Source organism: Arachis hypogaea, chromosome 10 (genome assembly GCF_003086295.3).
Source record: "Arachis hypogaea cultivar Tifrunner chromosome 10, arahy.Tifrunner.gnm2.J5K5, whole genome shotgun sequence".
Classification (NCBI taxonomy): domain Eukaryota; kingdom Viridiplantae; phylum Streptophyta; class Magnoliopsida; order Fabales; family Fabaceae; genus Arachis; species Arachis hypogaea.
Window position 1 is genome coordinate 114,171,200 of NC_092045.1, and position 122,086 is coordinate 114,293,285.

The 122,086-nt window shown below is 35.1% G+C and overlaps 12 protein-coding genes and 1 pseudogene across 19 annotated transcripts; 8 read left to right on the forward strand and 5 right to left on the reverse strand.

Annotated features, from left to right (window-relative positions):
- Positions 1–15,636: 15,636 nt before the first annotated feature.
- LOC112716836 (uncharacterized) lies at positions 15,637–21,954 on the forward strand (annotated as a pseudogene).
- A 2,457-nt stretch (positions 21,955–24,411) lies between these two features.
- On the reverse strand, positions 24,412–32,846 carry LOC112716837 (protein RRP6-like 2). The gene is made up of 15 exons (XM_025768854.3): positions 31,959–32,846; positions 30,873–31,028; positions 30,073–30,231; positions 29,909–29,992; positions 29,492–29,571; positions 29,101–29,151; positions 28,339–28,447; positions 27,605–27,687; positions 27,373–27,418; positions 26,661–26,748; positions 26,392–26,558; positions 25,774–25,839; positions 25,555–25,692; positions 25,365–25,463; positions 24,412–25,180 (listed from the first exon to the last, which is right to left on the reverse strand). Exons 1-15 carry the CDS (start codon positions 32,673–32,675, stop codon positions 24,518–24,520), a joined length of 2,706 nt encoding a protein of 901 aa, XP_025624639.1. The 5' UTR covers positions 32,676–32,846; the 3' UTR covers positions 24,412–24,517.
- Positions 32,847–45,442: 12,596 nt separating this feature from the next.
- LOC112716839 (uncharacterized) lies at positions 45,443–46,801 on the reverse strand. Its single transcript, XM_025768855.3, has one exon. The coding sequence runs from the start codon at positions 46,653–46,655 to the stop codon at positions 45,564–45,566; it is 1,092 nt and encodes a 363-aa protein (XP_025624640.1). The 5' UTR covers positions 46,656–46,801; the 3' UTR covers positions 45,443–45,563.
- Positions 46,802–50,662: 3,861 nt separating this feature from the next.
- On the forward strand, positions 50,663–53,182 carry LOC112716840 (uncharacterized). The gene has a single exon (XM_025768856.3). It carries the CDS (start codon positions 51,862–51,864, stop codon positions 53,011–53,013), a length of 1,152 nt encoding a protein of 383 aa, XP_025624641.1. The 5' UTR covers positions 50,663–51,861; the 3' UTR covers positions 53,014–53,182.
- A 1,593-nt stretch (positions 53,183–54,775) lies between these two features.
- Positions 54,776–57,907, reverse strand: LOC112716841 (zinc finger CCCH domain-containing protein 48). 2 transcript variants are annotated; one of them, XM_025768858.3, is made up of 8 exons: positions 57,747–57,871; positions 56,762–57,181; positions 56,416–56,601; positions 56,206–56,307; positions 55,927–56,076; positions 55,411–55,590; positions 55,187–55,284; positions 54,776–55,085 (listed from the first exon to the last, which is right to left on the reverse strand). In XM_025768858.3, exons 2-8 carry the CDS (start codon positions 57,173–57,175, stop codon positions 54,941–54,943), a joined length of 1,275 nt encoding a protein of 424 aa, XP_025624643.1. In that variant the 5' UTR covers positions 57,176–57,181; positions 57,747–57,871; the 3' UTR covers positions 54,776–54,940. The 2 variants fall into 2 exon arrangements, with proteins under 2 accessions (XP_025624643.1, XP_025624642.1); XM_025768857.3 differs by having other exon boundaries at positions 56,762–57,907.
- Positions 57,908–59,128: 1,221 nt separating this feature from the next.
- LOC112716842 (FH protein interacting protein FIP2) lies at positions 59,129–65,466 on the reverse strand. Its single transcript, XM_025768859.3, has 11 exons — positions 65,172–65,466; positions 64,880–64,989; positions 64,628–64,762; positions 63,895–64,050; positions 63,374–63,457; positions 62,950–62,996; positions 62,795–62,868; positions 61,837–61,895; positions 61,086–61,145; positions 60,346–60,426; positions 59,129–59,585 (listed from the first exon to the last, which is right to left on the reverse strand). The coding sequence occupies exons 1-11, from the start codon at positions 65,218–65,220 to the stop codon at positions 59,532–59,534; spliced, it is 909 nt and encodes a 302-aa protein (XP_025624644.1). The 5' UTR covers positions 65,221–65,466; the 3' UTR covers positions 59,129–59,531.
- Positions 65,467–66,787: 1,321 nt separating this feature from the next.
- Positions 66,788–68,645, forward strand: LOC112716843 (uncharacterized). 2 transcript variants are annotated; one of them, XM_025768861.3, is made up of 2 exons: positions 66,788–67,404; positions 68,421–68,645. In XM_025768861.3, exon 1 carries the CDS (start codon positions 67,002–67,004, stop codon positions 67,365–67,367), a length of 366 nt encoding a protein of 121 aa, XP_025624646.1. In that variant the 5' UTR covers positions 66,788–67,001; the 3' UTR covers positions 67,368–67,404; positions 68,421–68,645. The 2 variants fall into 2 exon arrangements, with proteins under 2 accessions (XP_025624646.1, XP_025624647.1); XM_025768862.2 differs by having other exon boundaries at positions 66,790–67,404; positions 68,424–68,645.
- A 4,136-nt stretch (positions 68,646–72,781) lies between these two features.
- Positions 72,782–74,969, forward strand: LOC112716845 (protein VAPYRIN-like). The gene has a single exon (XM_025768863.3). The coding sequence runs from the start codon at positions 72,997–72,999 to the stop codon at positions 74,614–74,616; it is 1,620 nt and encodes a 539-aa protein (XP_025624648.1). The 5' UTR covers positions 72,782–72,996; the 3' UTR covers positions 74,617–74,969.
- A 15,204-nt stretch (positions 74,970–90,173) lies between these two features.
- Positions 90,174–95,276, forward strand: LOC112716846 (5-methyltetrahydropteroyltriglutamate--homocysteine methyltransferase). The gene is made up of 12 exons (XM_025768864.3): positions 90,174–90,421; positions 91,400–91,753; positions 91,858–91,945; positions 92,160–92,287; positions 92,381–92,772; positions 92,866–93,029; positions 93,264–93,344; positions 93,451–93,617; positions 93,698–93,803; positions 93,931–94,181; positions 94,292–94,493; positions 94,568–95,276. The coding sequence occupies exons 1-12, from the start codon at positions 90,270–90,272 to the stop codon at positions 94,928–94,930; spliced, it is 2,448 nt and encodes an 815-aa protein (XP_025624649.1). The 5' UTR covers positions 90,174–90,269; the 3' UTR covers positions 94,931–95,276.
- A 787-nt stretch (positions 95,277–96,063) lies between these two features.
- LOC112716847 (uncharacterized) lies at positions 96,064–100,833 on the forward strand. Of its 6 annotated transcripts, none has more exons than XM_025768867.3 (6): positions 96,064–96,972; positions 97,147–97,281; positions 97,777–98,012; positions 98,117–98,756; positions 99,215–99,394; positions 100,352–100,833. In XM_025768867.3, exons 1-6 carry the CDS (start codon positions 96,537–96,539, stop codon positions 100,642–100,644), a joined length of 1,920 nt encoding a protein of 639 aa, XP_025624652.1. In that variant the 5' UTR covers positions 96,064–96,536; the 3' UTR covers positions 100,645–100,833. The 6 variants fall into 6 exon arrangements, with proteins under 6 accessions (XP_025624652.1, XP_025624654.1, XP_025624650.1 ...); XM_025768869.3 differs by having other exon boundaries at positions 96,223–96,972; positions 99,924–100,833; XM_025768865.3 differs by having other exon boundaries at positions 96,223–96,972; positions 100,250–100,833.
- An 826-nt stretch (positions 100,834–101,659) lies between these two features.
- On the forward strand, positions 101,660–104,416 carry LOC112718016 (blue copper protein 1a). The gene is made up of 2 exons (XM_025769931.2): positions 101,660–101,828; positions 103,461–104,416. The coding sequence occupies exons 1-2, from the start codon at positions 101,660–101,662 to the stop codon at positions 103,769–103,771; spliced, it is 480 nt and encodes a 159-aa protein (XP_025625716.1). The 3' UTR covers positions 103,772–104,416.
- On the reverse strand, positions 104,212–106,390 carry LOC112716849 (uncharacterized). Its single transcript, XM_025768871.2, has 4 exons — positions 105,829–106,390; positions 104,976–105,194; positions 104,804–104,893; positions 104,212–104,589 (listed from the first exon to the last, which is right to left on the reverse strand). The coding sequence occupies exons 1-4, from the start codon at positions 106,300–106,302 to the stop codon at positions 104,371–104,373; spliced, it is 1,002 nt and encodes a 333-aa protein (XP_025624656.1). The 5' UTR covers positions 106,303–106,390; the 3' UTR covers positions 104,212–104,370.
- Positions 106,391–117,748: 11,358 nt separating this feature from the next.
- Positions 117,749–121,433, forward strand: LOC112716850 (multiple C2 domain and transmembrane region protein 16). The gene has a single exon (XM_025768872.3). The coding sequence runs from the start codon at positions 118,160–118,162 to the stop codon at positions 121,217–121,219; it is 3,060 nt and encodes a 1,019-aa protein (XP_025624657.1). The 5' UTR covers positions 117,749–118,159; the 3' UTR covers positions 121,220–121,433.
- The last annotated feature ends 653 nt before the right edge of the window (positions 121,434–122,086 follow it).

Sequence of the window (122,086 nt, forward strand, 5' to 3'; positions counted from 1 at the left end):
GTGATTATATGACTATAAATTATATTATCTGACGTGTTCTCCGATATTCTTGGTCAGAGAATCAGTGCTAACTAACCGAGATATGCTCGACCGAGAAATCAGCCCTGAATAAACAAATCAACAATTCCCTGCTAAGTCATCGGCACAACAGCGATATCTTCTGTCTTTCATCCACAACAACGGAACCAACTCCTCAAACTAGATCACGTCTCTGCACAAAGTCAAAGATACTGGTAACGGCGCTTACCAGATACGTCGGAACAAACTAGATCTTACCTACACACCATACACCTATAAAAATCGACCCACGCAACCCATAACCCACAGGTCACAAACTTCACTTCAGTTCAATTGCTTTTATCCCTTAACTCACATACTTACTTGAGCGTCGGAGTCCTTTTTGCAGGTGCTCCTGCCGCTGTGTTTCGAAGCTCCGAGGTTATCCACAACGTTGCTCCCTGACGACTCATAGTTCGGATCGGGAGTCCAGCGACCACTCTAAGATCATCAGACATCGCCTCACTCAGGACGGAACATTTGGCGCCCACCGTGGGGTCCGAAAAACTAACCCCACCTTTTTCCTTTTATATTTCTACCTCTTGAGTTTTCTTTTTCAGATCACACGATCTCCGGACATGGTAGACAACGGAGTCCACCAGCTCACGCAGGCCGAACTTATGACCCAGATGGCTGAACTCCAAGCAGAGGTCAAAAGACTGGCCGAGTTGTCAGCACAAAATAACACCAACAAGCGGGATGAAGGCGATCCCAATAGCTCATCCCAAGCCGTGACTGACCTATTAATCACCAACCCCCCGAAGGAGAGATTAACCCTGGATAACCCATTTTCCGAGGAGATTACCAATTACCAAATGCCAAAACATTTTACACTACCTTCCTCACTCGAGCCATATAAGGGGATTGGTGACCCCCAGGCTCACATTAAGAAATTTCAGTCTATGATGTTCTTTAATGGACCTAAAAATGAACCTATCCTTTGCAGGGCTTTTCCGACCTACCTCGACGGCGCGGCCCTCCTTTGGTTCTCAAAACTACCTGAAGGATCAATCTCTTCCTTCGAGGAATTGGCAAGATCCTTCATAGACTACTTTGCTGCTACCCGCATTTATGTGCACGGATCAGATTATCTCGGCACCATCCGCCAAGGTCCCCAAGAAAGCTTGAAGGATTATTTAACCAGATTCGCTGACGCAACAATGGAGATACCCGATCTAGATCCTGCTGTCCATCTCCACGCCATAAAAGCCGGCCTCAAACCGGGAAAATTCAGAGAAACAATTGCCGTCACAAAACCGAAAACCCTGGAGGAATTCTGGGAAAGGGCCGCAGGGCAGATGGAAATTGAAGAACTCCGAGAGGCCGAGAAAGTAGACAGAAGGCAACCACGAAAGGAAGAAAGCCGAACAATCAAATCAGGGGACAACAGAGACACCAGAAAAACGTTTAAGCTTACACCAAAGTTTGACAACTACACCAGGTTCAACACCAAGAGAGAGAGGATCATCAAGGAAATACTCAACGCCAAAATCATCAAACCCTCTGTTAGGGCCGGAAGCTACCAAGACCAACGGTTCATGGACAGGACCAAGCATTGCGCCTTCCATCAGAAATATGGTCATACCACCGACGAGTGCATCATAGCCAAAGACTTGCTGGAAAGATTAGCCCGACAAGGACTCCTAGACAAATACATCAAAGGTACAAGGCACAAAGGAGCAAAAACAAATCCAGATGAGCAACAAACTCCGAGGAACAAAGAAACCGACAAATGGCCGAGCAACAACCCCCAAAGGAATCATCAATTGCATATCAGGAGGATTCGCATGTGGTGGAGAAACAGCCTCGGCACGAAAAAGAAGCTACCACACTATGCTAGCAATCGAAGGAACAACCCCACACTATAATAAAGAAGTTGACGACCTCGAAATCACTTTTAACCAATCAGATATATGCTCGGCCACACCAAATGCAGACGACCCTGTGGTGATTTCCATCCAAACAGGAGAGTTACTGGTAAGAAAGGTCCTTCTGGACCCAGGTAGTAGTGCAGACGTTCTCTTTTATTCTACATTTTTAAAAATGAACCTATCTGAAAAACTAATACAACCCTCATCCGGAGAATTCGTGGGGTTCTCCGGAGAAAGGGTACCGATAAAAGGGCATATATGGCTAAAAACGACAATAGGTGAAAATCCATTATCCAGAACCTTTGATATACAATACCTGGTAGTGGACTGCATTAGTCCCTACAATATTATTCTCGGGAGACCTGCTCTGAACACGTTCAGAGCGGTGATATCAACCTTTCATCTATGTGTTAAGTTTCAGGCACACGACGGCAGAATAGCAACAATCCACTCAGACCGTCAACAAGCTCGGCAATGTTACAACTCTAGCCTAAAAAGGTCAGACACGAGACAGAAGCAACACGAGGTCAAAGCAGTACAAACTAGGAAGGAAGTCCTATCCCTAGCCGAGCTTGACCCCCGAGGAGACACACAAGAAAGAGCTCAACCAACGGATGAACTTCAGAAAATCCAACTGACATAAAAACCAGAACAGGTAACGTACATTGGTCAAGCGCTACAAGAACAAGAAAGGTCGGATCTCGTAAATTTACTACGAGCCAACTCTGACCTATTCGCCTGGACCCCGGCGGACATGCCTGGAATAAGTCTAGACGTCATTTCTCACAAAATCGCCACCAACCCAACAAGCCGACCTATAGCTCAGAAGAAAAAAAACCTAGGAGCAGAAAAATCCAAAGCAGCCCTAGAAGAGACGAGTAAACTCCTCCAAGCCAACTTCATCAGAGAAATTCGTTTCACCACATGGCTCTCAAACGTGGTAATGGTAAGAAAGAGCTCAAGTAAATGGCGCATGTGCGTCGATTTTACAGATTTAAATAAAGCATGCCCTAAAGATGCCTATCCCTTACCTTGCATTGATAAGCTTGTAGACAACGCATCAGGTTTCAAAAGCTTAAGCTTTATGGATGCATACTCTGGGTATAATCAAATACTCATGCATCCTGAAGACCAAAGCAAGACAGCATTCATAACGGAACATGGAAACTTTTGTTATCGAGTAATGCCTTTTGGCTTAAAGAATGCAGGTGCAACCTATCAACGCTTGATGGACAAGGTCTTCCATCACCAAATAGGGCGCAACATGGAAATCTATGTAGACGACATGGTCGCCAAGACCATAAAAGAAAAATCACATTGTGAAGATCTCAGTGAGATATTCAGACAAATCCGAGCATATAATATGAGACTGAACCCGGAAAAGTGTGCTTTTGGAGTAAAAGGAGGAAAGTTCCTCGGATTCATGCTCACCTCACGAGGAATCGAGGCAAACCCCGAAAAGTGTTTGGCAATACTCAATATGACGAGCCCTAAAACAATAAAAGAAGTGCAACAGTTGGCAGGAAGGATAGCGGCGTTATCTCGGTTCATACCCGCGGCATCAAATCGAGCATATCACCTTTTCCAAACAATATCGAAGAAAAAAAATTCCACTGGACAAAAGAGGGCGAGAAGGCTTTTTCCGAGCTCAAAGTGATCCTATCAACACCACCAGTGCTGCAAAGGCCAAAAATCGGTAAACCTTTATATTTATATTTATCTGTTTCAAATTATTCTATAAGTTCGGCCCTTGTGATCGAAACAGGGAAAATACAACGGCCAGTATACTTTGTCAGCAGAGTCATGCAACCGACAGAGCAACGATATCCAAAGATAGAACAACTCGCCTTGGCACTAATAATCACAGCTAGAAGATTAAGACACTACTTCTAGAGCCACACAATCATAGTAAGGACAAACCAACCATTAAGGCAAATATTGACAAAACCAGAGCTGGCCGGATGCCTCACCAAATGGTCCATCAAACTTTCAGAATTTGACATCCAGTTCCAACCCAGGTCGGCCTTAAAAGCACAAGTGTTGGCCGACTTTATCTCGGAAATGACAACTGATGAACAAGAAAAGTCTTGGGAACTACACGTGGACGGAGCATCAAGCCGAGAAGGAAGCGGAGCAGGAATAATCCTCAAAGAAGGAGACAAAGTAATAGCCGAACAGGAACTCCAATTCCACTTCCCAGCAAGCAACAACCAGGCCGAATATGAAACCCTCATTGCAGGACTCAAGCTCGCCCTAAGCTTCCAAGTACAGAGCTTGACAACACATTGCGACTCCCTCCTCGTGGTCCAACAAATCCGAGGAGAATTTCAGGTAAAAGATCCGTTGCTCAAGCAATACTGGCTCGTAGCTAAGGATCTCATTTCAAAATTCAATTCATTTAGCATACTGCATGTTAATAGAGGAAAAAATGTGAGAGCAGATATACTATCCAAGCTCGCAGCCACTAGGGCAGGCACACAAACATCCACATTAACACAACTCTCACTTGAAAAACCAAGCACCGAATTATTACATGTGATAAATATTAACCACCTCCATGACTGGAGAGCTCCTTTCCTTGAATATATTAGTACAGGTGCCATACCAAGATACGAGCTCAAGCCACAACATTTCAGGCGAAAGGCCAGTCTTTACACAAACATAGGAGGAAAACTCTATAGACGAGGATTCTCACAACCACTGCTAAAATGCCTAAGCAAAGATGAAGCAAAAGAAGTAATGGACGAAGTCCACAAGGGAGTCTGCGGAAACCACATCGAAGGACGAGCACTTGCAGCTAAGATCGTTCGAACAAGGTATTACTGGCCAACCGTAAAAAGGGATTGCATAGCAAAAGTCAAAGCATGTGACAACTGTCAGAAACACGCAGCTATATCTACCAAGCCACCCGAGCTATTACATAGCATGGAGGTAAGCTGGCCATTCTATAGATGGGGGCTCGACATACTCGACCCATTTCCAATAGCACCAGGCCAGGTAAAATTTCTTTTAGTAGCAGTAGATTATTTCTCAAAATGGATAGAGACACAACCATTAGCAAAGATAACTGGCGAAAAGGTACTATTATTTATATGGAAAAACATTATATGCCGATTTGGAATACCTAGAGAGATAATATCTGATAATGGTAGACAATTCACAGACAATAAGCTCGGTTCATTTTTGAGAAACTTTAACATAAGGCATCATTTTAGCTCGGTCAAACACCCTCAAACCAATGGGCAGGCTGAAGCTGCTAACCGAGTTATATTGCAGGCAATAAAGAAAAAACTAAATGACGCTAAGGGAGAATGGGCGGAACTGATCCCAGAAATATTATGGGGCTACAACACAACAATACAGACCACCACGGGCGAACACCTTTTAAACTAGTCTATGGGTCCGAGGCACTGATTCCTATTGAGGTCGGCATCCCCACCCTGAGAACCGAGCTATACAACGAGCAGCACAACTTGCATACAAGGAATGCCGAGCTTGATCTAGCCGAAGAAACCAGAGAGCTAGCAGCCATTAGACAAAGAGCAATAAAACAAATAACAGAAAAGAAACATAACAAAAGAGTATCGCTGAGGACATTTACAGAAGGCGACTTAGTGCTCAGACGAACAGAAGAAGTCAGACGTCCCCCAACCCATGGGAAGCTCGCCGCTAACTGGGAAGGCCCGTTTCGAGTAGTAAAGGTGCTCGGCATGGGGCTTATCAATTACAAACATTACAAGGCAACCCAATATCCGGGACCTGGAATATCTCCTCTTTAAAGATGTACCAATCTTAGGTTGTACAAATGGCGGATGAGGGTACTCTTTTTTCCCCTTAGAGCCTTTTTTCCCAAAAAGGGATTTTTGCCTAAGGAGGGTTTTAACGAGGCCTGACGCATAATATACTTCATCAATGTTCAAAATTTAATCAAATATTTCATATTTCATATTCAAAATATACATTCAACTGCGAATTATACCATAACCAACTATCATACTTGATATCATAATAAGGCAAGTTCCAAACAACAAAACAAAGGCCAACCTGAACATGGTCAGAACCAGCGAATAAGTTCAAACTAACTAACACTCCATCTACAATTATATAAGTTCACTTACAAAGATAACAAAACAAGCAGGAATAATATCCGACCTAAGAAGGAGGGGGAACATTCTCATCATGCTCCTCTACAGTCCCATCCACAACCAACCTCCCATTTACCACTACCTTGGTCATATCCAGTCGATCAATATCAAATTCAGGAGCCAACAAAGAAATATGACTCACAGCCCGTTCGAAGCCATAGGAGAACATCTCCATACCGTTCTCTTCCAACTCATGAACGCGAGCTGTGAGCCCCCCTTTTGCAACATCACTTTCTTTCACTTCAGCTTGCAATTGCCGAATCTGATTCCTTAGCCGAACCACCTCCTCTTCTGACTCCTTTACTTTCGCAACGGCATCATCCTTCTCCTTTATTGACTTCTCTAATTCTTCTATCTTTGACTTGTACGACTTCTCCATAACCTCAGCCTTATCCACAACCTCCTGCTGCTCAGCACCTATGAGTTCGGCGGTGCGACCGACACACATCAAGCGGGAACCAATGATCTGTAATCACCACACCTAAATAAGAACAAAATTCTAAAAGAAAGAATGGAGAGGACTTCAAATAACATGAAACAAACCTGAATGAATTTGCCAAGTCCCTCCATACCAATCCGACGAGTCATAAGCATATCTCCTGGATATTGAGAGGCCCGGTCAGAAAGTTCAGCAAAGTTGAACTTCTCGCTCCACAGAGAATGAGAACTTGACCCCGCAATAAAACCATGAAGCTTTTTCTGTCGGTCAAAGACAGGATCACTACCAGCGAGGACTTTCTGGTCAGCCTCAGAAATAATTTCCAAGGACGCATCGTCCCTCTTCCTCTTGAACGAAGAGGCCGGACGACCAACAGAAGAACAAGCCTGATCACCACCTTCCTTATGCTCGGCAGGTCCAACAGCCTTCTCTTTTTTCTTGTTCAAAAAGGATTGCAACTTCGACGGATCTAGCAGAGGTACTCGCCCACCTACAAAATAGCCAACAACATCAGTAGAACCAAACAAATAGCAGTATGGACGAAAATCAAACAAAATATTACCTATGTATGCTTTCAAACCCTCAGTATCACCCGAATCATACAAACGCAGAATGTCAGAAATAGACATACACTCCCCAGCAGCAACACTCTCAACCAAAAAATCCAACACAAACTCCTCCTCCTCACTCCTCTCAGACGCCTCAAGAATCTGACTCGGCTCAGAACACCAAAAAAGAGGAAACCTTTCACTAAGCTCATCATCCAGATAAAACGGATATTCCGACTCAATAGACCGGACTTTGACAAAAAGGGATTTGAAGTTTTTAAAGGAAGATTTGTAAAGAAGAAAGATGGAACGACCAGGAAAACTACTAAAGCAAACCCACAAACCCTTTCGAGTGCCTTTCGCTTGAAAGAATGAGAAAAACAACGTCAGGGAACAAGGGAACGAAAGATAATCCATTAAAACCTGAAAGGCGCGAAGAAACGCCCAGGAGTTAGGGTGTAACTGCGAAGGAGCACAGTTCAGTTGAGTAAGAACAGCACATTCAAAAGATGAGAATGGAAATCTCATACCAAGCTCAATCAGGCAGGGAGTATACATATAAAAATATAACCAGTCCCCTCTTCTCTCATAAACCCTATCATCACTAGAACACGGGAGAAGTTCAACAGTAACTCCAGAACCACTCCTTGTGAAGTTCGATCGTCTCAAATCAGAAAGGGAGTCAACGCTAGTAAAAGAAGATGACCGGGTCCTAACGTCTTCTTTAACCCAATGGTAAGGATCATCTTCCCTAATCTCAACAGCCTGAAGCTTCTCTTTCAATTTTTCCCCCCACCATGAACCCACAAGAAGCAATAACAGTAAAAAGCGAAGAGAGAAAACACTAACCTTTCGAAGACATAGCAAAGATAAAAACAGTGAGAAGACAGAGCAGCAAAAGTGTAAGTTCCAAAAGTGTGATTATTGCAAACCCATTATTTTAGTGGGCAAAACTGAAAACATACCCATTACAAATGTGGGAAACCAAAACGGCATTAATGTGTAATAAAAACGACGCGGTTTACTAAAATGAAAGACCAGCTACCAAAAATACCCTCCAGCAGGCCCACCATACATTTACCGCGCAGAAACTAAAAAATTAAAAATTCTCAAAAGCTCAGCTGCCGTTCTTAACACAACACCAGCCGAGCTTGGGGGCTATGACGTGTTCCCCGATATTCTCGGCCAGAGAATCAGCGCTAACTAACCGAGATATGCTCGACCGAGAAATCAGCCCTGAATAAACAAATCAACAATTCCCTGCTAAGTCATCGGCACAACAGCGATATCTTCTGTCTTTCATCCACAACAACGGAACCAACTCCTCAAACTAGATCACGTCTCTGCACAAGTCAAAGATACTGGTAACGGCGCTTACCAGATACGTCGGAACAAACTAGATCTTACCTACACACCATACACCTATAAAAATCGACCCACGCAACCCATAACCCACAGGTCACAAACTTCACTTCAGTTCAATTGCTTTTATCCCTTAACTCACATACTTACTTGAGCGTCGGAGTCCTTTTTGCAGGTGCTCCCGCCGCCGTGTTTCGAAGCTCCGAGGTTATCCACAACGTTGCTCCCTGACGACTCATAGTTCGGATCGGGAGTCCAACGACCACTCTGAGATCATCAGACCTCGGCTCACTCAGGACGGAACATTATCAATACATGAAAATTAATATATATATATATATATATATATATATATATATATATATATATATTTCGTAATTTGTAAAAAGCTGTATTTTAAAAATCGAATCGGATTGACCAGTTTAATTGGAACCAATCTTTTAACAGATTCGGTTTATATAAAAAATTGTTAGGCAAAAAATTAGCGAAAAATCGGTCGAATTGGTGATAAACTGTAAATCGGTAAAATCGATCAATTTTTTAACGGTTTTTATAATTATAACTAGTGTATGTTTCCGTATCCTGTACGGATAATATATAAAATTATATAAACGCTTTTATTAAATAAAAATATATATAATTATTATTATAAATATTTTATAAAGATAATTAAAATCAAACTCTAAGAATTTTTAATATTAAACATAATTAATTTTTTTCTTAATCAATTTGAGTTTGTTGAGTGACCATCTCACTCATCCATTTAAGCAAGTATTAAGATGTTCGAATTTCGCTTTGCGTGCGTAGCAATCCATTAGCAAGCGATTGACCCTTAATAAATGGAGTATCAATACGTGGTTAGACTTTACGGGAGTACCGAAATCTGTGAGTATCCAACCCATCCCTACCAATAATAACTCGACCCAAGGCGAGGCAAGTCTCGTTCATAATGAATGTTCGAGCGGGGCAGAACGGGGTCGGGTTTAAGGTGTACCCGCCCCAAGATATATACATATAAACACCTTTTATAGATTAAAATTTGCCTCACATCACAGATTCAATGATTAGTCTGAGTCCATATTCCATAGCCACGCCAGAGAGACTCAGTCATCTTCACCCAGAGTCTTCTTCTTCTTGACTTCCCTACAAAAAATCTCATAGCTCTCATTGTCGTCACAACTTTCTTATCACGCTACTGAGCCCCCTTGGTCGTCACTGCAGCTTTGTGTGAGTGTGTCACCGGAGCCCCTTTCTCATGAGCGTGTCACTATCTTCCTCCTCTATTTATCTGTCTGCAAATAAGTTCTCCTCTCTCTCTCATTATGAATGACTGAATCTGTATTTCATTAAATCTCTACTTGGTGAAGTTGTGAGTATCTGTTGTAATTTTATTAGCGAAGTTGCATTGTGAATTTGTGTTGTAATTTTGTTTATATATGTGCAATGGGTCTAATCTACATTTCAATGATTTCTGTCCATATTTTGTATGTACTAATATTTTCATGATTGATTCTAAGATTATTTTATATAAAAATAAATATATTTCATGATTGATTCTTTATTGAAGTGTGAGTGTTCTCGTTACATAAAGTTCATTTTGTATTTTTCATTTTAAATTGTTATTGACTTTGGATTCTAGTTACTGATATTGGCATATTGCAATAGTTTATATATGTTGATTGAGAATTAGAGCTTTTGTGATTTTGGTTGATTTATATATGTGCAATGGATCTAATTACTGATGTTGTAATGGTTTGCTCAGTTTTTAAATAAGTACTTTATATATAGTTTGTTTAGATTTTTCAATTTTTTCAATATAGGTGTCTTAAGATTATTTCATGGCTAGTAATGTTAGAGAGGACGCATAAAACAACAGTGTTGCTCCTAAAGATATTGAAAAATTGAAATTGACATTTAGAATAATGCTAATACACTTCATGTTAAATTTGTAGTGATCAGGCATTAGTTTTTTTTTATGTTATTTGATATTATATGAATTTTATATTTGCAGTTTAATTTATGTATAAATTTTAATATTTTATCATAATTTATGTATGAATATATAAATCTTAAAGTATTATTTAACTATTATAGGACGGGTAAAAGTGAGGAGGGTACTCGCAGGAAAAGGTTAGGGTACATCATTTTACTACCCATAGAAAAGGATTAGGGTACAATATTTTACTACCCGTGGGTATAGGTGGAGCGAGTAGTTGAGAAGTTTAAGGATGGCGGGCAGGGTCGGGTAAGACAAAAACTCGCCTCAAACCCCAAACCTATACGTAGTGGATTAGTTCTCGACTTGTCCAGTTAAAAAAACACCATAAAAAATAGTTTGTCTTTTAAGTAGAATAATTTCTCATTGATAACAATATTTATGGAGATTTATTTTTGTTGGAATTTACATGCGACAATTTTATTTGTTAGCATCATATTCATTCTTGAAATCAAAAGAATATCATCAATATTATTACCTATTAAAATTTCATATTTTATGAAATGATTTTCAACTTTTGAAACTTAGACTTATGCTATTACAAAAGGTATTAAGTTAGTTAATATTCCTTAATAACATTATTGGAACACTATCGTTGAGTATTAGTTTGTGGGAAGAGAAACCAATAATAATTTTTGTTATTCGATATATAATTTATTTTATTGTAAAATAAATTATTATTTGCTAAATTTTTAAATACATTTTCTTTTAATTTCTTATACCATTTTATTTGGCAATGTTCTCATGTAGTGCACGAAATAATTAATAAAAATATATGAAGTTTTTATCAACAAATTAAAGAAAAAATATATATATATATAACAATTATTACTATAAATATTTTATAAAGTTATAACTAAAATCAAAAGATAACAATTTTTAATGTTAAAAATATTAAAAATAATTAGTATTTATTTTAATTAATTTGAGTTGGTTGAGTAGTTATCTCACTCGTCCACTTGCGGAAGTATTTTCGTATCTCGCTTATTTATATAACAACTTATTGACTAGTAACAGATCTTTAATAAATGGAGCTTCAATCTTTGGTGGATTAGTTCTCGGCTTGCCGAGTTAAAAAATACAGTAAAAAAAAGTATTTGTCTTGAAAATAGAACAATTATAATTGATAGCAATACTTGTGGAGATTTGTCTTTGTTGAAATTTAAATGTGACAACTTTATTTATTGGTATCATATTCATTCATGAAGTCAAAATAATATGATCAACATTGTGACCGGTTAATATTTTACCTTTTATGACATGATTTTCAAGTTTTCAAACTTATATATAGACTTATTTCTTTACAAAAGCTATTAGATTGATTAATATTCCTTAGTAATATTACTAAAACACTATTTATATATATATATATATATATATATATATATATAAAATTTATTCTATTAAAAAATTTTTATTTCTATATTGGTAAATATATTTTTTCTTCATTTTTATACCAGTTTATTTCACAATAATTACCGTTAAAAAATGAATGACAACATTATCTTATAATATGATGTATAAAATAATTTTTTATTTTAAAATTAATTTTGGTCAATAAAATTAAATTAAAAATAATTTTTTACACAAATTTAAATTTGACTTTAAAATTGGTTAACAACTCACCTTTTTTAAATTTTAATAACAAAAATAAAATTAGTTAAATACAAAATATTCGGTATTTAATAATTTCAATCATTTAAATTTCAATTAATGATAATTGAGTTAAAAATTAATTATAACTTAATAATCGATAATATATATATTAGCACACAAATAATAATATCTAATATATAATTTATTTATTTTTTTGATAAGATTAATATATAATTTATTTATTTTTTTATAGGATTAATGTATGATTTGTTAAGAATTGGTTTATGATCCAATTTTTTTATAAATATTGTATTATATAAAAATAGTGGTCTTATTCTTTTATTATTATTTAAAAAATTATTCATAATATTTTTATTACGTAATTAACTTAATTAATAATCTTTACTATTATTTTTCCACAAAAAATTCATATTTCTATTATTTATATATTTTTAATACTAATAAATAAGTTGATATTCTATTATATTTATTGTCCTAGATAATGGCTTGAGTTATTTATTTTTTATATTAATAATATAAAATGAAAAAAATTATGTAATAAATCATATGTTATAAAAATTATTTAATTTATACATAAATTAAATTTATTAAAAATAAATTTTTTTATATATAATCATTTTTAATATATGTAGTATCATGTATATATTATGATGATATTTTAATTATTATGTGAGTGATTATTATTATTATTATTATTATTATTATTATTATTATTATTATTATTATTATTATTTGTTTGTTTGTTTTATTACGTTAGTAAATAATATTTAGACTAAAAGAGAAAAAATATAATTAAAATTTTTTAATTTGATTAACAAATCTCTTGTAAGCATATCTAACTTTTATATATATCAAATAGGCTCAAATTGAATTTCTGTTGTTAGTTAGAGTGCTTATGTGAATGCGACAGACTTTTATTCTCGTCCTTTGCTCTTATTTTAAAAAAAATACCCTCCATCCCCTCTACATTTTCGTCGCAAATCGCTTTTTAATTATCCCCTCTTAAAAAATGTAGATACTCACAGTTATCTATAGATATTTTTTTAGTTTTCTTTTAAATAAAAAAATCATAATATAATAATAATGAAATAATTAATTCAATATAATTCAACACAATTCATAATAATATTTAAAAAAATATGAAAATATCTTCCAACAAATTACACAACATAATTTTTTAGAACGAAACAGAACGATGTAGTGACAAATTTAAGAGGCAGAGAATGTGAGTTAGAGAGAGATGCAAAATCAAGACTAAGGATCTGCCTAGAAAAAAAATAATGTTCAAATTGGAGGTAAGAATTAAGGTCACTAAATTCAAAAATATGTATTAGAAAAAATAAGTAATTTTATATTCGCGTTGTTTTATCATGTCTTAAAAAGGGGTTAACTATGTCCCCGTTCCTGTCCATTTCATGTGGATAGGTTTCCACAATCTCACTCATAAAAATTTGACATATTTTTATTAAGTCTCAAATTACAATTAATCCCTACGAATATCTATTTGACTATTTTTTTATTATTCCAATTGCTAGTATTCATCGGTTCATGATGTGAAATTATACCAGTCACTTAGTCGATTCTTAGATAACCAATCTCATAAAATTATACGTATGTTATTATAATAATATTAATAAAAAATAAATATTTAAATACTAAATGAGTCACATTTTTTGTATATATAACAATGATTAATATCATATTTTATAACTTGTGAAATCATATTATAAACTATTGATAAGGTTAGATTATAACTATAAATTAAAAAAATTTAATTATAAATTTAAATGGCCTTATTTTTAAAATGTATAATTTAATAATTTTTCTTTAATTTTTATATATACTAATAATATTAATTCTCCTAACTTTTTAAGTCTATGTCCCCAATATATTGTTTCTTTAGAAATATTCAATTACATAAATACTATCTACTTCGTTATACAATAGTCCAAAATTTTAATTATTTGGCTTTTATGGCGATGACCTCTACATTTTTAAGAATGTGATGAAATTTTTTATCTATATCACCATGTTATAGTAAAATACACCAACCTCTAAATCGAGATCGAAATCAATAACCAAATAAAAAAAAAAGAAGAAAAAAGCCAAATACATAAATGTCTACTACTATGTTACATAAATAAATGTGAAAGTATAATTATACAAAAATTTTTCTAAATCATAATTCAAAATTCACCTATCCATTCTGTCAATCAATCGAGTGTCACAATCTCTGTAGGTCGCCACGTAGACTTTCAAACACCTAAAAAGCCCTCATTTTCTTTAGCGTAAGTGATGCAAACTTCCCAGTTCATAGACTTCACCATGCTCTCAAACTCATTAATTACCTCAGCAGTGTCTCGAACAATAAGCGATCAATATCAGCCACAACAACTTGAAAATTACACCTAATAGACCAATAAATATATTAGCAAAATGACACAAATAACTATTGTCTGTTGATATAATCTGACAAACTATTGATTTTGAACTTTTGATGAATGAGAAATAAAATAATTATACACATTTTTTTGAGTTTTGAAAACAGATAATTTACATGAAGAGGACTTAGAATAAGTGCTAAATGATTTACACCAATCGTAATACATGTTAAAAAGACTGTGTTCATATATAATAGAAAGTGTATATGGAGTATCTATTTAAATAAATAAAACAAATCAAATAAAAGTATTTTTAAGAATTAATTAAATTAATTAATTAATACAAATAATTAGTATAATTAATTTGATTTAACTTATTGAATTCAAAAAAATAAATTAAAAAATAGTTGATTAAATTTAATGAATGATAAAGACAAATAGAGAAATACACAAACACTCTCTTGGAAGATAATAATTTTTCTTAACTAAATTAATCTGTGTTTATTATATTGAATTAGAATAAATAATAAATTATCTATTTTAATATGCACTTTCTAAATTAATAAATTAAAATAATTGATATTAATTATAATAAATTGTGTGATATTTAAATATAATTATATTTAAATATTTATTAAATTAATTATTTAATATAATTATTTTACTATATTAAATTATATTTAATGAATAAAAAAATAAATTGAGAAATATTTTAATAATTAATTATTTGATATAAATTATAATAAATTGTGTGATATTTAAATATATAATCAAATTAATTAGTTACTATAATTAAATTAATTCACCGTTATAATTTGTATTTAACGAGTTAAAAGAAATAAATTAAAAAATACTCTCATAAGTATGTCACGTCAACTTCATTACCTAATTTTTATATAATAATAGAATAGATAGATTAAAAAAAATATGAAAAAATTTAGGGGCAACAATTTTATTGCATTTTGGCTAGTATGTAATCAGTAGAGAAATGTGAGCCATTGAATGAAATATCACACTAATCTCACACCATCAAATCATCATTGATAGTTAGTTGATGACTACCAATCACAAATGTTGGTGGCCCTAGCATTGCTCAAGTAGCAGCCCCTCTCTCAGCCGGCGGCAACAGCAGCCATCGCCTCCGCCGTCGCCAAACTCTCCTCGTCAACCAGAGGGTGCCTCGCCGCCGGCAGTGACATACATAGGGTTAGCTCGAAGCTCTTGGTCGTCCATCCTCCGCTCCTCCACGTCGTCGCATTTGGACTTGCAGATGGAAGCGGGGTCGGTTGGATTCCTCCATCGGGTGGATTCCTCCATTGCAGATTGAAGCATCGGCCATTGTTGGCTGAAAGAATGCAGTCCAACTCACCGAAGGATTATTTGAAAAGGTATCAAAGTAAGACTGAAGATGAGAAGAAAAGTAAAAAGAAGAAGGAGCAGAAGCAGAAAAGTCAGCCAAAACCTAGTGGCTTGTTAGTTGTGGATGAAGATCCCACCTGGCAGAAACCCGTAGATCTCGGGGAAGAAAACGATGAGAAATCGTCTGGTAAATAACAAACATTGATATCTTTTCCTGTTATTTATACTATTTCCAATCTTTTGTTTTTTATGTTTCACATTAACCGTAATCTAAATGTATATGTAGATGAGGAGAAACCAATTGTTGATGAAGACATTGAAGTGAAGCGTATGAAGAGGCTTGAGCAGCTGAGGGCTATATCTCAGGATGGAAGTGGTTGGATTTCACTTTCTGATTTGCAAGATATTTCTCCACCCCGTGGTCGTCGTCATGATTCTCCAATGAAAGACACTTGGCATCCCCAAGGAAACGGCAGAAGGATGTTGCAAGAGGGAGTTTGGCTGTCAGTGACAGAAAAACAGGTTTGATTTCTGGTAAAGATATCAGAGAAGAGATTGACAAAAAGAAGAAGGATGATTTGATGAGGTAATCTTTCAATTATTTATAATTTTCAGTCTGTTTTACATGTACAACTATTTGCTATTTTCCATACTTATGTCTGTAGGTTCTTTTTCTTTGTTAGTTTTGAAACATTTTTACATGACTGGATGTTTGGAATATTGGGATAGTTATATCTACCTTAATTCATGCTACAAGCCGAAAAGGCTTCAGATTTTAGGGGGCAGTGGTTTTGCATTTAGAATCTGCTGTGTAAGTTTAAACATGTTATGAATTGTGATCTTCCTTTATGCAGATTTAAAACGATGAATCCTTCAATCAGTGGGCGTGGTGCTGAACCAGTATATCGTGATAAAGTAAAAGGTAAGGAATTGAAATTAATTTTTTGTTGATGTTTCTGTTTAGTCTATTTGATGTTTTCAATGAACATGAATTGGTGAATTAATTCGAATTCTGAATTCTGCAGGAGTACGCATTTCCAAGGAAGAATACGTGAAGTCAAAACAGAAAGTAGAAGAAAAGCCAAAGGTATACTGCAGGATTTTATGTATTTTATAAGCCAAAAGATGTTAGGGTGTGAAAATTTACTTTAATTCTTAGTCACCATCATGATTTTCAGGAGAAGGAAATAGAATGGGGCAAGGGCTTGGCTCAGAAGAGGGAAGCTGAGGCTAGGATGAAGGAACTAGAAACTGAGAAGGACAAGCCTTTTGCACGCAGCAGGTATACAAAAAAGAATAGTTTAACATGGATTCCTGTTTTTTGTGTACACTTTTTATGCACCTCTACTCCTCTAGTAACATTTTATATAGAAAAATAAACATCAATTATAGAGAAAAGCATGTACACAAAAAGAGTGGTACATGAAAAATTTCTTTACAATAAATATTTAGAAACTTGACTTTATATTGTTCTACCTTTGTTATTGTATTATTATAATGACCTATTATTTTGAATATGATTATAACTCCGCCTATGTTACACTTGCGGTACATAGCTGGTCCCAAGCCCGGATAAAGGAGGAGGGTTGTGTTAGGTCTTTGGCAACCAACGTAAAAATATAGCCGAACCCCCCATGACATGAATCAAAGACATTATTGCGCTAAAGCTAGGTCGTTACCCGGAAGTAACGCGCCGTATGGCTCGAGTACGGTGTCAAAGCAAGAGCCGCTGCATCGGTGCCCGGATGTAGTGTTAAATGAGCAAGGGTTCTCGCGTTTTCGTGAACGGACGAGGGTAAATAAGCTAGTTCACAAAGGAAAAGGTAAAGGTCGAAGCGACAAAAGGTTGAGATTTGGGACATGGAACATAGGCACTCTAACAGGAAAGTCCATGGAGGTGGTGGATACCATGACAAGGAGGAAGATTAACATTATGTGCCTACAAGAAACGAAATGGGTTGGTGCAAAGGCTAGGGAGTTGGATTCTTCTGGTTTCAAACTTTGGTATACAGGAAAGGTGAAGAATAGGAATGGAGTTGGAATAATTGTGGATAAGCAGTGGAAGAAGGACGTAGTTGATGTCAAGAGGGTGGGAGATCGGATCATCTCTATCAAACTTGTGGTGGAGGGAGGTGCTTTTCATGTGATTAGCGCCTATGCACCGCAAGTGGGTTCGGACGAACAACACAAGATAAGGTTTTGGGAGGATCTAGAGAGTTTAGTTCAAGGCATATCTTTGGGAGATAAGATTTTCTTAGGAGGAGATTTAAATGGCCATGTTGGGAGAGAAGTGACTGGATATGGGAGTATTCACGGAGGCCATGGTTTCGGGGTGATCAATGCCGAGGGTAAAACTATTTTGGACTTTTCCTCAACTTTTGATCTTCTCATCGCAAATACATGTTTTAAAAAGAGAGACGAACATCTTATAACCTATAAGAGTGGCATGACAAGCTCTCAAATCGACTTCTTCTTGTTGAGGAGAGTCGACCGGAAATTTTGCATTAACTGTAAAATTATCCCGGGAGAGAGTTTGACAACACAACATAGGGTACTCGTCATAGATTTTCGCGTTGAGCAAAAGTTAAGGAAAAGACATCATACGAAGAACCCAAGGACGAGGTGGTGGCGGATGAAAAGTGAGGAACAAAGAAGCTTCCTAAGACGGGTAGGAGAAGAGGCAAGGTGGGATGGGAATGGAAGCGCGGAAGAGATGTGGAGGGAGATGGCAGAAGTTATTAGAAGAACAGCAAAAGAAAGTTTTGGTGAATCTAAAGGAATAGGACCAAGAGACAAGGAGTCCTGGTGGTGGAATGCGAGTATACAAGAAAAGATAAAGATAAAAAGAGAATGCTTTAAAGAGTGGTCTTTATGCCGCAATGCAGATAACTGGGAAAAATATAAGGCGGCTAAGAAAGAGACAAAAGTGGCTGTAAGTGAAGCAAGAACAAGAGCATATGAGGGTCTCTACCAGTCTTTGGACACGAAAGAAGGAGAAAAATGTATATATAGAATTGCAAAGAGCCGGGAAAGAAGAACGAGAGATTTGGATCAGGTTAAGTGCATAAAGGATAAGGATGGAGAGGTGTTGGCTCAAGAGGAGAAGATTAATGAAAGGTGGAAGAGCTACTTCTACGAGTTATTTAATGAGGGACAGAAGACTCTTCCGAGCCTTGGTCGATTATGCACAAGGGAAGAAGATCAAAACTTTGACTACTATCGAAGGATTCGAGACTTCGAGGTAAAAGAGGCTCTAAAGCAGATGAAAAATGGCAGGGCAGTAGGACCTGATAATATCCCGATTGAGGTTTGGAAGGGTCTTGGAGGAAAAGGCATAAACTGGTTAACCAAGCTTTTTAATGAGATTTTAAGGTCAAAGAAGATGCCTGATGAGTGGAGAAAGAGCACCTTGGTACCTATCTACAAGAATAAGGGGGATATACAAAGTTGCGAAAATTGTAGAGGGATTAAGCTTATGAGTCATACTATGAAGTTATGGGAAAGGGTGATAGAACGGAGGTTGAGAAAAGAGACACAAGTAACAGAGAACCAATTTGGATTTATGCCAGGCAGATCTACCACTGAAGCGATATACCTATTAAGAAGGATGATGGAGAGGTATCGTAGTAATAAAAGGGATCTACACATGGTGTTTATTGATTTGGAAAAAGCGTATGATAGGGTACCAAGGGAGGTCTTATGGAAGGTTTTAGAAAAGAGGAGAGTAAGGATTGCATATATTCGGGCAATTAAAGACATGTATGATGGGGCCACAACTAGTGTGAAGACTCAAGGTGGTGTGACAGAGGAATTCCCTATTGGTATAGGATTACACCAGGGATCATCCTTAAGTCCATACCTTTTCACATTAGTCTTGGAAGTACTCACAGAGCACATCCAAGAGCCTGTGCCATGATGCATGCTTTTTGCCGATGATATCGTCCTTATGGGAGAGTCAAGGGAAGACCTAAATAAGAAGTTGGAGTTATGGAGAGAAGCTCTAGAAGTGTATGGTCTGTGCATAAGCCGTAGCAAGACGGAATATATGGAATGTAAGTTCAGTCTGAGAAGGGAAAATTCCAATATAGAGGTAAAAATTGGAGAGAACACCTTACGAAAAGTTAAAAGTTTTAAGTATCTTGGGTGCATCATACAGGATAATGGAGAGATTGAACATGATGTAAATCATAGGATCCAAGCAGGTTGGTCAAAATGGCGGAGTGCATCTGGTTTTATATGCGACAAAAAAGTGCCTTTAAAACTTAAAGGTAAATTCTATCGCACCGCTATAAGACCGGCTATGCTGTATGGTACGGAGTGTTGGGCGGCTAAAGGAGAGCACGAACATAAGCTGAGTGTGGCAGAGATGAAGATGTTGAGATGGATGAGTGGTCACACGCGATTGGATAAAATAAGGAATGAAGTTATAAGGGAGAGAGTTGGAGTAGCACCCATTGTGGAAAAGATGGTTGAATCGCGTCTCAGGTGGTTTGGACATGTGAGAAGAAGACCGATAGAACATCCAGTCAGGAGGGTGGATGAGATGGAAGATGAACAAAGGGCGAAAGGCAGAGGAAGACCTAAGAAGATCATCCATGAGGTGGTCAAACGAGATCTACATGTAAACGGTCTCTCTATAGACATGATACATGACAGAGCACAATGGCGTCGTTTGATTCATGTAGCCGACCCCACTTAGTGGGACAAGGCTTTGTTGTTGTTGTTGTATTTTGAATATGATTATCATTTATTTAATCTCTTGGGGTAGACTGTTCGCTATAATTCAACATTCTATAGATTTTTAGTAATTGGGTTTATAATGTCCCATAAAATCTAAATAGATAGCCTCAAACAAATAGAACTTCATTTGAACAAGCAATCATTCACTCAGTAAATTTTGATGCCTACACTTCAGCTGTAAGCTGCTTTATATGTTTCATGAGGGGTTCATATTTTTCTCCCAAGTACTACCAGGGAATCTAGCAACTGCTAAGTGATTCTCTTGTCAGCAGGCATCCTGTATCTTGAGTAGGGTTTTCTTAATTCATTTTACTTTGACTCAAGAGACATGATGAGCTAATTTACTATGTCCTTAATAGTTTTACCTGTCAAGCAGATTATGTGCATCTAACATGGTTTACATTTATAGTTAGTTATTCATACTCTTTTATGTTTGTTGGCATCAATACTTCCTCTTTTGTTAAAAAAAAAATCTTCTTACTCAACCTGGAGAAATGAGCAAAACTTAATACCTACAAGCATAGCTTTGAACCTGCTATGCGTTGTTTGCTAATAGTCAGCTCTACATGATGGCTTTTTACCTTTATTGTTTGGCTCTTTATGTACACTATAACTACCTAGTTTTTAACAGGTCATAAGCTATCCTTGATATGTAATGTTGTTTTCATCAAATTGCTGTTGAAAAGATGAATCCTTTTGCTGTTTTCGCCCATCTTCGATGCTGTAAATAACTAAATATGGTTTTGTTTTCTTTCAGGGACGATCCAGAACTTGACAACATGCTCAAGGATAGATTAAGATGGGGTGATCCTATGGCACATTTGGTAAAGAAAAAATATCCAGAGCCTGTTCTTCCGGATTTGGGAGAAGGTGAGAAGATGAAAGAATCAGGTTTTGTTGTTCCGCAAGATATTCCAGATCACAGCTGGTTGAAAAGAGGTTTAGATGCTGCACCAAATCGCTATGGGATAAGGCCGGGACGACATTGGAATGGAGTTGATCGTAGTAGATAATCCTATGCTACTCAAATGCAGCATATTAAGAAGTATGCTAATATGCTATTTTAACTAAATCTCGGCTGGGGATGTATAGGTTTTTTTTTTTTTCTTTGGACATGTGGGATTGTATAGGCTTGTTCATAGGAAATAGATTTTGGTAGGGAAAGGTTTTTTTGTTCTCGGAACATCGCTAATGGGCCTAGGCCTTGACCCATTGAAGAGCCATTGTGTCTAATTTTAATGCAAATCCTTTCTTGACCAAAAAAAAAAAATGCAAATCCTTTGGTATACGGGTCAGCCGCCGGCAAGGAAGCTGAAAACGTGCGTGCTGACGCAAACATGTCATTCATTGAATTTCTTGGAGTAGGTGGTGTACAGAGAACCTTTTTGCTGATGTAATAAAGTAGGGAAGAAACAAAATGTTAAAAGAGTAGCTGGTCTATTTAGGTCCAGTCTATTAAATTTGTGGGTTAAATGGGTTGAACTGTTTAAGTCTGTTTTATTTGCAGACCATAATTTTTCAGTTCGAACCGTTTATGGTCAGTCCGATGGATTAAATAGGATAGTCCGTTTATTTTTTTATTTTATTTTTTGAAAAATATTTTGACAAAAAAATTATTTTTAATTCAAAAATCTTTTAAAAATAACATTTTTTAGTTGATGAATCGGATCTAGAGAAATATTGGCTAAAAATACTATTTTTTAAAAAAAAACTACAAAAAAAAATTAAACGGACGACCTGTCATTTATTTCGGATTAATCGAATTCAACCCATTTAACCCGTAATTTAAAGGACTTAATTTTAGAGGCAAATGAACTGACTCTATAAATTTGGCCTATTTTGACGGGCTATTAAAAATACACAGGATTCACAACAAGGTCCATGAAATGGTTACTAAAGTTCAAAGGAGTAATAAAAATGAGGAATGAATGGGAGTTCATTGCAACCGCCATACTGCTAGAGCAAAGTTCATTGCATCAACACTAAATAGATCATCAATTATGGGAGTATGTAGAATTTATTATAGGGGAAATATACTTTAAAGGAAGAAGATATCGTATTAAATGATTAAGAGGAGAATATAAAATAATTTTAATTTAAAAATGCTAGGCATCAGTGGAATCAAATTTTTAATTAAGTCTTTGCTCGCACTTTTTTTTTTTCGGATTCGGATAGGCACACTTCTTCTGCTTGTTGATGCTGTTGTTGTTTATTTTTATTTTTCTTCTTATCTTCTTAATATCGTTATCATAGTCTTCGTTGTAGTTTTTTTTTTCTCCTAACTAATGAAATGCACATAGCACCCAAATAAAAAAATATAATTACAGAAAAAAGTTATGTGTTATATACAACAAATTATATATTATACTAATAAAATACGTATAACATAAAATTTTGGTATATAATATAAAAATTTTAGTGCATAATATATAAATTTTGATATGCAATTTAAAAATTTTTAAAAATTACATACACAGAATATTGACTTACCTAACAAATAAAATACATTCGTAGTAAAAATTATATGTAAATATTTATGTGATATATACAAAAATTAATATACTATACCAATAAAATACGCACAACACATAAATTTATTATACAGTACAAAATTTTAGTATATAAGATCATTAATAATTTTGATGTATAATATAAAAATTTTTAGAAGACTACATACTTAAAATATTGACTCATCAAAACTAAAAATATATTCGTAGCTATGTACAAAAATCTATATTATGTCGATAAGTCAAAAAATTGTGTAGGGCAAAAATTACAAAAAATAAATAGTGGAAATTAAAATATATATATTTAATATATATTTGGTTTTGAATTCTGTTTGTAGGACAAATTACGAAACGAAGAGTTAGAAAAAGTCGTGAGAGAACGTCGCATCACCTACAAAATTTTTTGGTTCCATTTTGAAGGTTTATGAACAGGCTTCAAATTTCAAAGGGAGTGAGGGTATTTATTTTTACCCTAATATTAAATATCGTGTCAAAAGCTGCTTCTCTTTAGGGATGGCAAAATTTCTCGAGACGCAAAAATTTCTGCGGAGACTGCTTCGAATGAGGATCCGATTGTAGGAAATTTTTCCCATAGAGGTGGAGATAGGGAACAAAATTCCCCCGAAGTAGGCGCGGGGACCCGAGCGGGGATCCCCGCCCCGTCCCCGCTATTCCCCGAAATTTATGAATTCCTTGAATTATCCTTAATAGTTTATTTCTCGTATATGTTTTTTAGTCATTTCTCACACACACATATATATAGAAACCCAAAATTCCTAATTTTTATTTGCATAATCCTTCTTTAATTCAGAGATCCTTAAGACTGTTCATACTCCATCCAACCTCTCTGCAGCCACCCCCTCGTCACCCTTCTCACCGCATCATCACACCTCATCGTGCCATCACCCTTACCGCGTGCCATCACCCTTACCGCGTCGTAATTTCTATTTGCGGCGTTCCTTTTTGTAACTTTGCCGTCGTGTCCATTCTCTTCTCTGTTGCCACGTCTCCCACCTCGTCCACTGCTTTTTTTTCTTTGGCTCGTCGTTGCGTTACTTCAAAAGAAGTCAACATCGTGTCATTAGACTTTTTGTATAAAATCTTGCAGTTTTTGTATAAGATAGATACTTGCAGCTCTATTATGTAGATGGGGAATGGAATCCCCGCGGGAAATGGGACCCCGTAGAGAATGGGGATGGGGAGTAATATTCCCCCACGGCGGGAAATGGAGGCATCCCCGCCCCCGCCCTGCCCAATTGACATCCCTACTTCTCTTTAAACGCAAAATAAACTTGTATGTAGAGCAACTATGTTATATGTCGTATATTGTATTGTCTGATTGTCTCATAACTTCTAATAATTCCCATACCCAATTAAGTGCTGCTCAGCTTCAAAAAATTCTCATTCTTGTAAATGAAACACGTAAAATTAAGGGACAAGACATGTGATTCTTAAATGCAACATTTTGGTTTCCAATTTACTTTGTACATAGCATTCATGAATCATAGCGGAAAGTTGCACTACGATTCCCAGAAGCTGGAAATGCCTGGCGTCTTCTACCTTGCGGCAATTGTTTTGCCAAATCACTTGTTTGCCCCTGTCCCTGTCCCGTTGAACGTTTCTTCTTGCTACCTGAGTCATCTTGCTCTCTATGGCTATCATCATTCTCCGGAGATGAATGATTTGTCTTTTCCCCAAACTTGATATGTTTTCTAGCCTCTTCATAGTCAAACGGCTTCAGCTTCAACAAGCCACCGGGTTGATCTAGTTTCTTGGGTTGTTTGGTTTTACTCTGTTTATTGTTTGACTGAAAGCACTTTTGAAAGCTTGATGACAATTCTGACAAAGAAGATGGCTCGTTGTTGTCGTCCTCTTCTCCTGAAGTGGACGCGTTGGAGTTTTTCTCCCTGTGTTCGTTAGAATTTTCTTGGTCATTCTGCTCTGTATTTTCTTCACCCGCACCGGACTCTAGCATTATGATCTCTTCTAGACTGGAGGTGGAAACTGGTTCTAAAATAGGTTTCTGTAAGTCAGATGTTTCAGATGCTACAGTAGAAGGTTCTACCACAGGATTTGGCTTCTCATTTCTGCCCGAAAATGAATGGAAAGGAAGATTAACTGAAGATTTAATCTGCTCCAGCTTGGTATCTTCCTTGCCCTAAAAAGACATCACAAGAGATGCAGTGTGGATATTAAGTTGCGACAGCAATAGCAATTAGAACTTTAGATTATCTCGGTCACAAGCAATTAGAACCAACTAGATTTTCTAAGTCACAATTTATAGGTCTAATCGTGCCAATAACAGGCACAGTGAAATACTGAAATCTCTATGACAAGCTTACCTTATCAGGATCAAGCTTCCTCTTTGAAGCTAAATTTCCCAGCAGTGCTCCAAAAGCGCCAGTAGGCTTTTTTAGCACTTGAACAGTGGCACCATTTCCCTATCAGTGAAACAGCAACAATTAGATCAACGCTCCTCAGTTGGAGACAAACATATTGAAATAACATTTAAAAATGTAAAACTTTTGCAACCTTTGTGATTGCAAATCTGCTACCATTTCCATCCTTATGCTGCTCTGCAATAGTAAGACTGTCCCTTGGGGGCTCTGAAGGGTGGCTTGCGGGCTTGACTTTTACAAGAACGTTTGTACCCTGTTGCTGGATAGTTTCCTGTTTAAGGTCTAGGAAAGTAAGTGAATTCCCTTGGATATTAACACAACTAGCGTTTTCAATTTCAATAGCATTTCCAACCTTTGAGTTTTGTGTGTGTTGCTGCGCATCTTCACTTCCACCTTTGACATTTACAACTTCTGATGCCTATATAGTAACATCCAAATATGTAACCAAATATGAAATCAGAAATTAATAGCAAATAAAATGTATAACATCAATCTAGTACGCTGATTGAGCACTCAAAAAGCAGGGAAGACACATTAGATAGCATCTCAAGTTAACTCCATCAATTCTAAATAAGGCAACAGAGAGTATACTGCAGTTGTTAATTAGCCACTTGTAAATGTCCAGCATTGCAAACATCATATTCTAATCCGTCGAGTCATGAGCGTGAAGGTGTATCTTGGAAACCCTGAACTTAAACCCATTTAATTCTTAATATGGTTGGGTTTGGATCACTCACAAATGCCTTTGCCCAAGAAACATCGCACTTTGAATGTCCAGTGTTGCACGTGTTAAGGTTTCACACAAATGTTCTCGCAAAAATTCTCTTAACATTACGTCATATAAAAGCGAGATAATATTTTACCGCTTTAAAATTGCAACTTAAAAACAATTGTGTTTCCCATAGTAATAAAACATCAATGTGTACCATAGTGCCACTCCAGCTTAAGAAAAATGGAAAACATTACTCACAGAAGCAGCAAGTTGTTTCAATTGTTGGGCAGCTTCTTCGAAGGCAGCAGCATTTTGAAGGGAATTCCTAATTATGCTAACAACAGTATCAAGATTGTGTTCAATGTATGGATGCTTTGACTTTACCAATCGCCGCAGCTTGCTTGTAGTGAGAGGCATCTGTTTAGCTTTAAAACAAGTAAAGATAAATTAAGCTGACATGTGAGATACGAGTTAACTGCTAACATCTAAAGAAAAAAAGATAGCAAGGTCTCCAGAGTTTCATTTACCAATTTCAAGAAGAGATTTATTTGGCAATACATATCCAGTACTCTCATCCTCTGCCCGGGCAACAAGGTCCCGCCATTCACAAAGGCCCTGCATGCCATGCAGATAGAGTATAAGAGCAAGAAGAGATGTGACAGTAAGGACATTCGACTTGACATAAGCATCCAGGATGCCTTTAGGTTAACAATTGGCTTTACAACTTGAAGATTTTATTTTTTTTATTTCTCATTACAACATCCTGAATCCTGATATTGCGTCCTTTTTTTCTTAATTGGCCATGCAACTAGTTTCATTACACACATGAAACTGCAAAATTAAGGAGTAGAAGCAAAGGTGGCGGTGATCCCCCCCCCCCCCCCAAAAAAAAAAAAAAGGGCGAACAGACTAATGTAATTAAAAAGAATTGGAAGTGATTAATTTACAAAATTTCACAAGTTCAAGAGTGGAAAGCAGTTTATCACATTCGTGTGAAAATGATTTTGAAGAAATCACACATTTCTAGATGTTACTTGAATTCAAGAAATAAATACAGATGTTCGATCATGCAAAATGCTTCAAATTTAATGTACAAAAATTTATCTAAATAAATTAGCAAAGGGAAACCATTTTCCAAAGGCACTGCAAAACCTATGTACAACAGGAAAATCAGGAAAGATTCTAATCCCTATAAAATGCTCTATGATTGGTGCTACAGACAGTAAACAAGCAACTTACTGAAACAATGGCAAGCTGTTGAGCATTAAAATCAGCGCCTTGCAACCTGTAGAGAAACAGCAGCAGGTTCCCCTTTGCCTCTTAGACAGACATTACATAGAAAGCAGAAAATTCAAACAATATCTTCTAATTGAAAGTAGTCAAACATATGTAAGCCATAGAATGCTTGCTACTTGTATAGCATGAGGGAAAAAGTAAAAAATAAATTTTGGAAAATTTAACGGTAACAAACCCATATATGTGGAGGTAGGAGTTCTCTGTCAAAAGTTCTTTCTCATATAGCTGCATGCAGACATCATAACTGCGCTTGTACACCTGTGAGCAAAATAAAATTCCATTTAAAAGGAACTCAAAGGAGGACAAGGAGGAAAACAAAAGATTCACTGAGGCATCAGTCAACTATGATGTTTTTGCTAATTTCTTAATGATTTCGAATACAGCTGAAAAACATGTACAGGATGGAAAGGTCAAGTAGGTCAAACCAACCATTGCAAAATTACAGAATACGCAGAAGTAGTTCAAATAAGTGAGATGGTATTCTAGTGGAAAAAAGGAACACTACAATGCCTTTAAGGAAAGGATTGATGGATAAAAGCTAGTTTGATATCAACTCTTAAGTCTGAATTAAAGAAGTACGAAAATATTAAAGAGATTGGAAAGCTGCAACTGTGCCACAATGAAGAAATGGAAAAAAAGAGAAAGTAGCTGACCAAAGAAACTGAAATGTGAACTTTTATTTTGCTGTCAGTAAATGCATTAGTGTTGGAAATCAAAATTATAAATTACTGGACCATAGAGGAAACCACAAATTCAAAATTGTAGAACTGGCATACCGACAAACATAAACCAGTGAGAAAATACTTCTTGAAATCTATTGAGAAGTTAACAAGGCTGACTCCCAACTCAATTGACATTGTTAATGAACTTATTCCAACATGAGATATTTCTTTGGGACTAAGTAGATACCTCTACCAGAGGTGTATCAGAACTTTCAGACTCCTTAGGCATCGAAAATAGCTTAATCCTCATCAAATCATAGATATACAGCAGATAGTGTGTATCTTCTCTTGCATATCTGCAACATGAAAAAAACAGTTTATTATATTATAGTAACTAGAGTAGTAGGACCATCAACCCATAAACAGCAGTAAGAAATCGAAACCATTAAAAACTGGACCATCTATTTTACGTGATTCATACATTTATTTTCTTGGAAGTGGAAAAGAGAGAACAGAAGACAACCAGAGTTCTCATAATGCTTTCACTATTTGCATGACTCATCTATCATAGCAATTCTTTTTTTCCCCTTGATAAACGAAGACAAGTATTCACAACAGAAATTTATATTGTGTTGGATATTGTATTTTTTTACTTTTTAAACATTATTTTGAAGATAATACACTATTTGTGGGTTGGCTTTCTCCTTAAGCTCCACAAGTTTAGGTAAATACGCGGATTTGTCAACATTGATTGGCTCATCCTGAGTGCCAAAGGAGCGAATTCCAGTCTCAGGTCAATCAAATATAAACACCACCTGAGCACATGGGAAATCTAACCTAGGGCTTCTAGATACCTTGGATTATTGTCTTGCAAATTAGTCATTGATCAACTTACTAAAACATTTTTAAAATCTAGTACCACAGCGAGAATGGAACCAGCAGAATATAAAATGAAATAACAGGAAGGACCATGGGAGGATCAAATGATTAGTTCTAAACACAATAGTACCTTTGCATCTCATTAGGAAGAGGGCGTAACCTCCAATCTGCATTCTGGTATCTGAAAGAAGTTTACTTAGTGAGCCTTCCAATACATAGATTATATTTAACAATGATTAAAAATAATGCTAGCATAATGTTATTTGTATCACTTTTTAGATGACTTTGAAATGACAGCCCAATGTGCCTCTTAAATATCAGTTGGCGAGAGAAAAATAGCCACTTGAACCAACCATTTATGAAAACCTTACGGAAAAAGTCTTAAAGTGATACAAATAACTTGTATAATAATCTTTCTAAACATTATTGGATAACCACGTGAAAAAAAAATTAAACTGACATTATATCCAAACTAAATGCATTCCAATGAGTAACTAAAGTTAAGTATGAATATAGCATACTCTTTGTTTGCAGTAACCTCACAGAAGTGATGCAGAAGATACTCCAAACTATTTCTCTCCAATTTTAACACCTTTGAAGCCTAAGAAATGCAATAGAAATGGATAAGTAATTTTCCTTTTACAAGCAAGAAATACTACTAAGCAGTAAAGGAACATGGACTATTGCAACATCATATAACGAGCAAAAGAGTTTCGCAGATATTTGACTCTCCATTTTTCGTTTTGCAGAACAATTCAATACAGTATGAATACATCAATACCCAAACAATGAGAATCTAGATTTAGATCCAGCATCATTTGATATGTAAAGTATTTTGACCATAGAACTGCCTATACAGTTCTGTATCCCAGATAATCAAATATGAAAAGTAATAGTAATAGTAATACCAACATTGAATAGAGACATTTGTGACAAACCTGGCCAGTGTCAAATAAATTACAAATGTAAATGCCAAAATCTCGTTGGAGCCACACAATATCTCGATCAGCACCATGCATGACCTAATTAAAAAGAAAAGGGTCAACAGAATGTTGCCAATAAATATGTTGAATTGAAAGAAACACCAATCACATGCAACTACCTTCCTCTTTGAAGGATCCTTGAAGATTTCCCTTAGATAGGGTCCAACATGAATACGGAGTTTCAAAGTGTCTATAACAAAATCTTCAGATCTTGTTGAGATTTGCATCAGACAGGTCAACCCTTGGAATGATCGATATTGATTGTGCTCCAAATCAACCTGAATATCCAGACAACAACAGAAGTCAGAATTTTAATAAAAATAAGCAATGGGAAACATAACAATCAGAATATTGGGATAGGGTAAGTTTGGCATGTATTTGGTGTAAAGCTCATATTTTTTTAGAGGAATTTCCCTCTTGGACATTTTGAGAGATTGGAAAGGGATGCTTTCAAGATAGCTCTTTTAGCTATTGTATGGAGGAACTCTTATCCACCATCTCCTTGACTTATTCTTCCCTCCATCTTAATGATATTCTTCTTATATCAAAACAATAAAAAGATACATGGTAGAGTACAACACATGATACAATTCACGCTTGGTCTCATCCAAAACATTCAGTTTCTAAGTTGAATCTGGGGGTTTTTGGTCAATGACTGTTAAATATAATATAAAAAAGAGCTGAAATTCTAGTAACAGAATTTTCTCTCTGATCTGAGAAGGGAATAATAAAAGGGTAGAATATATACCAGACTGCAGAGAAATTCATCTGGATTTATACTACTTAAGATTAAGAGTTTAAAACGCCTGATTAATTATCATGTAACATTGAAGTTGCTCATATCAGAAAGAATAATCTAGTTCTATAACTGGTCATGAAGAAAACTATTGAAAATTCATGAATAGCAATCATGTTTTACCGCAAATTCATCAACAGAACGCAGCTTAGCAGCCAACTCCTTCAAACCTTTGACGTCATCCACTAGATTGAAGGGGGTGCTATCTAGGGAGGAAGGTTTCACTGGCACAAGATTACCAAGATCTTTGTCAACAAAGTCCAAAACATTGAGCTTTTCCTGGAATAAAAAATCAGTAATTAATTAACAAAAACCCATAAAGAACCAAATAAACCAGAAAAGCATGACCACAGAACAATGGACAAGCAGCGCGCCCTAATTTTGACAAGTATATTCAAGAATGTATAATTCACGGATGAGAACGACAACATAATTATTTGCATCCCCTTAAATATAATCGCTATTATAACACAATTTTCAAAAATTATGGAAACTAATATTCCTAATGGGATAAGGCTTGGTAGTAGTAGTAGTAGTAGTTGTTGTTGTTGTTGTTGTATGGAAACTAATATTCCTGACAGACGAGAACAATGGTCCAAGGGTGTATATTCAGTTCATTGTTGGCAAACCATGTAAGGCTATAATCACACCAAAATGCAAGTCAGAGTGATTATCACTAACATGTTAAAATCATTTCATATCTTTCAGACCCTAGTTTTAAGGTTCCAACACTCTCAAAGTGTGCAAATATGTAGTCATACATGTGTGCTTGCAGTGAGTATCAAAGTAATCCAGGAAAAAGCTACATAAATGTCATCACAGACAACTAATTAGCGGCAAATATAGAAACATCAATAACAACACAAAGAACCTTGCAACCAAATTAATTGCTTGATTACCTTGAAATATAATGAAACTCTGAGCATTTACTTGACGAACAATTGAAAATTGTTTACCAAAAGAAATTAAAAGTAAAGTACCCAAATCAACCCGAATCTGAAAACTAGCTCAGTACCTCTTTTATCATAAGCAGCGAACAATAAGCATATTAAACAATGACAACTAGTCCAATTGTAATCATACTAATACTCTTCAGTTCTCGATCAAGCAAAAATATATTCACACAAATAGTAAAAATCTCGAAACAAAAGGATTTGAAACTATCTATTACTATTACATCAATGCACAATAGTTAAGCAATCAACTAACCAGTGGATGAATAAACTTCAGACCATCATCACTCCTCTCCAACCAAACATGCTCAAAAGGCATGTTTGAATTGTTAACCAGTATGTTAAACTCTTCCTGAGGCCTCCGAATTGTTGGTATGTGAAACGGAACCTTTGGCTTCGGCCCCGCTGTCTTCTTGTCCTTCGTTGCTACCTTAACGGCCGACGCCGCCAAACTCGTCTCTGAATCCATGGTCACATTCCCCAGAGACCCCAAACGACTTCCCCCTCTCTTTTTCTTCCCACAAACCAACTGAAAGCCGTCGTCAGAACCCTCCATCGCCGCTGTAGAACTCGCCGGACGCCCAGCCTCCTCCTGCTGCTGACGAACCCTCCTGCACTCGTCCGCCAACACGTCAAACCGTTCCAAAATGTCGTCGTTAACGCTCACCAGCCAGTCGTACGCGTCGTCCATGTCGGCGGGGAACGCCCCTGCCGTCGCTGTTGCCGCCTCCCTGCCCCAAGTGCTCCCGGAGGCACCGATGGCTTCAAGAATCGACCGCGATTCCCTGGCGATATCGGCGATCGAGACCTTGAATTCGTCGAAGTTGCGGTAGAAGTGAAAGTCCTTGTCGGAAGGAATGCAGCGTGAGGAAGCGGAGAGCTTGGCAATCGAGGAGGAAAGAGGGCCAGCGGTTAGGGTTTGAAGGGTCTGGACCTTCGTAGTGAGGTGAGATTGGTCGCGATCGACGTTCATGGCGTTGTGGGATCACGAAAGATCGGTGGGCGTAGATTAGGGTTTTAGGGTTAGGGTTTTAGGAGTTTAGCAGCGTCGTCGCCATGCCCAAAACTACTCCGTTTTGCTTTATTACTTAAAAAGTGTGAGAGGGAGAGCTGCTACTGCATATATATCTTATTTATTACTTTCGCATCTGTTAATCTACTTTTTATTTATTAAAGGCTTGGATGCCAATTTTAGATAATATTTTTTTTAATGATTTTTTAAAAAATTTTATAAAAATAAAAGTGATTTTATGTTTAGATATCTTATTTAAAAAAATATTTTTATTTATCAATTATATTTTGATAAAATAAAATAAAAGTATTTTTTGTTTATTTATTATGTGAAAAAAATTTTTAAATTTTTTAAAAAATATATAAATTGTAACTTTTTAAAAAGTTATTTTTTATTTGTTAGTGTTTTAAATTAGAAATTTTTCAAATACAATAAAAAATAAAAAAATATTTTTCATTGAAAAAGAAAATTTATCGATTTAGTGGAGTCCAAACAAGCACTAAATATACATAATAATAAAAAAATCGGTAATGTTAGGGAGACAAAAAAAAAAAACAGAATTTGTCTTATTTAGCATTCATTAATTGTTGTGAGAATTAATAAATGCTAAATAAGATAAGTGTTACGGTGGGTAACCGGAGATAAATAGAATGGATGGCGTTGGCTGGTCCAAATGTATGAAGGAGGAGGGCTCCGAATGGATCTGCAACTCGGGAGGCTCCGTCCGACTTGTTTGTGTGAGGAGAGGGGGGTGGTACCTGCAAAGACACTCCGATGCCTAAGTTAGCAAGAGTGTGAGCAGGTCTAGAGAGTATTGGACTTAGAGATACCTGAGGGGTGTCAGTATATTTATAGTGGTGAGCCAATAACCACCGTTGGAGTAGTGCCATATCTTTAGGGTGTTAACCGTCCCATTATCTTAGGGAGGTTAAGATATGGCTTGATGAAGCGGTTAGAGAGATTTTAGGGGCGGTTACTCATTTGAATGAGTGTTTATCTGCCAGCTAATCTCATGCCCGACTTCTTTAGGACAAATCGTAGTCAACACCGACTTCTTGACACCAGGTCGGTGCGTAGTAAGGCTCAATCCTCTGGACTAAGCCTTTCTTTTGAACCTGGGCCTTTATTATTGGGCCAGGGTATGAACAGTGCCCCTACTTGAGCACAAGATCTCTTTAGGGGCTTGGGTTCAAGTATTTAACTCGGGTTCGTAGCCGACTTTCTTGGAGGAAACACGGGCTTTTAAACCGACGTGATTTTCGCGACCTTTTGTTTCTGACAGTTACGTCTATTCAAGCGTCGTGTCCGTTAGGGATGCACTTAGGGATTGATGGCTTTGGTAACGGTGCACTCTCATTAATGACTGCTCCGTTTTTACCATTATGCCCCTTAGTGTGTTTATAAATACTTTCCCTCTCTTTCATTTTTCCGTTTCTGCAATCTTTCAAATTTCTTCTTTCTTCGTTCGTGCTGCACTCTTGCGTTTGGAGACTTCTGCTTCTTCCAACCTTTACTTTGGATAAAGGTTAGCTTTTCTTCTTTCATGACATGCTTTGTGTTTGCATGCTTCTATTTTGTGGGTAGATAGGTTGGTTTGTAAATTTTGGCTCCGTATCTCCTCCCTTTAGAGACCGTGTTTTTTTATTTTTCTTTTCTTTTTTTCATGACTAAGCCCTTTAGTGGGCTAAATAATAAGCAGCAGTGGGTGTCTTTCCGAGCCATACAAGGTCGGAGAATTTTCACCCTTTTTGACGAATCCTTCCATGACTTCAAAAATTATTTTTTCAAAGTGCAAGCCGTAGAGGGTCACCACCCCTTTTTTCTGGATGAGAATTCTTCCCCTCGCTTTCCCCTCTATTGGTTGGAGGCCTCCCCTTGCGAGAAGTATGGTCTGGATGACCTGGATGAGGTGGAGGCGGCCATTGTGGAATTTTTTCGAGAGGTGTGGGGGAGGGCCCCATACTTGGACACTAGGAAATTCCTCCAGGGGTCGCCGACCTTTGTTCGGTCGCAACTAGGTAGTATATGCATTTCTTATTTCCGACTTGCATCTGCCGACTTGAAGTTTGCCGACTTGTAATCTTTGCTAATTGTTTCTTTTGCAGACATGGCAAGGAAGAATGCTCAGGAATCTTACCAGAGAGTTCAAGAGGCTAAAGCAAAGTCCCGGGCCAGGGCTGGTGGTGCCAGGGCGATCATCTCTCCTCCTCCTCCTCCTCCTCAGAACGTGGGGACTCCCTCTCAGCCCATTGTGATTTCATCTTCAACCTTATCTCGGCCACTCCCCTCCGCCCGACTTCTTCCTGAGCCAGAGAAGAAGAAGCGCAAGACTTTAGAGGCTGGCTCTTCTTTTGATGGTGGGGTTAAGGCGGATGCTCTTGCATTCGTCCGAAAGAACATCTATCCTCATATAAGTATGGATGATGTTTCTGTTCGAAACCACCTCACCATCCTGGCTGAGGAGAGTTTTAGGGCGGCGGGTGTTTGTGGCAAACTTTTGGATATTTTTGAGAAGACTCCTCTCAGCTCTTTGGGGGTAACCTCGAAGGTTGAGGAGCTGGAGGGGAGGCTTCTTTCTTACCAGGAGCATGAGAGGGAGTTGGAGGAGGAGGTCGCCAAGCTGAGGGCGGAGAGAGATAACCTTCGGGAGAAGGAGAGCAAGTTGCGGGCCCAATGCAACATGGAGGCAAGTTTGAGGAAGATAGCACAGGAGAGCTATCAGAGTTTATTTCAAGATCTTGTGTCTGTGAAGAAGGATTTGCTGAATTCTCGGAATGCGTACGCCGAGTTGGAGGACTCTATCGCTGATGGTGCCGAGGAGTCTTGGAGGATTTTCCTGGAGCAAGTCAGAGTTATCGCTCCCGACTTGGATCTTTCTCCTTTACATCCTGATAAAGTTGTTATTGATGGTGCTATCGTGGATCCTCCTGTCCCCGTAATCGTTTCCGAGTCAGAATTGAAGACTCGGGGGCAGAGGATCATTGAGTCCCCTCCTCGTTCTAAGGACGCTCCGAGTTCTTCAGTTGTTCCTCCGACTTCCTCTTCATCTCCTGTGGATGCCTCTCTTCCCTGTCCTGGTGGCGCTCCTCCTGATTCTGGTAGTGGTGATCCGTCTACTCCTCTGCAAAAATAATTTTTTATGGCTATATGGGGACTCGGCCTATGAGTCCCCCCCTTTTTTAAACTCTTTATATGTTGTTTGGTGACGTTTGAACAATTTCTGTTGGCCTTTTAAGGCCGTAAACAAAATATTTTAGCAAGTGCCCTTTTTGAATAAGGGTTTTTAAATTAACAAAATAAATACCCTTTTTTGGATAAGGGTTTAAGTTACCTTATGCGTGTATGCTTTTCTGATTTTGATTTTTCAAAGTCCCCTTGATCTTTTTTCGAAAACCTTTCCCATTGGCTCGTCTGTTTTTCCGAGCCTTTTTGTTTAAGGACTTTTAGGCAGCCTTTAAACTTTTTCCTAGGTTTTTCAATCTCTTTTTTGTTATTCCTTACGCCCAACCACGTTTTATTGGGTTTTTATGACTTAGGTTATTTTTGCGATGCGTTTTTCTTCAGCTCGAGTTTTCACTCCGACTTCTGAGTCGAAGTGTTTTCGAGCTTTTTCTACTCGGAGTCTTGTTTCGACTTACGAGTCGAGTTGTTTCCGAGTTGTTTACGATCGGCTTATATAACCTCTTTACGCCGACTTGTACCTCGTCGTTTTATCCTGACGACCATCTAGGTCGGTTCATGGGATTTTCACGTTTTGTCGAGCTTAAATCGGCGCGTTTCGTAGAAAGACTTAGAAAAATAGAAAGGAGTTTGTAAGAGATATTATAGATAAAAAAGATCTTTATTAATTGGGGAGGTACCTTCTTGCTACTAAGGGTTTTAATAGCCTATTTTCCCTTAGCCTCTACTATGATGCCTCGTTAAAAACCCTTCTCCAGAAAAAACCCTTTAATTTTGGGAAAAAATCACGAAGTTGGGAAAAGAGTACATCAGGGAGTAGAGTTCGCTTTTAACTGTAGTACCTTTTCATATTACAAGCATGCCACGACCTTGGTAACTCAGTGCCGTTCAGGTCGGTTACTTTATAATAACCTTTTCCTAAAACTTCATTGACTTTGTATGGTCCCTTCCAATTTGCGGCGAGCTTTCCTTCTCCTGATTTGTTGACTCCAATGTCATTTCTGATTAAGACCAAGTCATCCGGGGCAAATGTTCTTCGAATGACTTTTCTGTTGTACCTTGTAGTTATCCTTTGTTTCAATGCTGCTTCTCTTATCTGGGCATCTTCTCGGACTTCGGGGAGCAAGTCGAGCTCCTCTTTGTGTCCCCGTATGTTTCCGACCTCGTCATGGAGAATTACCCTTGGGCTTTGTGACAAACCCCATTTGTAGGGTTTATCTTGTATTGATTTTAGGGGATTTTATCACCTTTCACCCACATTTATTCAATGAAATAGCATGGTTTTGTATATTCTCCTTTAATTGTGCTTAAGAGTGAAAACATGCTTTTTAGGTCTTAAAATAGATAAATATAATTTACCTTGATTCCATTAGATGCCTTGATATGTTTGTTAAGTGATTTCAGAATTAGGAGGCAAAGATTGGATCAAGGGAATGAAGAAAAAGCATATAAAGTTGGAGAACTCATGAAGAAATGAAAGAACCGGAAAGCTGTCAAGCCGACCTCTTTGCACTTAATTGACCATAACTTGAGCTACAGAGGTCCAAATGATGCGGTTCCAGTTGGGTTGGAAAGCTAACATCCGGGGCTTCGAAATGATATAAATTTTGCCATATGTTGCTTCGCGTTCAGGGGCGCGCACGCGCACTTTGCGCGCGCGCGCCGATTCTGTCCGTGGCCCACTATTATGAAATCGTCCCCAGCGGTTTTAGGAGCCATGTGGGCCCAATCCAACTCATTTCTGATGCTATTTAAGTCAAGTATTGAAGGGGAATCAATAGACTTTAGGTACTTTTGATCATTAGCTTAGTTTTAGGAGTTAGAGTTAGTTTTAGAGAGAGAAGCTCTCACTTCTCTCTAGGATTAGGAATTAGGGTTAGATTAGGATCTCATAGTTCTAGGTTTAATTCAAGTCTCCTTCTACTTCTACCTTCAAGTGGTGATTGCTACACTTTGGTTCTTCTTTCTATCCCTATCCTCTTGTTGTAATTTCTCTTATTTTGTCTCTAGGTTTTGTAATTGAGATATTCTTATTCTTTTGTTTTCTTTTAATAATGCAATTTGAGATAATTCATGTGATTGTGATGTTGTTGATTGTTGTTCTGTTAATTCTTTGTAATTGTTGGTTGTTGATTCCTTTTATTCTTACAAATAAAAATGCTTTCTTTCATTACCCTCCAAGTGTTTGATGAAATGCTTGAGAGGATGTTAGAGTAGGATTTTATGTTCTTGACTTGAGAAGGTAACTTAGGATTTCTTGAGTCACTAGTGTCCAATTGATTGCTAGTTGATAGCCATTAACTCTAGTCTTCATTAATCCAATTAGTGGAAAGCTAGGACTTATGGACTAGGATTGATATAACTCACTTGACTTTCCTTTGTTAATTGATTTAAGGATGACTAAGTGGGATTAATCCTTGCAACTACCATACTTGTGGCTAGTGATAATGATGAAGACCCTTGACAACCAAATCTTGCCAAGACCATTTTGTTAATAAAGTTTTCTTACCATTTACTATTCATTTTTCTCATCTAAAACCCCAAAATAAATAAATCCATAACCAATAACAAGAACACTACCCTGCAAGTCCTTTGAGAGACGACCCGAGGTTTAAATACTTCGGTTTATAGATTTTAGGGGTTTGTACTTGTGACAAATAAATTTTTGTATGAGAGGATTATTGTTGGTTTAGAGACTATACTTCGACGAGATTTCATTTGTAAAATTCTAAACCGTCAAAAATCCAATCGTCACTTTGCTCATTGATTTCTATTGGTATCATGACTTCTACGCCATAAACTAGTCGGAAAGGTGTTTCTCCCGTGGCGAATTGGGGGGTTGTCCTGTAAGCCCATAGCACTTGAGGGAGCTCTTCGGCCCAAGCTCCTTTTGCTTCCTGCAATCTCTTCTTTAGCCCTGCCAGTATGACTTTGTTGGCTGCCTCGGCTTGCCCATTGGCTTGTGGGTGCTCCACCGAGATGAACTGATGTTTGATTTTCATACTGGCTACTAAGCTTCTGAAGGTAGCGTCGGTGAATTGGGTTCCATTATCTGTAGTAATGGAGTAAGGTATCCCATATCTTGTAATGATATTTTTGTAGAGGAACCTGCGACTTCTTTGAGCGGTGATGATGGCCAATGGTTCTGCTTCTATCCACTTTGTGAAGTAATCTATTCCCACGATCAGGTATTTGACTTGTCCTGGCGCTTGGGGAAAAGGACCTAACAAATCCATTCCCCATTTTGCAAAAGGCCATGGAGAAGTGATACTGATGAGCTCTTTTGGTGGAGCCACGTGGAAATTTGCATGCATCTGACATGATTGACACTTTTTCAAAAAATTATGTGGCATCTTTCTGCAAGGTCGGCCAGTAGAATCCAGCTCGGATTATTTTTCTGGCTAGTGACCTCGCTCCGAGATGGTTTCCGCAGATCCTACTATGTACTTCCTCTAATACCTCGGGGGTTCTTGAGGTCGGTACACACTTTAACAATGGTGTCGATATCCCCCTTCTGTAGAGGACATTTCTCACCAAGGTGTAGTGTTGTGCTTCCATTCGGATCTTTTTAGCTTCTTTCTCCTCTTTAGGGAGGATGCGAATTTCATGTATTCGACTAAGGGGTTCATCCATCCGAGGTTTAGACCGGCTACCTCAAGTACTTCTGTTTTTGCTACTGAAGGTTCTTGGAGGGTTTCTTGAATCAGGCTTCTGTTGTTCCCTCCTGGTTTGGTACTTGCTAATTTGGACAGGGCGTCTGCTCTGCTGTTTAAATCCCGAGTTATGTGTTTAACCTCGGTTTCTGCAAAATGCCCAAGGTGTTCCAGAGTTTTGTCCAAGTACCTCTTCATGTTTGGGTCCTTTGCCTGATACTTTCCACTTATCTGGGAGGTTACCACCTGTGAGTCGCTGTATATCATCACCTTTGTAGCGCCGACTTCTTCTGCCAATTTCAATCCGGCAATTAAAGCTTCATATTCTGCCTGACTATTTGAAGCTGGGAATTCAAATTTTAGGAAAACCTCTATCTGGGTTCCTCTTTCATCTACCAATATTATGCCTGCGCTGCTTCCTGTTTTATTGGAGGATCCGTCTACATAGAGTTCCCATGTAGTCGGTTTTTCCTCCTGATCCCCTGCGTATTCTGCAACGAAGTCGGCGAGGCACTGGGCTTTAATTGCTGTCCGAGTTTCATATCTTAAGTCGAACTCGGAGAGCTCTATTGCCCATTGAACCATTCTCCCTGCAACATCCGTCTTTTGGAGAATTTGCTTCATGGGTTGGTTCGTACGGACTCTTATTGTGTGAGCCTGAAAGTAAGGTCGTAGCCTTCGTGAGGCTATTACTAAAGAGTATGCAAACTTCTCTAGTTTGTGGTACCTTAGCTCAGGGCCCTGTAGGACTTTACTGATGAAATAAACTGGATGTTGTCCGACCTCGTCTTCTTTGATTAGAGCTGATGAAACAGCTTTGTCCGCTACGGATAAGTACAGGACGAGGTCTTTTCCAGATACTGGTCGAGTCAGAATAGGAGGTTGGCTTAAAAACTTTTTGAACTCTTGGAACGCCTCCTCGCATTCCGGAGTCCATTCAAACTGGCATCCCTTTCTCAATAAGGAGAACAGAGGAAGGGACTTTAGTGCCGATCCTGCCAAAAATCTGGAGAGGGCTGCAAGTCGGCCATTGAGCTGCTGGACTTCTCTCACACAAGTCGGACTTTTCATTTCTAGGATGGCTCTACACTTATCGGGATTGGCTTCAATCCCTCTTTGTGTTAGCATAAACCCTAGAAACTTCCCTGCCTCTACCACGAAGGCACACTTTGCGGATTTAGTCTCATCCCATGCAGCCTTATGGTGTCAAAGAATTGCGAGAGGTCTGACAAGAGGTCAACTTTCTTCTTGGTCTTTACCAGCATGTCGTCGACGTATACTTCCATTAGGGTCCCTAGGTGAGGGGAAAACACTTTATTCATCAACCTTTGATATGTGGCTCCTGCATTCTTCAATCCGAATGGCATGACCACGTAGCAGAAATTAGCTCTGGGTGTGATGAATCATGTTTTCTCCTGGTCTGGCTCATACATCGGGATTTGATTATATCCCGAGTAGGCGTCCATGAATGATAAGTATTGGTACCCCGAGCTGGAATCCACTAGGGTATCAATACTTGGTAGGGGATAAGGGTCCTTGGGACATGCCTTATTTAAGTCGGTATAGTCGACACACATTCTCCATTTGCCATTCTGTTTTTTGACTAGCACTACATTGGCTAGCCATGTTGGGTACTTGACTTCTCTGATGAAGCCGGCTTCCAGGAGCGCCTGTACTTACTCTTCTACTATTAGGGCTCGTTTTGGACCGAGCTTGCGTCTTCTTTGTTGTACAGGTCGGGATCCTGGATAAACTGAGAGCTTGTGGGACATGAGTTCTGGGTCTATCCTTGGCATGTCAGAGGCCTTACAGGCGAAGAGGTCGGAATTATCTCTTAGGAGCTTGGTCAATTTTTGTTTTAGGGTTTCCCCCAGGTTGGCTCCTATATGAGTATTTTTCCCTTCCTCTTTACCGACCTGTATCTCCTCGGTTTTTCCACCCGGCTGTGGTCGCAGCTCTTCTCTGGCCCTTGCGCCACCGAGCTCTATTGTATGAACTTCTCTGCCCCTTCCTCTCAGATTTAGGCTTTCATTGTAGCATTTCCTCGCCAATTTTTGGTCTCCCCTTACCGTTGCTATCCCCGCTGAGGTCGGGAATTTCATGCAGAGGTGGGGAGTGGATACCACTGCTCCGAGCCGATTAAGGGTAGCTCTGCCGATTAAAGCATTATACGTTGACCCCACATCAATGACTATGAAGTCTATACTCAGAGTCTTTGATTTTTCCCCTTTTCCAAAAGTGGTGTGAAGGGGCAAAAATCCTAGTGGTTTTATTGGCGTGTCCCCTAATCCGTATAGGGTTTCGGGGTAGGCTCTTAATTCTTTCTCATCTAACCCTAGCTTGTCGAAAGCAGGCTTAAAAAGAATGTCCGCCGAGCTTCCTTGGTCTACTAGGGTTCTGTGGAGATGGGCATTTGCTAGGATCATAGTTATTACCACTAGATCGTCGTGTCCAGGGATTATTCCTTCCCCATCTTTTTTTGTGAATGAAATAGTAGGGAGGTCGGGGTTTGAGATGTCTTTTGCGAGAGGATTTGGTAAGTCTCCCTCCCGCGAACCCTCCTGAAATCATATGGATATGTCTCTCTGGTGTCTACGGTGGTGGGTCTCTTCTATCCATTTCGTCTCGCTTTCTCTTTCCATGACTGTCCGACCTTTCTATGAGATATCTATCAAGCCGACCTTCTCTAGCCAGCTTTTCTATCACATTTTTAAGATCGTAACAGTCGTTTGTGCAATGACCATATATTTTATGGTACTCGCAGTAATCGCTGCGGCTTTCCCCTTTTTTATTTTTAATTGGTCTAGGGGGTGGCAATCTCTCAGTGTTGCAAATCTCTCTGTATACATCCATTATAGAAACTTTCAGAGGAGTATAAGAGTGATATTTTCTTGGCCTTTCGAGACCGAGTTCTTCCTTTTTCTTGGTTTCCCGCTCCCTCTCTTTTGTTGAGGGAGGGGGCCCAGGTCGCCAACTCAGGTCTCTCAACTTGGCATTTTCCTCCATATTGATGTACTTTTCAGCTCTTTCCTGTACATCACTTAGAGAAACGGGGTGTCTTTTAGATATGGACTGCGAGAAGGGACCTTCTCTGAGTCCATTGACTAACTCCATTATGACTGCCTCTGTGGGCAGGTCTTGAATCTCCAAACATGCCTTGTTGAACCTTTCCATATAGGCTCGTAAAGATTCTCCGACCTCCTGTTTTATTCCCAGGAGGCTCGGTGCATGTTTCACTTTGTCTTTCTGGATTGAGAACCTCATCAAAAACTTCCTTGAGAGGTCTTCAAAACTAGTAACCGACCTCGGGGGGAGGCTATCGAACCACTTCATCGCTGCTTTCGATAGAGTGGTCGGGAAGGCCTTGCATCGCGTAGCGTCGGAAGCATCGGCTAGGTACATCCAACTTTTGAAGTTGCTCAGATGATGCTTTGGATCCGTGGTTCCATCGTAGAGGTCCATATCAGGGCTTTTGAAGTTCCTTGGAACTTTTGCCCTCATTATGTCCTCGCTGAAAGGATCCTCCCCACCCAAGGGCGGCTCTTCTTGTTCGTCACGGGAGTTGCGACTTTTGAGGGAGGATTCCAACTTTAAGAGTTTTCTTTCTAACTCTTTTCGTCGCTCCATCTCCTCTTTTAGGCTCTTTTCAGTTTCCTTTTGCCGCTCTCGCTCTTGCTCTAACTGTTCCAGGCGGCTATGGACTAATCCCATGAGTTCAGTTACATGGGATGGTCCTTCTTTTTCTGACTCGCGCCCTTCTGAGGAGTTTACCTTCGGGTTCTTTACTCCGGAGGTGCCTTCTCTGTGCTGATTGTCAATTTCCTGGTGGAGGTTGAGATCCGCATCGTTATTGTCTGTGTCCAGATTCTCTTGCTCGGAATCTGTCTCCACATGACCTTCTTCATGGGATCTGTCCGCCATCGGTGGATGATCTCTCAGGTCCCCAGCAACGGCGCCAATGTTACGGTGGGTAACCGGAGATAAATAGAATGGATGGCGTTGGCTGGTCCAAATGTATGAAGGAGGAGGGCTCCGAATGGATCTGCAACTCGGGAGGCTCCGTCCGACTTGTTTGTGTGAGGAGAGGGGGGTGGTACCTGCAAAGACACTCCGATGCCTAAATTAGCAAGAGTGTGAGTAGGTCTAGAGAGTATTGGACTTAGAGATACCTGAGGGGTGTCAGTGTATTTATAGTGGTGAGCCAATAACCACCGTTGGAGTAGTGCCATATCTTTAGGGTGTTAACCGTCCCATTATCTTAGGGAGGTTAAGATATGGCTTGATGAAGCGGTTAGAGAGATTTTAGGGGCGGTTACTCATTTGAATGGGTGTTTATCTGCCAGCTAATCTCGTGCCCGACTTCTTTAGGACAAATCGTAGTCAACACCGACTTCTTGACACCAGGTCGGTGCGTAGTAAGGCTCAATCCTCTGGACTAAGCCTTTCTTTTGGACCTGGGCCTTTATTATTGGGCCAAGGTATGAACAATAAGTTATGGGTGTTTTTTGCTAATTTTCTTTGTCTACCAAATATTTCCATAAAAAAATAAACACTAATGTAGAATTATTTTAGATAAAAGTAATAGTTAAAAATAATCAGATAATAATTTAGTCAAACATATTAAATTATCTAAAATTTTATTTAATAATTTACATAAAAAAATTATATATAAATTTTTACCTAATGAAAATGATAAAATTAGTCAATAATATAGATATTTTTTAATTTAAAGTGGGTAACATGTTATGAATTAAAATTTGTACTCTAAATAATTTTATATTCTTGTTATGTGCTTAATGGATAATAGATAATAAATTATTAATCAGTAAATTATTATTTTGATTCTGCAAATTTGATAAAATGACATTTCTAAAAAAGAAAATAATATTTTGACTCTTTATATAATTATATTTTTTAAGAAACAGTATACTTATTACTTGGAGAGCAAGTAGAAAGTGTTTCCTTTAAAAATACTTACTATGAGTGGACAAATAAATGAACAATTTTTTTTTTATTTTTTCCCCTATAATCTTATAAAACATCAATTAACCTAATTAATGAGTTATTCTTTTATATTTACATTATTAATATAAAATATAATAAAAAATTAAGAAAGAATGAATCATTCTTTACTTATATAAAAAAGTGTTTAAAAATAACCTTATTAAAATGGAAATAAAAAAGATAATGTTCATTACATGAGTAAATAGCATACCTACATCATCATAATATACGTATGAGAAAAGTCGCAAGTCGATGAAAAAAGATTTTCCTTCGGTTCTATGTTCATAAGCATGAAATCAATAGAAATTTCTCTCAAAAAATGTACAAGTAAATTGTCATATTTATTTTTGAATGATCGTTCGTTTTTAAATTGGTCATCGAAATTTTTTTTTTATTAAATTGGTCTCTCGAAAATTTTAAATTATTTATATTAGTTCTTTTGTTAAATAACAATCTAGAGTATGTACTTGATAGTTTTAATTGACTACTAAAATGATAAGTTTATAAAATTAGAATAATTTAATTTTAAAAATTAATTAGATATAATTTTATACAAATATCATGTTAAAAGCAAATTCTGATATCATTAATAACGAAAATACTAAAAAAACTAATATAACAAATTTAAAATTTTTAAATGATGAACCTGATTAAAGAATTTCAAAAACCAATTTGGATTAGCAGTGCACAATCATTTTACTAAGAAGAACAATTTTCTCTTCTCAAAGGACATGCACAATCTTTTTGCTAAGAATTTTCTATTTTCAAAGGACATTGTGCCTTAACAACAAGAAATGCATAATACTCAAATATCATGGGTATGATACTATATTTGGAGTGTAAATAGATGTGGTGTTTTTGAATACATTGATTGTATTCCAACAACTCTAGTGACAAATATCATCTTATTAATCTTTCATATTTTACATGCAAATTATTAATTACAGTATCTGAGCAAGCAAATTTTTATTTTTGTATGGTACATCTATAGGAACTATATATGAAAGAATCATCAATTGGTCTTCTTATCCATGGTGTTCACAAAGTGTCCCATTTGGAGTCTCCAATACAAGAAATAGGCCAAACCCACTCCAACAATCACATACATCCAATACACGTTCACACCCTCCACCTCACTGAGCGACCTCACCTCCTCAATCTCAAAGCTCTCCCTCTCCGCATTTCCCCAAATGCCCTCCTTCACATGCCCGTATAATACATAAGCCCTGTCCCTCTGGCCAACAGCAACTGAAGTAGGAAATCCTTCCAAGTCGAGGTCAATTTTGTCAAACACCACACCCTCACCCCACTCATCTTTGCTCTTCAGGAACCACAGCTTTCCAGTCACCGGGGACACCACCAAAACGACGCCGTCACTCCTTGAAACGACGCCGTCCGCACCAATTAGGTCCTCGTTCAGCGCCACGAGCTTCGCGGTGCCATCTTCGGGATCCACCTTGAACATCTTACCCGTATTGCTTTGCACCGCCAGGAGATACCCGCTGCTGACGTAAGCGATGCCGTTGAGGCCGCATAAACTATACCATGCTTCGCGGTCCACGGGTTGTTCCGTGAACCTGCGGGAGTTCGAAAGTATCGAAGCTTCCCCTTTCTCGTTCACCTTCCAGATGTAGTTTCCTCCGGAGTTCGTGACGTAAGCATTTCCCTTGAAGTCCACGGCAACGTCGTTCGCGGTGGTGGATTCGTCGGAATTATCGTTGGTGGGTAGAACGGTGAGGAAAAGGCGGTTGCCGGAGTGGAGGTCGTAGGCAGCGAGGGCGTTGAAGGGAGGGAGGGGTTTAAAAGCGTGGAGAGCGGCGAGGACACGGTGGTTACGGGAATCGACGGCGAGGCCCAAGATGGTGACATTTTCAGGAAGGGAAGTATCGGAGATTAGTGTTTCAATCACTCCGGCATTGGAGACGTTGGAGATGGTGCGGTGGTGGAGAGATCCGACGAGGAAGTTCTGACCCGTTGGGTCCCATGCAAGGCCTTCAGGGAAGAGTTTGGGTGATCGGAAAGTGATAACTTGGCTGTTTCCGGCGACGAGTGCAGTTGAGATCTCCACGGTAGCCAAGAGGAAGAAGAGTATCCATGGTAGCATTGTTATTTCTATAAAGCTTATGTTTTATCTGTTCAACTTTGATAATTTAGTGATTGATATAACACTACGATGGAGTTGATAATAGTCTATTTAATAACCTAACCCTTGGTTTAGAATTTCCGAATAAGTGGCTGCCAAGGTTTCTTGTCAAATGGGTTTCAAGATTTCTTTTCAAACAGGTTTCAAAATTTCAATATCTATTAATATTTGTTAGGTGGAATTACCGTTAATTGTATGTGAGGTGCATAGGTGATAATTTAATTAAATTTGTTAAATTATTTAATAATTTTTAATTATTAATTTTATTAAACTTAATTACATATGAATTTTCACATTTAATTCGATAATATTTATGTTTATATTAAACTTAACTACATATAATAATAAGGAACTCTTATGAGTGAGACTTTAATTTTTAATTTAAAAATTTTGTATTTGTATATGTAATGGTTAAAAATAATGGTTAAAAGTGATATGCATGTAGCACATCTATTTTTTAATCAATAATGCTCTACATATAACGTGCTGCAACTTACACCTTCTTTTTTTTCTTCTCGCGATCTTTCTTGATCTGCATTGTCTTTGTTGTTCTTCTTTAATTGCGCTCATCTTCTCTTTTTCTTTTTTCGATCTGATTACGTTGCATTTATCTTCTTCCTATTCTTCTTTGTTTTCTTATTCGATCTGCACTTCTGAATCGAAATAATGAATGATTTAATTGCAAATTAGAGAGCGATTTGGATTATTTTTTTGAAATGAATCAAGCTGATGAGGTTTAGATTATTCAATTTTGAATCGAATTGAATAGAATGTAATTGGTAATTTGAATTTAATTGAACTGAATTGATGTAAATCTGAATTGAATTGAATTGATAATCTGTAAATTGTAGATAGAGGTGTTTCGAATTTGATTTTATATAATATATTATATTTCGTTCATTCAATACTATACAATTGTTTTACCGTGAGTATGTGTTCGGTTCATTCTACTGTTTGAATTTGAATTTGAATTTATATAATAGATAATGTTCCATTCATCTAGTTCTATACTATTGTTTCACCATAATAACATGTTCAGTTCATTATGCAGACCAAGTGTGTTGTGGATGAACTAAATGATTACCATGCGTTCATAACACGCAGCGGAACCTTAAAGATCTATTTTGTACTTAGACTTTATTGAAATAATATATAGATCAGATCTAAATACCTTTAGACGCTTTAGTAAAAACTTTATTCTTCGATTGTACGAAGACTCTATGCGTATCCACACCGAGACTAATATTTGCTGTCAACTCTTTGACCAATGGACATCTTATCTAGATTGAGAAACCTCTTGCAACTCTTTGCACACCATAAAATTTTTCTCCAAAAATTAGGCTCACATACACTTATGTGTATAGAGGTAAATGAATAAAACTCTTGTTATTCTCTTTTATTTCCTGTACTCTTGGTATACATATATATAGTATGAGATTTGTTACTGATTTTAAATTTGAATCTCAATTCAAATTTAAATCATATATTGAAATTCTAAATCTGAATCTTTCAAATTTATGAATCATATCATAACTCAATTTGAAATAGAATCAGTTAGGATCTCATCCAAATTTAGAAATAGAATAATTAATTATTCTCAAATTTCATTTAATTCTCTCAGTTATCATACTATCATTATAATCTTGGTGCTAGCAAAGAATATAATAATATTCTATTTTAAATTAATATAATGATTTATTTGATCAAATCAAAATAATAATTAAATAATTCTACAACAAAGATTAGAACATTCGTTAGTGTGTGATCCCATAGGTTCAATACTAAGCGGGTAGTAAATTAGTCATACTAAATTTACTAATCAACATTGGCGTCTAGCAACACTCCTCAATGACCTGATAGTATGAAGTAATATATTTTTACTAAAAACCTAAGAATAACAAAGTATAATTCCTTCTATCTTTCCAGCTCTTGGTTAACCCATAGAGTATGGTTTAATTGTTAAACTCTAACTTGTTACCATTATTATAATGAACTGTGAATGACTTAAGGAACTCATTTCTTCATTTATTCAATCTCCTTGGCCAAGGTTTTATTCATCTCAGTCATTATAATCATAGAACTCAAACTCTTTACCGAGACTTGACGGATTCCTTATTGACTAGTCATTAATTCTACAAGTATTTAAATCATACTCAATATCCATTCAACTAGCACCCCAGGATATTAGGTGTCCGGAATCAAAGTATAATAAATACATTGTTAATTACTATGATAGTCGCATGTAAAAGGAAACTCTATTACTATATTTATCTTGAGAATATTCTATTGACAAATATGCAGTAATTATAACCATTAGGAATTCTCAGAATGAGTCAGTTTAATGGTCATATTTCTATATGCACCATCTATATATATAAGTTAATAAACGAGATCTATTAATCATTATCCAATGAAGACCATTATATATATATTGATTTTTTCGGATTATTAATGTCCTTTTTAATAATTTTATGACAAAAAATAATTTAAATTAAATCATAAAAGATTTATCTCTCAATATTATGATCACTATCACAATGATAAATCTCTAAATTTAATTAAGAACGTTATTATATTAACATTTTAATATAATAACAATAACAAATTATTTGACACATGATTGATTAAATTGTGATCATACTCCTTATTCCCAACATGAACAATTTGTCCGGATGAACAGTAGTTTTTCTCATACCTTTTACACTTTTTGTTGCTATTTTCGTTCATTTTTACTTCTTCTTTGCGAAATCTTCTCGCGATTCTTCTCCCATAGCGAACGATTTCCGCAAAAAATGTAAGTGATGTTTGAGTAATTTTGAGAGAGATTCGAAGAGTAGCGATTTTGTGCGTATTGAAAAAGAAGTTTTATAATGAAGCACGAATGAATGTTAACGTTTTGAGGAATTTGAAGCGCATGTTATACACACATTTAATGATTTTGAATTTTTTTTGTGTTGAGTCAACTTGAATGGACTTAAATACAAAATTAGATGGATATATAGTATGATTATTTTTTAATTCATCCCTCAATATTCCAAATATGATACTTTGTACCTTTAGATAATTATTTTATATTTTATATATTTTTATAATTTTTATATTTATTTAATTTAAATAAAAAATCCTAAACGATATTCGTGTGTTACAAATTTATGATAAAGAGTATGAATCAAATCTATTAACTTTATATGAGCTATCAGCATATCACAAAGTATATACTAAGAGCATGTAGTGATTTTTGTTTATAATATAGTATTGATTTAAATTGGCTATTTTAAGTAAAAAAAATAAATATTTTTTTAAAATAAAATATTTTATTTAATTTTAAATTTATTTAAATATATTTTTTAAATATTTTTATTAAAAAATAAATTATTTATATTTTTTAAATTTAATAATATATTGTTTTAAAAAAATAAAAATAAAAGATATTTTTAATATTTAATTTTTTAAAAAAATTTATCTAATAAAAATAATATTTTTTTAAAATAAATAAATAAATAAATATTTTTTTAAAAATTAATCTAAACTGACCGGATAACTTATTAAAATTAAATTCATTAGCTATATGCCTATATCTATATCTAATAATATAAGAACCAAAAAGATAATTAGAGGGTGGTTTAAAGGATGGCACTCTCTTGAATGGAGTTCTAGTGATGTATTAAACCATTTTTTTTACTTTAGTCAATAATAACAATAAAAAATCTTATAATCTATAAATTCATTCCAACAAAATACATAAATTTAATTTTAATTTGGATTAAGTACTGTTTTCGTTCTTAAGATTTGGGGGTGAAAATTAAAATCATTCCTAACATTTTTTTGTTATTAAAATTATCCTCAACGTTACAAAATATTATAAAATCAATTTTTTTACTTTAATTTTATTTTTTTACTACATTACCCTTCATTATTAATAAAAATACTTAAAAATAATATTAAAAAATTAAAACAAACACCCCCACTCCTCTCCTCCCGTAACTCTCTCACCTCCTCACCCCACTCCCGACTCCCGACTCCCGACTCCCGTACCTTCCTCACCCCACTCCCGTAACTCCCATTCCTTTCTTCATGCCCCTCTCTTTAAAACTCCAATCCTAATTTCAACTTCAATTTTTTTTCTCGCCGCCGCCGCCACCCTACTTATTCGTTTCTAGGGATCGCCGCCGCCACCGTCGTGTGGTCATCGGGAGGGGGACTCCGCCGGCGCTGCTTCTTCTTCTGTTACTGCCTCTACTTCTTCTTCTATGACTGCTTGAACTTCTGATTCTGCTTGAACGTTTGCTTCCGCTTGAGTTTGAGTTTATGCTTTTTCTTTTGTGATTTTTTAATTTTTTAATTTTTTGTTGTTTTGCTGTTTTTTCATCTGAAAACTGAAATTGTAGTTGATGATTATTGAATTATTGTTTATTGAAATTGTTGTGATTATTAAAATTGTTATGTTTCTTCTGCCTTTAATTTTTTTATTGATTTATTTTGTTTTGTGAATATTGTTGTTAATTTGCTTTGTTTTGTTATGAGTAATGAGAAGAGAAAGGAGATTAAAAAAGAGTGAGAAGAGGAAGGGAAAGAGGGAAGGGAAAGAGGGGGTGAGGAAGTGGAAGTGAGGGGTGACTGGGTGAGTGAGAGAGTGGGATGAGGGGGTAAGAGAGTTAGCCAGGGGAGGGGTGGGAAAGGGGGTGGGTTTTGTTTTAATTTTTTATATTTTTATTAATTATTCTTATTAATAATAAAGGGTAATATAGTAAAAAAAATAAAATTAAAATAAAAAATGATAATTTTATAATATTTTGTAACGTTGAGGATGATTTTAATAATAAAAAAAGATCGGAAACGATTTTGATTTTCACCCCAAACTTTAGAAACGAAAACAGTACTTAACCCTTTTAATTTTAGTTTTTATTATCTTATCTTATTTTTATGTTACTTTCTTATCTTATCTTTATTTTTATCTTTTGTAAACAATACTTTATTTAGTTTTATTTTTATAATTCAATCAATAAAAAAATATATAACAAAATATTCTTTATCTTTACATAGTCTTCATGTATTCTTTGAAGTTTAGGTACTCTTTATATACTCTTTCAATCTTGTTACGACGAAACCCTTCCCCACCAGAACCTTCAAAGACGTATCCCAAAAACCCAGCTTCAAAAACGCAATCATGACTCTCCCAATCCTCTCATCCAATCATCTTCACTCCTTCATCTCGGCGGCCACCACTACAACAATCCTCTTATTCCTTCTCTCCTCTGTCGGGATCTCAACTTCACTTGCCGGAAACAGCCATGTAATCACATTCCGGTCACCCAACCTCTTTCCCGAAGGCCTCGCCTGGGATTCCAAGGGACAGCACTTTCTCGTCGGCTCCCTACGCCATCGCACCATCTCCGCCGTCTCCGACGCCGGCGTAGTGGAAACTCTAATCTCCGATCCTTCTCTCCCAGAAAACGTCACTGTTTTGGGGCTCTCCGTCGATTCACGCAACAACCGCGTCCTCGCCGTACTCCACGCGCTCAAACCCCTCCCTCCCTTCAACGCCCTCGCTGCCTACGACCTCCGCTCCGGCCAACGCCTATTCCTTTCCCTCCTCTCCTCCGCCGACAACGGCGAATCCGATGGCTCCGACGACGCCATCGCAAACGACGTCACGGTGGACTTCAAGGGAAACGCTTACGTCACTAACTCCGCAGGAAACTTCATCTGGAAAGTCAACGACAAAGGGGAAGCTTCGATCTTATCTAACTCCCGCAGGTTCACGGAACACCCCGTGGACCGCGAAGCATGGTATAGTTTCTGCGGCCTCAATGGCATCGGTTACGTCAGCAACGGTTACTTATTGGTGGTGCAATCGAATACGGGGAAGATGTTCAAGGTGGATGCTGAAGACGGCACCGCAAGGCTCGTGCTGCTGAACGACGATCTGATTGGCGCTGACGCTGTCGCTTTGAGGAGCGACGGTGTCGTTTTGGTTGTGTCACCTGTGGCTGGGAAGCTGTGGTTTCTGAAGAGCAACGATGGGTGGGGTGAGGCTGTGGTGTTTGACCAAATTGACCTTGACTTGGAAGGGTACCCAACTTCGGTGGTAGTTGGAGAGGGGGATAGGGCGTATGTGTTGTACGGGCGTATGAAGGAGGGTGTTTTGGGGAATTCGGAGAGGGAGAGTTTTGCCATTGAGGAAGTGAGGTCGCCTAAAGAAAGCAAGGGTGAGAATGTTTGGTTGTATGTGATGGTGGGAGTGGGGTTGGTTTTTTTCTGGTGTTGGAGGTTTCAAATGAGGCAGCTTGTCAACAACATGGATAAGAAGATCAACTGAATCACTTCACTCTCTTTAGTCTCTCCTCTTGTAAACCCAACTTCTTGTACTTAAATTATGTTTTTTTTTTTCTCCGCTTAAGAAAAGCTTTTTTTTTCAGTTATTATTAGAAAAGATTGCACATTTTACAATAAGAGAAAGAGAAATATTTTACTTCTCTTTTCGTTGCTATGGTTGTTCGGTTGTTCCATTATTTCGGGGTCATTTTCGACATGAACTGAAGACCACAATAAAGGTGGAAGATACTTTGAAATAGATTAAGGTTAATTTTGGGTAAACAATTTAATTAAATTTTTTTAAAAAAATAATTTAAATAATAAATAATTATATTAAAAATAATTTATAAATAAGTTATTTTGTATTTAAAATTTTAATTTTAAAAATATTTATTTTATAGAAATGCGATAAAAAGTAGTCGTATTATGAGAGAAGTTATTTTTTTTTAAATTTTCTGTTATAATTTGATTTTAAAAATTGCACCAAACATTAATACTATTATTTTTCATAAGTCAAAAATAAAAAAATTATTTTTAAAACATCCCAAACAGGCTCTAAATAATCTCCATTTCCTACGCATCTGAACGATTGGCTGATGTAGAACCTCACTAGCAAGAATGACTGCCATGTCTTTTTGGTGTAGTTGCCTCTTTTTATGGCACTTCAAGAACAAGCTCATTTTTAACAGCAGTCTATTCCAATGATTACTGCAGTGAGTCGAATTAAAGCTCGGTCGTAGGAATTTCTAAAAGTCACGAAAAGCAACATTCTACCTAGGAACCCCGGGCTACCGGGGATTGCTACATTACTTGGTCTCGACTTCTTACAGATTTTGTGAAACTTAATGTTGACGGCTCCTTTTATGCCCATAGAAACAATGTGGCGTGTGGTGGAGGGTTTAGAGATGCAGATGATAGATTTTTGAAAGGTTTCTCATGCAATTTAGGTGGCTGCTCTATTATGCATGCTGAATTATGGGCAATCGTTCATGGCCTGCAAATTGCGGTAGTTAGCGGATACCATTCCATTGTCGTAGAATCTGATTCAGCTGCGGTTATCAAGTTCATCAATCATGGTTGCTCCTCAACTCATTTTTGTGCCCCCATCATTCAAGACATCTGTATCATGGCTGCTCGCTTGCAGAGCACTATTTGATTACATTCCCTTCGTGAAGCTAACTCAGTAGCAAACGCTCTAGCCTAAAAAAGGCAGGACATGTCTCATGGTTTACATCTGTTCGATAGAATACCATCTAATATTCGTTATGCACTCTTTTGTGATTGTTACGAGACCCTCCATTTAAGAGGTTTTGTGATTGTTACGAGACCCTCCATTTAAGAGGGTCTTGATCTGTTCCTTTTTCTTTTCGCATTTTTCTTTTCTGGTTTTTTCTTGTGTTTGGGGTTCTTCCCCCAAAAATTAGGCCAAAAACTTGTGGTTCAATATAATCTTTATAACTTGTTTTTTATTTTGTAGTTAAATTTTTATTGTGCATTTTAATTATTATTTTTAATCAAGTCCCCCTCAGGTATATATCTATAATATGCAGTTTCGTTTAATTTTTATGAACAGGAAGAATTTAATTACAAACCTCTACAAAATTACATAACCTTCTAAATTATTTTTATAAAAACACTTGCAATAACATGGTATGTCAAACCAATGTTGATGTTTACAATGGAAAGCGGATGAAAACGAGTCTCTTCCAAAGACGGGAAAAGAAAACTTGTTCTTGGAATTAAAACAGTAGAAATGAAGCTGAAGGTAGTAAAATTGAACCAGGATTCTTACTTGAATATATAGTTTTTATTTTATTTACAACTAGTATCGCTTCTCATGAAGCAAAAAAATAATGATCTGCCCACTGAAAGAAGCAAGCAGATGCATAATATCACGGACAATCTAAAATCTAGGCAGCTGGTGAAGAAACTCAAGATGATGCCACCTTGGGCTCATCCAACCATTTCCACACCATCACTAAACCAGTTCCATCTCCGGTAAAGAAGAGACCACCAGGACCTATCTCAAGTGATCGCACTTCTCGTCTTGCAAATAACCGACCCCTCTCTGAAAATCTGTAAAAGGAGGAGCAGTTAGGAGGGTCAACAGCATAGAAGAGTATGTATAACAGACATAATGAAAGTTGTGAAACAATACAAGTGTTAAGTTCACTCACGATGGCAATTCATAAAGGCGAACTGAATTGTCAAGGCAAGAGCAAAACAATATTGGCTTGGCATCTACATCAGTCATCCCACAAAGTGCAAGAACACCCTATAACAAAATAAAAGATATTGATTGGGTGAATAAACTAACTTCTTGATTACCATAATAAGAAACATTAGCTTGAGAAAACACCATATACTTATAATATAGCTTCTTTATAATTATGTAACTTACATTCTCCTCTCTGTGTGTGTATGTCACTTTCAAAGATCCCTCTTCAGTGGCAACCCAGACCTTGACTGTGCAGTCAAACGAACTTGATAACAAATAAGAGTCCCAACAAATAAGGGATGTTACTGTGTCAGCATGTCCGCTAAGGGTCATTTTACAATCTAATGTATCCATATCCCAAACCTGAATAAAACAAGATAGACATTGCTTTAATAAGGTTACTGTGTACTGTGCAGGAAGAAGCAGCAAGCAATTGTGTAGCTAATAAAGGAAGACAGCAACCGATCCAAGATCATTATGACCAAAAGTAAACATTATGAAGAAAAAGAAAGAACAAAAGAAAGAACTCATACATGTTACCAAAGTGCGAAATCAGAATGAAGAAACTGATCTTCAGAAGATTATATATTAAATTTGTCCAATCTCATGTTTAAAAAAATTCACATATTCTAACTAGCTCTTCATAGACCAATATATCCAATTTTGAGGGAATATACAAAGAACAGACAATAGACACACCTTAATGCTGTGGTCCATGGACCCTGAATATAGCATCTTGCCTCCAACTGCTAGGCAAACTACATCGCTGGTGTGGCCATTTAGTGATGCAACCAGTTTAAAAGGAGATATAGATTCAGAACCGCCTCTCCATGCAGAAATTACTCCATCCTGCAATTTATCATCAGATGATATAAAAATTAGTACAGTTCAGCTGTAAAAACACAATCATCAAATTGCTAGCTACATTTCATAAGGTTCCTGTATTAGAAAACGTGGCAACTGCCGCAGGTAAATTACCTCATCCCCAGCAAAAAGGGTTTCGCTGCCAACAATGATGGAAAGAGCTCGCCCCTTTGGTCCATCTAAAGTAAACTCTAGTGCAGCCTGAACATTCCAAGCCTTCACAATAGCCACAACCACATAATCAGACTTTAGATTAGATGCAAATCACCTATCTATAAGATATAATATGACAATGATATAAACAGGACTGAAGTGAGATCTTACTTTGACAGCATTCCTCAGACCAATAAAAATCCATGGACCCTCGCTGATCATAGAAATAACCTCTGCTCCAAGATTTACCACATTGACACATTTTCCAGTATGGCAGTCCCATGTCCGGATTGTCCCATCAGTGCTTCCAGAATATAATTTATCTGATCCAGCTGGAAGTGCAATCCCAGTGATAACCTGTTGACAAATGTCCACAAATTATGATTACAAACAATATTTAGACACCTATCCAACCATAAACGGAAAGCTATTAAAAGAAGATATTTACAAAGACAAAAAGTTGAATATCCGTGAGTTTAATGTATCATTCTATAAGGTGGCATTAGACCCCAATTACCTTCTTGTGTTCTCGAAGCTTTGCTAATGTTGAAAAGCCATCACCATAAAACCATGAATGCAAATCGCGACAGTGCTCACCGCGTACACAATTGCCATTCACCCAGTATCTACAAATACTTTGTGATGGCTTCTGATAATCCCTAGCAAGACTACCTCCTCCCATCTTTCTTATGAATACATTCTTCGAGTTATGCTTAGGGGAAGACTTATTATTAGAAGAGGAATGGCGCTTCTTCATGCACTTATGAGAATAAGTACTATTGCCATTACAATATCCAGTATTTGGTGGTATTGGTGTTTCTCTGTGCAAAAAACTGCACGGGTTTCTGTTGCATTTCCCAGCTTGCCAGTAGACACACGTTATCGCTCTTGCACCAAAACGTTCAGTCCTTCTTGCAGCCTTTATATCCATATTGCTCTAAAAAAAATTACACATTCCAATAAGATCCCATATCAGGCATATTCTACAGTCCATCAATAACATCCTCCACTACTCATGCTGTCATCCAAAACTGAACAATAACTTACCTTCCAGAATCAATTCAACAATCAAAACCCCAAACTACATGCTCACCAAATATTCCATTAACCAAACCCTAGTACACTTAGTTACAACGTAAAAGACAAACAAGAAAACAAAAACAAACGATGACGGTGCTTCCAGATTGCGGAACTTGACGTCCACCAAAACCGGAGGAATGAGTGGAAATCCAAATAATGCAAATCAACTTTAATCATGACTACGCTATCATCCTACCCCTTTCCCCTATATACCGTATCGCCAACCCTTCAGAAAACCCTAATAAAGAAATCAAAAGGAACCATAAAATTGAAACCCTAATTTTCCACCAGGGGAGTGCGTAACCCTTCACTGAGGTCAATATAATCGGAGAGAACAAACATTCTTGTGGATCATCCATCATACGAGGAAGAACCCTAAAAGGAGAATCTGCTAATGTTTTCGTGTGCGAGAAGAGGCAAACCTGAGAAAGAGTATTGGATCGGAAATCGCACAGCAGAGAGACGAGAGATCCAAATTCTCAAAAGAAGATTTTGACTTGCAAAAGAAGCGCAGAGAACAGAAATGTGTCTTGTGGGAGTGTGGGTATCCACCTATTTATAGGTTATTACGAGGGAACACACAGTCTTTTTTTTATTATTATTCATATTTTATTATTTTCTTTCTCTTTTTCTCTCGCGCTTTTTTTACCCTTTTTTTGGGCCTTTTCCATTTATTGAATACACATACATCAAAGGCTCAAAGCTTTTTATTTTTAGTTTAAAGAATGTCTTTAAATTATTAGAGTTTAGCAAAATATGATCTAAAGATACATGTTAAAAATTACTTATTAAAATTTTTTTAATTTTTTTATATTTATTATATATTTATTAAAATAAAAAGTTTTAAAAAATTTACTAAAATAATCTTAACATAAGTTAGGACACATATTAACTAAATTCATTACTAATTAACAAAATCTTTTAAGTTAAATCCATTATTTTTGGGTAGCGAACCTTTGTGAAGGTAGTTAAAAGAAGTGAACTTGAAAGTCTTCAATTTAAAGGATGATGTTGAGTTTCAGGAATAAGTTGGACCCTTTGTGCAATTGATTTCCTTACTTTTGAGGAGGTCAAAAGATTAAGAAACTAGTCGGTCAATGAGATCACATATCCAATTGACACTATTGAGTCATTATTGATTCTTCGATTTTTGCATTTATTTCTATTTTTGGTACTTTTTTGTTTTTAGAATTTCCTAAAACTAACCTTTGACTTTTCCATTATTCCTTAACAAAAGGTAAAAACATAAACCAATAAGAGCTTAATCAGTTAATTGTATGTTTGGTCTATGTTTTCATTTTTAATACCTTTTGTGTTCAAAATTTTATGAAGAAATAAAGTTGGACGAAAATGAAAATAGAGTATGTAATTATGGATTATCAAACCAAATAAGCTCTTATATTTTAGAGAGTACAAAATATTCACTATAATCTAATCATACGCCCTGATTAACTAGTATATTCAATTTCTTATGCACTGCATGAACGATCATTTGAATAGTTAAATTTAATTAGCTGAGAAATTAAAATAGTTTACAATGGTCTTCTCTTGTATGTATATTGATTGTCGAGGGACTCTCAATTGGAATGCTTCCTGTGAACTAGAATTCTGCCACTCTTTTTATGTGTTTTGCCTAATATAAGAGCCAAAAATTTTCAGCCTAAACAACTAATTAAAGTCTAGCATAACCCTAGATATTGTCCCTTCTCCAACAGAAATCATTCCTCTCCTTTTTCCTAGGAGAATATCCTCTATGATTTATGAATCAAATAAACCCCACAATACGGAATCATACACTCAATCATATTTAACCATGCTATATACACTTCGTAATCATAATTATGTGGTTTCAACAAGTACATGCCTTATTGTCACTCGAGTAAAGCGATAAACACAAGATGGTTCACATATAAATAGTGATATCACAGAACTTTCTTTAAGAGGATATATTAGGAAAACACCAAACCACAAGAAACAGAAAAGATGACACAAACTGCGTTCCTCCGCACAACAACGGCATACCGGAGGTGATCATCTGCCGGCACAAACACTAACAATAATGGCCAGTAAGTATCGCTTCGTGAGCAGCACTAGTGTAGCATGCACCCTTCAAACATAATATTCCGCTTCACAGGTTTCACTTATCTACTATTAACATTCCATAACCATATGCCAACTTCCCAATATACACAGCTGCAACTAAACTCTTATCTGATTGCTCCAAGCAAATTGGCACCATCAAGCTTTGCACCTTCCAAGTGCTGAGTAAATAATAAAAGGAAAAAGTAGTGAATATATGCTAGACTATCATACTTCGAACAGCAAATAGTTATTCTCATTAGTTAGTGTGGTTGATCATGATGAGAGTAATTCTTAGAGAGATTGTGGAGCTACGAGCTTAAAAGTCTTCAACTTTCTGAAACGAGTATCTTACCAAATTTTTGGGTTCTTGGCACATTGCTAGGAGTTCCCCAATTCAATGCACATTTCTACTCTACATTCTCAGTCTTTTACTAGTACAGTGGTAATAGAAAACACACATACATCACTCCTCTCTTTTCTTGCTTTCACTTTGGCTTAGTCATGCACTCATGCACTCATGCACTCATGCTACTCATCTATATGATAAAGAGGACAATAAAACCAGCCATCTATGCATATGTTGCATTTGCATATATTGCTATATTTGCAGTTGGGAGCAAAGTCAGAATCCAATCAAAAAGAAATCAGAAACTTCATATCTCTTCCTACATAAAAATTACTACTGATTGGTTAAATTGCTTAAAATGAAGCACTTGGTTTTGGTTACAACTAGCAGTTTTTATGAAGCAATAAGTAGAATTGAGTGGGCTCTGGACCTAACTCAACCCCAAGAGTTAGTTCTAGATGTGTGGATTACCTCACACTTATGAACATCACACAGAGACAACTCAATTATTGCTCCAAGATTCCCCTTCCTAAGGTCTTCATAAATAGCAAGAAATTTCAAATTAATAAAAAAGAGTTAGCTAAATTACGTACTGTCTCTCGAAGATTGACATGACGTAGATAAGCTCGTTGAAGGTTAGCACCCTTCAAGTTAGCATTGTTCAATTTTGCACCCTGAGAAGAACATAAATGATTTCATAATAAGGAAACACTTCACACTAACCATAAAGACAATTTGATGGAAGATGCCTGAACTTAATTATTAGTAAAGCATATATAATTATGATAGATTTAATACAAAATTACAGTACCATCTTTTTCTTAATATAACACATGCCTCCCTTATTTTGCATTCTACATAAGCCTCTTCCTTTATTTTTTCCGAAATAACTTAGGCCTTCCTTAATTTTTTTTGTTAGAAAAAGGTCAAAGAAATTTCAAACTTATAACATACAAAGTTTTTTCATAATTTTGTTAGATACCCCACATCATTCTACATAATTTTGTTAGATACCCCACATCATCCATCTATACATGTATGATTCATTAATATTATTATTATAAATCAGCAAAGTTTGCAACCTCCAATAAGTGGCATTAATTTCCAGAACCGGTACAGATACACATGTTATCAAATATCTTGCAAAGCTAGAGAACCACATCATGGATAAAATGTTTTTGGAGGAAATCTGTGCAATTTATCAACCAAAAGGAGCAAGAGGTGAAAAATATTCCAAATATGGTAAACTGATTATTCTGCAATCATTTTCAACATTTTCCCTGGAAAAAACAACCCTTTTATATAAATCCCATACAGGTCCAGAATAAATTACCTTTAAGTTAGCTCCTTCTAGGACAGCCCCCTCTAAATTGGCATTAGTAAGATCTGCATTCTGAGAAAATCAAATGTGCTAATTATTAGTCATCAGAATCTTTCAACCAAGACATGGTGCTGCTTGTATCAAACTAACCCATCTCATGGGTATCAAAATCATCCATCAAGCAACATATACAAGTAAATGTTATTTTTTTACTCTAATTATGTATTAAATATTAACACTTTAATCATACTACATTCTTATGTTGTTTTTGTTGGGGATTTTTTTCCCCGGCTTTGTTCTTGATGTTGATGTGGAAAGGAGGGTAGGGGGAGGGACAAAACAAAAGACTAGCAGCCTAACTGCACTGTCACTGTCCACGACACTCTGCCCAACCATCAAGGAAACAATATTGTCTAATGATCTCAAATCCCCAACCAACCAAAGATCATTTCAGCCAATTCAGTAATACGGTGGCCATCCAAAACCCACAAAGTTGTGAACCCTCTGTTAGTCTCTACTCTCTAACTCACTCTCCCTCTCTTCGTCTATGTCTCTCGATCACGGCTCTATCTTATTAGGAGTTTTAAAAAAAATTCAATATGCTGTACTGATGTTGATAACGTTCCTCTGCCAGGGGAATAACAAATAGACAAATGGAAGAATATACTGGAAGATACTTCATATCAAATGCTTTTAGTAACCAAGAGAGCAAAAGCGAAAACACAAACATATGCGTGCAAGTTAATGATTCAGATTGTTGAACCTGTAGGTGTGCAGAACGCAGATCAGCTCCACAGAAGCTACAATCTACTAGGCACGCATCTGCAGAATAAGGTTTCAAACAAATGACGTCATTTTCAAGTATAGTGTTTTGACATACTCAAAAAAAAGGGAGAAAATTGCACCTTCCAATTTCACTTGGTTTCCGTAACAAATATACCACCAACAAGGATGGAGACCAAATTAAAATATTAAGCTGGAAGCTAGGAGAATAAATTAAAGGAGAGCACAAAAGCTAGGGCTTGATTTACACTATATCTGCTGCCTTTGTGCTTATAAATATTCTGTCTTCAAGTTCATCATTATCTAAAATGGCATTTTCCAGAAACAGCAAGCATATTGCTTACGATTAATTCACAGCGCAGGTTGAGTAATTGACAAATTTAGGAACCTTGATTCACCTTACAAAGTGATTCATTCAAGTTAGGTCTTATAAAATTCAAAGGAAAATTCAGTGGACAACTCTTAGGCAAGTGAGATTGTGCAGTAGAGAATATTGTACAATATACAGCTAATAGAAGAAATATATATAACTAAGATGAATGTGTTATGGGTCAGTGGGTGTACAGACAGAGGATATAACCAAGGGAAATTTGGTGTGGCATCTATCAAACTGAAGATAGGACACTTTATCAAGGTATTTTAGTCATATAAGAAGACCAAAGGAAATAGAAGCCCCGTGAAACATAAGATGGTTTTACTGAAAATTTGGTTTTCATATAATCCCATAGGACAACTAATCCATGTAGCCAACCCCATATGGCGAGACAAGGCTTAGTTGTTCTTTATTGGTTATAATGAAACAGCAACAATGACAAGGTATTGCAAGGCAAAAATACATACATGGTGGAACTATCAAGTGATAAACCAGCATTTAGCTGTAAAAACTATTGATCTGCTGTATCAAAACGGACAAAAAGCACATAAAGATAATAACAGACCTTGTAAATTTGCACTCTGAAGGCATGCACCAGCCAATAAAGCACCACGAAGATTTGCCCCAGTAAATTCACATCTTCCCTAGGCAAGATTAAATAACTAAGAGGCCGAAAAATGCATACAATAAATAAACAAACAAAATTCCTCAGTGACTTACTCCCGCAAAGTTGCATTGTGAAAGATGGAAGCCTCAGCATCAACATCCTATTAAATTGAGAATAGGTAGGTATCAAGATAACATGCACAATGTGGTTAGTACCAGCCAATTTTACAATCCCGCACCTAACTAATACAAGACAAGCTCACAAGCATAAAACTTGACAAATTTTGAAACATAATCTTGGAAAATGTGTTCTTTTTCATATTAGCAAGTCTGCATTAATAAGTAACATTGATCATTTGCAAATAATTACACTAAAAAGATGTATATTTTTTAGATGATCATAAAATTGGATTTTAAATTGTACACAAATTGAAGAAACAGCCCATACTAAATTCCCCCCAATCTTAAGTAATTTTGCCAGACTTAACTTGTTGAATTGACACGCAAGTATTACAAGTCTAGTCAGAATCATACTTACCCGAAACTTTGCACACTGAAGGTTTGCTCTTGAAAAGAACACATTTTTTAGACAAGCATAGCTGAAATCTACAAAGGATAAATCCTGAAAATCCAAATCAAAAGACAGAAAATGTCAGAGATATTATTCTCCATACATTGATCACTTAAGATTCCCTACGAATATGACTTAGATCCCCTTAACATATTACATTGGTTCATCGTCTTGTTACTTCAATTTCTCTCCACATAAGGTAACAAGTCACATGTCACGAACATTCTTAAAGTGCTACATTAGTATAATATTGAAAGAACATACGGATATAAGAGTAACTAATGAGTAGTGAAAACTTAGTATAACTGACAAAACTTGTGTTAATGACACTAGATAAAGCTAAATTAAAGACAAGGTATGTATTTGACATCTGAAGGTCAATGCACCACTCTGTCAAAATACATTACATTAATTAAATAACTGCTTTCACAAGTGATCTATGAGTCTAAAATAATGTTAAAAAGTATAATAATGATCTCGAAATTTACCAGTTTAGAGAGGTCAAGGCCAGAAAGATTAACCCCTCGAAACCTAACTTTATCAGATTGTATGCACTTGATAATATCAGTCCGTGTTAACTCTGTATGGAGGTCATCATCTTCCTTCCTCTTATTAAGGACAGTATTAATTCCATCTATTAGCCCCTGATATTTCAAAAGTACTCACAGGATCAGCCAATCAGGGATTCCATGAAGGCCTGAAGTTTAAGTTTCTTACTTTCTTTTCAAAATGATCAAGCAACTGGAGCAAAGCTATAGGAAGGTATATGAGGAAATTAAAGTTCAACATTAAGGCATATGGAGCTATCAAAGCGATAATAGCAGGTGCAAGTATGCATTCTATTTGTTTACGATACAATGAAGGACATTCTTTACATTTAAGAAGGGGGTAATTCCATCACAGGTTGCTCTTCTCAATACAGATGTCAAAACAAATGTGAACTGTGTACTAAAATTTAAAACATCAAAACCTTTCTTTGATTAAAATTTAAAAACACATTATCAATATAATGATGGTGCATGGCACTCCCATGATGATGATATTCTTATGACAAATCGATGAAGGAACTCATTTACACATGTTTTAGTCAAAGCTGAAAACTAGACAGTACAATGATGACAATCTTAGAACTACACAAAGCAAACAAGAAGCAGTCTAAGAATGTAAATTTCAGCTTTCAAATCATCGAACCACAATCCATTGGAAAAGAGCAATACTCACAAGTAACTGATAGTACTCAGCCTCCCGCAATAGTTCATTATATTCAGAGTCCTCCAGAGTAGGCACCACACCATCTCTCAACCAATTAAGAATGTGACGGAAGTGTTTACCATCCCTGTCAACAAAGACATATCCCTGCAATCACTCATTGCAATTTTCACCAAATCAATAAACAAAGCCAAAAGTGCATAATTGAGGAAACCATATACAAGTATAAACAAAGAAACAAAGAAAGACAGAATTTGACATTGCCTTATCAGAATCTAGGCAGAGAGTATGGCGACCACTGAACATAGCAGCCAGCATTGAATCAGGCTCCCGCTGAGTCAACGTATCAGTGGTGGTGCAGAATTTCTTGCCCCCTGCGAAAATTTTTCACGAACAAGGACCAAAACACATAATTATGACAGATATTCATCTTTCCTCAACCAAACATTGAACGGTCCAAACTCCAAAATAGTAAATTCGCAATTACATAAAATCCCTAATTCTAGAGAATTGGGGGAAAAGAGATTGGAATGAATGAGAGAGATAAGAAACATACCGATGTTGAGGCGAACGACAGAAGGCGAATGGGATTCGGCGTCCTTCATTGTAGGCAGAGAAAGAAAGAGAAGGAAGAGTGTCGCAGTCGCAGGACTCGCACCAAAACTACGAGCTCAAGCTTCCATGGCACAACACTGACACTATTTTTCGGTTTTGCGATTTGGAACAAAGGAATCAGGAATTTACAAAACGTTCTCTTCAGTTGAGTTGAGGATAGAGATTGCCGAAAAAAGAAATTGCTACTAACTACTTCCTCCTTTTTTTATTTATTATTTATTTTTATTTTTTAGCTTAATTTTAATTTTGTACAATGTTTTTCTTTATTGTAGAAAATTTATCATTCAATTATCAATTACTATATCATCAATAAATAAAGTATTACAAGTTATTATATTTTTTCTTCATTAATTAAGGATAATTTGTTAATATTAATTTAAATTAGTTATCAAATCAATCATTATATATTTATGTATAAATATATATTATTTAATTTATTTTAATATATATTTATTAGTCGAAATAGTTACTTTCGAAAGACTAAGCTGATTCGAAATGCTAATGAAGAGTCAGGAAGGAAGTAGAGGCCAGAAAGACGCACGTGCAAGTACGAAGTGAAAATTATTTGACACAGACTCGATTTCAATATCTTGACAAATCGAACAATTACTCGAATAAAGAATCGAATAAATGTTCGAACGGAGAATCGAGCAGTTACACGAATAAAAAAGTCAAAGGCTTTCTATGAGTTAAGAAGTTGTTGGTAACGTTCATGGGCAAAAGAGTGAGAACAGTTACCTAGGAATTCGCATACAAGGCAGCATCATGTAATTAATGGTCGGTTATGAAATAGAACTATAAATATTAGTAAGTTTTATGAAATGAGAGTTTGGCCGTTTCTTCATAAATACACTCAAGCACACTCACATCACAGAGAATTTTTTAGTCTATATTCGAGTTCAATTTCTGTAGGATTTCTTTCATGTCTTTAATTTTCCATTTACAATTTTTGTAAACTTTATTTTTTCCTATCCGATTTATCTTCAAAGCATATTTGAATTTCATTGTCAGATTTACATTCAAAGTCTTCTTTATTTATTTGTTCAATTTATTTTTTAGTATCTTTAAGTTTCCTGCCAAAAGTCCTCTAATTCAATCAAAGGTATTTTAATCACTTTCTTTAAATATCAATGTAAACTATTTTGATCTCAGTAAGTTTACTTTTTGAATATTTTATTTTGCACTTCTTTTAGCCTTTTGCACTTTTTGAACTTATTTTCTATCTTAATATTCGTCTAATTCGATTGATGCACTTGTAGAAAATTAGTACTTGTAAAAGACGAGTTGGTTTCGCTCCCAAACCATTAGAATCGAACCACCATCAATTTATTAAAAATTGATAAAATAATATTTTATACAAATAATTTAATTTAGTGACTAATTTTTTATATCCACTAAACATGGTTATATAATTATAATATATATTTTATGTATAGATTGATTTAATGTTTATTTTTTATTTACACATTGGCATAAAAAAATAAATTCTTTTTCCGAAATCTCCCAAGATTAGATTGGCAACTTGGCATATATATATATGGAGGCTTATCTTAAACAATGGCAATTTAAGTATTCCAAAAAAGAAAAAGTAAAACAATATCCGGTAATTAACAACGCCGTGTAATAGCATTGAATTACAACCCTTTGTGATAATCCCTTCACATTATCCTTCATTAATTCATTTCCTTTCCGGGCTTATAAATAGCACTAAACCACAACCTTTGTGCCTCACACCAGAAAATTAAAGCCGAAAACAAATTAGAAAAAAAAAATGTCAGGAATCATCGAAAAGATTGAAGAGGTCCTCCATATTGGAGGGAACAAGGATGGTGATCACAAAGGTGATGACCACAAAGGAGATCATAAGGAAGAACACAAGGATCATCACGATGATGAGAAGAAAAAGAAGGAAAAGAAGGATGATGATGGAGATAGCATTGTGGACAAGATCAAGGACAAGATCCATGGAGATCATGATGACAAGGACGAGCACAAGGGTGAAGAGAAGAAGAAGAAGAAAAAGAAGAAGGACAAGAAGAAGCATGAGGATGGCCATGATGACCATGACCATAAAAGCGACAGCGGTAGCGGTAGCGGCAGCGGCAGCGGCAGCGGCAGCGGCAGCGACAGTGATTAGATCTTCATTCTACAGCTTAATGCTAATCATCTTTAAGGTAGTGTAACTATGTTTTAATTTGTTGATAATTAAACCGACAATCTGAGATTATGTGTGATTATTATCGGATTATCACCATGGCCATTATTATTGACCTTTAAATGCTATTTTTTGCTATTTGTTTTTTTTTTTTGTTTTTTCATTTGATCAATGGTTGTTGTTAAAGACAAAATTCGATAAATGAGTTAATTACTGGACAAACTCAACTCAATTTAAATGTGTTATTTGTTTTTTGGCTTTTGACTTTCTGAGTTTTGAACAACAAAAATAATAGGACAAAACTCTTTAGTTTTGTCTTTTTTTTTTTGAAAGGGAGTCTAGGTAACAATGATTCTCTTGAACAACATGAACAACCACTAATTAAATACAAGTACACTACTTACTCATTAAATTTACTCTTTTAATCCTATTAATTCATATTGTTCACTCATTGTTCAAGAATATTATTAGTTATCTATACTTCTCTTTTTTAAATTTAACTTTTAGAGAATATATATGAGATGAGATTAATTTTGAAAATTAGTTATTTTTCTAATATGGCAATAATATATTATTAATTGTCTTTAAAAAATTCTTTTACAATGTGTATGAAAATTAAATTATATATATTGTTGAACTAACACATTTTTTTAGGATAATACAATTTGCCATCTTAATGAGATTAAGTATATGTAATATGAGATAACATAAGGTAAATATAATTAGAATAGTTTAAAGGTGGAAATTTAAGGGAAAATAGTGTGAAAAATTTTGTATGATGTAGAAAAACTGAAAAAGAGTCAAGGACACATTTGGATCCGCATTTGTCGTTGACACCAATTCTTAGTGCAGATATTTTTTTTTTCAAACAGTCAAAATCCAATTTAACTCCAATCTAAACCCTTTCATGTAGTAAACCATACAGTGAATTAAAAATTATAGATTGAATCTAGGTGTTATTGTTGTTGTAAATATATATTGATTATACAGAGAATATGGACTAAACTTGGTTTCTTATTTTTGTCATGCATGTAGTAGGTGTATGGGGCCATGGCAGCGAGGAGCCTAAAATAATTATTAAGAAAGGGATGATTATGTTTCTTTCTGCTCTTTTTTTTTTTCTTTTTTCTTCTGAAATTGGTTTAGTAGTTCTGTGTTTTAAATTTATATATCGTAAATGTATAACCTCACTAGCTACTTTGTTTCGGTTGGCTGTACATAAGCTTTAAGAAATAAATGAAGATTTTTAATTGTTAGTGAGATCTTGCGTTCACAAAAAGATTACCCACGAGATATTCTGGCAGTTGTATGATTGCTTATAGAATTGAATGATTTACATGCTTGCACTAATAAGCAAAGAAAATGGCATCTTACCCTTTGGCATCGTTGGAAAGGGGGAAGGAACCTAGAACCTTAAAATATTCGAACTTGAGGTCACAAACTCAATGCCATTAGTCTCGTGAATGTGTTAATATTATTGAAATTAATTTAAACAACTTGAGTTAGTCAATTTGCAATAGTGTTTTCCTGACATAAAGAGTTTAAATATTATTTAAAAGTTATTTATTTATATTTTTAGAATATTTAATTTAATTTGATATATTTTAATTTTATTTATTTAATTATTAGATTGAGTTTTATGTTTATGAGCTTAGGATTTTATTTATTTTAACCTAATAAGAAGTTATAAATACCTTAAACTATTATAGTCGTAGTATTGAGTGATTAAAAGTGCCAAAATACTTTTTGATTTTGTGATAAAATTATAGTGCGGACAAGTGAGGCAGAAAATTGGTAGAAAGTTGATAAATCTCTTCGATTCAATTTTCAAATTATGGTGTGAATAAGTTAGATTGATGATTTTTCATTGCATCAAGAAATTAGATAAAAAGTAGAGTAATTGTCTTTGTATTCAATTTCAATTTTTTTTGTTTCTATTTCAATTACAATTTATCTTTTCTATTCTTGTCTTGTTTATTCTTTTTTTTTCCTTATCATTTGGTATCAAAGTATTTTAAATAATATAAACTAATAATTTCTAAATAATATTTGAACTCTTCATATCATGAACATTTGAAACACGTATTATTTGACTAGTTAACTCATACATTTAAGCAAATATCGATATTCAAATTCCCCTTGTGTGCGCAACAATTTATTGGCTAACATCTAACAACTAACTATAACAAATTAGTATTTGACCTGTCAAATTAAAAAAATATCTTAAAAAATAAAAAATTATATTGAAATTATATATATAACATTATTCTATATTTGTTTTCTTTGAAATTTTTAAAAAATTTAAACGATAATAACCTAACGATTAATTTATTTTAATTTTGTCGACATTTCACAAAATTGTTTGTACCAATACCAAAACACTATAAAATTTTGATAACCTCAAATTAATTACTAATTTAGAGTTATTTGTTTCATTTAGTTATGTTATTGTTGTCTACTCTCATAAATTAAAAGGTTATATAACCCTAGAGCTAGATGATGAGCATCCATTTGTTGTTGAAAATTTATAGCAAATTTTGTTCGAGATTAAAGTGAGATAAAAGAAATTTTAAATAAACTTAACATGTAAAATTGTATATAGAATTTATTCATTAAAGTTTTAGTCCTATTTTATATTTAAGGGGTGATCGCTAAAACTCTTATTTTATATTTAAACTATGTTAGGTGTAAGTTAAAATTTATCATTAAAATCAAATATCAATATATATTAAAATATAAAATATAAAATATGTATTAAAAATAAATTAAATTATATATGTACTATTTATATATAAATATATAGTAATTAAATTTTAATATACACATAGTATTTTTATTTATATTTAAGGGACGATCATGCTCTCTCTCTTATTATTATTATTATTATTAATTCAAGTATTCGAGTTTCTTTGTTAGAATTTGTATAATTTTGTTAGGCTTAAGTAAATTCTTTTATATATATATATATATATATATATATATACCTTATGCTAAAATATGTCTTTTGTTCAACAAGAATCGTAATCTAAATCTCTAAGTCATAAAATCTCATAGTATATACTATTGAACTATTTTAATTTGTTCTATAAAGTATAAACTTAGCTAATAAAAGAAGAAACATAAATGGTTATTTGTGATATTCTGCCACATGCTATTCTCCTAAAGTAAGCTCAAATGCCATAAAGGGGACTCTTAATTTCAACTATGCACTAATGCAATAATAGCTGAATTCAGGTGACTCCACATGTAGTCTTGAACGTTTCATACACAATTATTCTTATTATTTAAATGTTCTTCTTCTTTCTACTTGTCTTCTACTACTATTGCCAAAGACCAAAGTAAGAACTGATCCTCATCTTGCACTTGAGGCAAATGGCTGTGCGTGTTCTGCCTAATACTTTTGCATGTTTGAATTAGTTTTTTTTAGTATATTTATTTGAGGAGTGCTAGGCGCGCGGCAAAATTTGTGACGTGTAGTCATCAATTAATCATTATCAATAATATATAGGATTACTCATTTTTCTTTTAATGGTTAAGTGCTGATCAGATTTCAATAAAAATGTTGGACCTTAAACTTTCTATATTTATTATTTTCGTCCTAACAAAATTTTTTTTGAGTTATCATTAAGCAAAGAAATAATCTCATTAAGAACATTAAAATAAACAAAAAATTCTAAATTTTAAAAATATTTCTTTATATATATTCTAAAGTATTTCTTAGTTCGACAGAATAAAGACTAATTGTGGATCTAAGTTTCATCTAAAGACTTGTCACTCACTAATAAATTGCTGTATGTATAAGACGAGATTTAAATTTTCGACACTTAATTAAACGGAGGAGTGAGCGACTATTCCACTATCCCAAGTTAGTTGTGCCAATAATTATAACTAACAAATTTCACATTTCAGTGTACTTGGCGCATCAAATCAAACACAAAATAAAAAAACTAATAGTGCTAAGCAAAAAGGAAATAAGAGTATCCATTTGTTTATGTCCATACTATGGTTTGGCCAAGTAAACGAATCATGTTTCTTGCGTACTCAGACTTGGCAACACAAAACGTTAATGCTTCTCGTTGGTCGCAGTGGAATGTTTTCCCACATTGCCAAACCAAATATTATATGATTATATCCACCTGATGTACCTATTCGTACTAGTTAAGGAATGAATGATTCATAGAAAACAATGAGAGAAAAGGCAAGCATCTCAAAAGAATCTGAATTTTCACACTTCATCATAGTCCCATTTTTAATAATGTTATTATTATCACCAAAATTAACGGCTCCTCATAAATTATGTCTAATTCAACAACAAAATTTGGCTCTTTCTTTGTAAAATAGTCGTAAACCAAAACACTGAGAGTGACGCGCAGCAAAAGGAAATAGACATATTGAATTACAATAATCCTTCGACTTGTACACTTCTCCACTCCGAATAGTGAAATACGGTAATTATTCTATATTTAATTTTTTTAGTAACAAATAGTTGTTTTTATAAAATATAAGCAACAATAATTAATTCGATTAGCGAACATAAGAAATGACAAAGAAAATAAACATAAAATATTAATTAATGATTTTTTTAATCTATATACATAATCAAAGTGAGAATTTTAAAGTATTAAGATGTTTGAACGAGAGTTTTTTTTAGTTGTGTATGGTATTTCTCAGCCTATCAAACTAAGAACTCATCGGTTACAAATCGAAATTCTATTTAAAAATTTAGTAACACAACTATGTATATTAATAATTTAGCTAATAAATTTGACTATTTTTTTATCATTCAATTATTATTATGTCTTTAACTCTTTATCTAATCATATTTCTTTATTTTTTTCTTGTTGATATAAGACGGATTCTAGAATAATTGCTATATAGGTTTTGTTATGTCTACTATGTTGTTGATATATAAAAAAAATATGTGCAATCTAGCTGTTACTTTAATTTGTTAAGTCTCTCAATTAAGTAGTAGAAATAAAAAATATTTTATAAGAGTAATTTAAAAAAATAATATTATAATAATTAATTTCAGTTAACATTATAATAAATTGTAAAATAAATCTAATATAAAATAAAATTTTGTTGAATTTAGATTTAGAATATTTATTTTAATTAAATTTCAAATAAAAGTTTGAAAGGTTTTTTCATACTTAAATATTGGCTCCAATGTTGACTGCTTAAAGGTACCCCAAAGCTTATATAGTATTAAAAATTATAGGTAATTAATAATATTTTTAAATAATATTTGAATGATGTGAATTAATAGAATTAAAAGAGTAAATTAATCTTAAATTTAATTAATAACATTAAATTATAATATAATGTAATTGATAATTGTTCATGTTGTCGTTCAAGATAGTAATTGTTTTCTTAGCATTTCCGTATAATATTGTTTAGAGAGAAGCCAAGGAAGTATATAACTGCATTGAGTTATTGACAGTTAAGACGCCGAATAGAACAAGTCATCATTGATCTTTTCACCCACCACTTGGCACATTCTTAAAACATAGCCGGCCCCTTCTGCATCCCCCAATCTCTAATAATACCCCCTTCAAACTTCACCTTCTTCACTTCCTTTCATTTTTCTCAACACTCTTCCAAGTAAGTAGAGATGGATAGATTAATAAGATTAGACCCCTCAAACATAGTCCCAATAAGAGTTGAACCTGGTCAAAAATGTCAAGGCAGGATCACCTTGAGAAACGTCATGTACACTATGCCGGTGGCTTTCAGGCTTCAGCCACTCATTAGGACTCGTTACGCCGTCAAGCCACAAACCGGTGTCATATCACCGTTAGGCACCGTAACTGTTGAGATTTTCTACTACCTTCCTCCGGGTTCCAATCTTCCACATTCTTTCCCTCACACAGATGATTCCTTCCTTCTCCACAGCGTCGTCGTCCCCGGCGCAACCATCAAAGAACCTTCCTCCATGTACGACGCTGTTCCCACTGACTGGTTCACCACCAAGAAGAAGCAAGTCTTTGTAGATAGTGGAATCAAGATCATGTTCGTTGGGTCTCAGATCCTGGCTCAGCTTGTTTCCGATGGTTCAATGGACGAAATCAGAGAGGTACTAGAAAAGAGTGACCCCTCATGGAAGCCTGTGGATTCCGTTGATTCACAAGGACAATCGTTGCTTCACCTCACGATTTCGCAACGGCGAGCTGATCTTGTTCAGCTGCTTCTTGAATTCGAGCCGGACATAGAAGCTTCGAGTCGTTCTGGGTCCACCCCGCTCGAGGCCGCGTCCTCTTCGGGCGAGGCCTTGATTGTGGAGCTTTTGCTGGCCCACAGAGCCAACCCAGAACGATCCGAATCATCTGTGTTCGGACCGATTCATTACGCAGCTAGAGCGGGACACGTGGAGGTTCTAAGGCTTCTCCTTCTCAAAGGTGCCAAGGTGGACGCACTCACAAGAGATGGCAACACGGCGTTACATCTCGCCGTGGAAGAGCGAAGAAGGGATTGCGCTAGGCTCCTTCTGGCAAACGGCGCGAGAACGGACGTTAGAAACACGCGGGAAGGTGACACTCCTTTGCACATGGCAGCATCAACCGGTGACGATCACATGGTAAAGCTCTTACTGCAAAAAGGCGCGAACAAAGACGTGAGAAATCTACAGGGCAAGACCGCGTATGACATGGCAGCCGAGAACGGACACGCGCGTCTCTTCGACGCGCTTCGGTTGGGTGATAACTTGTGCGTGGCAGCGAGAAAAGGCGAGGTTAGAACAATCCAGAAGCTTCTAGAAAGTGGCGCATCGATCAATGGAAGAGATCAACACGGATGGACAGCACTTCACAGAGCATCGTTTAAAGGGAGAATGGATGCGGTTCGTGTTTTGGTGGAAAAAGGGATCGATGTTGATGCGAAGGACGAAGACGGTTACACTGCGTTGCATTGCGCTGCTGAGTCGGGTCATGCTGACGTCACGGAGTTTCTGGTGAAGAAAGGCGCTGACGTGGAAGGAAGAACCAGCAAAGGTGTAACTGCTCTGCAAATAGCGGAGTCGTTACACTATGTAGGGATCACAAGGATTCTTGTTAATGGAGGCGCTACGAGAGATAACAATTTGAATCAGATAGCAGCGCCTGCTGTAATTCCTTTTGGGAAAAACATGGAAGATGGAAGTTTGATGATGAAGAAGAAAAAGATCTCTAGGAGCAGAGTGGTACGGGGTAATAATAATAACTTTGATCGTTCTTCAACGCCTTTGGCTGTGCTCTAATTAAACTCTAAAGCTAGCTAGCTATAGCTATAAGCTCGTTTTGAAATTGATTATAACGAGAAGAATTATTATTGGAGATGATTTGAGGCTTTTGGCTGGTGTAATTCTTAAGTTGTTGAATGGGAACTGTAGATTTGTCAACAATGTTGTTTATGATGTTAATTGGTTTTCATACTCGAGAACATTTTTGCATTCGGAGTTTGGACCATCCATTCGTATACAATGGCATAGGTATCAAACATTGATGTTAATATTGCCAAATGTTGAGTTGGAAAACTTATATTTAATTAAAATGAGAGTCAAATATTATTAAAATATTAATTAAAAAATTATTAAACTATTATTTTTTTTAATGGTTTGTTTAGTGTGTGTATTAGTGTGCAAGAAATAAATTTAGGTTTTTATTGGGCTAAAATTACATAAGCCCAATATTGATCATTGAAAAAGGCTTAACCTTGGATAAGATAATTTAAAAAATTAATGGCTGAACATTCAAATTAAAGAACAAGTCCAAATCATAAGTCCACTTTGATAAACCAAAAGAATGATGAACTTGGGCCAAAGTCTCCTAGCATGCTTCGGTTATCCACTTTTTTGTGTAATGGAATTTAAAATTTAATTTGGTTAATTGCATGCATAAGTAACCGAAACTTAAAATTAAATTGAGTTTATTATGCATTGAAAGTATTGTTTCTTCTCTCTCATCTTTCTTGTCTTTTGGTCACATCCATCAAGAAAGAAAGGTGAAGAAGTTATCAGAAGCCTATAAAAGCAAAAAGCTATGAAAAAAGATCTGAAGAAAAATAAAAATAAGATTTTTGTCATTGAAGGCATGATTTGAAGAAAAGTTTCAAGAATTTACTTACCAAGACAAGGAAGAATCTGCCTCGGTGAAGAAGCAAATATGAGGTGCAAAGTTCATTTTCATTTTTGTTCATCAAAAAAAGAAGATAGCCGCTGAACTACACGTAGGAAGAAGCAAAAATAAAAGGTAAGAAGCTGTCATGGGTCATAAGCTTTTCAAAGATCCGAATCCTTTCTTGGAGGCAAAGTCAAGATCAAGGGTTCAGATTGAATGAGTTTGATAAAAAGGGTTGAGAGAGATACATGCATGTTGATTTTGGTTTTTTCCTCTCTCTTCTCTTTATCCAAACTGTTGCTGCTTTTGGTTGGAGAAGAAGTTATTTGGTTGAACCGATTTCAACCTTGGAAGCTTCTCCTTTTATATTAAGGGTGAACGGCTAAGGGTTGAGATCAATGAGAGATAGTGAAAGCATAGAGTTCTCTTAGCTATCCAAAGCTAATAGAGTTTTTCTCCTCCAATGTTGTTTATTTTGTTTTCTTTTTTCTAGTATTGTCTATCATGGTGAAAAATACAAACATTGTGAGGTTTGTAAGAAAAAGCCAATGAGAGAAAAAAGTTCAGTGATCAATATTAGAGAAAAAGCCAAAGATGTCTCAGAGTTTCTTTGTACATTTTTTTGTTGTGAGTCATGATTCTGTGGGGATTCCCTTACAAGTTGGGTTAGCACTTTGCGGTTGAAAGCTAGGTTTTTAGTCCTAGTCAAATTCAGATTGGGTGTCAAATTTGTCCTTGATACGAATGGATAGTTCTTAAGGAGAAATTGGTGTTTGTAATGTTGTGAAAACATAGTGAAATTTCATCGTTGTTGTGATGAAGACAGGATGTAGGCCACATTGCATTTAGTGGCCGAATCAGGATATATCTGGTGTTAATTTTTTTTCCTTACTCTTTTCTCTGTTTCTGTTTATCAAGAGACAAAAATTAAAATATCTTTTAACTCAGTACAAGACAAAACAACAATGTCTCCTAATTCGACACGAGACAAAAAGCACAAATATCTCATAAAGTTTATTGAAAAATTAGAAATTAAGATCCAATAAAAAAAGGTGCTAAGATTCAACTCTCATTCTATCACCAAAAATCAAGAAGCTTTGTGGATAATGATATCGTATGTTGCATTCTCTTATTCTATTAGAAATTTATTAATAATGATAATTAGTTTGTTATTTATTTATTATTAAATAAACAAAAATATTATTTATATTTTATATTTTATTATATATTCTATGCTGACGGTTAATTATTTTTGGGCTGATTTTAGTTTACTACACGTATAGTGGTTGTTATAATCATATTAGCAAATAATAATTATAAATCAAAAATGGAGACAATGTTTTCAAAGAAGTGTAGAATAGAGATGATAGTTACAAGAATTTGATTCCAATATGCTTCTTAATACGATACTATATAGTAGATTACAATGAGGCAAATAGCATAAAAACACATTCCTTCTCTTTCATGTGGAAGAAGCAACTCGTTCACCCACAAGCAACATAAATATTTAGAATAATATTAAAATAATAGTCAATAAAAATATTAAACAATGTGAATAATATATATTGAATGTTCAATTTACTGTGAATGATTCTAATATTAAAATTTAGATGAGTAATTTAGAATGTAGTGTATTTTACTTGAATTAAATCAATTTTAAGACTCATTGTTCATGTTATTCAAAAAAATTATTGGTTTCCTAATATAATCCAAACATTTATTCTCTATCTTTTTTCTTCATCTTCATCCATCTTTCTTCACACACATGTTCTTGAACCATTCTTGTTCCTGATCCCCTTCTCCTCCCCTGCAATACCATGCATGCATTTCCTTCAACTCTTTTGTTCCAACACAAATACTTGATCGGAGAATAAGAAATTTATACTAATAAAAATATTAGAGTTGTATGTCTTTGTATATAAAAATACAGATTCAACCATAGACATGTCAGGTTATAAATTTTGATTTGGTTTAATAGTAAAAATTGGTATAGTTCAGTTTTTAACACCCATAATCTTTATAATAAATTATAGTAGAATTTTTTTTATTATAATTGAATTAAGGGTGATGGTTTCAGTGGCTAAGAGAAAGGGGAATTGAATCTTAGCCCTTTTTTTCTTGATTACACTTTCTGATCTTTGAGGAGACTTTTATGTTTTTGTCTCGTCCCTTGTCACGAGATTTTTTACTTTTGTCTCGTCACTTGGCACGAGATATTTTTGATTTTAGCTTCTGTGCAGTAGAAACAGAAATGGAGAAGTAGAGAGAGAAGATTACACCCAGATATATCCTGGTTCAGCTGCTAAGTGCAATGCAGCCTACATCCAGTCTCTATCACAACAATGATGGAATTTCACTATAATCAACCATATTACAAATTGTAAAGTGCTGACTGATGATTGGATTTTTGACGGTTTAGAATTTCTCAAATAAAATCTCGTCGAAGTATAGTTTCTAAACCAAGCAATAATCCTTTCATACAAAAAGTTGTTTGTCACTAAAACAAACCCCTAAATTTATAAACCGAAGTATTCAAACCTCGGGTCGTTCTCCCTAGGAATTGTAATGAAGTGTTTTGTTATTGGTTGAGTTATTTTTGGGGTTTTGATAAGAGGCATGAAAGATAAATGGCAAGAAAGTAAACTAACAACTATAAAAGGCTCTTGGCAAGGTATGAAAATTAGAAGTCCTATCCTAGTTATCCTCCTCAATTGTGATGAGAATTGTTCATTGCTACCACTTAGTTAACCCTTACTAAATAAAGGAAAGTCAAGTTGATGAATTGACTTGAGCCACAAGTCTTAGCCAACTCCTAAGGAAAGACTAGCTTTAGTGCACTCCAAACCAATTAGCAATCTCTCCAATTACCAATCAACAAAGGAATTAGATAACTCAAGCATCACTAATTACTCTACCTAGGTCAAGAGGAACAAAATCTATACTATATCTAGAAGAGGCATTTCAACAAACACATAAAAGACAATAAAAGTAAACAACATAAATTACAAGAATTAAAGAGAGATCTAACTACAAAGGCAAGAGATCAACAATAGAAAAGCAAAGAAGAACAATTATTATGAATTACCTCTTATTGAATTGAAAGAAAATGGAAGGCACAATAGTAGATCCACAACAAAGTATAAGAACAACATAAAGGAAATTACAACAAAATAATAGAAGAAGATGAATGTAGCAACAAAGAATTGAAAGGTAGAAGTAGAAGAAAGCAAAGATTAAAACCTAGATCTAAGAACCAAAACCTAATCCTAATCCTAATCCTAGAGAGAAGTGAGAGCTTCTCTCTCTAGAAACTACTTCTAAAACTAAACTATAAACTAATGGTAACTAACATGTGTTTTTCTCTTCATTCCTTGGGTTAAATAGCATCAGAAATGAGTTGGATTGGGCCCACAGTTGAAACCAAACAAACCAAGCTTAACTTCTTCTCCATGCAGAACAAACAGGTTCGGCCAGAAAGAGAGAAGAGGTAACTCACGCATAACCAACATGCAAATACCTCTAGTCCTTCCTTGGTCATCACCCTTCATCAATCCGAGCGCTCCATCATTGGCTTGCTCCCCAAGATGGATTTCTGGCCCTTGATGCTTCATGATGATGATGGCTTCATCTGCTCCAATCTCTGCCTCCTCCATCACTTCGCCACTCTAGCTACTTCTTGTGGTGGTTGAGCAGAATCAGAGACAAGCCATCCTCCAAAGATCTTTCTTGCTGGCCGAATCTTGATCAACCATTTTTGGTATGAAGAAGCTAAGATCTCATCACAGAATCTTACCATAAGTGATGCAGATCTTAGCCACAGCATACTTTTCTTTTGTTATGTTTTCTTGCCATCATTAGTTCGATGATCTTGAAGTATGCATCTTCTTCTTTCTTTTGGTTGTTGAACATTGCTTCCATTGTTTCCTGGACAATGACCGAAGCAAAGAAAGAAAGAGATGAGAGAGAGTGAATAGGCAATCTTGGAAGAAAAGCATTTAAGTGGGTTAAACCAATTAATTGGTAAAAGTTGCTTTTACTTCCCTTAGAGTGGCGTGTAGCAAGAATCATAATGATTCCCATCAAATCAAAGTCAAATTCTCTCTCTTAGTTCCCATGCAATAAATGGTAATGTAATGAATTTGAAATCCATCACATGGTTGGAATTGAGATCCGTTGGAAGGCATAGGCAAATATCAATATTTGCTTTCCTGATGAAGTATATTTCGGATCATGCATGAGGAACACTTTTTTGGGCTTGGAGCATTTAAACTCATTCTGGCCCAAGTTATTTATTTTCCATTCAGCCACAAGAAGCTAACTTCATATTAATGCTGAATATTTTAATCATTGGGCTAGCAACATTTTTATTTCGGCCCAATAATTTCAGCCATATATGATCATAATATACTAATACCAAGGCTGAATTGGGCTTGCACCAGAATTTTATTTTTCGGCCCATTTTATATCTGCACAACAAAATTAATTAATTAACATATATGAATCAAAATTAGATTAATAATTTTGCTGTTAATAATGTTTGATCATCATCAATTTAAATTAGAGTTTTCCAAACTCATCAAAGGATAAAGTATATTTTTTGTTTTTGAAATTTGGTAAAAGTTTTAAAAATATCTCCTAAGTTTTGTTTTGTTTCAATTTTATCCTAAAAGTTTTCGATTTGCATAAAATATACCTTTGACAGCTAAATTTTCAAAAAATTTAAGACTAATCTAACAATAATCCATAAAAATTATACTTGATTTGCTTGTATTAAGGGTTGTTCTTATAAAATTATTGTTGAATTGGTCTTAAATTTTTTGAAAAATTAGTCTTCAGGGATATATTTGATGCAAATCGAAAACTTTTCCGGCAAAATTAAAACAAAATAAAACTTAAACATATTTTTAAAACTTTTATCAAACTTCAAAGACAAAATGTATACTTTACCCTTGAATTAATTACTGGTGTTCTTGCCTTGTTATTCCGAGGTATAGCTCGTCCTCTGATAAGGTCGGCGGACTCCTGAAGTGGACCAAGATATACGTCGGCAGCGGATGAACAATGAAGGTGGGTACCTGCAAAGGCACTCCGACGCTCAAGTTAGTGTTAAGTGGATGATAGATCTTAACTTAGAAAAATATGACTTACCCCTCTCGACTTTTCTTGTCTGCTTTATATTAGTGTAAATGGTCGACCGTTTTCCTTGGGTTGTAACGCCCGGGAGGAGGATTAATTGTGAATCCGACGTTATTGGTTAATGATTATTTATGGTTATGATGAAATCATCGGTTATGATCAGATCTTAGGTGTTACCGAGCTATAACTTGTAACCGATGTTTACTGGTCATATCACAGCCCCTAAGCTTGACCTGACTTTAAAGAGATAGGTTGAGCTTTTATGGTAGGCGGTTATAGCTCGGTACACCGTGCCCCCAGATTAGCATATCTCTTTCAAAGTTACTTTTAGTAACTGAAAAGACTGGTCATTGTCGATACGTGTAAAATTTCAATTATTATTGTTTCTAAATAGGTGCAAGTTCCAAGACTTCTTTTTAACCGTTGAAAGTGTGCTTTATTTAATGGTGTTTGATTGCACCATAAATTGAAGGAGTTAAGTAACTGAATGGTTTGCATTTTTCTTCCTGCCATACATTGGAGGGTTTTATTAAGAATCCTTTACACATTATGAGTACTAGAGGTTAGTAACACTACCCTTTCTGCGAACTTATCTTTTCTTCTATTCTTCTTACTCAATAAGGAACGATGAGTGAGAAAAAGGGAAAATCGTTACCCAAGATTGGGGATGAAGAACTGTACGACTGGGTTGGGGAGGATGTCAAAATAAGGGCTTCTTTGTTTGTGGATCAGGATAGCGTTAATCAAGTTAGTGTAGCTAGGATAGTGAAACCTGGCTTTCGGTTGGAATTGCTGCCATGCAGCCGTTCTGATCGTGTTTTTCACAGAAAAAAGGATTTCGAAAATTTCTTTATGTATACTTGTGTCTTAGAAGAGCTAAGGGTCCGGCTTCCGTTTAGTCAGTTTGAATGTGATGTTCTGAAACAAATGAACTGTGCCCCATCACAGGTTCATCCTAACGGCTGGGCGTTCATAAAGTGTTTCCAGATTTTAATGGACTTTTTGGAAGTTAATCCAGAGCTGGAGCTCTTCTTTTCCTTATTCCAAGCTAAAGGGGTATGGAAGGGTTTGTGGGTAAATTTAAACAGTACACCAGGTTTTTCGGTTTTCAAATTATATAAATCCTCCTTTAAAAGATTTTAAGGAAATGTTTTTGAAGATCAAGTCAGTGGATGAGGACTTCCCGTTTTATTTAGATGAGCATCTTGGGGAAAAATTCCCCTTGTACTGGTGTTGCCAACCGCAACATATCTTAGGTCCTGAATTGATAAGTAGCCGGAATGAGTGTATTATATCTTTTCTGATTGAAATGGTGGATAAGGGGGGACTGATGTCTGTGTCCGAATTGCTTCCTTTGGAAGATAACAAGTCGGCCATGGTGGATTATTTTGGTGAGGTCTTTGAATTATACTTTGTTTTGAGTAGTTTTGGATAGAATAATGTTTTTCTCTAATTGCTTGTTTTTTATCTGTGTGCAGCTGGAAAATTTTCTGGAGTTTCAGCTTCTACCCTTAGGGCTCGGTTTAAATCCAAAAATTTTGAAGGTTCATCTTCGAATACTGAAAAAATGGATGTAGGGGGTGAAGTTGACCAGCCCCCACCTAAGAAAAAGGGGATAGTTTTTAAGAAAAGGAAGACTGAGGTTGCTATTACTGCGGCGGAACAGGACAAAGAAGGTGTGATTCAACTTGAAGATCTATCTAGTTTTACTGTGTTTTATCTCCGCCATCATAAATGTAAATGAGTCATATTCTATCAAATGTCATAAATGTAAATGAGTTTTATTCAAAACAGTACCTTAACAACCTAACGTTGGCAAGCTAGCCTCGTTAAAACCTCCTTGAGCAAAATCCTTTTGGGAAAAATCTCAAGTGAGGAAAAAGAGTACTAGCATTCTGCTGTGCCTTAACTGTAATATTGCTTTAAAGAATAGACATTCCATGTACTTGGGATCTTTGTTCCATCCAAATGCTATAGTCTATAAGCTCCTCTCCCGAGGACTTCTAGTATGCGGTAGGGTCCGTCCCATGTTGCTGCGAGCTTCCCATGGGAAGATGGTCGGCGAGCTTCTTCTGTTTTCCTCAGCACCAGATCTCCGACATTGAAGGATCTTGGTTGAACTCGTTTCGCATGTCTTCGGCTTAGTTGTTGCTGTAGAGCTTGGTGGCGAATGGCTGCTGTATTCCTGATTTCTTCTATTAAGTCGAGTTCTGCTCTGCGAGCTTGATCATGATTCTCTGCTATCGTTCGTAAGGATTGTTGCGAAACTTCCAGAGGAATCATAGCCTCAGATCCATAGACCAATCTGAATGGGGTTTCCTTAGTTGATGTATGCACTGTAGTATTGTATGACCATAATACTTCTGGAACTAGCTCGGCCCAGAGCCCCTTAGCGTTGTCGAGCTTTTTCCTTAATGCGTGTAAGACGACCTTATTGGCGGCTTCAGCTAAGCCATTAGATTGTGGGTGTTTCACAGATGAGAAATGGTGATTTATCCTCAGTTTCTGCAAAAAATCTTTAAAATTATGATCGGTAAACTGCCGACCATTGTCTGTGACAACATGTCGAGGAATTCCAAATCGGCATATAATGTATTTCCAAACAAAGGATATCATCTGATAGGATGTGATTCTTGCCAGGGGCTGTGCTTCGATCCATTTGCTGAAGTAGTCGATAGCAACTACCAAATACTTCATCTGTCCAGGTGCAGTGGGAAACGGGCCGAGGATGTCAATCCCCCACTGGTTAAATGGCCAACTTACTACAGACTGATGAAGATGCTCGGCTGGGATGTTAATGATTGGTGCGTGCTTTTGGCATTGGTCACAAGTTCTAACCTTCTTTCTGCTATCCTCCCACAGACTCGGCCAATAAAAACCTGCTCGAAGTATTTTCTGTGCCAGGCTTCTTGCCCCCGAGTGTATGCCACATATTCCTTCATGAGCCTCGGCTAAGACAAGATCAGCTTCATTCCTGTCCAAACATTTCAAAAGTGGTCGGGAGTACCCCCGCCTATATAAAACGTTATTCATTAATGTGAAAAAAGAGGCTTGTCGCCGAAATCTTTTTTTATCTGAGATCTCTTTCGGAAGAGAGCCATCTTTTAGATATTGTATGTAAGGTAGTTGCCAACTAGTCTCATTGACCGCGTTTAAAGTGTTAATGATGTGTATGCTCGGCTTATCTAAAGTTGACTGTAATAGTGTTGCTGTTTGTGACTGTGTAGTGGCTAATTTTGATAAAATGTCAGCCCTATGATTCTGGTCTCTGGGAATGTGGCGAATTTCTATTTTTTGAAAACCATTTACCAACTGCTGAACCAGTTCTAAGTATTTCAATAAAAGTTGATCTTTAGTTTGAAAGACCTGATTTACTTGTTGGACTACTAATAACGAATCACAATAAACCTTTAAGCTGGCGATGTGTAAATCAATTGCTAACCTGAGCCCCGCGATGAGGGCTTCGTATTCGGCCTGATTATTGCTAGCTTTGAAGGAGAACCGAAGAGAATGCTCGAGGATTATACCTTCTGGACTCTCTAATAGTATTCCTGCCCCTGACCCTTGTGGGTTTGAAGCTCCGTCCACAAACAAGATCCAATCGGGGCTCTGTTCATCCATACATGGTTGGGTAAGTTCGGCCACAAAATTGGCTAAGTATTGGGATTTAACGGACCCTCTCGGTTGGTATTGGATGTCAAATTCAGAGAGCTCAATGGCCCATTTGATAAGTCTGCCTGCTAATTCTGGTTTCGAGAGGACTTGCCGAAGGGGTTGTTCGGTCTTGACAATGATGGTATGCCCCTGGAAATATGGTCGGAGTCGTCTCGAAGAGAAGACTAAGGCCAGCGTGAGCTTTTCCAGCCTCGGGTAGCGAAGCTCGGCGCCCTGCAGTGATTTACTTACAAAATAGATCGGCTGTTGACCTTCCTGCGTTTCTGTTACAAGGACAGAACTTATTGCCATATCAGTAATAGACAAGTATATATACAATGGCTCATTAGGCTTTGGTTTTTGTAAAACGGGTGGTTTTGAAAGGAATTGTTTTAAGTTTTGAAATGCGGCTTCACAGTTTTCGGTCCATTCAAAATGTTTGGTGTTCTTTTTTAAACATCGGAAAAAAGTAAGAGACTTTGATGCCAAACAGGGTAGAAATCTGGATAAGGCCGCGAGTCGTCCTGTTAGCCGTTGAACGTCCTTTATTGTTTTTGGACTCTGCATATCAAGGATCGCCTGACATTTTTCCAGATTTGCTTCGATTCCTCGGCTGGTGAGGATAAATCCAAGGAATTTTCCTCCGCGAACACCGAACGCACACTTTTCGGGATTTAATCTCATATTGTATCGTCGGATCTGTCCAAAAATCTCGGCTAGGTCATGAATGTGAGAGTTGCCGACCATGGTTTTGGCGACCATGTCGTCCACATAAACTTCGATATTCCGACCTATTTGGTTCTCGAAGACCTTATTCATGAGTCGCTGATATGTTGCACCTGCATTCTTTAAACCAAAAGGCATAACATTATAGCAATAATTACCATATTCAGTTATAAAGGCAGTCTTTTCTTTGTCAGATGGATGCATGAGGATCTGGTTATAGCCAGAATATGCGTCCATAAAGCTTAATGAACTATAACCACAAGAATTGTCAACTAAAGTGTCAATGCAGGGCAAAGGATAAGCATCTTTAGGACACGCCTTATTTAGGTCAGTAAAATCGACGCACATGCGCCACTTACCGTTACTCTTTTTTACCATAACAACATTGGCGAGCCATGTTGTAAACCTGATTTCTTTGATGAAGTTAGCGGTAATGAGCTTTTTGACCTCGGCAAGGGATGCAAGGCGTTTTTCCGCTCCGAGGTTTCTTTTCTTTTGGGAGACTGGGCGAGCTTCTGGGTTAACTACCAATTTGTGCGTAATAACAGATGGATCTATTCCTGGCATATCGGCAGGCGTCCAAGCAAATAAGTCGGCATTCTCTTGCAAAAACCTTATGAGTGATTCTTGCTCTCCCTTACTGATTGATGTCCCCATATAGGTGAATTTTGCAGGGTCCTCGGTTAGGGCGACCTTTGTTAAGTCCTCGTTTGGCATTGGCCGATCTTTGAAGTCGGCTCCTGGGTCGATTTCTGTCAACCTTGGCTGGTCAGGTTGTATGGAGTTGACCTGCACCATGTTGCTCTTTTTGATGGGCTTCAAGCTTGTATTATAGCATTGCCGAGCTTCATGGAGGTCGCCATGGATGGTTGCTACTAAATTATCCTGCACAGGGAACTTAACACAAAGGTGAATTGTAGACACGATTGCTGTAAATTTATTTAAAAATGGTCTACCTAATATAAGATTATAAGGACTAAAGCAGTCGACTACAAGATATTGAATGTCTTGTGTCTTAAATAATGGATGCTCACCGAGTGTGGTTTGTAACCACACGGAACCCAGAACAGAGACTCGCTCCCCTGAAAATCCGACCAAGTCTCCATGGTACGGTTGTAGAATTTTGTTACTTAGTTTCATTTTTTCGAACGTAGTAAAGAATAAGACATCGGCACTGCTTCCGCGATCAAGAAGTACTTTGCGGACTATTAAATCCCCCAACTGAATAGAAATCACCACTGGATCGTCATAATTAGGATCAGTATGATTAAAGTCGATTGAACCGAAAGTCATTTCTGGGAAATCCTGGATTGGGTGAGGAACTTTAGGAGCATCTGTAACGGCCAACATGGCCCTGTAAGTTCTTTTTCGGGCCGAGCTTGTATGTCCGCCTCCCGCATATCCTCCTGAAATACAATTGATAATTCCTCTGGGCTGGGCTGGTGCCTTATCTTTTTCTTTTGATGAGGGGCTTGCTGCCGCAAGGTCAGAAGCCGAGGTTACATTCTTCTGCATACGTCCTGTGATAAACTTGTCGAGATGACCTTGTCTCGCTAGGCGTTCTAGGAGATCTTTAGCGATCACACATTCATCGGTTGTGTGTCCATGTTTCTGATGAAAAGTACAATATTTGGATTTATCGACAGTCTTGGATTCCGGGTAAGCGCCGGCCTTACGAGGAGGCTTGATTAATTTGGAGTTGAGTATTTATTTGATAATGTCGTCTCTCTTTGCGTTGAATTGGGTGTATGATTCATAACGGGGAACTGGCTTGAATGATTTCTTACTGTCCCGGGGCTTATCATCATCCTTGACGGCGGCTGATTTTTCTGCTTTGCGGGCCTGCCGAAGCTCTTCAACATCTATCTGCCCCTTGGCTTTTTCGCGAAACTCTGCCAGGGTTCTCGATTTACTCACAGCAATTGTTTCTTGGAATTTGCCCGGACGAAGACCGCTTTTAATGGCATGGAGGTGGACTTCAGGATGAAGGTCGGGGATTCTCATGGCGATCTTCGTAAAACGTGTAATATAATCTTTCAGGCTTTCTTGTGGGCCTTGCTTGATGGTCGTCAGGTAGTCAGAATCATGCAAGTATATTGCGGATGCTGCAAAGTGATCCTCAAACTGCTTGGCTAGTTCTTGGAAACGTGATATTGAATCTGTAGGCAGAGAGCAAAACCAGTCAAGTGCAGGACCATCTAAAAAAGAGGGAAAACAACGACATAAAATAGGGTCGGATGCACCGTTAACGATCATAATAGATCGGAATTTTTTAATATGCTGCTTCGGGTCTCCCATCCCATCATAAGGGGTTAAAGTTGTTGGCAAGGTGAACTGTCTTGGGAGTTGAAAATTCATGATGTCGGCCGTAAATGGGCCAGTAGAGTTGTCGCGCTCTTCTTCCTCGGCGTTTGGTTGGGCCTCCTCGGTTCCATGGGCCCCTTCCTCCTCCTGTTGAGGTGTTTCGGAGACATGGGTCGGTATCGATTGGCGCTCATGATTTTCTTCTCGGTTGTGGCGATCATTGTTATGCTCCAGCCGAGCATTGACTAGTTGCGCGATTTGATCCTGCATTCTTTGATTTTTCTCCGCCATCCGTTGATTTGCTTGCTGAAGCTCAGTCACCATCCGTAGGAGCTCGGATGAGGTTGGGGGAGGAACATCAGCCATGAATGTATTTAGGGATTTTTTTGGGGCCTTTGCGAGTGGTATTTCAAGGTATGGCCCCACGGTGGGCGCCAAATGTTCTTGCCTTGTTATTCCGAGGTATAGCTCGTCCTCTGATAAGGTCGGCGAACTCCTGAAGTGGATCAAGATATACGTTGGCAGCGGATGAACAATGAGGGTGGGTACCTGCAAAAGCACTCCGACGCTCAAGTTAGTGTTAAATGGATGATAGATCTTAACTTAGAAAAATATGACTTACCCCTCTCGACTTTTCTTGTCTACTTTATATTAGTGTAAATGGTCGACCGTTTTCCTTGGGTTGTAACGCCCGGGAGGAGGATTAATTGTGAATCCGACGTTATTGGTTAATGATTATTTATGGTTATGATGAAATCATCGGTTATGATCGGATCTTAGGTGTTACCGAGCTATAACTTGTAACCGATGTTTACTGGTCATATCAACTGGTATCAATTCGGATGAATTAAATTATAATTCATCTAAAATCTAAGAACTCAAACCAAGTTCAACAAATTGTACCTATGTTTATACTTATAAAATACCACTAAATTAAAACCAAACTTACTTAACTTCTAAGAACTAACTCAACTTAGAGAATGAGGACTCTGTGAACTAATCCCAAATTCATACCTCTGAAAACCCATATTACAAAGAAACAAAATTTTAATTTTTCTTAACTTATCTTTTTTGTCTTTTTTAGGTTTGACTTTTTCTATATTCCACTCATAAACATTAGTTTACCATATATATATTGCTTTTGATGGTCGTGAATCTTTTGTATCTTCCTTATTATTTCTGGTTTTGGTTGTTGATTTGATATGGTATTTATTATGCTTTCAAAGCTCCACCTTCCTGATTTGGTGAGTCAAGCGTTTATTCAATTATATCAATAATGTTTTCCATACACTTCAAGTAATATATTTTTTTTATATTTTGGTAATACTATTTTAAGTAATATTTTTTAAAAGATATTATTTAACAATAAAAAATATTATTTTAATTTTAATAATATTTTTTAAAATATTATATATAGTTACGGTAATTATCATAATATAATCATATTACCTTTTAGAAATATACATGCTTAGAACAATAAATAATTATTGGTAAAAAAAAATATTCCCCAAAATATTAATTATGTCATCAAAATATCAAATTGATCACATGGAATTTAAAATTCCACCAACTAAAGCCCCAATTAAATTAATTAATATGAAAATGCAATGTTAAAGCAACAAAAGTACTTTGTGGTTAAACAAAAGGATTTTTTTTCTTAGCTACGTTATGAAAGTTCAATTCTTGTTTTTGGTATTAAAAATTGTTTAAAACTCTAAACTAGTTGTCTAATTTATTGAAATGATTACAAATTAGTAATGAATTAATAGCCATATTAAATCATATTCAACCATAACTTTGGGGTGGTGAATTAAAAAAAAACAGCAAACAGCCAAGTATAATAATAATAATAATAATAATAATAATAATAATAATAATAATAATAATAATAATAATAATAATAATAATAATAATAATAATAATAATAATAATAATAAAATAAATAAATAAATAAGCGAGGGAGGTGACCCATCGGCCATCACTGATTCATCACCAACTTCTTCAATCACCAACCACGGAGACAGTTTAGTCCCTTACCAAACGCTTGACGTACCACAACTTACTTAAAAAATAATTAGGAGAATGATTAGAAAATTTCTTTAAAACTATCTTATTGTTCAAAGAGTAAATGAAGAAAGAATTGTGCTATTTTTTCTCACAGTTTAGTCCCTTACCAAATTCTTGCAAGTTGTTATCAAGTTCACTCAGCTGGATGGTTTTTGTTTTGAGCAGAAAATATACATTTTTTTGCTATATTAATGTCTGTTATTAGTTGTTTTAATTTTTTTAAATATAAAACTTATAATTTATTTAGTTTTAAAATATTATTAAACACAATGAATAGTTAAATACTTTATATTAATAATTGATTAGGTTATTAAATAGAAACACATTTAATGGAAAAAATACCTGTAGAAACTTTAAAATAACATCATTAAATTTATAACTTTTATTGTAAGTTTTATTATTTTAAGTTAAAAGTGATTAAATATTTATTTTTTGGGTAAACAACAAAAATACATCTGAATTATTTTGTCGCTAAAAAAATCTCTAAATTTTGTTATTAATAAAAATATTTTTAAATTATTTAAAAATGTGACAAAAATATATATTTTATTTTATGTTAACAAAAAAGAGTGATGTGATAAATGAAATTTCATATATGACAATTGACAAGTGAGAATCAGACGTTAACAAGTGAGATATGTCATGTTTTTTTCATTAACAAAATATATATTTAATTATGATAAAATATTATTAATACGTTTTTAAATTATTTGAGAATATTTTTTTCACTACAGAAATAATTCAAAATTATACTTATTATTTATTATCTTACTAACTTTATATTCCATTTGATATATCAGATATTTGTGTTGTAGAAATAGTTAGGTGAAAGATAATGCAAAATGTTGTTAAGAGGCAGTAGTGTTTTGTTTTCACATTCTGAAATCTGAATTGAATTGTTTCTGTAATGAATCTGAAAACGGTGGCGGTTTGGTATGTTAGTTGGTCACAAAAATTTGTTATAAATACGTCGAAGATCACTCCTCACTCGTGGCGCTCTTCTCTCTTCTTCACACACACAAACAAAGAATTGGTCTCTACAACTCCCACAATTCAAGGGTACGATACGACACTCCCTCTCCTTCGTTCATCAAACTCCATTTTCCCCCATTAAATATCCCTTCATTACACGCTCTTCACCTTCCTTAAGCTTCTTTTTCTTCTCTTTTCTAACTAACTACATTTTTTTTTGGTTTCTTATATTCACTTGATAACACATTCGTTCATTCTTATTGTTATTGTTGTAATCCTGGTAAATGTTAACGCTTACATGCATGCGCCCCATTCTTTTCGATTCTGCAAGATATTTTGTGGTTCCGATTCGGTGATTATTTGAATTGTTTTTAATCTATAGATCTAACCATAGCTTTTGCTCTCCCAAATTCATTTCTTACACTTCAATTTTCATGGCTTAATTAGTAATAATAATGATAGTAATTCAACAGTGTTGTTTTCAAACATTGTAATTTATGAACATGATTTGTTGTAAGGAAATGGATTCTGTGTATCATTTTGTTGAATTTTTTGCAACCAATTTAAAAGATCATAATTTTGGGCTCTCATAATTGAATAACCTCCAACTGATATGTAACCTTGAAAAATAAATAGAAGCTTATGATTATTGAGTTTTTTTGTTCTTAATTTCTTTATCCTGTATGTGCATGTTCTGTTTGTAGGTGAATATGTTATAAGAATTTAAACTAATTATGTATGTGTTAAAAAATAAAATAGATTTGAGCATTCCTAATATCCCTCTACAAAATCATAACACATGTGACTAGTCAATTTAATTTGAATGACTTTATGGTTTTAAATCCAAGTTCACTCTTGGTAACTGTGTTTCAATATTGTGTTTTTGCTGTTTATGCTATTCTATTGAGACCTTGGTGCGGATTATGGTTGTATCTGCTTTATTTTCTTCAATTATCTGCAATTTTTGCTGTTAGCTTATGTAAACTTCTTATGTTGTGTTAATTTTGTAAAGTTTCACACATAAACAACTGAGATTTGGTTGCATATTCTGTCCTGATGTACCAGAACAATGGCATCCCATATTGTTGGATATCCTCGCATGGGCCCAAAGAGAGAGCTAAAGTTTGCTTTGGAGTCATTCTGGGAGGGGAAGAGCAGCGCCGAGGATTTGAGGAAGGTGGCTGCTGATCTAAAGGCATCCATCTGGAAGCAGATGGCAGATGCTGGGATCAAGTACATCCCCAGCAACACTTTCTCATGGTATGATCACATGCTCGACACCAGTGCCTTGCTTGGCGCCGTTCCACCCAGATATGGTTGGAGTGGTGGAGAGATTGGGTTTGATACCTACTTCTCCATGGCTAGAGGTAATGCCTCAGTGCCTGCTATGGAGATGACCAAGTGGTTCGACACCAACTAGTAAGTGATGAATAATGGCTATTACTTTTTGTTGTTTGCTTTTTCGTGATGCCATAGTTTTATTGATCAGAATTCTGATCTGTTGTATATGTGCATTGATCCAGCCACTTTATTGTCCCTGAATTGGGACCTGATATGAACTTCACTTACGCTTCCCACAAGGCAGTAGACGAGTACAAGGAGGCCAAGGCAGTATGTATTATTTGTATTAAAATTATTCTCATTGACTATTTATCACTTGGAAACGTTAGGTTAGGTATTGGGAGCTTACTTAAGCAGAGATTTTGAGATTATTGCTATAAGTAAATTTCTTTTTGTTTTTGGTTAATTCCATCTTTCATGTGCCAACTTTTTGTTCTACGTAACGTAGTTCATTACAATATTGAATACTTAATTTCTTTTGCAGCTTGGAGTAGATACAGTTCCAGTCCTTGTTGGTCCGGTAACATACTTGTTGCTCTCTAAACCTGCCAAGGGTGTTGATAAATCCTTTTGTCTTCTTTCTCTTCTCCCGAAAGTCCTTGCAGTCTACAAGTAATGATTTAACTTGCATACAGCTATTAAATTTTATACCTTCGTGATTATATTCATGTTATTTCTCTAACTTGCTTATAACTATGAACTCAGGGAGGTTGTGGCTGATCTTAAGGCAGCTGGTGCTTCATGGATTCAATTTGATGAACCTGCCCTCGTCTTAGATCTTGAGTCAAAAGAATTGCAAGCATTTACTACAGCATACTCAGAATTTGCGTCTGCTTTATCTGGATTAAATGTACTTATTGAGACTTACTTTGCTGACGTGCCCGCTGAGGCTTACAAGACCCTCACATCTCTAAGTGGCGTCACAGCATTTGGATTCGATTTAGTCCGAGGAACTAAGACTCTTGATTTGATTAAGGGTGGATTTCCTAGTGGAAAGCACCTCTTTGCTGGAGTGGTTGATGGAAGGAACATTTGGGCTAATGATCTATCTGCTTCTTTGAATACATTAAAGAGTCTTGAGGGCATTGTGGGTAAAGGTATATCACAATTACACATTCTATGCAAAATTTTGGGAGACCTCTGCAGTTAATATAGTCATATGATATCCTTATTTTCTAAATGGTGTGCAGATAATCTTGTTGTGTCCAGCTCTTGCTCACTTCTTCATACTGCTGTTGATCTTGTTAATGAGACCAAGTTGGATAATGAGATCAAATCATGGCTGGCTTTTGCTGCCCAAAAAGTTGTTGAAGTAAATGCGTTGGCTAAAGCATTGTCTGGTCAAATGGATGAGGTAACGTTCATTCTACTTACTGCAGTTCACATTAGTGATTAGACATGATAAGTTTTTAAATAACTGGATGATATTTGTAGCCCATAAAATTGTAGCTTCTTTGTTGCAGAAACTACAAATATTCACAGCAAAATGAAATTGTTATCTCTCTTCCAAGTTGTTTTTGTTTTACTTTTTTTCTCTCCCTAATGCTACGTCATTCATGTAATCATCTTCTTGTGGTTTCCTTTCCAGGCCTTCTTTTCTTCTAATGCTTCAGCTCTGGCTTCAAGAAAGTCTTCTCCAAGAGTGACTAACGCAGATGTTCAGAAAGCTGTGAGTGCTTATGTTTTGTTGTTTCGGTTCTGATGCTCATTTTTGTTTAGTTGACTCTGGTGAAATTTATTCTCATTACTTATGACTTCTTTCCTTTCCCTCTCAGGCTGCTGCTTTGAAGGGTTCTGACCATCGCCGTGCTACGAATGTCACTGCTAGACTGGATGCTCAGCAAAAGAAGCTTAACCTTCCAATCCTTCCGACCACCACGATTGGATCCTTCCCTCAGACTGTAGAACTGAGGAGGGTGCGCCGAGAATACAAGGCCAACAAGTAACATATGCTTAGAGTATCCAGACTTGTTTATTTGAGTATGCCCTTTTTTATTTATTGACTAATATTCTACTTTTCAGGATCTCTGAGGATGAATATGTTAAAGCAATTAAGGAGGAAATCCGCAAAGTTGTTGAACTTCAAGAAGAGCTTGACATTGATGTCCTGGTACATGGGGAGCCTGAGGTCCGTTCTATATTCTTCATCTCTCTCTTTCTGAAGAATATCATGCTCTTCCTATACTTTCTAACCATAATGCGATGTTTCCAATTCCAATTAGGCTTCCACTAATTACTGATCTCTTTTGTTGCAGAGGAATGATATGGTTGAGTACTTTGGTGAGCAACTCTCAGGCTTTGCCTTTACTGTAAATGGGTGGGTGCAGTCTTATGGATCCCGTTGTGTGAAGCCACCAATCATCTACGGTGATGTGAGCCGCCCAAAACCAATGACCGTTTTCTGGTCATCAGCTGCACAGAGCATGACCAAGCGTCCAATGAAGGGAATGCTTACTGGCCCCGTCACTATTCTCAACTGGTCTTTTGTTCGTAATGATCAGCCAAGGTATATACCCAAGGCCTAAAAGAATAAACTTCAAATACATTCAGGAAAATGGAAATAACTTGGAATCAGCATGTTGTTAGTCCTAAGATGGTTTAAAAATTCATCTACAGATCCGAGACTACCTATCAGATTGCCTTGGCTATCAAGGATGAAGTAGAAGACCTTGAAAAGGCAGGTATTACTGTTATCCAAATTGATGAGGCTGCTTTGAGAGAAGGTTTGCCGTTGAGGAAGTCGGAGCAAGCCGATTACTTGAAGTGGGCAGTTCATTCCTTCAGGATCACCAATATTGGTGTGCAAGATACTACTCAGGTAGGTCCCAATTACAGATTTGTTCTGTTTTCTATTTTTCTTCTACATTCAATAATCTTGTATATATTTGGCAGATCCACACCCACATGTGCTACTCAAACTTCAATGACATCATCCACTCAATCATTGATATGGATGCTGATGTGATCACCATTGAGAACTCACGTTCAGATGAGAAGCTACTATCAGTGTTCAGAGAAGGAGTGAAGTATGGAGCTGGAATTGGACCTGGGGTGTATGACATTCACTCCCCAAGAATACCACCAACGGAAGAAATTGCTGAGAGGATCAACAAGATGCTTGCAGTGCTTGAGAAGGACATTTTGTGGGTCAACCCTGACTGCGGGCTCAAGACCCGCAAGTACCCGGAGGTGAAGCCTGCACTCACAAACATGGTTGAAGCTACTAAGGTCATCCGCAAGCAGCTTGGCAAGTGAACACTGTAGGAAAGGAGAGTATCAGTAGCCAACAGAGATGGTTCTGCTTATATTTGCTGTTTTGTGTGTGTTGAAATAACCGAGTTTTTAGTTTATAAAAGTTTTAGGTGCTTAGTTTGGGGATGCTCTGAGCAATTCTTCCCCCTTCCCCACCGAGCCTTATACTGCTAGATAAACATTTTGTATTTTTTTAGCATTGCTCAATCTTTATTGATATGCAATCGCAGCTATTAGTTTTGTTCCATCCAGTATAATTGGATTCCGATGTAGCCTTGTTCACCAATCTTGAGAGAAGAATATGAAAGCTTCAGTTTATAAAAAAAAAAATTATGTTATTGTTTTGGTATCCCTGAACTTCGCCTTGGTAGATGATATCAAGTAATGCTTCAGAGTGTGTACATGCAGAAAATACTCCGACTATCAAATCAATGTTTATTCCAGCTATATTTTCAAAAATATAAGAGAAAGAATTAGAATCATTCTACCTCTTTGCCTTATTACCCATGTAATTATATAATTTAGATAGAGATACTGTTCACTGTTATGGTTACAAACATTATCGATGTATAATCCGGTTTAAATAAGAATTAGTGTATATTATTATTTGGTATCAACAATGTCCCAAAACATCCTTTTATTCTCTTACAACTATTCAGTTGTTAGTCCGACCTATGATGAGCAGATCGATTATTATAAAAAAATTCGGTTATTCTATTATATCAAGTGTAACTATTTTAATGTAAAAAGTTAATCGAAAATCGGCCTGCCAAACCAGTCTATGCAAAGTAAAAATCCCTTGACAAAGAACCTATCAAAACATATAGCAATCCATTTGCCTTTTTGGCTTATGGGAATGGAGGATATCGTAAAAAACTAAAAGAACTTATTAAAATAATAAATCATAAAAACATTAATATTTAATCAATTTAAAATAATAAATCACAAAAAAATTGTTTTTTAGATTATATATAAAATATATTATTTTATTATATTCAATTTAACTTTAGATGAATCTCAATTGAACTTTGAGTTTTTAATTTTATTAATTTAATGATTGGTTTAATTTTTAAAATTTTAATTTTATTTGAGAATTCTTTTTTCTACTTTAGACAAAAAATTCATAGTTACCAAAAGAGTACTCCTTATTTGGGTGTAAAACTGACAATTTTAAAATTTTACTCTTAAACCAAAAAATAAAAATCAAATTTTATTAACCAAAAAAAAAAAAGAAAAATTTTCATGATAGGGGACCAATAGAATATAAAACTTTCTTACTAGTAAGTATAAAATGGTCAAAGTGTTGGTATTTCCGGTGCCAAAATTCGTACGAAGTAGTAATTCTTCCATTAATCAATTAAGGAAATTTCCTGTTCTGTACCAAATCTAATCCCTTAGATGCAGACACCATACAGATTTCTAAGAAAGTCAGCATGAAGACTCTACCCTGAACAATTGAACCTGAGAGATTCCTGATGCTGCAGCGGAAGCACGTGAGGCGGAGGTAGGTAACAGTAGCACTTCCATAATAAAACACTAAAATAGAGTGACAAAAGAATAATTTGGAATCAGAATTCAGAAAGAAGGCACCGCACACCCACAATACGAAATGTACAAAACGAAGGTGCAAGAATTGTGCCAGAAGAGGTCATGGAACTTGCCGGATTACGAAACCACCAGAGACGGCCCCGATCATAACCCTCGCTTCACTGCCGCCGTCACTGTTAACGGAATCCGTTACGAGACGCCGTCACCGTGCCGGAATTCGAAGGAAGCTCAGAACAATGCCGCTATGCTCGCCTTCGAGCATCTCTCTTCCCAACAGCCCTCCGTCATAAACCCTTCCCCTCCTCCTTTCCCCCCAAAGCCCAGGCTCATGCTTAGGCCCAAGCCCAAGCCCAACAACATTCCAATCACCGGCACTCCTACTCTCCCAGGCTTGGATTCTTTCCCCCAACCCACCCTCTTCCCGGGACTCTCTTCTTTCCCGCAGCATCCTTCTCTCTTTGCTCATTCCGCTGCTTCATCGGCTCCTTCGCCTCACTGTACGTCTTTTCTTTGCATTCTCAAACATTTGTGATATCAAATCAGTGATTCTGATAATGAATTGGTTTTTTCCTCACTGAAATTATCTGATTTTGTACTTGTTTGAATTGAAGATGCATGGATAAGATCTTATTGAACATTGTTAAAATGAGATTGATTTTGGTATATTTCAGGTACCCCTGGTATCAACAACATACTACCCACAAGTAAAGTGTTGCCACAGAAATTAGAAGGAGGATGCCAAATTTCTCAGATAACTGGCCCTGTTACAGCTGCTAGAGATACCGTGACAACAGCAGATCGGAAAAGTGAGTTAACTGCTCTTTCTCCGCTTCCTTTTATTGTTAGTTTGTTTGATTAGTTTGACATTTAATTTGTTTAGCATGCTTATATGCTAAAATTATTTCCATAGGTTCTTTCTTTTCTCAATTTAATGATCCAAAATGATGAATGATTCACAAGTTTGCATGTGGTACGAAATTTGAATTGTGATTTGACAATTCTTGTTAGTATTGTATCTATTTAGTTATGTATATATTTATGCATGTGAGTGTATGATTGAATGGTGGACCAAAATTTGTGGTTTATATCTTTTTTGTTGATACTTGTTAAGTTGTATAAATTCTAATTTGTCATTCTAGGAAAAAGACTTTAGCTGTAGTTGTCTATTTTGATTAGGTATATTTCATGATCCATTTTCTTGTATGACACTCATGGTTTGATATAGTTGGTATTCCATATATACACATATTTTAATTTAGAAGTTTTGTTGTTATATTCTCTTCCCGTTGTATTTGTTACAGGTATGGCACACTTGTACAAGAATCAACTACAAAACTATGCTCAAAAGCAAAACCTACCGTTACCGGTGTACACTTCCGAGTGGGAGGGCCCTCCTCATGCCATGCGTTTCAAGTGCAAAGTCACAATTGATGGACAGACCTACGAATGTCCTACCGCCTTTTCTAAATTGAAGGATGCTGAACATGCAGCAGCTGAAGTTGCTTTATTGTCATTATTGTCGGGAGGATTTCAAGAGGTTAGTCTTAATCACTTGTAGCCATTTATTGAAATTTCTTGTATAACATCTTAATTCTTTTTCTTAATGCTGCTTGCATTGATATGATTTCTGAAAAAATTCAGGATAATTCCGTGTTATACAAGAACCTTTTACAAGAATTGGTCCAAAAGGAAGGATTTAGCCTGCCTGCTTATAATACAGAAAGATTTGGCGAGGCTCATATTCCGATATTTATTTCACACGTGGAAGTTGAAGGGGAGGTTTTTACTGGACAAGAAGCCAAAACCAAGAAACAGGCAGAGATTAGTGCAGCAAAGGTTGCATACACCACTTTAAAAGAAAGATCTGGCGAGGCTCATATTCCGACATTTATTTCACACGTGGAAGTTGAGGGGGAGGTTTTCACTGGACAAGAAGCCAAAACCAAGAAACAGGCAGAGATTAGTGCAGTAAAGGTTGCATACAGCACTTTAAAAGAAAGATCTAGCGAGGCTCATATTCCGACATTTATTTCACACGTGGAAGTTGAAGGGGAGGTTTTCACAGGACAAGAAGCCAAAATCAAGAAACAGGCAGAGATTAGTGCAGCAAATGTTGCATACACCACTTTAAAAGAAAGATCTGGCGAGGCTCATATTCCCACATTTATTTCACACGTGGAAGTTGAAGGAGAGGTTTTCACTGGACAAGAAGCCAAAACCAAGAAACAAGCAGAGATTAGTGCAGCAAAGGTTGCATACACCACTTTAAAAGAACGAAAAGGTAGTTTCATAGTTTTCCATTTTATAATATGTCCATAAATATGGATCTGAATATTTATTGACCTATGGATGCTGAGGACTGATCATCATTGAAATGCAATAAGTGAACTTCTACACAACTTAGGTTCCTACTCTTGCTGCATATTACATGTAGAACCCTCTGAATCTAGCCATAGAAAATAGATAAGCAGCAAGAGGAGGATTAAATGAGCTGCATATTCCATTAAACCAACTGAGGCAGGGAACTCTGCTTTAGTTGTTTATTTTTTTAATTATTTTTTGCATTTAACTCCAAATAAATGTGACTATATAGAATATTTGGAACCTGTAAAGCACAAAATTCGCCAAAGAATTTGTATTGTTACTATTATTATATTTTTATTAAGGTGCAAGCGCCTGGTATCTTGGTATTTACTCTGAAATGCTGGTTGTTTTATTTCTGCTTGGTGTTTTGATCAGGCAAGTCAGAGCAGAGTTCTTTACTCCCTTTGTTAGATCATCCGCAGAAAGCTCCTGAACCTGAGTCATTGCCTGACTGCTCAGATTCAACTGTCCAAACTGAATTCCAGCATCATGCTAATCCAAACTATCCTGTAATTCCTGGAGTAATCTCATCAAGCCAACCTAACAAAAGTAAGGGTAAGTCCTCAAAACTATTTTCATTCTTACTCGCTGCCCTTTTCTGAAACAAGATTGTGGGAAATCTCAGAAGCTTTCCTGAATTTTGTAAATTCTCTGGTATCTTAAGGCCAAATACTATATTCTTTAGCATTCGAGAATATATAAGTTAGATCATAATGTTAATGATAAAGAATTAAGAATTCAAGGTAAGATCATTATAGTCAATCTATTAAATAACTAAACTGCCATTAGCCTTTTTTGGGACAACAACGAATTGGTAAGTTTGCAATGGTTTTTCACTTGGTTGCAAATACAGTAGTAAACAGAATCCAATATGCTCTTAGAAAGTCCTGCTTTTAGTGTTATTGTAGGTCTTTTTAGATCAGAACTTCACCCAATTCAATTAATTAGTTCAATGTCTAGCTTATCACTTCAAAGACAGCAAAAGGTTGCTTTCTAAACATCTATTAAAACTGTCTTGGTTTGTCCATCATATGGTGGACGATATGCTGCACTCAATTTAAGAAAGGTTTTGGACAATTTCCAGGAGCGCTAAGCATAAGAATCCTTGAGGATGCTGCAGTTTCTGGCCTCCCACTGTTGATGTTTGGAAATGTTGTGCTAATAGCTTTAGTGCCTTTTGCCACCTATAATGACAGATTTTTCGCCTTTGTACAGTGACCTGTAGCTACATAAGGGCATGATTGATTTCCTTTATTATTTTCGATGTTTACTATATTTATAATTTTGCGAAGAAAAAATAGAAAATATGATAAATAGGATTTTGTTGTTTTCGCTTTTCCTAGTTTTCAGGGATAAACCGATTCAGTTGATTTATTGTGCGTAATTCATTGATAAGTTCATTTGACACAGAAAAACAATGTGTTAAAGTTTGCTGTAACTCTCTGACCAAAAAAATAAAAGAAAAGAAGAGAAGAGTTTGTGCTAACCCATGCACTGCCATTCCATCTCCAGAGCCCGTTGTTACAAAGAAGAAAGGGTCCTCCTCTGCATCTGGATGTGCAAATGGCAGCATGAAGGACTCTTTCTCATCAGTTGTCAAGGCGGCTGCAGCCACACCTTCACTCTCAGACAGCAAGAATGTGGCTTCCAACACAAACAATATGCCTTCCACTGCATCAAGCTCCCCAGGACCCAGAAAAAGGATGGTAGTTTACTCGCGGGAGACTAATATGGAAGTTGAAGGAGGTGGCACTTTGATGCCAATTAGTGATGACAAATGGGCTGCTTACGAATATTCCCATTGAGAACTAAATTGGTAGAAGAATCTGCAGACTTGCTTGTAATGTGTATCATAGTTTTGCGAGTCTGAAATGGATTGTGTTTGGCAAGACCATGCTATTTATCAAATTTGGGGGATCAAATCTTTAGATGAAAAGAACTTTAAAGGGCGTAACTAATACTTTGAATATAATGAAAAAAAAGAACTTTTTTAAGATGTCTTTTATCATGCAAAACTTATCATATCATTGGCCTCAATATTTTTTCCACTAAACACAAAAACTCAGCTACAGGGATCCTACAAATTTTGGTGCAAGTGCTCTAAAAAAGTTTCTTGGTTTTAATCTGATCATTCAAATTTTATCCAGAGAAAATTCCTATAAATCCTTAAGGTCTAGTATAACTGGAGAGTATTGTTATAATATCAATCTAATTAGATCAATATTCTAATCATGATTGTAGTTGCTCGTTAAGTGAAAACAGAAGAATAGTTTGTATCTAATTTCTTTGAGCAGTGTATCCATTTTTGCTATCCCGATTTTAATGAAAGTCCAATATTTTTTAAACATTAAATTAAATTAAATTGCAATAAACACCTTATTTTTCAAGCGTTGACATATAATATATATTATATCTCTTCTTATATTCCTCATATGTGCCATTTGCACATTCTTATTTTCTAGCGCCTGCAACTGTTCACATCTTGATTAAATATAAAATTGTTTCCCATCGTGTAAACCAATGTTCTTGCTTTCACCCTCCCTCAGTTGCGGAAGAAGCCGCCCTATGCCGGTTCCTCCACTTTCTTATATTATTTTCTACTTTTCATCAAATGTTGCCTTCATCAACATTCTAATATCACCATGACACCATACTACATCCTATATATATTGATCAGCCAGAAAATGCAAACTCGTAGCTAGCTAGCTATTTATCAATATGAACACTAATTATTATGGTTAAAAGAAACATTGTTTGAGAATTTTCGGTACTTAATATTATTAGCTTCTTTTTTCATCTAGCTTAATTAATTAAGATTAAATGGCGTCATCATCAGCTCGCTTAGCCTTGATTGTTGTCTCCATGGGTTTGCTTTGGTCGGTCGGTACAGCAACTGATTACGTTGTGGGTGATGACAAGGGATGGTCTCTTGATTTCAATTACACACAGTGGGCACATGATAAAGATTTCCACGTCGGTGACCGCCTCGGTATGTTTAGTAAAAAAAATTCAACTACTAGATAAATTATTCATATAAAATATAAATTAAAAATAAATAAAATAATATATATTTATATTTAAATATAAATAATAATTAAAATTTATTAAAAAATCTTTTAAATTAAATTTATCATAAAATTATTTATTTTAAAAATTTAAACTAATAAAAAAAGATAATATAAATTTTAAATTTTTTTAAAAAAAGTATAGGGAGCTAATGAAATATTTGTACAATGTGTATAATGGAGATTTAGGAATTATTAGAGATATAAATATTAATGTTATCTTTTCCAATCAGTTGAAACTTTTGGGATAAGTGGTATCATTACATGGTATTAGAACTTTAGATCCGAAAAGTCTTTGGTAAACTCCAAAATCAATTTAAACTTTTGAGATGAGTGATTTTATAACCTGAAATATTTAGAGAAAATTTCACTCCCCTCCCTTACGAGATGCTAAAATGACACTTCCCTCCCCTCTATTTTATAAATGTACATTCTCCTCATTTCTAACTTTTAAAAAACCTCCTCTTTAATTCGTTTTAAATTTTTTATGTTAACTAATATTAATTTTATCCATTTTTTAAGAAAAAATAAATTATTTTTTGAAAAAATACCCGTTAGCAAAAATTTTATTTTTTATCATTAAATTTTACTTACCAAAATACCTTTTAATAAATTTTTTTTATTGATTAAATTGTATTTTTATTAAAATACTTTAAAAAAAATAATAATTAAATTATTTTTTTCTAAGATACCTACCCTTCAATAATTTTTTAATTATTAAATTGTAATTTTACCAAAATTTTTTTTAACAATTATTTTTATATTTACTATTAATTTTTTGATATCAATATATATTATTTTCATATTAAATAAAAAAATTTTACCACTGTTAATATAATAACAATTAATATATATTGATATTGAAAAATAATTTTAGTAAAATTTTTTATTTAATGTTAAAATAATACATATAGATATCGAAAAATTAATAGTAAAATATAAAAAAAATTATTAACGAAAATTTTGGTAAAATTATAATTTAATAATTAAAAAATTATTGAAGGATATTTTAGAAAAAAAAATATAATTATTAAATTTTTTAAAAAATACAATTTAATCAATAAAAGAATAATTTACTAAAGGGTATTTTGGTAAACAAAATTTAATTATAAAAAATAAAATTTTTGTTAATATGTTTTTTTTAAATAATTTATTTTTTCTTAAAAAATGGTTAAAGTTAACATTCGTTAACACAAAAAGTTTAAAATAGATTAAAGATGGAATTTTTTAAAATTTAGAAGGGAGGGAAGTGTACATTTATAAAATAGAGGGGAAGGAAGTGTCATTTTAGCATCTCGCAGGGGAGGGGAATGGAATTTTCTCATATTATCCTAGTAGTCGGATGGTTATTCTTAATAGTATAAGTGATGTTCATTTTGTAACTCAATAGTCCATTGTACACTTAGACCATTAATTTCTTAACGGTACTTATTTTTTAAATATAAAATTTTAATACCATTTCATAAAAACACTCGTCCAAAAAAATTTAAAGGACAAAATTTACTATAAGGTGGCTTAAATAATGGAAGCTTACTCTTTTAGCACTTGTTGTGTAGTGTTCAAATACGACAAGAAGAAGCACAATGTGTTCAAAGTGAATGGTACACTCTTTAACTCATGCACCGTTCCAAACGACACAGAGCCATTTTCCTCAGGTCATGATTTCATTTCACTGGAAACCGAAGGAAGGAAGTGGTACATCTGTGGAAAGAGCGACCACTGTGTTAACCGTCAGATGAAACTACTCATCAATGTCGGATCTGCTGCTCCTGCACCTGCTCCTACTTCTGGTGCTCCTCATTCTTTGCCGTCGTCGTCGTTCTACATTGCTGCAACTCTTGCCATTGCTGCCATTTTATTCGTCTGAGATTAGTTTGAGGTTCTTTGTCTTCGTTGCTTGTTATGGAAAGTAACGGTTTCAGATGTATGTGCTTCTAGTTTTAATGTTAGTGGTTTAACCATGTTTTTTATTTAGTTGTTCTTTTTTTTAATCTTAAATGAGATTTATTTTTTAATTATCATATATACTAGATACTTTGATTATAATATATATTACAGATAAAATGAATCATGTTATTATTTTTTATATTTATTATAAAAAATAATAAACCATATACAAAGGAGAAAATTGAATTAATCTATTCGTTTTTTTACATACACATATATATAGTTTAATGTACTGTTAATGTAAATTAAAAAATATATATTTAATTATATATTAACATATAAATAAATAATTTTTTTATATTTATTATAAATAATTATCTAATAAAATAGATATAATTAAACGATTGAACTATCATTCCGTGCTTCAAAATTATACTATATACTGGCATTCGTCAATCATGCACTACAATTCAAGCCACTTAATTACAAAAGCAACCTGTTTAATATAAAACCAATTATTTTGCAGTTTTCAGTATAGGAAAATTTGGAATTGTATATATACTTAAGAAGAAGAAACTTTTAATTATTATTATTATTACATCTGGTGGCCAAGGTAACTAGAAAATCTCTGTAGTGACCGGATGGAATGGCTTCATGAAGAAAATGAGGAAGGTCCTTGCCATACTTTTCCTTGAAAACATTGTTGATGTCATCCATGTCCACCTCAACCCTACTTATCAATGTTCGTGCCAATGTTTCTATGCCTCTTCTTCCCCCTTTCATGCTTCTATGCAGTGACTGTCAATAAAATTTTAAAGATTTTAAATAATTCGACCATGAGAATATAAAATAAAATACACTATTTTCAACTCAAAATATTAAAGATATTAAGTTGATGAGTCTCTCATTTTATAAATTTTTTATTTTTTTTTCAATGAGAGACTAATTTGACGAGATTCTAACGCTTACAACATTAACATATGGGGGTGGTACAGGGGAGAAGGGGGGTTACCTTTGCATAATAGCATGCTGGATTATAAATACATTTCACAACCACAATTAGAGCTTCACCAAATTGCCCATACTCTCCCCTCTTGATGGCCTAATAGAAAACCAATTCAATTAATTCAAATAATCAATTAAATAAAATTTTGTAGGAAATTGTGTTGGCTAGCTAATAGTACTTTTGTGTAGTCATGGCCATAAATGCGTTTGTAACTGGAAAATGTTAGCTTCAACTGGGGAATGCTTCTCTTGCTTAGGATTTCAAGAACAACAGCTTCATCTGCAGCTCCTAAGCTTCCCTCACCAGTTTCATAAAGCCTCCTTGCATCGCACTTAGATATATGTTGGCTCACATCTGCTTTATGTGCTTTGTGTGATGCAGCTAATGCCACCAGAATCTGTAATAATTTACTCAAATATTTATCACTCCAACCAGTAACCATAAAAAAAAACCAAAATTTTATCTAATAATGAATCATTTTTGAATCTTTTATGAATAATTTTGTCTTTTAAATATTATATTATAGAATTTTCTAAGACATATTTGTATGTAGTTTTATTGTTATAATAATTCTCATAAAATTACTTCTCATAAAATATACGTACGAAATTACGAATAATTATATCTCTAATTTTTATTTGTTTTTGAATTTTTCTTTTGAGAAGTTTTAATATTATATCATCAAATTATTTTTTTTTAAAACTTAAAACGGATAAAAATAGACACATGAATGGTTATATGTCTAGAAATAATAATAAAAAATAATCAAACAAAATTTGTTTAAAAAAAAATCATTTCCTTAGATTTATAAATAGAACAAGGTGGAAACTCAAGTGTAGTTGATTTCACATGAAGTTGATAGTTGAGAACCGTTAGATGATTTGACTGGTTTGACTAAATTTTCATCTAACGACTCTCAACTATCAACTTCAGGTGAAGTTGAATGCACTGGAGTTTTTAACATAAAACAATGGATAACTTGCATGAATGATTTGAGTGTAGTCTCTACAAGACTCAAAACAGAGGCATACCTTCTGAAATGGACTTGGAGGGTCCAAATTGATAATGTCTTGATCCAAAAGCCTTCTAAACCTTTTGTTATATGCTTGTGTGATAAGGAGAACATGACTTGATTTTCTGCCCACAAAAATTTCCACAAGAGCCTTGAAATTGATCTCATCTTCTTGTTGAAGAGCTTCTCTGGCTATAACTGCATCTCTTTCATGTGGGTCAAGAATCCACAAGGACAAAGCACACAAAGAACATTTCATTGATGATGATTTCAACCCATCATCTTCTTCATTATAATATCTTTGGAAGTGACTTATTAAGTCTTCACCATACTCTGCTTTGTAGGTTTCCCTTAGTTGTTGCCTTTCAAGTAGGCTTAATCCAGCAAGAGAAGATGGATTCAGTTGTTGCCTCAAACCCACCAAAGAGTCTTGAATCTTCTTGGAATCAAACTCCAAATTGTGGTTTGAGAAGGTTAGAATGTTGGTAGCCATATGAGAGAGATCAGAGAGACAGAGAGAGAAAGAAACAGAGATTTTAGGGAGAGACTACAATTGACTCCTATTTAAACAAACATGAGTTCCTTTTTTTTTGACACATGACTTCCTATTTTATTAAACGACAAAAATATTTCTAATTTTTTTATTTCAAAGATAAATAAATTTTTTATTAATTAAAAATATAAAATATTTTTTATTTTTTAAAATGCGGACATCTAAATTCTTTCGGAAGATCAATTTGTCCTTATATATTTTGGACGAAAGAATTTAAATATCTCGTATTTTAAAAAATCAAGAATATTTTTATATTTTAATTAATAAAAAACTTATATATCTTCGAATTAAAATATTAAAGACTTATTTATCTTTTTTTTTGCTTTATTTTATAAAATAATTTAATTAAGCTAGTTGGTATTACTAATCAGCCATTAAAGTAGCATGGGACATATTTTAGAACGAAAATGTCCCATTACCAAAAAAAATTAGGTTCTAAATCAACAAACATTTTACAACAAAATAATCAAACTTGTAATGACAAAATAATCAATTTTTTTTCATCAGCATAATTAAATTTTTTTATAAATACCAAATATATATCTTTATACGGTAACTTTTTTGTGCTCATATAATATGATTAATTTTAGAAATTTTATAAATCATTTGTTAAAATACTTTTTGAGCATTTGATACTTGTGCCAAATGTTGTTAACAATGTTTGTTGGTTCTATAAAATACATATATAAGAAATGCTAATCTTCGTCCTTAAATTCTAAATCCCATATGTAAAGGTTATTAGCAATGAAAAAAGTCCTCTATTTTTTACCCTAAAAGTCTCCTGATGATGTTTATTAATTAACTAAATGTTGACTTGACAAATTACAATACTTACTGGCAAGCTAAATTATGTTAACAAGACTTGTCACATATTAGCATTTGGTATACCACGTTACCATTTAAAGAACCAAATTAGCAATAAATATTAATATATCATTTTTAAATTTTATATGACTAAAACAAAAAAAAAAACTTTCTTTGTCTTTTTATTTACATTTCAATATTTTTCATTTTATAATTTTATAAAAAAATTAAATAAAAATAATATTTTATTATTTTCATTTTTTTTATAAAATACTAAAAACATAAAATATAAATAATAAAAATAAAAAATATAAAAAAACTAACTTTTAATTAGTCAACTATAGAATTTAGGTTTATAATTTAAGATTTATAATTAAAAATGTATAACTATAGTCTAAAGTTAAGATAAACAAAATAATTTTAAAAAAATAAACGAAAAAAATTGAATACTCCATCCGGTTCCTGACAATTATCTTGAAAGGACAATGAGGCCTAAAAAAAACACCAAATCCGGCCCTTGATATTTTTTTAGGACTGATTAGCTCATGTGCAAAAAAAAAAAAATTGACTTTTTTTTGGTACAGGGACTAATACGTCCTACAAAAATAAATCTCACGGATCGGGTTGGTATTTTTTTTGTCAAAAGCCTCGTTGTCTTTTGAGATAATTGTCAAGGTGCTGTTTAAGATTTTTCTAAAAAAAATAGTTACCTGACATTAGTTAAAAGAAAAGCGCAACTAATCAAAGACAAGGCAAATAAATTAGAACTAAAAATTATGTATTTTATTTGTGGTCACCAAAAAGTACAATTCTTGCTTGAAGGGCAAGGCAGGATCATAAGCAAAAATGGAAAGTGGGGGGAGTCATGAGTCATGAGTGTACTCCCCTCCAAAACATTTTTGGGGTGGAATTCAAAGTCCAAAAGGTAAAGAGGAAGTGAATTTTTGCTCTGAATGGAGTTGATGGTGATGTGTAACGCAGGTTGTATAGGTGGGTCTTGGTGCCATGTGATGTTTGTTTTTTTGCTCAAATAATTCTCAATGCTTTCCAAGTAAGCTTTTAGTACACACTTCTTCCTTTCCAAAACCCAACCCACCTTGAGAGTTTCCCATTGAACAATATAATGCTATTCTGACAAATCTTCTATCTTTGATATATACTGTCATGCATCATTAGCCATGCAACCTAGAAAATTATGGTTTTATATATGAGAAAAGTTGCATCAATGGTACAGTTCATTTTTCATCAAACTTTTGATATTTTAATACGAAGGATGAGGATTTCAAAATAAATATGGTTAGAAACTAGGGGCGTTCAAGGTTTGGGGTAAAATTCAACTCGGATTCAATATATATTTGTAGCACTATAAGTTTTTCATGGAATGCGATGGGTTGAATATATGGGTTGAATCGATGGAATGCGATGATGAAGTTTTTGTAGCACTATAAGTTTTTCATGGAAGTCCCTCCAACAAAAAAAAATATTAATTTTCACTGGGATTTTCAACTTCCTCAGTTCTCGCCATAAATTTCGTTGTCTCATAATCTCTGGGTAAAATTCAATGGGAGGATGCGAGAATCCATAAGTCACACAGTATCCAGTACTCACTTCATACGAACCATTTTTATGAAGAATCTAACAAATTTTATTTTTTCCATCTCCAATTATTGTTGCTAGCACACTTTGACTAGTATCCTCGAAAAAAATGTTTCTAATTAGAGTTTATTTTAGAGAGCATTAAAAAGTATTAAGTTATTGACCATCAATAGTGGTTGATTTTGCAAATTGAAAGTTTTAGATGGAGGGACAAGGACAACACAAGAATGTGGAGGAACAAGCCAATGATCGCTGAAGATTCGGATACTGGATCCATCACCAACTCGCCAAATCAGCCCCTATTTAACAACTACTTTACGCCCTTCCAATATGCTACGCTATCTCACGAAGGTACTGCACCAATCTCTGTATTCATTATAGAACTGTATCGAAATTATTCACCTTTGAAAAGTCTATATAGGAGTAATTGTGATTGAGAGACGACTTTTTAACATTATTTTGCTAATAGCGCCAAATTCTGAGCTCCTAGGTCCTTAAAACCTAGTCCACCTTCCAATTTTGGTCTTATCATAGTATCCCAACTAACACATTTCATTTTTCTCTCTATATCTTTTTGACCCCACAAAAATTAGGAGAGTATATTATGAATCTCTCTAATTAAAGTGAAACATGATAATGAATAAATTGGGATAGCCTCCCCAACAACTTTGATTAGAACATGTCTGCCTCTAAAAAAGAGAAGTTTTCTTTTCCACCTTTGAATTTGTTTTTCCATTTTGTCCTTAATTTCTTTGAAGGTGACTTTTTTATTTTTGGAATGTAGATAGAAGACCCAAATATTTATCCTATATATGTACTAATATGAGCAATTTTTAATTTTCGATCGTAGTTATCAAGTAACAGGAAAAATATTATTATTAAAGAATAGAATTAATTTATGCAAATTAATTTTTTGGCCATTAAATTTTTCGTTTAATCGAAAAAGACAAAATATTTTTACAATTATTTTCTGATGCTTTACAAGAAAAGATTGAATCATTCGCAAATAATAAAACAATTTTAGTTAATAAAAACTAATGTATATAATATATACCCGTGTAATGTATGAAAAGTATTTATTCAGTTTATGTTTTATTAGTATTTTTAAAATTTATTTTTTATTAATTTATTTAATTTATATAAAAATAATTAAAAATCTTAATTAATCTTTTTAGTTATTTTTTAAATTTATAAATAAATAAAAATGTTTCTTTTTATTTTTAATAGTTAAAAATATATATTTAAATTTTCATTTATTTAAATATTAAAAAGATAAATTAAGTCTCTTATTTATTACTCATATTTTATTATTCTATATTATATTTCTGTTTAAATATTTTTTAATAATGATTAGAAAACACAAATTTATATTACATATTCATATACGATAAATTAAAATTAACATGTTACAATGCAATGATATAATTATAAATAAAATAGCTAAAATAAGAGTATTGTAAATTAAATAAGATAAACACTTATATTATTATTTTATAAAATGAATAAATATAAAAAAATTAATTCAAAATCACCATCAAATTTTTCTTCATACATATATATATATATATATATATATATATATAAATTAATTTTTCTTAATATATATATATATATATATATATATATATATATATAAATTAATTTTTCTTAATACGATGTAAATAGTAAATACCCAATACCCGCATTAAACTATCTTGTTATTAACTTTTTTTTACCAATATTATCTAATAATACGTTGTAAATAATCTCCTCCAAAATTTTAAGTTGCATAAATATAAATAGATAATTTTAATCATTAATAGAATCATATACATACACATATACATATTCATATAATATATATAGATTTCCTTTGTTAAAGTGTTAACAAATTTATAAACTATTGTTTTCAATAATTAATTCTAAAACCAAAAATGCTACTCAACCAATAATTAATTCTAGAAACAAAAATGCTACTCAACTAATATTTACTCAGCCAACGAAAACCTCAATCTAAGTATAATACATAATTTAAATTTTAACAACGTAAAAAATTAATTTAGAATATTACAATTAAATTTCTTAATTAGTTTATATATTTATTTTTTATATTTATTTTCAACTAACGTCAAATTCTAAAATAATTATTAATTGATTTTATTTGTATTGATTTTTTTTTTTTTCACCGTTTTTTTAATTCAAATTTTCATAATACTTTTTCGCCCTTAGTTTCTTTTTTTTTTTTTTATATTCATACATCAATATTCATTTTAAAATTAAACATTTTAAAAATTAAACATGTATCATAATATATCACATCATCATGTTTTACACTTAATCTTATTCATATAATTACATTATATCTTTTTTATTTTTTTTAATTGTTTCTTTCTATAAAAAAATAAAGTAAAATCTGATTTAATTATAACATTTTTTTTTCTATTACATCTCTAAAAATAAGGATTAATACTTTCTTTAAAGAGATATATATAAGAGAACTAATTCAAAAAACATAAATCAAAATGCATCGTATCACCAAATTTTTTGCTTGTTTCTTTCTGTTCAAACATTTATGTCGACAATTTGATTCCTATTATATATTGGTTACACACTACAAGAATAGGTATTTTACCGACGACCTAGTCTAATAAAGAAAAAGAGGATAAACGAGAAGATATATAAGAATTTAAATTGAATAAAAATATATATTAAAATTGAAATAAAAATAAAATAGATAGATTGAAATTAAATACAAAGAGAATCATTATATTTTCTACCTAATTTTCTGATATAATGAGATATGAAAAACTCACTCAACTTCACTTGTTTATATCATAATTTCATCACGAAATTAATAAGAATTGTTTTCACACTTCTAATATCCCTTACGATAATTTATGAGATATAACCTCTTATTAAATTAAAATAAAAAAATTCTAAATCTATAAACATAAAGCCCAATTTAATAATTAAATAAACAAAATTAAAATACATCAAACTAAATTAAATATTCTAAACAAATAAATTAATAAATTTTAAATAATATTTAAACTTTTTATATTACAAACATTTAAAATACGTATCATCCGACCTTGATTAAAAAACCACCAGCAAACTTGTTATTGATAAATGCCAATCAATATTAACATTAGTAATAGGCGTGAGTGTAGTAGTAACATCCCTTAATTGATTTCTTATAATTAAAATTTTTAATTGATTACATATCTCATTTTTTTAATTTTATTTTAGGATTGATTTTTTCTTTATATATATATATATATATATATATATATATATATATATATATATATATGAAGAAAATGATTAAAATATTCACATGAGAGTGCGTCTCATCATCAAAATTTTTATTCAATTTTACATATTTAAATATATATACTCGTAATTGATTTATTTCAACTATATTTAGAGTATATTCTTTAATTAGTTCATTAGAAATAAAATCTCTAATTTATTACATTTCAATTTTCCAATTATATCAGATAAATTAATTACAGTATAATTTTTCAATTGTATATTATAATTGTTTTTTTTAAATAAATCTATAGAGATAACTGATTTAAAGAATAACACCAAAATGTGTCAACGTTATTAAGTTTTTTTTTTCTTAATTTTACCTATTAAATTCACACCAATATCAATACCTCATTATATCTTAGTTATTTCTATAATTGATTATTTTTTATAAATAAAATCTCTAATTCATTATATTTCCAATTTATATCATGTGATTAATTTTTTTAATAGAATAATATATTGAATTATATTATAGATAATTAATTCTTTTCTAATTAAAATTATTATATTTAAATTATATCACATAATTATTCCTTTTTTATTTAAATGATAACAAATCTATTTATTTAATATATAATTTTTTTCTAAAAAATAACATCTATATTAAAATTATAAGAATTATTGATTAACATAAATATAAAAAAATCATGATGATTATTAAAATATCTATTTTAGTTATGATTTAATCATTAAAAATATATAGTAAAAATTAATTTTATATATTTGTATAAAAATAATTTAATTATTTATGGAGATAAATATTTAATCATTAAATTATGTGTTAATATCTAGATGATTAGAAGAATTATTGACATTTAGCAATATTTTAATCATTAAATATTAATTTGTGTATAATTAAATAATTAAATAGAAAATACTTTTTTAAAAATAATTAAAAAGAAGAAAATATCTATAGTGATATATTTGATGTTAGAATGTAATTTGTTGCAGAATAATATAATGATAATAATTAGAAACTATTTAATGGTAAAAAATTATTACAAAAATAAGGGCATGCAAATATAATAATTGCCCAATAAATACATATCTTCAAGCATGCATGCATGGTTCCATAAGTTAAATATAAGTGGTTCCCTTAAATTAAAGAAAAAGTGAAAAAGTGAAAAACCACAAAATAATGGTTACAACTCGAAAACTGAGGGTGGAAATTTTGGACGCTCGAAACCTTATGCCCAAGGACGGTTTTGGTAGCTCTAGTCCCTACGTAGTGGTTAGATTTGGATCCCAGGAATACAAGACCCAGACCAAGGTTCGTGATCTGAACCCGGTCTGGAATGAAACGTTGTCGTTTGAGATAGAACCACCTTTACCCAACAACAATAGTGTTAAATTTTTTAGACTCAACCGACGGCGGAATGATGTTATCAGCGTCAAGGTCAGTCACAAGTCACAACTCACAAGCAGAAAATTTTATTAGTGGGACAAAAGTACTTCCGAAATATTCAGATTACATTCTCATGTGTATTCCAAATTTGTTTTTAAAAAAATCTTTAATTGAATGTTTTAGTTTTTATAAATTCTTAACTGTCAGATTAGATTTTTTTTCTTATCTTTTAAGTGCGTATTTGTTTAGAAGAATTCTAATTTATGCCTGAAGGTTATCAATAGAGATAAATTATTTTCATATTTGTTTGAAACTACTTTAAAATTTAATTCTCAAAATAACTTATTACTAAGAAAAAATTATTCCTACAATTTTTAGATTTTTATTTTCATACCAAATGACAAGTATTTAATATTATCGTGCAAACGGAATTAATATATTGAAGTGTTACTATGTCTTATTTATTATATCAGTTCTGCTAGAAGTAAAGCTAATTATAGTCAATTAATTGAAAAATAAGTCGATTATAAATTTTTTTATTATTTTAATTTTTTTAAAAAAAATTGATTTAATTGATTTATATTATAGTTAATTTTCTAAATTTTTTTATTATTTTTGTTAATAGAATAGAATTCATCTTTTAATTTATGATATTAACAAATATCATTCTCACTCAAATTTTATTATTTTGATTGGACTTAATTCACATAAAAGCTTGTTTTAATATTAAATATAAAATAAAGATATATATAACTGTTTTTATGTGAAATTAAGAGGAGTGCTAGCGAATCTGTAAATTTTGTATTTTGTAACTATCAATTAATATTTTTAATAGTGTGAGATTATATTTAATGATAAGAGATTATTCACTTTTCTTTTGACGATTAAGTGCTGGCCAAATTATTAAAAAGTGCTGGCTCCTAATTTAACATGTAAAATGGATTTTCTACTATCAACTTCTACAACTCTCTAGGCGAGTTTTCACCCTATACATCCATTTGTAAACAAATGTTTGTGGCGTGAAATTTTCATCCTGATAGAATCAAACAAGTTAAATTAGTACTAAGTAGACTGCAATGTGCGTGAAGGTGAAGCATGACAAGAGGCATGGCCCAACCCGGCGGAGTGGCGACCTTGGTGAAGTTTGCTTGGACTTGAAGCATTTCATGGAGAGAGGCGAGGAAGTTTTGAGATATTACCCTCTCAAGAGGTCCATATTCAAGAATATGAAAGGCCACATCGGTTTGAAACTCTCCTACAAAATCGAAGACCAATCAGCCACACCGGACCATGTGCCGTTAGAACAAGAGACCATGTCAGTAACGGAAGTTGAAAATTCAATTTATCTCAAGCCCGAGCCCGAGCCCAAGCCCGAGCCCGAGCCTGAACCTGAACTTGATGATGATGAGATGATGGTCTTGCACAAACGGCAGATAGAGGAGGGAAGAAGAACAAACCAAGGGAACGAGAAAAGCACATCACTACAAGCATTCATATTTTGCTATGCTCTTTTGTTGTGGAGACATGTATTGGATTTTGGTGCAGTTTTATTCCCTTACCTTTTTCAATTGTTGAAGCGTTTGGGATTAGTTATATTCTCTTATGTTTTTCCATTGTTGAAGCGTTTAGGGATAGGTATATGCTCTTACATTATTCAATTTTCAAAGCGTCTACTGAATCTGACTTGATTTCATACGATGAAGCTCAGTTGTATAGTGAGAAAAAGTAAATGAAATTCATATTTAGATAAACTTGAACTTGATCACTAATTTTTTATTTCAAATACGGCAGTACTTATTTTTAAAATTTGAATCATTTTCTTCCAAACAAACATATCCAATGATTTATGGCTAAGTTCTAAGTATATATGAAGAACATTAACGAAAGATAAGAATACCCCTGCCTGCTAGCTATTCTCCCCTAAATCAAGAACCCTGGAGACTAGAGTTAAATGTCACACCACCCAAGGTTTAGTTGAATTGAACAAGATGAACCAAATGCTTTTATCATTTAAAAGTGTGAAAGTTGAGAATTAAATTCAATAATCCTGTGACAATATGGTTGGGTTCATAGATATTCACCTCAATTATTAATACCCACTCCAACAAATAAAGAGTAATTAAGCTGTTCAAGATGTGCTGAAGGCAACAGTCCAAATTATAAAAGAACGAAAACTGCACAAATTTGGAGACAAAAAATTGTAATGACAACTTCCTAGAACTAATGACGATCGAGGATAAGAATTAATAATAATATATTTCTAAAGAATAATAATAACATTTCAATCTAAGGACCAATTTGATAACATTGATTAATATATATGTTCCGATCGTAATTATCCCTAAAACCTTGAAACGTGTGAAAAGCTGCAGCTAGAGAGCTAGTGTCATATTTTTGTCAAAAAATTCCAATTATCATTCATATCTAAACATGTATTCACACGGACAAGAACCTTTGATGATGAGTCGGTGACACAAAAGCCATTCATGTTGGAAGGAAAAGAAAAAGGCTTGCCATGCCCCTTCTTTCTCGCTTCTTCTTAATTTATATACAACCCTTAATTCAAGGGACGGCCAAAAAGCAAAGGCCTAGTTTGACAAAGAATCTTCCCTACTGGGAATACAAATAAAAAGAGAGAAAGGGAAACCATATATATATATTAATTAACCTAATATGCAAAGCAAAAGAAAATTATGGTGCAATTGGACAGACAGACCCACAAAGCTGCAAAGGTCTAAAGGTGCTTGCATATCAAGTTAAGCACCACATACACCTTATTAGAAAATTTTCAAGTGTGCTGTCATATCAGTTTCAATAATTTTTAATTATTGATCTTAATTATTAAAAATATATATAATAGAGCAATGCTGGGGCAACAACATTTGTGATTGGTAGCTATCAACTAGCCATCAATGATGATTTGATGGTGTGAGATTGGTGTGAAATTTCATCCAATGGCTCATCTTTCTCTGCTGGTTACATGCTGGCCAAAATGCAATAAAATTGCTGGCCTCCTAAACTTTTCCTATATAATATATATAATTAAGATTAAGTTAAAAATTACTAATATACCGGTATGATAGTATACTTGAAAATCTTCTTATTATATATGCATTATTGTTTTCTTATACCCTCATCACTTCTGGCTTCCATACCACACATCTTTTTCAAACAACACAGCTATGACTTCCACTTCTGCTTTTCTTAATCTGGTTATTGACTATAGTTATTTATGTAATCCTTTTTTCTTGATTGATTCTAGTTAAAATATATTTTATTAACTCAAACAAAGCAATAGGTAAATTTTAAGTGGCATAAGCTTTGCCTGAAAAAGAGAAGATTCCAAAATATTTTTCTTATGAGATTAAGTTGAAGATAAAAGGGGAAAAAGAACTCTACGAGCAGGTTTGGGAATTATTAAAGAAATTTTTTTTTCTGGTTAAAAATAACTAACTGTAAGTAATATAAAAATAATAATTTAAAACTTATGTATATAAACAAAAGCATTATTTTGGGTTAACTTCAATCATCATATATTAAATGATAATAAAAACAATCATTTCATAAAAAAGTCTTTAAGTATATAGTACATTAGTATTTCAATAAATTTTAATTGTTAATCTTAATTATATATATTTTTATAATTAAAATCAATGATTAAAAATTATTAAAACACTACACTTAAATTTTTTTTCATTTTATATACTCATTTTTATAATTATATTACTCAAAATAGTTTTTTATAAAACCATTTTAAATTTAAATTAGAGTATTTAAATATAAATTGATTGTGACATTATTATTTTAAAAAATAATTATACAAATAAAATAAATTTAATTTGATCGCATAAATATTTTTTTAAATTTATTAAAGACTATCAGAATTTATTATTTTTTATTATTATCTAATCACCAACTCAATTTTTTTAGTTTAATTTCTTTAATCTAATAATTCAATAATATACTTTATCCTATTATTTTAAATATTAATAATTAACTCATGACAAAAAATAATAAATCCTTATAGCCTTTTTATTTTTCTAAAGAAATTGAAGATCGAACGCAACAAATCAATAGGAATAATAATTTTATTCTTAATTTCAAAAAGTGGAAAGATCAGATGATATCAAACAAAACCAATTTAATTATCATCATATATTCTTTAAAAAAAAAAACAGCTAAGTTCAGCCAGAAAATTTAAAGAATATATACCTTGGATTTTGTATTATTTTTATTCTTTGCTTTCTCAACTCTTTTTTACTCTCTATATTTTGATTATTTTCTTTGCATAAAAATTGAAAAGATAACATTAACAAGGATAAAAAGAAAGAAAGAAAGAAATAGTCTAGAATAATTTTTTTTTAGTTGCCCAGGATATCCCTAATCCTACAGTTTAAGGATTAATTTGTCGCATATCGGAATTACATTTAAGGCTTTGTTACTGGCCAATGAGTTATTACATGCATAAGGTGGAATTCAAAACCGACACTTGTTTAAGCGGACGAGTAAGCTGACCACTCGAGCAACCCAAGTTTGTTCTAGAATAGTTTGATATTATAGAAGTATAATCACTAACCAGCTTAACTACTCATTGTCACCGTGTTTCTCAAATGATATAAGGGGAATACCTTAGCTGAGACAGTTCTTCCTTCTGCTCTCCCAGAATTCCCAAACACAGCAACACCATTGCCATGACAATAATTGCTTCAGCTTAAATTATTACAAACACAAATAAATCATTAGAAGCCACATGCAAGAATGGGCACCGTTCGGAAACTCATTGTGGAAGTTGTAGATGCTCGCAACCTCTTGCCCAAGGATGGCCACGGAACTTCCAGCCCCTACGTCGTTATCGATTTCTATGGCCAGCGGAGGAAGACGCACACCGTGCTTCGCGACCTCAACCCTGTCTGGAACGAAACGCTCTCGTTTAACGTCGGCACGCCCTCTGACATTTTCGGCGACGTCCTCGAACTCGACGTCTACCACGACAAGAACCACGGCCCTACCCGGAGGAACAACTCCTTGGGACGTTTAAAGCTTAGTTCTACGCAGTTCGTGAAAAAAGGCGAAGAGGCTCTCATATATTACGCGCTCGAGAAGAAGTACTTACTCAGCATGATCCAAGGCGAAATTGGCTTGAAGATTTACTACGTAGATGAGGAGATACCGCCTCAACTTCCACCGGAGCAGAAAGAGCCACCACCGCCACCGCCGCCTCCGCCGCAGGAATCAGAGACAAAACCACAGGCTGAGCCTGAGAAAGTTGAAGAACAACCGAAGGTAGAGGCTGACGCGAAGCCGGAATGTGACGAGGGTAAAGAAGAGACAACTGAAAACGGTAACGCAGAAGAAAAAGCAGATCCAGAAGTTGAAAAGCCACCTGAGTCGGTGCATGAAGAACCTGAACCAAATGGAAGCGTGGATCAGGTGGATCCGGGAGTACCAGAAATACCTGCGCAGCCTCCTTTAAACGTTGATGTTATGGCGGCGTCGGTGTCAAGGTCGAGTTCTGAGATACGATTCAGTGGGATGAACGCTCCACAGCCAATAAGAAGGGTTGCGTCGACGGCAAGCTTTACATCGGAAGCTTCTTCTTCCGATAGTGTTTTGATCGAACGGTCCACGTTTGATCTCGTGGAGAAGATGCACTACCTCTTTGTTCATGTGGTGAAGGCGAGGTACTTGCCTACCAACGGTAACCCGGTGGTGAAGATAGCGGTTTCCGGTAACCAAGTCATGTCCAGGCCAGCTCGCAAGACGACGTTATTCGAGTGGAACCAGGCTTTCGCTTTCAGCCGCGACGCACCAGATTCTTCCCCCATTCTTGAGGTCTCCGTGTGGGACCCCGCTATTTCTGACGGTCGTAGCTTGCTTGGTGGAGTATGCTTTGACGTAACAGAAATTCCTGTGAGGGACCCACCGGATAGCCCTTTGGCCCCACAATGGTACAGGCTGGAAGGAGGTGAAGCCCAGCACGGTGATCTCATGCTTGCCACGTGGCTCGGCACACAAGCTGACGAATCATTTGCGGACGCGTGGAAAAGTGACACACACGGCCACGTTAACTCTAGAGCCAAGGTGTATCAGTCACCGAAGCTGTGGTACTTACGAGCCACTGTTCTTGAAGCTCAAGATATCATGCCGTTAACTTCGTCAAAGGAGGTTTCGTTTCAAGTTAAAGCTCAACTTGGATTTCAGGTGCTGAAGTCAAAGGCTTCCGTTGCTCGAAACGGCACCGCTTTGTGGAATGAAGATTTACTCTTTGTAGCGGCAGAGCCTGTTAGTGGAGACCTCGTGTTCACTTTGGAAATCCGGCAACCCAAAGCGCCGGTGACAATGGGGATTCTTATGATACCACTGGCCTCAATTGAAAGGAGAGTGGATGACCGGAACGTCGCGTCGCGTTGGTTCACATTCGAAGATCCAAACGAGGAAAAGAGTTCTTACAAAGGCAGAGTCCACTTACGCTTGTGCTTTGACGGAGGGTATCACGTGATGGATGAGTCAGCTCACGTGTGTAGCGATTTTCGCCCAACGGCGAGGCAACTTTGGAAGCCAGCAATTGGCACAGTTGAGCTTGGAATAATCGGTTGCAAGAACTTGATACCGATGAAGACGGTGAACGGTAAAAGCTCAACAGATGGATACTGCGTAGCCAAATACGGCAACAAATGGGTACGTACACGAACTGTATCTGATACATTGGAGCCAAAGTGGAATGAGCAGTACACGTGGAAGGTATACGATCCTTGCACAGTTTTAACCATTGGAGTATTCGATAGTTGGGGTGTATTCGAAGTGGACAGTCCCAAAGAATCCACTAGACCCGATTTCCGTATAGGAAAGGTACGTGTCCGTATTTCTACGCTCCAAACGGGTCGTGTGTACAGAAATACGTATCCGCTACTAGTCCTGACACATGCTGGTTTGAAGAAGATGGGTGAAATAGAGATAGCAATTAGGTTCATTCGAACGACTCAGCGGCTAGATTTTCTCCACGTGTATTCACAACCGATGCTTCCACTAATGCACCACATAAAGCCATTGGGGGTGGTGCAACAGGAAGTGCTGCGGAACATGGCGGTGAAAATGGTGGCGATGCACTTGTCGAGATCGGAGCCGCCGCTGAGAAAGGAAGTTGTCTACTACATGCTAGATGCCGATTCTCACAACTTCAGCATGAGAAAAGTGCGTGCGAATTGGTATAGGATAATTAACGTGGTCGCCGGAGTCATCGATATCGTACGGTGGATTGACGATACACGTGGATGGAAGAATCCAACGGCCACGATCCTTGTTCACGCGCTTTTAGTTATGCTAGTGTGGTTTCCAGATCTGATCATTCCAACATTTTTGTTCTACGTCTTCGTGATTGGTGCATGGAACTACAGGTTTCGTTCACGGGACCCACTTCCACATTTTGATCCCAAAATTTCGCTTGCTGAGGTGGTGGATAGAGAGGAGCTGGATGAAGAGTTTGATGCAGTGCCAAGCAGTGGATCATCGGAGATGGTGCGAGCGAGGTATGATAAGTTGCGCACGCTCGGGGCGCGCGTGCAAACTGTACTAGGAGATTTTGCCACGCAAGGAGAGCGCGTGCAAGCGCTGGTGACGTGGCGTGATCCACGTGCCACGGGGATGTTTGTTTTGTTGTGCTTGGTTGTGGCCTTGATACTGTACTTGGTGCCGTCGAAGATGGTGGCGATGGCGGCTGGGTTCTACTATCTTCGGCACCCTATCTTCCGTGATAGGTCTCCTTCTCCGGCGTTGAACTTCTTTCGAAGGCTTCCTTCTTTGTCAGATAGAATCATGTAAGAATTTTACTTTCGCTTTAGGTTATGTATGTATTTACACTTTAATTTGAAAGGATAGCCACTAGTAAGTTATATAAATACTCATTGCATGTGATAATGTGGTCTTTGCGTTTTTCTTTTCGGCTTTTTAATGGGCTTATGCCTGAGTGGAATGAAGTGAAAGAATGAAACTACGATAAATAATAGATCATAGATTCTCGATCATTTGTAAATCATTCATGATTATTCTATTGAACTCTCTCATTAAGTTGCTTAGTGCTCGCAACCCTTTTAATCATGTTGTCCTCCATTAATCAACTCCGTAGGAGTAAAAAATGTTTGAGATATAACCATTAATGTTACCTTCTCCTATCAGCTTAAACTTTTGGAATGAGTGGTTTCATGATATGGTATCAGAGCTCTATATCCGAAAGGTCAAGAGTTCGATCTTTGGAGAACTCCAAAAAATGAAAAAGAATAGAAAATCAAGCAAACCCAAAAGAGAGGCTCTTGCTTGAGGGGAAATGTTAGAGTGGTTTCATGACAAAAAATGATAAAAAGAGATTTTGGTTGAATTGTATTCTGGATTTTTTAATGAAATGAAAAATAAAGGAAGGACAAGAAAAATTAAGTTGCCATTTGGCAAGCAATCACTAAATTGATTAGCCTAATGTTTTATAATACATTATGATAGGCCAAAGGCCCAAAATGACAAACTAAGGGCCGGGATACAACACTATATTCGGAGTTAAAGTTAATCACTATATTTTGGATTCCAAATTTGGTCCATCATTTATAGTTTTTGGTCACTCTAATTTTGGGTCCAAGGTGTAGTGTATCCTTATTGTGATAAATTGGTTCATTTATTAACCAACTTAGATTGGTCGAG

Coding starts and splice junctions, on each gene's coding strand:
- LOC112716847 (XM_025768865.3), top strand. CDS start 96,537: ATGTACAAAACGAAGGTGCAAGAATTGTGCCAGAAGAGGTCATGGAAC. Junction 96,973..97,146: donor ATCGGCTCCTTCGCCTCACT/GTACGTCTTTTC, acceptor GGTATATTTCAG/GTACCCCTGGTATCAACAAC. Junction 98,757..99,214: donor CACTTTAAAAGAACGAAAAG/GTAGTTTCATAG, acceptor TGTTTTGATCAG/GCAAGTCAGAGCAGAGTTCT.
- LOC112716840 (XM_025768856.3), top strand. CDS start 51,862: ATGACTCTCCCAATCCTCTCATCCAATCATCTTCACTCCTTCATCTCG.
- LOC112716843 (XM_025768861.3), top strand. CDS start 67,002: ATGTCAGGAATCATCGAAAAGATTGAAGAGGTCCTCCATATTGGAGGG.
- LOC112716841 (XM_025768857.3), bottom strand. CDS start 57,175: ATGGATATAAAGGCTGCAAGAAGGACTGAACGTTTTGGTGCAAGAGCG. Junction 56,308..56,415: donor GTCTGAGGAATGCTGTCAAA/GTAAGATCTCAC, acceptor GCTATTGTGAAG/GCTTGGAATGTTCAGGCTGC. Junction 55,285..55,410: donor ACACACACAGAGAGGAGAAT/GTAAGTTACATA, acceptor ATTTTGTTATAG/GGTGTTCTTGCACTTTGTGG.
- LOC112718016 (XM_025769931.2), top strand. CDS start 101,660: ATGGCGTCATCATCAGCTCGCTTAGCCTTGATTGTTGTCTCCATGGGT. Junction 101,829..103,460: donor CCACGTCGGTGACCGCCTCG/GTATGTTTAGTA, acceptor CTTGTTGTGTAG/TGTTCAAATACGACAAGAAG.
- LOC112716846 (XM_025768864.3), top strand. CDS start 90,270: ATGAATCTGAAAACGGTGGCGGTTTGGTATGTTAGTTGGTCACAAAAA. Junction 91,946..92,159: donor AGTACAAGGAGGCCAAGGCA/GTATGTATTATT, acceptor TTTCTTTTGCAG/CTTGGAGTAGATACAGTTCC. Junction 94,182..94,291: donor GTTCGTAATGATCAGCCAAG/GTATATACCCAA, acceptor ATTCATCTACAG/ATCCGAGACTACCTATCAGA.
- LOC112716842 (XM_025768859.3), bottom strand. CDS start 65,220: ATGAAGGACGCCGAATCCCATTCGCCTTCTGTCGTTCGCCTCAACATC. Junction 62,997..63,373: donor TTCAGTGTGCAAAGTTTCGG/GTAAGTATGATT, acceptor TCAATTTAATAG/GATGTTGATGCTGAGGCTTC. Junction 59,586..60,345: donor ATGTCAATCTTCGAGAGACA/GTACGTAATTTA, acceptor TTATTTACTCAG/CACTTGGAAGGTGCAAAGCT.
- LOC112716839 (XM_025768855.3), bottom strand. CDS start 46,655: ATGCTACCATGGATACTCTTCTTCCTCTTGGCTACCGTGGAGATCTCA.
- LOC112716837 (XM_025768854.3), bottom strand. CDS start 32,675: ATGAACGTCGATCGCGACCAATCTCACCTCACTACGAAGGTCCAGACC. Junction 27,419..27,604: donor TCCTACCTCCACATATATGG/GTTTGTTACCGT, acceptor GTTTCTCTACAG/GTTGCAAGGCGCTGATTTTA. Junction 26,749..27,372: donor AACAGCTTGCCATTGTTTCA/GTAAGTTGCTTG, acceptor CATGGCATGCAG/GGCCTTTGTGAATGGCGGGA.
- LOC112716850 (XM_025768872.3), top strand. CDS start 118,160: ATGGGCACCGTTCGGAAACTCATTGTGGAAGTTGTAGATGCTCGCAAC.
- LOC112716845 (XM_025768863.3), top strand. CDS start 72,997: ATGGATAGATTAATAAGATTAGACCCCTCAAACATAGTCCCAATAAGA.
- LOC112716849 (XM_025768871.2), bottom strand. CDS start 106,302: ATGGCTACCAACATTCTAACCTTCTCAAACCACAATTTGGAGTTTGAT. Junction 104,894..104,975: donor ATGGCCATGACTACACAAAA/GTACTATTAGCT, acceptor GTTTTCTATTAG/GCCATCAAGAGGGGAGAGTA. Junction 104,590..104,803: donor CAGCATGCTATTATGCAAAG/GTAACCCCCCTT, acceptor TTTTATTGACAG/TCACTGCATAGAAGCATGAA.